The following is a 121896-nucleotide window of genomic DNA, read 5'->3' as shown; positions in this document are numbered from 1 at the left end:
CGCGTCGAACCGACGGCGAGGATCCCGAGGGATCGTCGTAGGGTCTGCCACGAGGCTGGTTCCGTCTGACGGAGTACGGATCGCCGGCGTAGGGCATCGAGTTCGTGGCGTAGGTCTCCCTGTAAGAGAAACGAACGGGGGGATAGCTGGGGGCGGTGGGATTCTCGGCGATGGTGATCGTCATGACGGTCGTCGCGGCGGGCATGGACGCGGGGCTGGCGACTCCTGTCGCGTTGGTCGTCGGGGGAGCCGCGACGAGCGCGTTCCACGTCGAGCCGCCCAACGGTTGCGGAGGCGGGGGCGGAGGAGGCGGCGGCGGCGGCGGCGGAGACTCGACTGGGTTCTCGATCACGATCTCCATACGATGGCGTAGAGGATCGCGGGTATTGTCCACCGGGTGATAGTGGCCGGTGGGTGCAGCCTCCTGCTATAGCCAAGTGGTGCGCGTGGTTCCGGCTCGCGAGCCGGTAGGCAGATCTCAAACGATTATCTCGCGGATGATCCTGCGGCCACGGCTGTTGGGGGTCGAGTAGCCCGACTCGAGGCTCTCGTCGTACGACAGGCTAACCTGCTGAGGCGGCTTCGCGTCCTCGTCGTAGTTCTCCTGATAAGGTAGACCGGACACGTCGTAAGGCGAATCTGTCGGGCAAACAACGAACAAGAGGGGCTGTTAGAGCACCGGGGAAAACAAAAGAACGACGTTGCGAGTACGTGCGCGGAGAACCAGAGCAGGATGGACAGGATGCGGCTGGAGATTGGATCGTGTCGCTTCGAATACCGGAGTTAGCGGATCCCCGTAACGTGAAATCACGTTCTTTTTTACGCCTTCGACTTCAAACGCGTACAACTTTACGAAAATTTGATATCGGATAGGGCTTAACCTTGGAAACTTTCGACGTTCTCAGCTTTGAGACTTAGGGGATAACACAGTCAGGAGCATGATTGAGGGATCAAGAAATTTCGGTCGAGAAATTGGTAACCTTTGGATCAATGTTGCTTTGTAAACACGGATCTCTATTAGATCTCTCGCGAGTAAATTGACCACGCAAAGTCGAGGTTTTGTCGAGACGTAAAAAGCAATCCGAAATCACAAACATTTTGTATAATAAATGCTCGAAATTACTGCGATTCGTGAAGTAACGTTCGTCCGTTCGACGGAAAAAAAGAACCTCGCGTTGCACTCGACATCTGGGGTGGTTACGTTTTTGCAAGCTTCTCTGATTCTTTCTTCCGTGTCTTCGCGGTTTGTTAGAGCTGTTGGCATTATGCATTCGTTAACATAGCTTCGTAGAAAGAATCAAGAGGAAATCAAAATGTTTTCCGCCGAACGGACTCGTATTTACGAACGCCAGTAATTTCGCGCGATTGTTGGAAAAACTTTTCGCCACTTCCGTTCTCCGTCGTTCCACATTATTTTTAACCTTCCCGCGACCTTAACTGTGCATCGTAATTTAACGCGATAAAATAAACACGATAAACGAATCTCGTCGAGAGCATTCGATCGGTCGATTACGACTTGGCTAACGCGTCTGTCTATGACTCGTTATTTCTACTTGCGCGAGTGTTTGTAAGCGACACGGTATTATCTGTTTTTCATCTGCTATCAGCATACTGGTTAGAAGCAGTCGAAACGAACGATATCGTATCACTGTCAATGTTTGGATACACCGGTGCAAGTAGAAATAGCCCAGCGATGATCAGACATTCGAATCAGACTGCACGCGTAACCGATCAATTTTCAAACTCGATTTTCTTGAAAGCGAAACCGCGCGTGAAACACAATTTCATTCAGCGTTTTTCCTGTATTTACTTTCACACGAAAAATCGCCCGTTTTTCCCGCCATAACGCTTCGCGTAAATCTCCCTGCCTCTTCTCCCGCGAGAATTCAATTTCACGGGTCGCGTGTGCGATTATGCTGTACTTTCGACTGTAGCCTATAATTCTAAAGAAAATTTCTGAAGAGTTCGCTAATATTTCTCTCGTATCAAGTTTGTGAAAATGTAATGTGCAAAGAGGAGGTGGAAATTTCAAGCGCCTCCGCCTTGTGAATGATTTGACCTGTTAACTGGGTCGTTTCCAGACCAGAAACACTCCACCCCCGACCCTGCACGTGTAATTAAAAACGGGTAAAGACGAATTAACTTGCCCCACGGCAAACTCGAATCCGCCGAAATCTGTTTGTAACGCGAGTATTCGTTACGGGCTCGAAGGTGCATACATTTAGTCCGGTTAACTGTTTTCGGGCTCGGACGGAGAGCAAGAAATTTAAATGTTTCGTTCATTATGCCCGGAAATTAAACATCGGTTCGCCAGCTACGGAAAAAGAATTCCAAATATCTCGAACGTCGAAACGCGCGAGATCGTCGCATGCGAGTCCGGGGAACCCGTATCGCGACGAATTTCGAAACAATTTGCTAACGAAGGAAAATGACGCAAACGGGATCACGAGTGCCCGAAACGGTTTCGAATCCGTCGAGTGGCCTGGCACATCAAGTGCATAAACATTTCAGCGAATTTCTGGCAATAATGTAATCGCTAACAACATTTCGTTTCGTACCGGTAACCGTTCCAAATTAGATTCAACGTTTCGAAACAATCGTTTATTGTTCCCGGATTCTGGATGAATTCTTTCACGCGTGGACAAGCACTCGAAAAATTTATGAAGACCATTAACGGTGTCCCGTCAAGATGATCTCGACGTCTCGAAATGTCCCTCGATTCGGGGCGATCGAACTTTCGTATGACTAAATTGCCGGGGAACTCGCGACAGATAGAATTGAATGCCCATCGGCGGACGCGGGTCGATCGTGTTCCGGGGGGAGGGAGGGAGGGATGGAAGGGGATGGAGAAACGGCGAATTGGAAAAAGCGGAGAGCGAACGGTCGCGGAAACGAGAGAGTTCAACCAAAGAATACTACTACTCACCGACGTGTTTTTGAGACTTTACGACGGTGGCGAATGGTTCCGAGCAAAACTGCTGTCGACTTAGATTATGGCTTTCCCGGTAATCCTCCCTCTGCGGGAGGTAATGAGGGTGGGTCGGGTAATCCGACTCGGTGGTTGCGTAGCCGGCCAGGTCGTAAGCTTGGCCGACTCCGTTCGCGGCGGCCGACTTCATCTGCCAGATGGAGTCTTGAGAGTTCACGGACCCGCCGTTATTCGAGTTCGAGTAGCTGTTGTCCATGTAGCCCATGTTCACACCTGTCCAGACATTCGTCGATTATGTAACGTCGAATACAAAAGAAAGAAACCAACGACGAAATTCCTCGAAATTGTTTTAACGCGGAGAACCAGGGATCGTACGCGAACCGAGTCACGCGTTTCTATATCGTTGAGCATAGAAAGAAATGGGAAGTTGCCATTGCACTTTTCAGGTATACGGTCGCGCTTGGAAAAAAGTATAATCGTAGAAAGTTAGACGTCGTTAAAGCGTTCGACTTTTTGCTCCCCCATTGTTTCTAAGCGGCGGTGGAAAATGGGATACGTCTGGCTATGGGAATCGTCGTGACCAAAATATTATCTCTACCATTGATATTGTGATTCGGTTGGTGGTAACCGTATCCGGGCTGAGAGTACGCCGGGGTCTTGGAGTCCTCCATGGCCAAGGCGTGATCCAGACTGTGCTCGAGGGCTTTGTTCTCCGCGTAGTAGGGCGGCGGCGCCTGGCTCTGTTGACCGTTTCCCACGACGAGGCTCGGTCGTACCCTGACCAAACAAAGACCCGTCAGAATCCACGTTATCGCGAAACGCTTCGAGAATCGTGCGAAAACACTTACGCGTTCGAGTCCATTTCGTAATCCTTGGCCTTGGTGGCGTGTTTCCGGCGACACCGACAAAAGAGCAACAGCAGCGCGGCGAAGAGGAGGAAGACGGCACCGCTGACCACCAGGGCGATCAGGGTGGGCGTCGCCAGTGCTCCAGCTTGCGCTATGTACGGTGGTCCGACTGAAACAACGAAAGATGATGTCAAACGTTCTCCAAAGCTAAACAACCCCCAATAAAAGCTACTCACTCTCAGCCTCGGAGTACTCGCCGCATTTCTGCCTGTCTGCTTTCAGACACAGTCTGACTCTGATCCTGGGCTCGGCCTCGATGGCTTCCGGGTCGTCCAGGACGCCTTCCCTCTGCGTGGGCGCGCTGCCCAGCACCTCGAGCGGCCACTCGTCCATGATCTTCCACTGAGATTCACCGGTGGGCGAGGGCGCGTCCAGCTTCTCGATCCAGGCGACCAGCGAGAGGCAAGTGGCGCCCACGCTGATGCCCAGCATACCACTCTCGGGATCGTAGCTAACCCTGAGAGGCGCGGGGATCTTCGCCACGGCGGTGGTCGCGGTCACCTCGTCGGAGTAGTCCGAGTGGTTCTTCGTATTGTACACCTTCACCTTGAACGTGTATGTCTGGTGTTGCTCCAGGTTGGTCACGTTGCAGGGATTGGACCGACGACAGTCGAGCTCGAGCCACTGGCCCGCGGGTGGCCTGGGGACGGCGCAATCGGGCGCCACGATTTCGTCGCCACCGGGCACCCGTCTATAGGATACGAAGTACTTGGTGATGGGCAATCCGCCGTCGAAACCCAGCTCCCAGAGCAGAGCCACGTGGGTGGGCCCAACGTCCATCGCGGAGATGTTGATGGGCCTTTCCGGGGCACCTTTCGGCTGCAATTTTATGCTGGACGTGATGCTACCTTGAGCGTTCGCCGCACGACAGCTGTAATCCCCGTAATCCAGCTCGCGGATGTTGGTTATCCGGAGCATGGACGTGTACACGTCGTAATTGTCGCTGCTGGTGGAGATCTCGTAATGGCCGTCGCTCGAGGAACCCTGGAGACTCGCGGCGTTCGTCCCGAAGCTCCATTGGAACTCGGGTTTGGGCCAGGCTTGAACCTTGCACGCCACCTCGGCCGTCTCCCTCAAATTGTACGCCACCTTCCCGTGCTGGTGCAGGGCGATCGGTTCGTGTTCCACCTTCAGCATCATCGTCGACTCGACCTTCTTCACCTCGTTCACGAACACGCAGGTGTACTTGCCCCGATCGCTGGCCACGATCTCGTCGGTCTGTGGCCTGGCGTGCCCGAGGAAGCTCAACGTCGAGTTCACGGTGATCACGTTCCCGTGACCCTCGGAGGCGGTGCTCGTCACTTTGTACAGCCGCTCGTCCGCGGTCAGTTCCTGATCGTCCTTCAGCCATCGCACGCTAGGACGAGGTTTACCCTGAGCCACGCACGACACCTGGAACGACGACTCGCCGACCCTGGGAAAACAACGTTTTTCTATTTGCACCTTAAATACAGAATGGTCTGAAAACTATTTTCTATTTTTACTACACGATGTTTGCTACTAGGTTGAAATAAAATCTATTGTACAAAATCGCTTTGCGGGTTGTATTTATCAGAAGACTCCCTTCACGTTCAATCTAGCCATAAATTTCCGCGTCTTCTGAGATACCATCAACATTCATCGTTGCTAACATATTGGAATAAAAATAAGTACCTCTGAATAAAGATCGCATATTTTCTGAGATATATTCACGATATGAAAAATGAAATTTATGAAAATCTCAGTTTGTTTCATAATGCACGAAGCGGTCGTAATTAGCTGGCCGCTCCTGCGTGTACACCGATGATCATTCAAGTGTCGCGAGGTCACAGGGCACGCGTTAGCGACGACGCTCGAGCCCCGTGACCTCGTGGCAGCTTCAACGATCGTTAGTGCACTGTGCAGAGATTGCAGGAGGAAGAAACTCGTTGATCTCTAGAAATTTTCTACTCACTTTCTGGTAACGTGGGGTTGCAGCTTGGTCAGTATCTTGGGCGGTTGATGGACCGTCAGGTTGACGGAGGCAGCCTCTCCGTTGCCGATCTCGTTGGTGGCGTGGCACTTGTACGTGCCCTCGCTGCCCAGATGAACCGAGTCGATCTCGTATCTGGGCCCGGTGTTCTCCGAGGGCATCGATATCGTCCCGGCATCTCCCTCTTTCCACCATTTGTACCTGGGCTCCGGGTAGCCGGCCGGACTGGCCATGCAGGTGAGGATCACTCTGGATCCCTCGACGGCTACGGGCGAGTCAGGCGTGACCCTGGCTGGGCCCGGTTTGTGCCTGACTCTTACAGTTAACCGGGCGGAGGCCGAATAATTCCTACGCTCGCCGCCGGACGGATATATCGTGTTCACCGCCCGGCACGTATAGTTTCCGGCGTGGTCGGCGACGACCCGGCTCAATCGAAGAATCGAGCCGATCTGCCGAAAATCCTGTCGACCCTCGCGCAGCCACTCGATCACGGACGGCGGTGGATTAGCGGTGACGTTGCAGTGGACGGTGACCGTGTCCTCGACCTCGGCGATCCTGATCGCGTCGCCCTCGATCGACACGGTGGGCGGATAAAGAACGTCCACTATCAGCGAGTTCTCGCCCCTCTCGCCCAGCCCGTTGTCCGCCTGACAGGTGTACTTGCCCGAGTCCTGCACGGTCACCCTTCTGATGGTGTGCTGAAAGCTGGTGGCGACGAAACTACCATCTCGCCACCATCTTACCATACCGACCGCCGGTTTCGAGTCCACCTGGCACTCGAGGTTCGCGGTTCCGTTCACCTCGACCTTCAACGGGTTCTCCGGGCCGACGGTGACCCGCGGGAAATAGTTCACGTCGAGCGTCACCGTCGCGTTCAGCGTCTCGCCGTCCCGCATGGCGCGGTTCCTCACCACGCAACGAAAAGTCGCTCTGTCGTCCTCCTTTTTCGGCTCGACTAACAACGTCCTGCCGGAGTGAAGCACAGCGGTCTCGTTGCCGCGGTACCACCTCACTTCCGGCTCGGGGCTGCCGCCGTTCGTGTTGCATTGTAGCTCGAGCTTCTGGCCCTCGGTGGCGGACGCGGAGGTCGGCGAGATCGTCGGCGGCCCCGGCGCCCTGAGCACCGTCAGAGTGATGAACTTCCGGTGCAGGTCGATCCCGGCGCCGTTCGCCTTCACCCGGCACTCGTACTTCCCGTTGTCTCGCTCGTACGAGACGTTACGTATCTGCAGATCGTACCGACCCTCCTCCAGATTCATGAACACCTTGTACTGCGGCGACAGTTCGCGATTCTCGACCGCCGCGTTGTCGTGATTGTCGTTCGTGTGCGTCAACCAGAAGCACGTCACGTTCTCCCTGGGCGGGGAGAAACGACACTGCAGCTGCACCGTGGACCCCTCGTGCGTGTCCATCTGCGTCTCCTCCACGCGACCCTGCGCCGCTACTGAAACACACCGATACGACCGTCCTCGTTAGAAACCCCATTTTTCGTCCTCCTCGCCTCCGTCTCTATTGGCTTCGTCGCGCCGTCTAACTACCCCCGAAAGCCCGTTTCAGACTGCATCGAACCGGTCCACTCGCGCGAATGAAGACGCATCGTTAGCGTACTAGTCTATAATCGTGTCGAAATTCTATACGCAGACGATAGTTTTCGTCGCCAAGCTGGTGCAACGTCTGGGTCCGTTCAATTATAAACAATGTTTTTTTTTAAATAAAAAACATAACTTTTCATAGAAATGAGAAATTGTTTCCGTTGTATGTTTGATATTTCAATTAGTTACGTTGTACATAACTCCGCGCGACTCGAACGTTCTCTGTGTTCCGCATACACGTACAGGGTGTCCATTTGAAATGCCGCTGACAAATAATTTCGAATACAATGCATTTTCGAAAGAAGCGTTCGATACGAAGGTTTATTGGTTTCGATGGTGAAACGCAACTACCCCTATTTTTGATTCGTTAAAGTGCTTTCTAAGTTTGTGAACCCCTAATGAGACAAAGAATGCTATTCCTTAAACAGAATCGAGGCTCGATTATTTCTCTAACGATTTTGCGAAATGTTTTCATGGATCTGGTTTTTATATCGAAGATTGAAAAGAAATTAAAATATTGAAAAAGCAATTAAACGCGATCGCTGGGCTTGGTTGCTGCGCGCTACGCAGACACTCGACGAAGCCGACTCTTCGATCGCCATTATTTTACGAACTAATCGATGCATTTCAAACACCGAATAATGTAATTATTCTCTGTGATATAAGGAACAATTTATGTCGAATCTTCTAATCAAAATAGTCAATACTCGTATTTATATTAGTGCAGAGTCTCTGATCTTAAACAAGAACCTCGAATAAAAATAGAAATACGTGCAAAACAGCGAACGTCGACTCGCGCGAGGTGTACGTGTCGTAACAGCTGTTTAAACAATTAAATTTTTGATGACAAATAAACCAGGAAATCGCTCGACGCGGTAACGGAGAAATTAGTTATTCCGACAACAAAAACTATCATTTGCACCAGAGTTACTGACTGGACGCAAACTTTACGTAGAATGTGCTGCTCGCTATTAGACTATGGAGTTTCTCGCACGGCCGTGCGAAATACCTGGATTACAATGTAAACTCTGACCCGCGAATAGTACGCAACTCGGTTGCCATCGCTCGTACAATCCAGTCTAAGAGGTCTAAAGCCGCGTTCGCACGAGTACACCTTTAGACACAGGCCGCAATCGAGACGCTCGCTTGGCGCAAGGTGAATTTTAAAACGGACTCTTTTCGAACGCTCCGAGCGTGTCCCTTGTGGGAACGTGGCTCCGTGAGTTAGTCGTTTTCTATCGTAGAGAACATAAAAAAGATTCCTGCATAAATCGATAGCTCCAAGTGTATAAACTATGAAAAATTGTGGAAGTTACGAAGGTTTGAAAAGTACTGCGTATAAGGGGAACAGGTATAACCTGCGCGGTCCGAGTAGATTCCAGTTACAACGTTAAACCCGTTTTTCTTCTACCTACATTTTTCACAATCGTGGAAGGGATAACTCGAACACTAATATGTAGGTCGAATGACTCTATAATTGGAGAGAATCTTTCTTTATTGCCTGCCTATAAAAGATTCGAATGTTTCTTCGAAGCGCCGCCATCTTGTCCATTTCGATGCTTGTATTATTCCAGTTCCTACCATGAAGGGACGTCTGACAGTTATATAAATATCCTTCCCGCGGTGAGGGCTGCCCTTTTGTAACTAAAAATACCATCGACACGAAAATAATCTTTGATTCGACCGTTTACCTGGCAGAAATTAAATAACCCTTAACGCGACTTCGATTAAGGACAACGCGGACATTAATTTTCTCCAAAGACGGAGAACAAAATCGATCGTCGGTACGCGGTTCCCGATAATCGATTATTGATATCGAGTGCATACGTTGCGACTATTGATTATCGATATAACCGTACTCTACGACCGAACTGTATGACAGTCGATACGATGGACGACAGATAACTACTGGAGGAATCGTTCGGGGCAACCGTCCGTGGCTCTGACTGCTGAATATTTTAAATCCAGGGCACCTTTTAGGATAATGTTTAGCATCGGGGCGTCTCGCTGCTTTGGAGCGAGCGGAACACCCCTGACTCGCTGCCAGGTGGAATCGAGGAGCAGATGGGTATACATGGTTTTACGATCGTTTCGACAGACGTCCCGACGCAATAATACCCATATTCGCTTTCGTAACGTTCGACGTCACGACGGACAGACGATCCGTCGGTGTCTTGTCATTGGGTCGCATAACGGTAAAGTCACCGGTTTGACTTCTCGCCGATATCGCAAGACCTCTCTTTCCCCGCTTTCATGACTCTGCCCCCACTCTTGTCCGTTCGTACGAAGGGATCGTTGTGTTCCCCCTCCATCGAATCGCCTTCTCCTTACTCCGTTCCTTTCTTCTCCTCCCTCTCTCTCCAACCTTTGTCTCACCTTAGCTCCACTCCCCCCGTTCCTCCCAGTCCCCCATCTTTCCTGTACCTATGTAACGAGCCTATATTTACGTCTACTTGTCTCTCTATAAATCCATCCGCGCTCCTCTAACCCTCTTCCTTTGCCGCCCCTTCTTCACCCATCCATCGACCCATCGTAGTTTACGTTTTCCCTCGGTTCCCGCGCCCGCCACGCTCGCCGCGTCTTGTTTACTTTTCGATATCGCGTTCTTGCTCGCGTGCCATCGACGGCCCACCGGAAAAGCACCGACCGAATCTACGTTTGGTCGCTGTCATGTTTTACTAATGCGACCGGATTGGTTTGGTACATCACGAACGGAAAGTAGTACCAAAGGGGAAATCGATTATGGCCAATAGTGCACGCCGTGGAACTGTCGCGCAACCGTTCGACGCTCGGTTCCAGCAATGCCTGGCGCGCGTCCAGTTGCAAATTTTCCTGCTCCGAATCATGGGTACCGTTACGAGACCAGTTTCCGACCACTCGTCAAAATATACACTTTACTCACATTCGAAAAACCACGCGCGATCTGTTCGATCTAAAATTATTCGACTGTTCGAAAACATCGAAAACTTAACGTACATGCTCCCTTACATTCCACGACGAATGGCGTCGATATTTTTATCGCTAATCGTCCAGAGATGTTTGTGAATAAGAATATCGAGAATAAAGGAATCCTGGATCTTGCCTGGTCGCTCGCACGAAGGTCGATCCTCGCGTGTTCGTGCGAAGGAACCCTTATTCTCGAGTCTTGTTCTCGATAGCAACTTTTGACAGGGCAACTCCGCAACGAACGCCGAACATAAAAGTCACGGCGACGAATAATGTTTACGTGTCGCGAGAACAGACGCCCCGAAACCTACAACGGGCAAAGTTCTCGCGTATCGGCGTGTGCGAGAACGCTGCTTGAAGTTACGCCGATGGAAGAAGCGGCCGGAAAGCGACTCGTCGCTGGCGTTTAACGCGTCGTTCCGTGAGGAGACACCTGTGGCAGGGGCCTACGTCACGAGACCTAACCCGTCACGGCGTCGTCGTTCGATAATTCCCGAACGAGAAGCTGCTGCCGAGCAACCTGCATTCTCCGTCGAATTTACGACACGTCGATGTCGAGTTCCATCGGTTCTGTTTGTCAGTTCGCGTTAACGGACAACCGCTAGCATGGTCATTAGCCGAAGACCTATGGTTTTAGTTGGATTCCAAATCACCAGTGACGCGGGGGCAATATACTGTGGGCTTCTACATCAGTCCTGTCCAACCATAGACCTCCTCGAGCAAGAGATTATCCCCCTTCCCCAGGTCGAATCGAGAGAGTATCGGGGCCTACGCGAGCAGGGTGATTCACCTAACTCGTTGGTCCAGTCGATCCGAAGTTAACAGTTACACGGAGATGTTCCCGGAACAACGTGGCGGCAAAATTTGAGCGCGATTCGCGTGATTGGATGGCCACGGGCGGAGCGGGATAGGCGGGCGAGGAGCGCGGCGGTGCAAATGGCACATTATTTTTCGAATATCTCGATAACTGTTAACTTCGCGCCTAATGTACCGTGACACTTTTTCCCGCAGCGTTCGATACCCTTTCCAATTCCGGAATCGAGCGTTGGGCGTTGCAACGGAACTAAATTGGTGATAACTTTCGCAGTCCCGACGAAGAGAGAACAGCTGATTAATAACGTTACGTACGGGTCGCGTCCCCTTTGACATCGTGTTTGTATTCCTTTCAACGATCTTTTCATTCAACGAAGAAAGCCATTGAATCGGACGAATCGTTTGCGTTTGCGTACTATGGATGCTGCTCCCCGTCCATAAGAAGCTTTGGTCTCGGTACTATATTTCTATTATTCTTAAATTGTCGGGGGAGTATCGCAAGAGTCAACGAACGGTTTTGTACGAGGAGAATCGTCCAAGAGGCGACCAGAGCCAGCCGTACACCTCAGGCGGTCATCCATCTTGGCAACCACCGAACCCAGAACATAACTTCGGTAGTCAGAGGGGATTCCCCGTGCCTGTTACGAGGTAGAATCGTTATTACGCTATCGTTGTTCCTTAAAGGGGCAATATACCAAAAGCGGGGTGTAGTTGTTCGCTACTACGGTATTCTACAACCGGCGGTTGAAACCGTGATCGGTTACACCATTGGCCGAGCGAAAGGAGGCCTCTTGGCCTCGCCACGGCCCAGAACGAGTTTGTTAAAAGGACGCGTTGCGCTTGAGTCACCGCAACTGCGACATACCGACGCTGTGCGTCGACAGAATCTGCAACGTCTCTTCTCGCTTTCGCGGAATACGAAACCGGGACGAGCGTAACCTTCGGAAACGCGAGCGCCAAAGAACGCGGATTCTCGATCCGCGATCGAAACGGGGAGGAGGATCGTTCGGGGAATACTCACCGGGGCGCAGTAGCACCAACAGAACGGCGATGATCGGCATTCCCGTCGATCTGGCTATCCGGATCCTATCCATTTTATCGTCAAAACGATTTCCACGTATGGCTCGAGCGGAACGGAACAACGAGAGGCGCGGATCGCGCGCTGGCTCCGTTCCTGCACGGGGACAGAGTTTCACGTCACGCTGACTTTCACCGAGTATCGACGACGTTGCTGCGCGAGTTTCGCCAGGACGCGGCATCGATCGCGTCGATCTCCTCGATCACGCTCCTCGCGAACGCACCGTCGTCGCGATCACTGGCCGCATCTTTCGATGTTCGTTCCGTGGCGCCTACGACACTGTCACACCTCGTCTCGCCGTTTCTCTCGCCCGTCGTCAAACTTGTCGCGACACTGGTCGTCGTAAGCTTCATCAGGTTTGCAAATTCCTTCGTACGACGATCGTTGCTCGGACTTTTATCGCGACAACCGCGAACGCGTGCACAATCGTTTCGATTCCCGATCCACCGGCTGTGACCGGTATCCCATGGTCCGTCTATCTCACGGCGCCCCGACGATCGTAGGTTTCTCAACGCGCGCTGATTCCCACTCGCTCGTGGAAACGCGCCGACGGCCACCCGAAAAGGCACAACGGAACGTTTGCGCGCGATTTCAAAACGCCACGTTGCAACGGTCGCGCCGAGGCACTCCTTTGTTCCGGCGTTTGTTGCGCGAACACTCGCGCGCGTTCTACGGTTTTCGCACACCTTCCTCTCTCTACCGAGGGCCCTCTCGTCGACTTCTGGACGCCAGATGCAGAAACGATCTCCCCACTCGCGATGACGCGGGCGGTCCTTTTCGATCCACACTTTTTTTTTCTCCCCGAGCCGCGAAAATAGAAAGGTTGGCGACTCTCCGGGGGGAGACGAAAATAATTCCCGATCGAATGTATCGAGAACTCGGCGGCGTGTCGCCGCTCACGCAGCAACGGACGCGCGCGTTACTTTTCAAACACTTGGAGCGAGCGTTAAAAATTTCATCCGGTGCACGAACGCTGACAGAAACGCACTCCACGAGGGTCGCGCGACGACTGAGCTTGGGGTCGCGTAGCATCGGTGCTACCCCCCACCGGTCGACGTATCCCCGTTCCCCCCTGTGCCCCTCGCCGTTCTTGTACGCGCGTAGCGCAGCGTACAGTCTATACAGGGTGTTGAGAATACAGGGATAGGTCGAGGCATTTAATACTTGCTAATTTAGTACAAAGATCGAGTGAAAGGAGACGCGTTTCGAACACCTTTTGAAGGCGGGAAAATAAGAACACGATAAGATAATCCTGTGTTTACACGCGACCGCGTCGTTTGCATCCACCAAAACCGAGGATGCCTTCGAACTCCGGCAAGGTTAATTATTCGATTTACATTCTCGCAACATCTCACGTTGTTGTAAATTTCACGCTCCAGTTAGAAATTTCGGTCGATGCTCGTTAGATTTACATTGGCTCGCCGTTTGATCGACTCCGAATGAAACGTTTAACGCTCGAGACCAGCGGTTCTTAACATTTTCTTTATCATGGACATGCCCCTCAAAAGTATTTTGGAAATCTTGATCCTACTCTTTTTTTTTGACAGCTATACACGTTCGATTCGTAAACTTTCGCGAGTTACTGTACACCTAATATCACCGTATATCGCCAGGTAAGTACAATGCCATGAATGGAATGTGTATCGGTGTTAAAGCAACATGCGGCGTTTTTGATATCTTCAACGGTTTCTTCGATTCGCTTAAACGTTCTATAACGACTTGGTTTATTATGGGTTGTTAATGCTCCGTCTTTGTATATTCTTGTCTTTCCATGGGTTTATTCTTCTTTTTACATATTTGTTAGCGCTTCCCCGTTGCTCCCTTTAATATACTTTTTTGGGTTTTCGTAAGTACATACATTACAGGAGAGAGTTGCTTCATGCTTGCGGGTCATTATCGTACATCTTCAATTCCATCGTTATTATTGAATATATGCAAGCACAATCTGAATATGTGCATAATAAAAAGATTTACAAGATTTCTCTGATAAAATTATTGTCCCAATTGTAAGTTATTATGTGAACACGAATATGTTATTTAATATTAATATACATCGGGGTTTTCCTAATTCTTATTAATGCATGATCGTCAACATAAATAAATGATATTTAATTGTTGTTGCATTTGGGGTTTTCGATAATGAACTGATACAATTTCGTAAATTTGGGGAATATTGCAGGTTAATATTAGAACATCGTACACAAGTTAACATTGTATTGACCAGTGGTTGTATTAATAATTAAATTTGTTGTACGTTGAATGTTTAATTCGTTCGTTAAAGCATTAGTATACGATCTAAAGAATTTACGGTTTGGAGAACCTGTTGCCTAGATCGTATCGTGTAAATTATATTATCCCTTAAGTAGACTATTGGGGCTGCTTTAAAGGAAAGTCGATTTCCATTTACCAATTTGATAAAAATCAACGCTGAGTAAAATAATTTAGTCGAGAGTCCATTTGGGGGTCATAAACAGCTCTGCAACGAATTGATAACGATATAAAATAAAATTTTGGCGATCCTCTCCCGATTCTGTCGCGCCCGGTTACAGAGAATACCTTCCAAGCTCTGTACCGTATTTTTTAACACCCTGTATACAACCGGTCGCAGCGATGCACGGTCGTCGGACCGAAGCTGTGAGGTACGAGGATGGTGGCGATGGTAGCGAAGGTGGCAGAACCTGGACGGAAGACGAACGCAAAACACGTACGCGAGTGGGACAGAGACGAGATGATCGAGGGAGACGGCAGGGAATGATGAAGACGGGCCCGGAGGAAGAGGGTACGAGGCTTCGAGGGGAAAAGGCTGTGGTTGGAAGAGGAAGAACAAGCGAGAACAGCTTGCCCCCACCGACCTCTGCGGCAGGTGGTTCTTGCCGCCGCGGGCTAGGCCCATGGGACTGCCAAACCTTCGGTGCGACCGTCTGTCGCGTCGTCGAGCTTTTTCACCGGCGAACCCGCGCCACCGCCGACCCCCGTGCAATTTTTTAAGCTCCCGATCCACGATCGTGACCCGGAATTCGCTAAAAGCACGGACGGGGGTTGATTCGTGATCGGGACAAGGGAAGGAAACGCCGACCGGTGGTTCATCGACGGTTGAAGGACACCTAGGTGCAGCAGGTGTCCGCTCCTCTCCGCTCGGCTCACCCCCTCCGCTACCTGACTCGAACTTTCGACCATCTGCTCCTCGGAGGGAGAATTCTCTATTTTCCTAGGAATAAACATTCCCATCCTACTAAGTGCCGGGGATACGCTCTCGACGAAAGGTGCGCGGACATATGGCGCGCGTGAAAATCGACGCTACCCACCCCCGCGCGTTATGAACGAAAAGAAAGAGTGAGAGAGAGAAAGAGATGAAGGAGCACGAAATGAAATCGAAGCCGGGGTCTCGAGGACAAGAGGACCGCCGGAGCTCGACCGGGTCACCGGAGGGGAAACGATTCGATCGGGTATTTCAAAAAATCGAACGGACGGCAATTGGCAGCCGGGCGTGCAGGAGCTTCGGGCCGCGGAGCGCGTCGAAAATGCGCTTAATTAAACGGTAACGATTCCCGTTCGCGGCCCGTTAACGAACCTTCCATCCCGCATCCCGTGGAAAACGGTCAGCGGTATAAGCCGCTCCCCCGGAATCGTCGAAATAATTGCGGCCGCCGATAATTGCGCTTCGATTCGGAGCGTTTCGCGTCCGGTCCTGTTGCCCCGCGCAACATCCGACCCCTTTTGATTAAAAGACCGCGATTACGTATCGACGGTCCCCGGCGGTGTCCTCCATCTTCTAAAACCGTCCGGCGTCCGTAGATCGTGGGGATACACGTCGGTCGTTCCCGTCCGGGACACGCGAGCAAGGTTAAAACCTCGGAGAAAAAGCATCGTGCCGAGAGGGCAGCCTCCCGTGGCCGCCGCGCCGCGGCCAGTCACGCGAACCATTAAAGATTCAAAGGCCCGGAGGGCGAGCAGATGGTCCCCGAACCCGGGAACGAGAATCGAGGATCGGAGAGGCAACAGCCCGGACTCGGACTCCGGGCTCCGTACCACGGGCCCCGAAAGCGGCTGCCAGAAATTACCTAGGAAGCGGCAACACCGCCGTGCCGCGGTTACGTCCTACGGTCGTGCCGGTGACCGAGAGCTCCCTCTCCCCCACCTCCACCACACACGCTTCTCTCGAATCTCGCCAGGTTCTTTTCTACGCTTACGTTCGAATACGGGGACTACCGCCGCCTCTGCCTCTGCCTCCTGCGTCTCTTCTTCCACACCTCCCCTCTCCGCCGCCGCCCCCCTGCCCGTTCACCCGTTCGCTTGCCTACCTTTCCAACCTCACGACGTCCGACAACGCCGCCTCTCGATCTCGCAACGCCGTCGGGCCTCCGACGTAGACCCGGCAACCCCGCAGCAGCATCGGGCCCCGATAGTCCCCGGCCGATACCGTGGCTCCCGGGACCCAGCAATGCCTCGACTGTTCGACTTTCTTACCGTTACTGGTCTAGCACGTGCGTTATCGGCGCCAGGGCCTTTGTTCCGCGGCTAGGCCAGCCCTCCCCCTCGCCCTCCCCATCGACACGCATCGCGAGGAACAAATATCGCGCCAGGTTCACCGCGAGACTTCTGTCGAGATACCCAGCCAGCGATAACGAACGTATATATTGGAACATCGAACCAATTGCAGGGGGTCGAGTTAATCGTCGACACCCGTGGCAGCGTTTCCGTTGATCCGCTACGCGAGTTGTTTGGCCTGAACTTTTCGAGAGGCACTCGAGATGCGAGGCGCCCCGTTCGCGGAATCCTCGAGTCGAGCACCCGCTCCGTCTTTATACTCGACGAATTCTGTTTATTTATTCGCTCGTTTCTCGTGTCTGGCCGCGGCAGGCTTCGCTACGCGCAATAAACGTAAGATGCACGCAACGCGGCGTGAAAAACCGACGGGATCCTACGGAGCAAACGTTAATTGCTTGTATAATTTCTGGTCACCCCGGCGTCCAATTAAGAGTCCTGACCTATTTTTGCGATAGAGACGCGATAGAGATCGTGTTCAATTTTACGGGAGCTTACGGACCGCGCATAATTGCGCACCGATCCTCTCATTGAGCATCCCGTCAAAGCAATCCGAACGCATTGATCTATTTGAATGGGTATTCGGTGATATACGATATTAACGGGCCGACGTGCGTATACTGTAACGGCTTCTAAGGATACTAATTTCTGGAATCCCTCTGGAATAATTTATAGATTTTGCGGCTCTGTCGGACGCTCGCCCGGCGAAACGAAGAATTAAGCTCACGCTAAACCTTTGGCTTTGTTTCTTCTCTACAATAGGGTACACGCACCTCGGTCTGCGCGCTGAACCGGTCCATCCCGGTGCACCTCCATTGGCTCCACACTCGTGCTCCGTAAAGTATTAGTCCAGTCAAGTTAAGAAGCTATTCTACCGTGAAATGCGTATTTTTAGGTCCTTTTTCATAATCCTCTTCCCAAAGAACTATACAACTTTTTCTGGTTTCTGGATATTTATGAAAGTAGTAAAAAGAATGTCTCATGGTTTCCATGGTTTCGATCGTTCTACGCACGTGAAATCAAGAGAGAGATTTTTAATTACGATAACTGTTATTGAGCAACATAATGTAATCTGAAATATTCTATCTTAATATCGAAACTTGCCCCGTATCTGGTGTCTGTTAACGTTATCTTCGAATTTAGGTACCATACGTTTAATATAATCGCGTTCATCGTGTGTTTGTAAGCGCGTAATCCTCCGTGGCACAATGATGGAAACCATCCCCCGATCGGTTGTCAGCTCGTTGAAACAGATTTTCCGGCCACAACGAAATAAACTGAGCAGTTATTTCGAGAAAAGTGATTTATACCGTACAAAAAGTAAATTCCGAAACGCGAGATAGGCGGCGCAGATAAAAGAAAAACCGTGACACAAAGTAAATAGAATCGTTACAAATTTGTAATTAATCGTAGCGAATACAATTTTTTTGCATATCTGTATACGATGAATCAGTGGCTCGCGCCACTACTATCTTTTATTTTTCAATTTACTTTTTAGTTATAATGAATCAATATCTCGGTTAAACGTTCGTTTCGTAACTGGGTATCGAACAAAATTTGGGAAAAAACACCGACTAACGTTCGATTATTCTTCTTACGTGCATTTCACAATAGATCAGATACAAAAGGAAAGTATTTGCTTTCCAAATTGAGTTTATCGCGGTTGGTTCGTTGCCCTCGTTTTCTCAATGTACCCGCATGGGACTGTTTGTTTTTCACACTTATCGTGTGTTTGTTTTACTTGTTGAACGTCATTGTCTTGAAGAAACGACGACAAATAAATTGCTTTTACAACCAAAATTACGATGTCTACTTTTTTCCCCTCTCAACCAACTTGTGACCGTCACCCTTGATTCTTTCGTTGGAAAAGGTACTTTATCGCTCGTTCCGGAGGGTACCACTTTTCAACGGGCAAATCTGCACGAACACCGCAATATAAATTAGTCAAAACATTGCTCGCCCGCCCGCTGCGCCGGATAATAATAAATATTTGCATCGTCGGCCAGGTATTGGGACGCTATTTGTTCTGGTCGGTCCGTACGGTTTACCTTCCACGCCTACGTTCTAACCGATGGTTTGGTCGTTCCGGCGCTTTCCCCGGGTGCTACCGTGCCTGCCTTTCGTCGACCTTGGAATTCCTGATTCTCAGGCGTCGCGCGTCTCCACCGATGCTCGAACGAACGCGAGGTTGCGTCGTTGGACTTTCCTCCTGGACGACGACGCTACGCGACGTGGACGCGCGCGAGGTCGCGCGTAAAACGCGTACCGCTACGTCGATACCGATATCTGGCCAGTGGCTCGTTCACGGCTGCGTGGACGTCGAAACGTCGTCGTCCTCCTTTCCGAAGAAACGCGCCAAGAGGTCATCGAGAAGCCTGAGCGAAACCGCATGGCCCCGGAGGGACATCGAAACAAGAGGCTCTTTCATTTCGTAGGCCGAGAAACGCCGACGGATCGGCGACAAAAACGCTCGAGAGTCGAGAGACGCCTGGAGAACGCTTATCGCTGGTCGCTGGAGAGCATTCCTGGAGTCTGCGAGCAACGAGACGAATGGAGGATCGAGCAGGGGTCCACGTTTGTAATTTTACCGCGTTATCGAGGCTTAGCGGACTCTCGAGCTGCTCAATCCTCCGACGAAGTTTTAAAATACTACGGCGAATGTATTATTCTTCCGTTTATAGGTTCCAAATTAAAGCGATGAACCAAATCGACTCGATGGTATATAACAATTATTGGAACAATTAAATCCTATTTTGCTCTCTCTACGATCAATACTATTTATTATAAATCACCTAGATTGACCGGAAGCTCGTAGAACTCAATGGTACGGTACGAGATGAATTCTAAATCTGCGAATGAAATCTATAACAGGAATTGAGATAAATATTTTGTACGTGTAGAAGTGTTCGCGCATTAAATAACCATAATTTCAATATGGCCGGCGACAGCATTCACCATCTCTGTATTGAAAAGCCACTTTATCGTGTCCCGAGTACTTTGGATTCCCTTTAATAAACTCCCAGCCTTTGGCCTATTTTCTTCGCAATGGAAATCGTCCTTAGTTATTTCTCCTCGCGAAGGAAGTGTTCATAACAACGTTTCTAACTGCGGGGCAAATTTGCATTCTGTTCGTTATTCCCAAAGTATTCGAGTGCATAATAACCAAGAAACTTTCCCACCTACGCCGGGACGTTATAATGGATGAACGAAACCAACGCTCGATCTGTCCAATAGCAAGTTATAACGTTTGCTATATTTATGGGTAATTACTACTATTATTAATTCCCGTAATAATTATACGACGTCGGCAATTGTCATCCACAGAGGCTTTAGACGAAATCCTCATCCCTTGTCAGAAATATTATTCAAAAATTGCGTGTAGAAGCAGGCTCTGTTTACATTTAACGAGGCTGCATCCATGTATTTATTCAATAGCTTGCTAATTCGCACTAAAACCTTTTCGACAGCGAGCCAATCGTAAAAATGAAATCGAACACCGGCGACATTGGTACAAAATGAATTTTTTAGGTCACTGTATTTTCCTGTTTTGTTATTTTATTTTATCGCGTATTCGGTATTTTATTGCTACCAGTAACGGAAGGTAATCACGAGAGGCGTGCACTACAGAGATAAATAAAACTGAGGAGAGTATCGCGGGGCCAAAAAAGGGGTAAGCAACGCTGGAATGATACAGCGTGACTTTTTTTTTTAAAACGGGGGATTATTCGGCCATTCGTAACCACCTTAATTTAATAACGCGAGATGATGCTCCATTAAAATACTGATGATGTGGTATCGTTACTCGTACGACTGCGGGCACTCGTTAATTGAATCTTGTGTACCAACGCGTACCGTTAATCACGCGTCTCACCCAGTTTGGCTCGCGAGCGAATTGCATAATTTAATCGAGATAAACAACCACGGCCGCGAATTACACAAAGAAACTTATCAAAATATTCTCGGAACAACGCTGGCGATCGATTTCTGAATTAAGAGAAATTACTCGTAATCGTTGTTTCCTTTCGTAATGATGTTTATAAATGTTTCGCGTAGGAGAGGTCGATATAAATCGGGCATCGAGGGTTAGGTTCTCGCCTTAGGTTGGCTCCGAGTTATTCCTGCGTGCAGCAACGGCGGTGCTATACCGTGTCGGCGCGGATGTTTGCGTTGGATGTTGGCGTACCAGCGGAGACGCACCTTTTCGGGAACACCGAGAGCATCAAATTCTCCGGGTCCCGGCTTACAAAGCGGCGATGGCGGATGCCAGCAAACGAGCGTTGACGCGGCAAGGTGCAGAGTCGGGCGCGCGTAAACGATATCAAAGTCATCGTTTACGAAACTGGAGAGAAATGTAAACGAAGCCGGAAAACCAGGGGGTGTGGAGGTGGGGTGGGGACGTAGCCGATAAGAGCTTAACATGTGCCGGCTCGTTAAAACAGAGACCCGGTGGCCGGATATCGCGCGGCCACGCGGGTGCTTCTGTTATTCGGAGAAATAACAGCGGAGGCTGTTCGAGCGAAAGCGCGCGAAAACGCGGCCAGACTATATTTGTAGTCCGAGCGAACGAGCATGGACCACGGAGCGAACTGGCCGGGCAACCGAACACGGACCAAGGCGGAAGAGAGAAGAGAGAAGAGAGGCTGGAAAGGTCTTGGGTTCAACGTTTCCTAAGAGACGATCGGTGGCTAAATTTAACCCTGTAAGCGTCACGACGTCCGAGAGATACGAGACAGCCTCCAGAGGTCCGAGAGCACGTCGAAATTCTCTTTGATCGGGGGTGTCTGGCGATCGATGCCCCGCGCGACCAAATCACGGCTACGAAAATGCCTCGAAGAAGAATGCTCGCGCGCGGGGGAGGGAAAGGGTTGCGGATAAGAAAATCGAAGCAATTAAGAGGCGTCGAACTATCGACTCGGAGAATCTCGGATCTCTCGGCTGGTTGTCTGCTCGCGCCAAGCGATAACAGGCGTCTTCCGTTCCGACCTCGACGAGATAAGAGGTCGCGCGGCGCCCGGGTCTCGCGCGTTTCTTTTCGTCGTATCGGCCTCCGTCCGCTTTTCTCGCCTCGTTTATCTTCCCGCGATTGCTTTTTCGAAACGTTCCGGGCTTCTGTCGACGGACGACGCGCACGAGCACCGGGGGCTCCGTCGTCGCGTGAAACAATGTACTCTCGGGGAACGAGCAAGGAGCGTGGGATCGTTGGAGCGCGTATCACGTGTCCCCGGTGTGTTTGAACGCGCGACACGCACCGGCGGGAACAACGTGCGCGTACTTACCTACGCACACGTACGCGTACACACGCCGTTGCGTAGCCCACGTAGGTAGCTGCATGCCTCCAGGCTGCTTCGAGGCCTCCCTTTTGTCTTCCCCTCGACGGCTCCTTTTTCCTTCGGGAGACTGGCCGAACGTGACCGAACGACCCGCGCCTCCCTCGTCGGCCGAGAGCCCCGCTGCGACGCTGTTTTGACGGAACGCCGGAATGCGACCGGTCGACGATATTTACGAGCGTATCGAATCTCGCGTTTCCCGTACGACGTACAAACATACGCGACCCTGGACGAAACAAGATTCTACGACCGAATTTTGCCCAGATTAGGCTTCCTTACGCTCGAACAACGTACAACTATACAGAGTGTTCTCAAATAAGACGAAAATCAAGATTGAGGCTTTGTTAGAAAGTTATTAAAAAATTTCAAATCATTCTGAAAAAATTATTTTCGGTTGCGGGGGTCGATTACAATCATTTTTGGTCAACAGATATATCCCCGAAATCCTACCCATTTTGTAGAAAAAAATTAAAAAATTAGACAGAATTAAAAAATTTCAAATCATTCTGAAAAAATTATTTTCGGTTGCGAGGGTCGATTACAATCATTTTTGGTCAACAGATATACCCCCAAAATCCTACCCGTTTTGTAGAAAAAAATTCGAGAAGGAGTGAAATTTTTCGACAGAATTAAAAAATTCAAATCGTTTTGAAAAAATTATTTTCGGTTGGGGAGGTCAATTACAATAGTTTTTGGTGAATAGACATACCCCGAAATCCTGCGCATTTTCCAGAAAAAAATTCGATACCAGCGGAACTTTAAACATTAATAACTTTTTAACGAAGCCTCCATCAACAAATTGATATTCTTGATTTTCGTTTTATTTTGGCCTCTAAAATCTCCCATTAAAATTTTTCCCTAGGGTGGATGAACATCCTGTATATGGTATTTATTTATGACAACATCGATAACTATGTAAATTCCATACTGCTCGAAGTATGGAATTATTCCGTATTCCAACATTATGCATACAATGATTGCATTAACCCTTTGATTACGGTCGATTTTGACGCAAGCACAAGTTGCTTGCGGAAAACTTTTCCATGCGATTGAGCAACACACAGGTTGAACGCTCATGGGCGTTTAACGCACGCAGTTAACTGACTGTGGCCTGCCTATAGGCGCTTTTAGCAGTCAAAGGGTTAATCGTATCGTTGTCCAAGCTAGCCAGTTTAGCCAGCGTCTGGGCTCCTTTAACGGTTCTCTGTATTTGTCTAAAAAGCATGTCATTAGCGTTGTACGCACCGTATCTCATGACATACGCAATTAATGAGACTTTTACGCGTATTATGCAACTGTATTATATCAGAGGGTGTACAAGCCCGTAAATAAATAAATAAATAAAATTCCCAGTCGCTTCCGCGTTCGAGGGAGAACGCATGTGCCGATTCGAGCGTATCGATCGAATTGTTGGTATTATTATAAACGGGACCGACGATTCCTCGGCCACGATGATTATTATATGTAGGAATTGCGCCCCGGTACTTGCACGCGAATAACTATTACCGCGCCGCGGATTGATGCGCCTCGATTTACGAGCCGCGTTGTTTCTCACGAGTAAAGCCAGATTACAGTCTCGCGTTGTTGTTATTATTATTTTTTACATCGTTTATACGCACTCGGTAAACAGACGCCGGTGCTGCGAACAAATTGCGCCCGGCGATTAACGGGCGCAAAATATCGCAATAACGTTTCGACGCGCGCGACTTACGAGGGATGGAAAATTCGAAAAAATTTCAAATTCCGCTGGGACAGATCGAGCGACCCTCATTAACGAAACAATTTGTTTGTTCTCCCGAATACAAAATGTAAATAAATAAAGGGTGATGAGGATGGATTTCGAACGAGGTTTTATTTTTCGATATGATATAAAAAATTTAACAATACACCTGCGCGTACCGAAAACACACCGCGAATGAGCAGCCTCTGTTCCAGCTTGTTTGTGCGCGACTCGTCGAACAAAGTATGCAAAATATATACAAACACGAGCAAAATATATGTCAATGTATGTAAATACATGCGGATAGACGCGAAACGTATGCACTAACACGCGAAAATGAATGCATTTATATGCAGGTATGCGGGATACATATATGCATTTCTATGCAGATGCGCAAAATATATGCATTTACGCAAACTGTGCAAAATGAAATTTAGATCGCCGGAATTCTTAAACCATGAAATGGATTTCGGCCTAAGCCCCATTGTTGTAACTTTCTATTACTAAAATATTCATTTGCACGAATATCGACGGCGTGAAACGTGGTGGAAAATTAATTCGCCGCTCAAAGGAGGTTTAAAAGACACTGATATTCTTTGAAAAAAAAAAGAAAACAATTCGTTTGACCGCTATATGGGACTTTCGAATGCAAGGTTCCGGGTTCTCGTTCTATGGTCAAAGTTAAGCTATACCGGAGGACTCGTTCGGTGTTTAGACGGTTAACCACCGCGGAACTTCTAACGCGCCGTGGGCTATTGGCGGTTTGGAGCCCATCTAAAACCGTTGGTATTCGGTTAACGGCGAAATCAACGCCAAGAAACACCGAACGCGGCTCTGCTTTGCTCCCGATGGCCATGGATCGTGTCGCGAAATTACAGAGACACGCGAAATTTGAATACGGTCGAGAAGTATCCGGGCGCGGAATGCGCGGATTCGGCGCTACCCCCCTGCCCCTGTAGGTAAACAGAAAATCCAATATAATTCTCTTTGCCTCCGCGATCATGAACTTCGGAACGTACCCCGGCAACGTACGCTGGTAATCACGACACGAAAGTTTAATGTCCCTAACCAAACAGTACGCAATCAAACGGGGAAACTTGTCCCGTAGTTTTCCAGAACTATCGCGCAATGAGTCTTCCGATAAGGAGAGACGCGCGGAGCGAACTCTGTTTTAAGTAATATTACTGTTTCTGTTACCATACTAGAAACAGCGACCGTACGCTAAGCGTTGTATATAGCACCAGCGTAGTTGCACCAAGAACCGAACTACTGGCAAACTTTTCTAACCATTTTTTCACTTATCGCACCGCGCTGCCTCTGTTTACGAAGTAATTATTTTTTTAACGGCGATTCCTTTTTAATTTATTCAAATAAAACGAAATTGATACGAGTGGGAGTATATTGGGAACTTTAAACATTGGATTCTAGAATCTCCCGTTAAAATTTTTCCTCGAGGTGGCCGAACACCCTGTACAGCGGCGTTTAAATTTCATTGTAAGGACCGTGTGGTGGAGAGTAACGGTTTGCGTATTAACGCGTAAAATAATAGGCCTTTTATAGACGCTCCGCGAACATATTATTGGACCGGCGACGGGTTAAAGCGAAACGTCGCTCGTAAATCTGCGCCGGGACGCGGCGTGATCGAGCGTCGGTGGAAAAGGTAAAAAAAGGAAGGGGACACCGGTCCGGGAAAAGAAGTCCGCGAGCTCGGTAGCCCGGGACTCGGTTGCGATGACACGAGGATACATGGCACCCACGGAGACGATTTATCATCGGTGAAGCAGTCGGAACGCGCCAGGAGCTGCGACTCCGCCGTGTGCACCGCCATTGTTCCTCGTATCTGGCCGGGGCGTCTAACGATCGATCCCGATTGGAAAACCCGACGCAACGCCGGGGGTCCTTATCGTTTTACCCGTTCCTAGTATCTCGCGAAACTGCACCAACATCCTGCGAAACTGCGTCCGTAGAAGTTCGCCACGGGCACCTGTTGCACCCGTGGATTTCCGTCCACGCTTTTCCGCGGTTCCGCGCGCGTTCCTCTGCGCGCGCCATTTCGATCCGCAGAAAAAGAAACGCGGACGCGCGATTATACGTCGCAATCCCGCGGATTCGTCGCGTCCCGTCCGCAGTCCTTCACGCACCGACGTCCACCCAGTCATCGTTCAGTTATTTCTCGGTCGGATTTACGTAACGCGCCGTGAAACGATCAACGAGGGGGTCGACCCTCCTCGTCCTCCATTTTGTACCCATTTGCATCCACCAGCCAAACGAGCTTAACGCTCGTTTGCGTTGGCGATCTAAACGCACGCATCTTAGAAACGCTCGTACATTAGGGGGAATCTAATTATTGCTTTGCAACGAACAAACGAAATAACTATAATATATCTCGCAAATATCGAACCGTGCAAATGTCTGAACGATTATAGTACCATCCCTGCTGGAAGTAGATCGTGCCACGAGCGATCAGACCCGGCTGGCCACCTTCTCGCCCCTGCACAGTACATTGTTCGTCGAACGCTGGGGTCGATTTGAAACGGGTTCAAAAGTAAAAATTTAATGGCTCGAGATCGCGGTGGATGACACGCCTCGCTTTCATTTCCGTTGGCAGGGCCATTAAATGCACGTCGGCCATCTCGGCTCGCAATTGAAACTTTGCAGATTCGACGAGCAGACAATACGAATTTGGATGAAAACCAACGTCGACGTATACGTTATCGTAAAAGTAGTCGGTCAGCGCGGATATAAGCTCACCGGTTTAACATTTACCTTTAATAATTTAACCAGCGAACGTGTACTTTAATGTTTCTAGTTCACAGTCTCCGGCGAAAGTGCGCCTTCGCTGCCAGTCGTTAGCGGATATTGTTTATTTTCGACATTCGTTCGCGTTGCACGTTGCTGTGCACGTATTATGATTTAATTACCGTTGTACGTGCGAATTAAAATGCAATCTTTACGAATTAGTTTTAACATTCCTTTGCACTGCTCGTTGACAGCGAATTCACGTATGAGAAACGAATCTTGTCACAAAGGAAGGAACACAGAGAATTACACGTGTCTCGAAAATAGATATAAATGTACTTTTATCGAACGTGAATGCATTGCCCCCAGACAAACAAGTCAACATTCATTGATTAGACAAGTGAAGGTGTTCGATCACTAGGTAACTAGCAATAGCAGACAATCGATGACTTAAGACTGACTGCCTCCTATTGCAGTGCCCGATGTTTGGCTCTAATTTATTCATTTAAATATTGATAGCAATGATTATAGTACAATACTGGTATCTAAACATTAGAGAAACATGAGTACAGAGTTTAAAAATTTAATCCGTATGTGAAAAATGTCTGAGGGCCGTACGGGCCTTCCATCGCGTTCCAAGCGTCCCTTTCTTAAGCGACGTGAAATAGAACCCTCATTGTTTCCGTGGCAGATCGAATTTCAAGCGTGGTTTCTTCTAGAATTTTTTGCAACCCGTTGGGTCTAGAAACGAACAGAGCCCAATGTGTTTAGCCCTGCACGGCCCTTTCCGTCATTATGAAAAACGACTCCTTTGTCCTGGGAACTCGGGCTTAAATATAACTATGCCGCAACCATGACGTAACTCGGTAGCCAGTTCCAGCAAAAGATTATTCGTTCAACGTTGGATCGTCACGAATACAAAATGCAGCGCAAAACGTTTCGAGACGTATTCGCGATTTTACAGCGAATCTCCAAAGACCCCGAAAATTCTCTTTCCTCGATCGAGATAACATTCCTCGATGATCGACGAGGATGGCTACGAACGGAGAGCCATCCAACGGCGACTGGAATCTGCCGTTACGCGTTCGTGCCTCTGGTCACGAAATCGAAATCGGGCTAGCGATTACTCGGAATTAACAGAGTGTACAGCGATTAGAACGAGTACGAGACGGCGTGGTCTTTGTTTCTCGGAACGTGGCGTCGGCGAGATCGACCGTTATCCGCGATTTCCTCGAGGAAACGACGCCGTGCAGAGATCGCAGGCTGCTTCGAGCGCGCCGTATGTACACGTCGAGGTGCGTGGAGGATAGCAGCTCGAGCCTGGCCGAGGGCCTCGCATCTGCGAACCCGTCACACCGGTCCCACTTCTCGGCCCATTGGCGCAGGACGTGGGTTTCCCGGGTACCCTCGGGGCCCCCGTACGAATGTTAATTTCGAGGCGAGCGATTTAAATGGCGCGCGGCGAGCGCGATCGACGATCGAGAGAGCGTGGACGTTGAATCGTAACGAGGTCGCGGATCGACGCAACTCGCCGTGGAATCTTCTTTTTCGTTGGCTTGTTTACGCGGAAACGAACGGAATTTCGCGCGACGACCGTGCGATACGGGGAATATCGATTCGATGCCGCGGCTCACGGCAAATCTATTATTTATTTACTGCGCGGTGACACGCTGCACGACATACGCGAAAGAACACCTCCGTGGAATCGGTGCACGGTATCGATTCGAACAAAGGGAAGACGCTTATACCCGACCATTGAGAATTTCGGTTCATAATCCTGGTCGACGCTTCGCGCCATTGTACGGTGTATCTATCGAGAAAGGTGTCGCCGACAACTGTTGGTCGGGATTGCGTAAACCGATAATAGGATCGAACCTGAACGGCTTCGATTCGAAGCGTCGACCGTGGTATCGGGCCTCCGTTACTCTTTCGGTATTTAAACGCGTCGCGAGCTATTTTTTGGCGCGAAAATCGTTTCTTCCACGGCGAAGAAGCAACGCCCGCGGGCCCGAGGTCGGCTAGCGGCGAACGTTCCGTGCCACGAATGCGAACGCTCTCGTTTCTCCGGCTTTTTAACGGAAGACAAGAGACCCCGCGGTCGCATTTTTTCGCCGGTTTTCAACCGGGGGAATACACTCCGCGTCGGTTTCTTCGTCCCGTCGCTCTCCTCGGGACAACTTCGATGCCATTTTTCCACGGCCACTCCGAGGTCTCTGGTTTTTGTCCGTTCCCGTCGTTTGTTGTTCGTTCCCCGGGCTTGGTCCGCGCCCCGTGAACACCCTCACCCTCCCCCACCCCCCTGTGATGTTTTTGCGGGCACAACGCCGCACACACACCGCCGAGACGGAAAATTCCTGATGAAAACTGAAAATTCTTGGCCTCGCGCCATTGGATTCCAGTCGAGCCGGTTGCCGCTCCTACCGCGCCGTTACCTTCTCTGCCTCTGCATCCCCGCCTCCTTCCTGTCCTCTCGCCCCTCTTTCTCTTTCCCTTCTCCCCTCTCTCTCTCTCTTTTCCACTCTTTTTCTGCCCCGGTCTCTTTCTCCGGAGGCCTTCCAACCCGAGAATCCACCTTTAGCACTCTCGAGTCCCGGACTCATTGCCGGAGAAACGCGCGCGTCCCTACCCGCCCGTCTCTATTCCCCCTGGATTCCTCATCGTTTCGGATTTTAACCGACGTAATCGATGCGTATTACTTTCTCTGCCTCCGTCGCGCGACCGTCTTCCATTCCTCTCACAAAGCTCGATGCTCGACTTCGAAAACGATGACCCATTTTACGCGACGCCTCCTATTTAATCGGAACAGTTGCGGAAATCGAGACCGAACCGCGCGCGGATCGAAACCTCTTCGATATTTCTATCGCCCCGTACCCGTACTGTTCAACGATACACGGTCGAAAACAGAGAGTCGTGGAATTAGTTATGCATATTTTATTTTAAATTCCAATTTTTGAATATGGCTACTCTGGTCCCCTTACTACGATACCCCTTGACTTCTTATCATAATGATGATCCCTATGCTTAGATATTCTCATAATTACGATTACGTTCTAACGGAGAATCGCTCTACACATATTCACACCGATGTCCACAACGATGAGTACGTTCGACTTCTTTCCGGCTAGATTCGCGGAATCGGCGAAGTTTCGGAAGACGCATCAGCGAAATACTCGGTACCATTAATTCCGTAATGCACGGCGCGTCTTCGATTTCCTGGTACAACCACGAACGGGATGGATTCCGCGCCTTTGAGCGAAGAATGGACCCCGTTCTTGGCTCTACCGCGAATCACGAGACGCGCGTTATCCGAGAATTATACAGCGTGTCGTAAAACAAGAGTTACCATCTTGTTTTTGAGTAACGTTCCAGCGAAACGACGGCGGCAGTTTCGAAAATACGGCTGGAATACTTAGAAACCCGAACGCGCGCTATTCGTGTTCATTTTACGCAGCAAATTCATCTACGTTTCGTTGATTATTAAAATAAATATAACGAACGTTCAGTAATTAAGTCGGAAGAAAATTAAGTACGCCTCTGAAAATAGAAATATCACGGCACGTGAAATAATTAAATTCGTCGGACGGTTCACCTTTCGCTTTAACAACTTCCCTCGTTTGTTTCTGCGGAAAATAATTTTTGAACCACGGTAGGGTTCAACGCCATACCGTTCGTTCGTTATTGCATTTTTTTCAACCGGTTATTCCCCCCATGGTTCGATTTGGGAAATCAAGGGTTATTCGAAGCAACGCGGTCGGGAGATCCGGCCCTCCCCGTAAGCGTTATTAAATAATAATATTCTTCCCCGTTCGTTTGGAAACTTTGCCAGGGCGCAAATTTTCCCTCGAACAAGAAACTCCGTGCTCCGGGTCTCCGTAGATTGGGAAGTTTCCTTCGATTCGCCGGAACTGAAAATTCTAGCGCGAGCAAACGTAATAGGGTCTGCCCTAATTGCAGTTAAAAAGTCCGTCCGTGGGTCTCTCGATCGCAGCTATCGAACAAGCCCTCGTCGGAAGTCCGAGCGAACCTGTTCCTTTCCTGGAACGGCCTATAGCCCTTCCCCGACATCCGACCTCCGAAGGTATTGCGATCGTTTTCCACGGGATCGATCAGATCGCGGTCGACAATCCGTGCTGGAAGCTTCCCCGTCCACGGTCCATTACAAACTTCCAAACGCAGTCTCGGAAGAATTTTCGTGCCCGCGTTGGGGAAGCTCTTTTGAACGCGGGGATTCCGGGAACCGACGCACAAGGCTGCCATTGTGAGGGATTTTTAGCTTCCGAGAAGACCGAGAAAAGGTACGATCGAGGATTCTTGCCATCGGACGGAGCAACGATGTCGGAACCCTCGGGTTCACTCGCCCCGACAATATGTTTTCGGGATAACAGCGTCGCAGAATGAAAGATCCCGGGTTCCTCCGGAGACGCGAAGTTTCTCGGAACTTTGGCTCTGATCGGCGTCGGTCACCCCACGACACGTTAAAGGTGGATTCTCGTGTAACAGGTTCCCAGCATCGATTTTCTCGCGTTTCTCGGAAATCAAAAACGCAACGAGAGCTTTTGAAATTCGAACGCGTTTGTTACCGCCCGCCAGGAAAACCGGCCGCCGCGCACCACGAATTTGTAGTGATTTTATTCGACTGCACGCCTCCAATTATGGGCAAAATAAAATGTATTAAACAGGCCAATTGAATATTTTGAATATGGCGTTCTGCATATTGCGACAATGGCTGGTACCGCGTTTGTTTACGCGCACGTAAAATAGACAACCGTACGTTTTAAACACGGTTCGTTATATTTGTGATTCTTTGGATTCCAAAACCGAAACCTCGTTTATAGTATGTTAACTGATTTTTCTTTCGAGTTAATAAAATTCCATATTAATTTGCAGTTTAATCCTGCTCGGGAATAGTTTTCCCGAACAAAAGTCATGAATTTCGGATATTTAAACATATCCGTTTCGATTCGTTTCGACAGCTTCTATTATACGTGCGTGTATGTTCAATATTTTTTAGAACAATGGTTTAGAACAATAGAATAATTAAATGTTGAAATTCTAGGCGAGCGAACGTTAAACTTTTCCATCGAACCGAATAATAATTAAATTCAATGTTCTTTAATAAAAAGGATAGCAATAGCAGTGTATTCCAAGACTACTTTTCTTGGATAATACGATAGAAGCCTTAAAATTGATATTTTCGTTTATAAGAATTTCAAGTAAACTCTGATTATTGGAAACCCTTTTACCCGAACGTCGATTATTACGACATCATATGCGTACTTGAAAATCTCTATGTACATGTGCAAATATTAGACTCAAATGGAAATTAAAATTGTACGTTTCATGTACATTGTTGCAATCAAAGGGAAAGAATGGTTTTGGAATTGGAAAAAGTGGTGCGCGATCCATGTTCGTCGAAATTAAAAATGATGAATCGAGTGTAATTTCGAAATGAATCCAGTAACCAACGATCGAGTCGAACAAAACGGAACGATATCTCGAGAGTTATTCGGCACTGCGCGAAACTTATCCTTCAACCGTTTGATTATTCGATTAGCATCTTCCACGTTACTGCTCTAAGTACTTCGTACATCTACCGAACTTATTTAATGCATATTACGAACACGATCTACTTTTTCAATTGTTCGTTTCTCGGATCCCAAAGTGTTTCTCGTTAATGTAGATCGACCTGCAGATAGCAATAATGTATTCTCAGAACTCACCACTTGCATTCGATCGACCGACCTGGGATTTCGGTCGAGCTCCCGCTCATATTTCCCAAAGATGGCCGACTAACTCTGTATTAATACAACTCTAAAACGACTTTCAACACGTAGAAAGTGACGAAAAGTTTCATCGAACCCTTATGCTGTAAAAAATTGTCAAATATCGCTACTCGTTTTACCCAAAACTATCGATTAACCCAGACTTTATCAAGAGAGACGGGGTTGTCGAAAGCTCGTCCAGCCTTTTGCCACCCCGTGCACGTTAATCCTCAGAAAAGTTCGACGGCTCGCTCGCCGCTCGTCTTATTTATGGGCACAGCGTTCGCGTCGTTACGCAATCCGCGTGTTTATGGTCGAGTAACGACGCAACTTACTAGGCTAGCTACTACCCCGGACCGTGCTTCGTAGTAAACCCTCCCTCCACCTCCGAACTTTTCCAGCCCCCCCCGTTCGCGTTCTCCCGGGCGTTCGTCGGCCGCGATATCATCAGCCCTCGCATCCCCCGTTTTTATAAAGAATGCTCCGCGAGCACCGGATCGCGTAAATTTCACCGCGAGCTCGCGTTACTTTCCCGTCAGCGGGCAAAACTTTCCGACGAGCTTTCTGCGGGGGCGTTCGCGAGAAAAGAAGCCGGGGGGAGGTAGAAGAAACACGGGGTGGACGAAGGGATCGCGGCGCGAGCGACCGAACGCGCGAGGATCGTTACGCTCGAGCGCATCCAGCCGGCGGAAGAAGTTTATCCGGGTGCTTTTCCCGAACGATACGGAGCGGGCGAACAACCGTAGGAAAAATGGCGTCGGGGGCAGAGGAGACGTCCCGAATCGACGCCCTGGCGGGCAACGCGGTCCTAAGCGGCGCTGAACGCCACGATGTACGAACGAGCCCGATAAAACTAGTTCTCGAATAGCTCGAGGATATAACCGCCTCCGCCTCCGTCGTCCCTGTTCGGACCCTTTGTTCCCGTTTATCGAGCCATTCGCGGTCGCGCGAACCATCCGCGACTTTCCGTGTCGGTCGATCGCCTCGCAACTTCTCCACGAGCAGTCGTTAAGACTTCTTCTCTCGCGTCAACTTTCCCGATAGACGCCCGGGAATGCCCGTGGATCGCGGCCGTTCCCCCGTTTCCGGTGTCCCTGGAGGTAAGTCGAGGAAAACCGCGGGGCAAGAGGGAACGGTCTCTCAATAAGGCGGAGGGCGTCGTTCCCCTGCGTCTTCCCGACGACTCGACGAGGAAAAGAAGAAGCTGAGGATAGCTAGGATCGGGCCAAGCCTCCGCGAATCCTCCGAGAGGAGGCCTCCGGTAGCCGAGGGAGCGAGACCAAGAGCGTAGGAAAGTGTTTATCCTTGAGATTGGACGTTCCGGGAGCTATCCTCGTAATCCCCTGGTGGCAATCTCGTAATCCCGGCGTATAACTTGGCCCCGGTACTCTCGATCCCGGCGTCCGGCGATCCGCCGAGACGCACCCTACGAGCCAACCAGGGATACCTTATCCTATTTTATCCGAGATACGCCCGTGATTGTGACCGAGTCAATATTTTTCATTCGTTTTTCGCGAACGCGCGTGCCCCTACGAGAGAACCCTGCGCTGTCTCTTCTCCCTCGACGAGTGGCTTAATGAAAAGCAGACTCGATTCACGACTCGGAGGGAAAACTTACTCTGCGATCGAACGTAATTGGAGTCCGGGACGGCGTCGTTCTACGCGTTAAACGACGAGCTAATTCTATTTCGCCTCTCGCTGCGTGGAAATAAAACAACGGCGGAGCGCCTTTTCTTGTCTACGTTCTTTCGACGCGATCCATTTTGTAGTATTAGATGACCAATCTAAAAACTTATCTGGCGATCGACGCATTGTGCGACGAGTATATCGGAGCACGGGACAAAATTAATAACTTCGCACGGAACATTTACAAACTACGTCGAAACTTTTTAATTTTCATCGGATAGAAGATAAAGAGAAAGCAGTTCAAACATTCTGTATACGGATTTAAATTCATTTTCAATTAAATAAACAATTTATAATCCAGTTTTAGCGTACACTAGGAATTGCTAAAACTTCTTTGGGTGCATACAGTCAAAGTAAATATCAAAATAAACATAGAAGACAGCATAAAATATAGTAGTTTTTATAGTCATCAAATAGGGGATGAAATGCCCTTTAAAATGAGCGTTCGAACAAGTCGATAGCTTTATTAGTTCCGGAGCTATAGTGATTTTAGTTTCAAGTCGATGCGGTGGCTAGTTCCGGAGATATAAGGGTCCGAAGCATTTGTTTACATTTATTCACGCGAGGTAAACAGTAGTAGTCACGTGACTGTCTCGACTCACGTGCAGAGAGAGAGGTCCGACGCGACGCGTCAGACGGAGACAGAGATAGTCAAATTAAGAAAAACACCCTTTCACATAAATTACGATATCTCGAAAACGGAAAGTCCGATCGACAAAAACCAAAAAGCATTTTAAAGGGGAAGGTTTACCGCTTCTAACAATGTCCCAATAATTAATAAAACACCAGTAGTTTCGGAACTGCACGCGTCTAAAGTTTTAGTATTTTTCTAAGAGAGTGGAACAACCAACGATGTGGATATAAATATTCCTACTCAAGATGGCGTCGATCCCTAACCTAATGGGCTTCCAAACTCCCCCATATAAAACAATCAAAGTTCTTTATAAACATTGACGATCTCCCGATGAAAAACCGGAGATCCAAGTTCTCCAATTTCATGGTCCGCTGAAATTCGTCGGTTTCGAGTTATCGTCAGGTACACGGACCCAACGTCCAACGTGTTTAATAGCGGGACAGAGTTAAAGGAAGATGGACGTCGAGAAAGGAGAAATCGAGAAGTCGGGGTGGACATCGAACGGGGCGACGCGTTAATCGTCCCGAGGACGGGAGTCGTCTCCGCGCGTTCCCAGGGAAAACGAGGGTCACTCGAGCGAACCGAGTAACTAGATACTCCCGGTGTCTTCTGAAACCGTGGCGAGCACTCCTACCTAACGAAAGGTAAACTTCTCTCCGCGAGAACAAACTTATCCGGGCGGTTTTTGTCCTGTCCTCTCTTCGCTTCTTGCGCGACGTTCCCGACAAGTACAAGTAGAAGCCGCGTTTCCCCGGGACGTTTCAGAGACAGAGGTCCTCCTTAATCGACTCCTTCCGCGACAGTTGTCCCCTGATCGACTGTGAGAGACGTCTTTGCGGTGTTAACCTTTCGAATTTAACGCCTCGGTGGTCCCGACGTCGACGAAATATATAGGACGATGCGGTAACGGCGGAATGGCGGGATCCGTGGGGCAGGACGATAGGGGCGATCGCGCCCCCGAAGTGCAATAAAATCGCAAAAAAAATAGATTTATCGTTCCCGTTGCGTACTAATTAACGGATACTGCGCTCCTCTGCGAAACTGTTGCCTAAGATTTGAACGAATCGCTGCGGACCACGTAAATTTGATCGTGTTTCGCCCGCTCGAGAACGATCCGGTCTGGTTAAATACGAGACAAAGCCGCACGCTTTGTCTTCTCTGTCTGATATTCCCACCCACGAATGTGCAATTTGATAAATCATATATAGAGAAATAAGATGAGAATATTATTTCGTTCGAAAATGTTTTATCATACTTATCGTAGTAAAATCCCCAGCTATATTTCAGTTTGTGCTTTTTTAGTCCAACTTTGAAATGCTGTATCCCCCGTCCTATTTGTGGCAGCGAGCTCTGCGGGACGTCACTTTTTTCGTTGAAAAATAATATAAAGCATGAAATATTTCCTTCTTTAGCGAAATTTCGTATAGTTTCGGAGATACGGCGAAAAAACTGAAAAACCGCGAACTTTTCGGCGTTAGTCGCCACTCTGAATTTATTACTGCAATGTGAAATGCATTTAACCACCGTCTAAATAAATCTCCATTGATGCAATAGCGCATTCGCGTACAAATAGTGCATTTTTCAGTTCCAAAAAAATAAAATTTGATAGGTTATTTTTCACCGAAGGTAGCAAAAATGTACGCGTGTTTTGTAATCGCGTAACAGCTTTGCAAGTGTTATACGTAGATGCACAAAATTCGAAACTCTGTTTACGAACTTTTGGACCATAATTTCGATACAGATATCTTTTGTCAAGTGCTTGAAACAATATTATTTTACAATTTCGATTTATTTTCCCAGCGTAAAAACTTTGTTCCCCGGCATCAATAACGTGCATTATAATATACAAATGGGTCACGTATCTTTTCGCGTTGTTGTCGTATCCGCGACGAATCAATAAGACGGAACCTATATTATGCATAGAGTTACGCTTTTCTATATAACGTGTTGCATTCTCCGCCCCCGCGTCGTCGAATAATCGGCGAACCCCTCGTATCGAGAACCGTGGGAAATGAAACACGAAGCGCATGAATACGATTGCCCGATGTTTTACGTTATAATCAATGTCCGCGATAGGTTTATGAAAAAAAAAGAAAAAAAATTGAAATCGTCGACGCCGCTCGCGGCCTCCGACGGATAATTAGTTTTAAAATACTATATTAATGTACCGTTCAGTTTATAAATACACCCGTGTATACATTGGACTTAATCGACGCGTAGAACGGCCAAGTCGAGTTCATAATACCGTTTTAAAACATCACGGGGATATTATTTCGCTCGCTGGCGATGGTAAGCTCGATCCGCGATCGATATCCATTTCGGTGTCCAAATATAATTGGGTTACGTTTAATTCAAAGATGAGCGTCGAGAACGAGATCAAGTGATTCTCGGATCGTTGAATGATCCCCCGACGCGTTGCCTCCGTCTTTCCGACTCCCAACGCTGTGTATATTCTACGTTTTATTTTTAGTGACGGGCTAGAGGCTGTTTTATAACGCGGCGTAATTTAATTCTAACCAGTAATTTAACTCGAACGTAAGATGAATGAAAGGATTCTGTTATGTACAAGGGGAATACGAAAATGCGGTATTACGGGAAAAGTGAAAGAGTAAAACAACGAGTTGCATGCTTAAACAGGGTATAGGAATCTATGGAGCGTGTATTCACCGGGAGAGAGTTATAATGGTAGATAGACACATAGGGAAAGGGGGCTATGGAATCGAGGGGTTATTTGCGCTCAGAAACCGCGGACCCTCCTTCGTGAAATCAATACGAAATCAGAGTGAAATTACTGGTAATCAATCCAAAATGGATTTTCCTTCGCGACTCGAGCGGAGAAAATTATTCATTAAGATTTGAAGTTCGTTGGAATTACACCAGACGTCTCAATAAATTTCTATTTTTGTAACTTTACGCTCGTTAAATATTCGAAATATTCTCGGAAGATTTATGGAGCTGTTTTAGTCGCGACATCGTTGAAATTGTTTTTTAAATCGCTCGACATTTATTGGTGTGGTAAGCAGACAGAGATTCGGACAGCTGGGCGATTGGAGCATTATCGAGCCGATGGGATAGATCGGGGAATATAGTGAATTACGCAGATAAATCGGGAGACTCGGAGGCAAGGGTCTTGCGAACAAGACAGCAGAGACAAAGAATCAGCCAACCAAAACCTTGGAACGGAAGAGTAATGTGGTCGAATTTACGAGAACAGTAAAAGCAGACGAGACACGGATTTCGGAAACGTCGAAACCAGTGAGAATAATCGAGAAGAAAGACGAGGATCGCGTCGCAATAATCGAACAAGGAGACCACCGGGGATTGCGAAAGTACAAGTTTCAGAGCCGGTTGACAAAAAACTACGAGACGAATATAAAAGTCGTAAAAACGAGAAATGGCGAAATATCATGGTGCAGCATAAAGATCGTAACGCCCAAGACGAATCAAACCTGACATTAAACGAGAGATGTTTTCAGCTTTCTGGCTTTGTTTCTCTCGCGTACATTTTTTATTTCAGCATGTTTGCTCGTTTAAGGGCTGAAATCATCCATCAAGGTTCATAAGAAGGGGCATAAAAATTCCTGTCGTATTGTTAGCTTAAAGAATATTGCAACATACAACTTCGTATAAGCTTGATTCACGTGATAATTTACTGTATGAATAATGTTCTTGTCATTAGTCATCCTTATCGGAGAACAAACCACCCTTGAGTGTTAAAAAAAAATGCTTGGAAGAGGCTAGAAACATGCACACGAAGTTTCTAATGATTTAATACAATCGATATTCGAAAGACTATGTTCGAAACCTTCAAACGAGTCTAAAAACGTTTAAAAATCACAAATCATTTCGAACCCTCCAATTTTATCTCAATTATCGTTCGACAAAGGGCTCGGTCTTTTTTACAATTTTTTCTCTCGGTAACCATTAACGACATCGACTTAGAATTTTAACTGAATAAAGGAATTATCAAAGTTATGGGAGCTCGTAAAGCTAATAAACTCTCATTATAAAATAATCTACGTCCAATTATTAGGTTCCTTAAGAATTTTATGAATTCTTTTACACGTTTCGAGCCTTTTCCACGCGTATTTAAACGCTTAGGGGTGGTTCATATCCTGATAAAGGCGTCCGAGGACAAGATCACCGTTTACACAGTAAATTACGACGTAAATTAAATTTATATCATGTTTTATTCAGCGCTATGCTATAGTATTCTTCGAGCCAGCAATATAATATTGTCCGTCCCGGAAAAATATCACGCCGAGTTACAAGCAAAACGCACCAACACCAAGATAGAAAAATATTCATTCGGATAAGCTGAAATTTATACGCGTTCTAGGCAATCATTGATTCGTTGCACGTCAACCGTTGTGCGAGCAAAAATAATCCCGACCAAACGAGATACCCGTGTTTACAATTATTACAACCGGAAAGAGATAGTACATTTATTCAATGAAAAAGTCTCAGATAATGCGCTCTTGCGTCGGAGTCGTCCGCAGTCAAAGGTTTAACGTGCTTACGACGCCCGAGCGCCTCGTAATTTATCGCGTTAAAGTTGATAATGCCAATAATCTTCTGCTATCGCAAGGGGCAAACTTCTATCAAAGACTCTGTCGCGCAACTCGAGCATCGAACGTTTCCTTTCATTCATTTTCGGCGATAGAAAGAAAGATGACACAAGAAACATATGGATCGAGATACTTTCCACCCGGTTCGCGTTTGTGTACCCCAGTCGTTGCACCAGCAACGCGAATTCGAGGCAGATATATCGAGGACTTATCGGTGAATTATGTATAACGCTTAAATTACCCCTGATTAATTCGGTCGGCAGCCGTTCGTTTCCGTGAAGCGTTTCAGTCATCGACGGCTGAGATCTCGTTCAGATTTGGCCGTTCGATCGTCGAAAAGCAAACGATTCGTCGCTGCCCGTAGAAAGCGACCTCGTTTCCCCCAAAAACCTGTAATTCGCCGGGCACGGAAAGAGTTCTAGGGTGCTACAAAGACACCGTTAACTGGATTTAAACGATTGGGTCGCGATCGATAGCGTTCGCGCGCCGCGTATCGCTCCGTTCCTTAAACTCGAGCTTTCTCGTCGGCGTCCTTTGAGGTACGGTCTCGGGAAAGTTTCCTCCCTTTCGCGCGGGAAAAAGCGTAAGGTCAATTCTAATCGTGAAAGCGCAAACGAAGTCGCTGAATAAGAGGTAAAGAAGAAGAAGAAGAAGAAAAAACGAACGGCAGAGTTACTTTCCAGCCTCGCCATCGACCGTCGTCATCCCCTTGCCACCCCTTTTCCGCGCCCGCTATATTTTCTTTCAGCGTCTTCTGCGGGTCTTCTGTGTTTACCGTACGGCCTCCCTTAGTCTCTGTTAAGCTCAACGCGCGTGGCAGTCCGTTCAGAAAAAGACGAGGTCATCCAACGTTTATCTCCGCCTCGTTTTTCCTCCTCGCGATACTGTCTCGCGCGTTGTCACCGGCTCGGGACCGAACGATGACAGCTCGAGAGGCATCGACACATTTGCTCGTTGCTCCGCGCGCTCGAATCGTTACACGTACAATGCCAGATACCTAATAAAATATTAAGTATATCTCTCTGTCGTATCGCCAAATAAGAAAATCAGAGCGCGGTTCTGCTTTTACGGGACCATTTTGTTACCTTTGCTTAATGCCTGATACATTTTTTATCGTTATAGATGTATCGTAAATTTTCATGGAATTTTTTTTGCTCCCATTAGCTGCACGAAGCTGTCATAAAAGATGCATTGACAGTAGTAGATTCTACTCTGTGCACGAGCTTTAAGGTTTTCTTATAGCATGATACCCCGTTCTAGAAAACGAAAATTTTCCAAATCGAATTACAAAATTAAAATGTATCGTGTTGCAAATCATTGCATTGCACTCCTGACTGCTTTCGAACATTATTTGTAGACGATTTCATAATTGTTTGAAAAGGATTCGCTCGGAAGGTCGAACGTTTAATGCAATTTTACGCGCGAACGACTCCGTAGAAAGCGTTGATTATTCCCAGAAGGCGTGGATCTTAATTTAAAACTCGAGAGGAAGACGGATGAGGCTCGATCGCTAAAATTTTAGCGCCGCAATCTTTTATATAAATGTAAATTTACACTCCGCGACAGGGTTTTCCTAAAGCCCGAGGTATAATTCTTGGAGGATCGTCTTACGATCCAAATGGGTCGCGCAAGAGAATTTCCACCTTAGAAAAATGTGGATAACTTAAATGTCTCTTGCTATTAATGGCCATTGAAGTTACACGAGCGTGCCAGAATATTTCATACCATTATTAAACGAAAGTGTTTTTGGACAATTGGGCGTGGACGCGTATAAAGTACCTTTGCTTGGCTACAGAGACTGCAGGAACGACCGTGCACGAAGATCTTTCAAGGACAAAATTATATGAATGATGCATCGGTGCCTGTCACTGGAATAATAATGAAAGTTTCAATTCATTTGCGAGGAAGACAGAACCGAAGACGCTTTCGAGCCGCATAAAAATAGTTGCAATAGCTGCAGACATTGCCACATGCACGCTCAACGGTGACACTATCGCTTCGCTGAATATTTTAACAGCTATGGATGGTGGAGTAGGTGTAAAGGTTCGTGGGTATTGCAAGAAGCAACACGACGATTCTCACAAATCGGAAAAATGAATCAGAAATTCGACAACAGAAATGTTAAAGCAGACATTTTCGAATTTCTCGTTAAACCCTCGTTAAGCACTCGCTCCACAATTTAAGTTTTAATTTTTACACGGCGAGCGGGGCGTAAAAAGTTGTTTGTCCCGCGTTCGTTATTTAAAATTTTAATCTAGATAAGAATCTCGTCCGCGGACCTTGATAACGTCGGGGTTCGCGCGAAGCAGCCCCTGGAAGCTGAGGGAGATAAGTTCGCGACAAGTTTCGGGGCAAGAATTCCGAAACACGGTGGCCAGGTGTGCTCGAGAGCTCGTCGAAGCGTACCGGGTTCGCTGTCCGTCGAATTTTCCGCGAGCCTCCGAAATGGACGGTCGTTTTCGACGTTCGCTCGGCTAACGATGTCCAGGGGCTAAAACACGCTGGTCCCTTCCACGGGTGAAGCGAGCAAGCGGCCGCGAAGCGCACCGGAAGTTGCTGGAAATTAGGGACGCGAGGGTGGAAGAACTCGGACGACGGAAGAAAAAAGAACCCACCGAGATAGTTCACCGTTGGGCTGGCGGGGGGAGGAGAAAAGTTTGAAAAAAAAAAGAGTCGGAGGGAGTAAAAGCTTGTTTCCGGCGGTGTCGGAGCATTAATATGCATTTCGTATCGTTAGAGGAGGCGGGCTCCGCGTGGATCGCATCGCGGATCGCGTCGACGATTCCCGGTTAACGAATCGGGCCCTTCGCGGTTACGGGAACGCGATAGATAGAAAAGTACGCGTCCCGGCGATCCGAGGGAAATGGAGGCGAGCAGCAGAAAACGGTAGCGGAATGGTAACCAGAAAAAGCAATTCAATCTGGAATCGGCAAGATAGAGGCGAACCGTTGCGGCGGCGTGACCGTTCCATTACCGGTTTACGGAAAGAGAGAAAAGGAACGTCGAGGTCGGCGACGATGACGATTGCTGGGAGACTGGCAGCAACGCCACGTTTCCCGGCGACGCGCGGCTATTGTCACGGATAATTGCACGGCTAGTTAGCCCGCTACGCGAGAGGCCACCTCGTAAACTTCCCCGCCCCCCTTTCGCCCCTGCCCCTCTCAGATACGAGCACTCGTGGAACGCTATCTCGGTGCCCTCTTAAGAAATTTTCTTCCGACGTTTACGCGGTTTATCTCTCCCGCCTGTTGGATTCAGGGTACGTGGAGGCTCCTTCCGCCTCGAGATGTCGGTGGCGCAGCGCGATACCAGATAAGCCTTGCATTCTTCGTTCTATTTGTCCCGGCTACGGTTCGAACACGCGAGCGAAACAAAAGCCGCCGCCGTTGGTCCATTAGCGCCGGCGAACGAGCCACGGCCCCCGGGGGCGGTCGAGGTGGCTGAAATGGTACGAGACGGGAACAACGAGCGCGGCTGCATAGGTAATACCGTCTTTAACGGCGGCCAATACGGGGCTAATCGCGGAATTAAAGGCGCTACGACCTCGGCCGGGGTCTTGATTTCCACGGAGCACCGTGGGTGGTTTCGCCTTACGCGGTTCCCCGGAGCTATGCGCCGCGACGCGGATGGAATTTCCTTGGCATATTGCGATCGGTTGCGCGACAGACCTCGTTGGAAATCCTGAGTGTCTGTCGCGACGACGCCGGGGCCGAGGACGCGGCCCGTACGCGTCGTGGATCGCGGATGAGCGCGAGCTCCGCGAATGGTAACGAGAGACTCGGGGGAAAAAACCGGGGAAAAAGAAAAGTTACCCTTTCTGGGACACGGAACCGGAGGTTTCTTAATTATTTCTACGACGAATACCATCTGCATATACATTCCCCGGGCTTTCTTTCCTAGCCTTTTTTAACACTAGAGACTGTTTTATATTGGCGTTTCATACATTTTCTTATCGTGTAAAATGCAAATTATCGGTCATCGAGGTGGGCTGCATTAAAAAGAAGTGTCTTGGTGGTCGAAAAGAAAAGAAGGCAAAGTATATTCGTTAGAAAAATGAAGAGTAAGTGACTAATATGTGTGTCCAAGAAAAAATTTCGATCGTTTTAGAAGAACCGAAGGTTTGTACGTTCAAGTGCAAATCGACGTACGATTTCAATAAAACTTTCATTATTATTTTCTATAGCATCGGTTTAATAAATCTCTGCGAGATAAATCTCCATAAATGGGTCGAACCGTTTTTGCTTTAGCTCGGGATCAAGAGGGATTGGGACAAATTCTTGCAGTGTCTCTTCCTCTTCGGTGCATTTCCATTTGCACCACCGATTCGGTTCCGACAACATTCGTGCTTCGTCCAACGAGAGGATCCAGAAGCCAGAATGTCTAGTAGTAGCTTTCTTTGTCATTTATTTATTCATATTCGCATCCTGCAGTTCTTATTAAAACAGAGTTTTATAGAATAGCTTAACGTTCAAAGATCGATCATGCTTCGTTTCGAATTCCGGCTGGCAATATTTGATTATTTTAATTTCCCACATTCTGTAATACCTTTGAGAAGCGTTTTGATATTACAACGCTCGAGTTCCTTCCTTTTATCTTACTTCACAGGCTCCTTTGTGAGTCGTGTTCTAATAAAGCTTCGAACGCTTTTGCATCTCGATCTTCGATGTATGCGTTATGTAATATTTTATATTCTTGGAATTCCGTCGTCAGTACTCCGGATTTTAAGATTAAGAGGAAAAAATCGATTCTTTAGATATTACAAAACAGATTTTTTGGGTTAAATAAATAATTTCCTGACCCGGGACAATATCCCTGACGGGCCTGATGTAATATCGATACACAGCGATAATAGAAACTTCAGGAATGAACCCGTTCGAGCGAGATTTAAATGCCTGGCAATTGCAGCGGGCGTAGGAAATGAAGTTCGATCCACTCAGGATTTACTATACAGGTTATCCCATAGTTGAACGATCAAACTTTCATGTTTCTTTCTAAACGGGACCCGTATATATTTTTCCGTTCGGTTCCACTCGATTCTTTCGCGACCAACGTTACGCCGTACCTCGTGCACGATTCTTCGCTAACTATGTGTAAACACTCGCAACATTTTACCTCCGACTTTTCGAGAAGATCATTAAGGTCGCCGGGAGTCAGACCCAACGGTACAAATTCAACTCTTTTGTGCCATGGACCGACAACTCGCAGGTCATTAGTTCGACTATTACTCTAGTCAAAACATACTTAAATCGATCCTCCCTTAACACTTTGACTGCCACGTCATTCATAAATGACTTGCAGAACTTTTAACAGTGTAACTAAGACAATTAATTCTCAAGTTGAAACGTTCAAGAAAGTTTCGTTTCAGTCGACGTGTTAAAGCTTTCGCTGCTTAAACAAATTTCTTTTAACTTTGCAATATAGCTCACAGTGGGAGATGCTGTAAAACAACGTTTCTAAGCCCAAATTTCTTTGGTGGTCGCGGAAGAGCAGCCAAGGCGTCCCGCGTCCTTCCGGTTTCTCGCGTCTCGCGTATCACGTGCTCGACAGATGTTGCGTCGTAGTCGCTCGTTACGCTCGTTCCCGGTCCGTGGACGTTGGAAAGGTCTGATTCGAGACGGAAAGAAACGAGGAGGAGGGAGGGTGGGATAGGTAGAATCCGATATTAAACTCGACGAGTCTAGGGGGATGCGTATCATTTCGATACCGCGAGTGCATCGAAGCGTGCGCACCGGAGAGGCTCGCGAAAGGACGGAGCGGTTAATGCTCGGGCATAAATATCGGGGCTCTAATTACGTCGACGAGCGTGTGCACGCGCCGCACATATACCGGGCATATTCCCATCGAATTCGTAATTATGGGCTTAATTGAAAACGTGCCGGCCATTCTCCGTCAGCCGGTCGCCGCTGCGAGCGCGCCGCCTCGTAATTCCTAAAAACAAAACTCTAACGGTGTCCCTCTCTCGCTTTCCTCTCCGTCCATATGCTCCTCTCCTCTCCTACGGTACTCTCTCTCTCTCTCTCTCTTTCTCTCTCTCGATTCTCCGACGTTTCTCTCCTCGTTCCCTCGTTATTACGCGCTCGACTCATTCGCGATCGCGCCGCGACACGAACGATGACCTCGATGGAAGTTACGGTACTGCGACTGCCGCGAATCGCCGGAACCGACGCCGGATTCGGGTCAACCGAGCGAGCTGGCGAACGGTTTGTCGCCGCTCGTGTGCGTCTATCGGCCCGCGGAACGCGAGAGCTGTGCCCTCCGCGGACCGGGGAACGAGAAAAAAGAAAGAGAAAGAAAAAAAGAAACGGCGGGGATGCAAAGCGACGCGCGTAATTTATGTCCGGGACCGGAGCCAAGAAGCTGACGGTAACTTCGTCTCGTAAATCTCCCGAACCCGCGGCGGAGAGTTCTTTCGTTGGACCGGAGGAATACGCGCCGCCGATCCTCGATGACGTCCGAATCGTTTCGCGCCAAATCCATCACCCTTCGCGCTCCGTGTCCGCGGACCCTACGCGGAATCAAAGGGAAATTTCGTGAGGTCGTTTTCTCTCGCTTTGGAATCCGTAAAATATTAGATTCCGTACCTCTGCTGGCAGAATTAAATTCCCCCGTTTTTCATCGACGTCAGAAATACAAACAATTCTCGACTACTCTTTTCAAGATCACTCTAACGAATAAATGACACGATTTACCCACGGTGGCTTATCACTCGACCCGCGACAACGCTCGCAAGCGATTTTAATGTACTGTCCGACCGTACGAAAGAGTCTAACGAGCGTGTCCCCTCTCCAGTTTATAGTCCACTAGCTGCGACCGCACGCAGTGTCGCCATTGGTCGACGGACGGTCGCAAAACTCGCCCGCCAATGGCGATAATGCGCCCCCATGGTAGGGGAAATGGTAGACTGTAAACTAGAATAGGGACGTAAACACTGACGGACAGTACATATCGTTTCTAAATATAGTCTAACAAGCAGGGATGGCCACGATGCAACGATGCATTTTTTAATGAATCTCCTCGTTCGAATCTCCGCCATATTCGATCGCTGTAAAAGCTGCTACAATTTCCGATTTAATGCCGTCGCATCGACGCATCGCATAAACAATTTAATCATCGTCCGTCTATTTTTGGTCAAAATATATCGAAATCCTGAAAACTGTTGCCATTTCGAGACACAATGGACGCGATGTTCGCGATTGACGAATGCACCGGCGCTGCAACGCGGTATTGCACTTATTTACGCTGCCGCGAGTCCGTGAGAACGGCCGTTTGGGTTAATGGCACCGTAGGAAACGCGCAGTTGCAAAGTCAACCGACGCTCCTCTGTGTGTGTGTGTGTATTTTTTTCCTTGTTGCCTCCCTCGCTCGCGAATCCTCGATGTCGTCGCGTTCTGCGTCACGAACGCGAGTACGTATCCGTCGGAGAATTCTTCGGCTAATCGATGCCGGGTCAGCGTAGAGAAAGGTTTGTCCAGCGATAAGATAAATGCAGGCTTCCGTCTTTACACACTCCTTCGATCAAGGCTCTATCGCGTACTCGCGGCTGCTTTGCTTTCCCGACGCTCGCTCTACATTCCGTTCCCATTTTCTGTTTTCTCTTTGCTTTTCTACCAAGTACGTGAGTGCAGTTCCCCGGCGAAGATGTACCCTTCCCTTATTATCCGCATCTCGGCGCGAGGTTATTTTCCTTGACTTTTTTGGTATAATGGGTTGATTAGGCGATAAAGGAGGAAACTTTCAGACCCCTGTTTTACATGTACAGTCGGGAGCACAAGTCCGCGAAAAAGAAAATTAACCCGAGAGCCAAACACAACGACAGGAATTCAGATATTTCAGACATTTTTACGATCCGTGTCTATCGAATTTAATGTCTGGGTATCGACCAGAGAGTTGCTATCGCACGGATCCATTGGAGATGACCTCTTACACGTGTGACGAGGCAACTTTTAGCATAAAGGCTCTTCCGTTTCTCCGTGCGAAAGAGTTTGATGCTCAGAGTCTACTTAAGGGTTAAGCGGGGGCCAGAAGGAGCACGTGACCCTGGATGTTTTAAAAATTATTAAATTCATTTGCCGAAAATGATTTCAATTTAATTTTGCTTTTCCTAGCATTCGTAATTAAAATTTTCTTACAAGAATAGCAAACATCCGTGTACACTACGGCTCGAAAGTATTCGATCGTGCGTTCGAAAGTTAATTTTTATTTGCCAACGGAATCTGATTGTGTTGTTGACACGAGCGAGAAGCATTTTCACTTTAATCTCCTGCTTAATAGGGGATGGCTCAGTTCTCGCGTCCGATTCTGCATCCAATCTGTTGCGATGTTTTGTTTTAGCCGAGGCGTACAAAGAAATATCCAGCATCGCGGTACAGATATGCGATCGAAAAAGGAAAAAACGTTCTAACAGGTATTTCCGATAATTGCGGATATCCTTCTTTAACACTGCGCCAAAACTCTGAATATGGTAATTCGAGGAAACCTTGTTACTGAAACTGACATCGTATCGATAAACTTTTCATATACCTTTTCATCGAAGCGCTTGGTTTATCACGGCACTTTCAATAAATCTTTACCATGAATGATTTCGTAAAATTGGGTCGATCGGAGAATATTGCGCCACGGAATTATGCAAGCCGTTTAAATGTTTTTATAAAAAGTAAGGTTCGAGTTTGGATAAAAATGAATTACAAAAAATTATGTTTAGACCCTGCGAACATTGATTTGGAAAAATCTCGATCTAATGAAATTGCACCTTTGGTATGACCGAGGATGATAATTCCATACATTATGAAAATAGTTTTGATCCCGTGGAGCCCCTAAATGGGTCTCGCGAAGCCCCAGGGCTCTGCAAAGCACACTTTGGGAAACGTTGGTTTAAAATGTTCCGAAACTCTTCTTCTCGTTGAATTCGTGTTTGATTTAAACGTTGCACGACTTTACGAGATATTCTTTATTTTCCCAGTAACGTGCCAAGCCTTTTCATATAGAAATATGGGTTCCTCCATGAAAATATTGACTTCCTTAATCGATGGACCGAGTTTCACCGGCACATCGGTAATTTACCTATTTCTACGTTCGTACGACATAATAAAAATAACTCATCGACGCATCTGGCTTTTATATTCGTTTCGTATAAACCGAACGCTTCGACCATAAAAAAAAAAATACCCTTTACCAAAAGCATGTTTTCCGTTATTAAAGGAAACAGGTAATAAATGTTTGCTATAAATATTTATGAACCCGAGGAACGGTTGATGGTCCCTTATATTTGCACAGGCTCGAGTCTCTATGCGCACGCGATGTCTCATGCCAAGTATTATACCCTCGATCCGAGGGATAAGATCGAAAGGTATCGAATAAATTGTCTACACTTAAACCGAACATTACTATTAAACTAGTTAGTAAAACGTACATTAAATAACTTTCGCGGAGAAAACGCTGAGATAAAGCTACTTCTAAAATTGGAACAGAACGTTCTTGGTCCTTCGGACCGACGCCGCTGCTTTTAAAACGAACCGGTGATCGCGACATAAATACCTTTTCCCTTCGCTGTTTGCACGAACAACTAAATATAAAATTGTGGAAAATAAAGTTCGTTTCCAACGATTTTCCTATTTAGAGATCGGTCAAATTGTCAGATCCAAAGATAACTTATTGGATAACTAGCTGCCATTTTCTTTCACACCGAAATACATAAATTTCGGGTGGTTTGGGGGTGCGGGTGTGCGGGGAATCGATGCGTACAGTGTTTTGTTTAGCGAATTAGGAACGATCGCCGTAGGGCATTGGCCAATCGAAGACTTGAAAGCCAAAGCGCTGTAAAATCAAAGGTAGTTAACGCATCGGTGGAACTGAATACGGAATTACGATGATTCTGCTCGACTTGAAACGAGGCCGGAAAGTCGTTCCGGTTCCCATGGATGGCAGGGGAAAAGGCTCGGAAACGATCCCCGGGTTCCTTTCCTGGCATTTTCTTAATACGCGGCCGCCGATCGTCGGCGAGTCGGATCCACGGTCGGCCCGTCTCGCAAGAAAAACGAATTCCAGGCTGTGTATAAGTCGATAACGCGTCGGTGGCGCGCGTCCTGTAGCGAGGCTCGGTCCGCGTCGCTTATAGGGTATATATCGTGCTCTTTGATCTTTAAAAAGAATTCAATTTGCTTGGAGATTGAACCAGGGCCACTGAGCCGCGCGCAAACGCCAATCGTTCTTCCCGAGTGCACAGGGGGCCACTCCAACCCCTGCCACCGATCCCCGCCCCCAGTCGAGCCACCGTTGGATACCGGTCGTTTTCTTCGAAAATCGTTCCCCGGCAGGATCGCCGCTGGGCTCTTTCCGTCGTTCGCCGTACGTACTGCGTTTCTCTGGCCTTAATTAAAGGCGAACATTCAATTTTCTTACCGGCGCGAGACTCCCTTTTCCGTTCGTTAACGTCGGAGACCGCCTCGTTCCCCGGAAGATTCGAGAATCGACGACGGCGGGGGGACGGAGGTGGACGGTACTCGAGAACGACGAGTCTGGGACGGACATCTGGATGGCCTCGTACTCTCGGACTTCCACGGGTCCAGGGGAATCGACCGTGGCGGAGGACAGCACGGGCGGCGGGGGGAGGGATGGTCGGGCGAAATGGAAGGTGACTCGAATCGAAATTCGATCGGAAACGTCGAGGCGGTTGTCGTGGATATGCGGCGTGGAAGTCGTGGAGGCGGAAGAATCGCGCACGCGACGTGAACCGACGCCCCCGCCCCCGAGATCCCGGAACGGAAAGATCGCGCGAGGGACCGGAAGGGGCCAGACGACCCTCGCTCCTTGCCCGTGCTTACGCGCATTTGCATAATATCCGAATATCCTTTAATGGCTGGACGACGTTCGAGAAACACCGATCCTCGCGGGTGTCGTCAGACTTATCGCTTCTTAAGCTACGGGAACCGACCCTCCAGCGTTCGATCTCGACGCTCTCGGTTGGCCGTTTCGTAACCGCGTCGAATCACCGGTATCCTCCGGGTGGTTTCCTCGTTCGACGAACGACCGCGTCGCGGAGATAACGCGACTCGAAGAAATTTGAATAGCGCCCGACGGAGGAACGCCCCAGAGCTTTCCCTTGGTATTTCGCGGGTAAATTTAACTCGACCGTTCGCTCGTTTTTAGCTTCGCGCGTAATCGTATTACCTCGCAGCTACGCGTCCGTTCTTTCGTAAATTTCTTTTTTCTTTTTTTTTTCTTTCCAACCGTGTTCTCCGCTGAAAAAATATCGCCGCGGGAGATAATATCGTTCTTCGCTGTTTGCCGTGCCGCGTTCCCGCGAGAAACGTATGAACGAGGGTTCGGAAAACGGTTCGACGCTGCCAGTTTCAGGCACTCCCGGATTTTACTCGCGTGATATAACACTGGGTGCTTCTTAAACTTCTTTCGTGGGGGGACCCCTGTCTGCGGAACGAAATTATTAAGTCCAGTTTTATTAAATTAATGGAATACTAATTTTAAGAACCGAGAATTCGAAAATATCTGAAATTCCCAAGAATGTCCAATGTCTCTGAGAATATTTTTGTGGACCCTCGGGGATGTTTCGGATTCCTAAAAATGGTCGAGATTCGCACCGAAAGTATTCGAAATTCCTGGAAAAATTAACCGCTAATTTACGCTGTCATAAAAACGTACAAGGTGGAAGATGAGGAGAAAAGATTTTACGCACTAGTTCCACCTCGTATTCCAGCTTTAACAATTTGATAATCGTTAATGACCTAAACAGGATCGTGGAAACGGGATTTTATTTATTAAAGAGAGTCTCGATACGACAATCGGGTTAACGGAATTCTCAGCAGCCTCGACACTCCCGAGAATCACGACACTTTCCGGTGTCCCGAACATTCTCCGAAATCCGGGATATTCTCGGGAATCCAGAAATTTTCGGGAACCTGACCGGACCCGATCTCTTTCCTACCAGTACCGACCATCTGGTTCTCGACATTCCTGCGGTTCTTCAACACCTCTGCAGATGACCAGTTAGTATAAAGAAAATAACGGTTAAAAGCTACAGTGCTCTACCGCCTAATAACTTCAATGACTATCGTACGATCGAAAAATTTGATATTTTATAGTGTCGTCGTAAAATTTAGAGAAACTTTTCACCAAACGATTATTTTGATCGTTAATATCGATAATGGAAATTGTTTGCAAACGACCATTGTCAAAGTCCAGAATTTTATTTTGATTATCGATAATCAATATGATGTGGAACATTGTGTTGTGTTCACTTTTGGCCACCGTCAATTTTCAGTATCATTACGGATAATTAGTGCCCATCAACGACGTAAAATTGATTACAGAGCCTATATATATTATTAAGCAATAAAAGATATCGATATTTATGAAAGAAAGTAATCAGAAAATATGTTTGCCCTCGATATTGATTACCGATAATAAAAAAAAAGCATCTCGCTGTTGATATTGGTTACCGGTAACCAATATAAAATTCTGTTCATCTATAATGGTTATTCGCATCAAATATGAAATTCTGGTCGTCGGGAATGGTCATTCATAAGCAATACAAAATTGAAATCGAAACCGTTTAAAGAAAAATATAACTGTTCTAGTTATTATTTATTCGCGTTCACAACCTGGAATTAATGTATTTTTAAAGAAATTTCTCTATTTACATTTACCTATTTTTAGGTCATAGACCCTTTTTTTTATACATTTTGTGTACCCGTAATAAAGTTGTAAGACTGCGAAATAAAATATAGCGTATTGTTCTGTAAACTCATTTTTCAGATTTTAAAAATAACCGTACAACCAATGACCAACAAAAATTGGCTTTTTTTGTACATTCGCTAGTGATTTTCCAACATCGAAAAAGTATAATAGACTTTATTCCGTTGTACCTATCGATGTACTCTAAAAAAAAGTATTATCCATGAAACATTGATACAAAATACCAAGTTTTAATTATACCGTGTTGTTCTTTCTAGAAAGTTGTGCAACTTTCCAATTTGATATCTCAAACACGAATCGTAACTAAAAAAAAAATGTGTGTCGAATATTTTTAGGTATTCTATTTCTACGTCGAATATCGTAAAAATCACGCTTCGACGGTGCTCTTCGTTAACAGAAAAATAGAATTTACTTTTTATAATTGGATATTATACATTACACAGGAAAGATTATTGATCCGGAAGTGCAATTATATTTTAAAGAACGCGAGGATCGGGAGGATTGGATCGCCGATGGATAGTTCAGCGAATTGATCAATGTGCTTAATATGGATTAGCAATTAGGAACGCTTGTACACAGATAACTTAAATCAAGAATGCAACGTTGGAAACCTGTTCGTACAAATGTTCGGCCAATAAATAGCCAAGGCTCGATAATTGTCCTAGTTGGTGCAAGTGAGCGAAATCTGAAGCAGTTGACAAGTTTGTGGAGTATCGACACGGACCAACTTTAGATCCTCGGTATCCCGAGAGCTATTCGTCCGGCGCACGAACGTTCAAGATCATTTCGATCGTTGTTTAACCAGAAGTCATGAAAATACATCGATATTTTCATGAAGCGTCGAACCAAAAATGAAACGTGCCCGCGAAACGTGAAAAAATATGTTCCGAAAATATCATGAGCGAACGGCTAAAAAACGTATTCACAAACAAGACTGTATTTTTTTTCCAGATTTCAATACCGGTTATCCGTGCCACCGAAACCGTACACCGTCATGCCGCATTTAAAAAAACACCACTTTCGTTAAGATCGCTGTTTTGAATAAAAATCGACAGTCGCGAAAAAATAAAAATATTTTCGCACTGCACGGACAATGTATATTCATGTACCGGAGGGCTCGAAACTTTTCCAACGCCTAGCCCCGCCGGCGATTAATTTTTCTATAACCATGAATATTTCACGTCCACAACTTGGTTGTAACCCCTTAACCGGCCAGACTTCTCTGACGTACGATCTAACTTTAATTTGTCGAAAAGCGTAAGAAAGTGGAAAGCTCAGCGATAAGTGAATTTTCATCGTCGGGGCCGAGTTCGAGTTTTCGTTGAATTTTAGCCGGACGAAGGGAACACGAATCTTTTCTGCTATCTATCGGGGAAAGTCTCGATGTCTGAGATCCTACCCTAACCGAAACTCTTCCCCTTTGCTGCGATATACCAGCTTTTAAACAAAATTACTCGAACGTGCGATATAATTTCGTGTCTTGGATCTGTTCTCGAATACGGAGACAAGATAAAGAAACGGTCTTTAATTCTGCGAAAAAAATGTAGGAAAATTCGTGAACGATCGTGTTCGGTGGTTGCTCGAGCGACGCGTCTCAATCATTCATGGTTTGCAACCCACTTATCAGACGCTATTAATGTTTATCCCAGTGTGTTCCCAAAGGCTTGCGCTTCAGCTCATTACTATTTATTAGTTCGGTAAGTGACCTTATTAGCAATCTCCCCCGTTCCAGAGCGTTGCTTTAAGATCAGGATCATAAATTATGGCTCGTAGGAAATTCTGTTGCGCACGCTCCGATCGTACCCCGAAGGATACGTTAATATCTAATACAATATGCTCACTGTCGACGTCGCTGAATGTTGCATCACGAAATTCCCGCCGTAATCGTCTCGTCGATGCATATTTGTTGCTATAACGAGTTGGTTCCTCCAGACCGATCGGTTTCAAGTTATCTTCGGACGATGTTTATCCCAGCATAGGGACGCTCTGCATAAAACATGGAGCTCGCGCGTATTAGACTTTCACGGGACGAGTTCTTACCAGCCCGTACCGTTCGAAGTTTCTATGTACGGAGTCGCGTTTCGCTTATACCCGGAAGTCTCGAACGGTACGCTTTATATCGTTCCTCTCTTCCCCTCTTATCGTCGCGTTCCGTCGACCGCCTTTTCTACGTCATTAGTGGAATATATTCGCGTGCAACGGTAGTAATACCGTATCGAAAAACCCGCAAATAAACCGCCTACGCGAACCGTTCAAAGGAGAGGAGCTTCGAATCGGGATTACGTTCCGGTGGGTTTTTCTCGCGTTTCGTCCTCGCGTTTCCGTGGTCCTTTTCGTTCGCAAACGCCCGATCGTTCGCAGTTTCCACCTTCTTTCGTTGTTTCAGAGAAGAGCACTCGTAACCGCTGACCGAGCTATCGATCGAATCGCCGACCAACGTTTGCCGTCGCGGAGTTCTCCACTTTTACGACGATATTATTAGCGCGCTCGGCGGCGCTCGCTCGCGCGAAACGGCTCCGTGGAAACGAGCTGACGAGATAGCCGCGCGGACCGCCGTCTGTTTCCGTTCATCCGGAACGTCGGATCGTTCTTCCTTTCCCTACGACCCTCGACTCCTTCGTCGACCCTTTCAACCTCCCCCCCCGTCAACCTCCCGTCCTTGCACGATATCAGGTGAGGACCGTTCAACCACAAATCGATCAGTCCTGCACCTCGAACTACGGAATTCTTATGATATTCAATTACTTTGTAATCCTCAACAATTTTGCACGGTCCACGACAACGATTCCAAATTAATTCCAAAGCACCGAGTTCGTTTCTAAAATTCTCGATCCACAGGTAGAGACGAGCGATCGATTTGACGTGAAATGGCCCGCAGGCAGATACAAGAGTCCTTCGGATCGTGTTACTTCCGGCGCTCGTTTAGGGGCGTAATTTTACACCCTCTCGACGAGTCGACTCGTAAAGCTGCGGAAGACGCTTAATTACCAACCGAACGTCGCTCTACGAGCTATCGCGACCTCCTCGATCTCTCGTTAAGTTCGACTGGTGCCGTCTTCCGGCGAGACTTCTCCGCCAGATAGGAAGAAAGAGATCCCTTTGGTCACCGATTGGCCCTGTTCTCGCGTTACCCTCCCGATTCGACGGTTATCACTATCCCGAGTCTTTTAGATCCCCGGCCATTCTCTACCGGCGAAAAGATTCCCCGACGTTTCGCCAGAGTCGCGATTAAAGTACGCGCCAAATGATCCGCCGCTAAAGGCGAACGATCGAAAAATCCGTCAGCGGTGCAATAAGATACAATTCGAGATAAGTAGAAGATCGCTTGGCTAGAAATTCTAAATAAAAACACATTCAGTATTAACAATTCGATCGTTACTGGCACTCACCGATGTCAAAAGTAATTTTAATTGTCCACCGGGTGTATTTACTTGCGATTGCAAGCACGAGGATTCGTTTATTAATTTACGATAAATGCAGAAAACGTCGTCGCGAGCGATTAACGATTCGTTTAATCGTCCAGGTCCCGAGCAATTAATTTCAGTAATCAAATAAAATTAATCGCGATCAATTCGAACGACTAAGCCTTTAATCTAAATGGGCAAACGATTAATTACTCGATTAATAACCAACCCTGCCTCTAGAAGATCGAAGTTTTGCCGTGCAATTCCGATGACAACCATAATCTCCTAGGAATTGTTTCGTTTCGAAGCATGTAGCCCATGCATGCTCGGAATTAGTATATCTTGCGTAGCACTGTCACTCCGCCGACCAATAATTGATCACAATTTTGATTAAGAAAACAAATCCATTGCGTACAATGATACAACACAATTTTCTCGAAATCAATTAACCAGGTTATTCAAGGTATTTCGATATCGTTGTTTCCGTGTAATAAAAAAGTCATATATAAATGGAACAACGACATAAAAGCCGAGAGATGTTTTCCATTTTAAATATTCGAGTGATTGGACATGGCTCTGTTATCGAATAATTAGTATAGTATTTTTTTTTAATATTAAGAAAACAGGATATGTTTAACGATTTCCGTGAGTTTTATAGGTCAATATGATATTATTAATTCTATACGCGATCTCTGTTTCCGACTTTTCTGACGCTGACGACACAAATGCCTCGGTTAAAAATGCATTATCTTAAACGAGAATTGATTATGTCATTACTTTAATAAATGAATGTTGTAAAATTATACGACTTTGAATAACATTTGCTCTTTAACATTATTTGTTATACCAAAGTATAGAAATAAATGAGCATTGTGGATCCTTTTGGTTAATTACTGGGTACGAGCATCGGTAAATTCAATTACCGAGGCACCGCGGTGCTTTCTAATTAAAGTAATTTTTCAAAATAGAAACAAAAGGACGTTGGTTCTATTTGTTTTAATTGACTGAAAGTAGAAATCAGATGTTGCAGAAACGGACGCGAAAAAATCGATGATAAAAACGAGCGTTTTAATTAATTTCCAGGGAGCGCGTTTTATTTGTCTTCGACCGTCCGATTACCAAGACAATTAGCCTACTTTGATGTCTACCGCTAGACACTCGAGCAATGTTAGTACGTTGTCGGCAACTTCTATCCAGTTACATACAGTAGTGGCCCTTATTAGCGAGTCTGCCCACATTAGTGCGCTTTTATATTTAAATAAATGGTCGACGTAATTCTGCGAAAGTAAAGAAGCGAAATGTATGTCTCTAACTTTGTTAAAAAATTGTAGTAAATTTTAGAGAGGTTCATTTTATACTCATGAATCATTAAAGAATGGTTAAAATTTTTTTCCAAGATGCACATCACGATATCGACACATTATCCTCTTATCGAAGACGTTGAAATACAGCTACTTTTTCATTTATAAAGGGTAAATTATATATATTAAAACGGTTCGATATTGTGAAGAAATAGCGGAAGAACTGCATCTACAACGTTTTCATAATTTTATAAGAACGAAAGGGGGGCTAACAAAAACCAAAAGCTCACGAAACGATTCGAAGATCTCGAGAATAATAATTAGAAATAGAAATATAAAAGTTTGGGTGATCGTTCATTCTTTGTCAATGAGTTCACCCCCTTGGATCCGTAACCGACCAGAGGCACAAAATTGTGTACTCTGCTCAACGAGACGAGCTAGAAAAAGGGAACAAAAATTTCCAGAGGTACTCTTACCCAACTTCAAAAGAAGTTCATTTCATAAATTATTAAATAATACGAGTTTCAAATTTGTTCGAGGACCGAGTGACAGCTGTTTCAACTGGAAGGAAGACGGTTACCTGACGAAGAAGTTACTCCCTACAGTCGTCGCCTTTACTACTTTAGCGAAACTTGCATAAATAAAGCATGGAAAGGCACTGCCATACTTCCCAGTATTATTTAGAATTAATTGTAAAAACGAGGAAGTAGAACGCGCAGAATTTTTAGAAATTAATTACGTTGCTGTCGCAAACGAAATTACAGCGGAAGAACGCGCAACGCATTGCAGAAAAATCTAAATATTTAAAAGGCGTGGACCAAATACAACTGCTGAAAAGGTATCTACAGCACCAAGAATGATGGACGTAAACGCTTTTGTTCGTAATTTCGATCGCGGTGTCTTCGGTTCGACCACCCTCGTTCAAGGGCAACCCTCGGAGATGTTCCACCCCCGTGACACGCAGTCCGTGTCTCTGGTCGCAAATATCCTGTTCCCCGACAGCTTTCAGCGGCTGCAAAGGGCCAAGCTTACGCGTTCTAGAACCCGCGGAGCTCGACGTCGCGACTCGAGCATCACGCGATTCCGCAATCATACGCGGTGGGTGGGGTAACATGCACCCGAGGGCTTATCGGCGGCCGCAAAGTGAAATTATTCCAGGTTGAACCCTTGTCGCCGATACGCGCGCGTGTCGCGAGGGAGGCGAGCTCGCACGACACTCCGCCGCGCCTTCTCCGCTTCGGGTTAGTTAGCGTTTCGAGGACTCGAATTTTCCCCTCTTTCGAACGGTTCTCGACGTCCCACCCCCCGTTCTCACCCCCCCGCGTTCGACGTTTCTTTTCGTCGTCGTGGCACCCGCGACGCTCGGTCACCGAGGCACGAGCGTGCAGCAAACGCCACCCGGAAGAACGTTTTTCGCTGCTCGTTAGCGCTTATCGATTTTCCACCGATGCCCTGCTGCTACGATTTCACCCGGCACGCATCGCCCTGTGCACCGCGATCTCTGCCCCCAGATTTTTCCAACCTTTCGACGACCGACTCGAATTACTCCGCGCCCCGCCGCCACCATCCAGACTTCCGGTCGCGAACCGTGTCGCTTTAGACAAATGTTTCGACGCCCGGCCACCGCCGCGGTTATCCATCCTCGGAACTTTCCGCGGCGCTGAGTGCCTCTTAAGAGGCCGTTCCAGTCTGGAAGTTTTAACAAATCCTTTTATTTCCATTTCCCCCCCCGCGAACATCTACGTCCCCCGGAAATATTCCCATCGATGGATATCGCCTGGATTTCCAAAATTAAATTTAACTCGATGTTTTCGCGACGATACCTCTCATCATCACTGTTAGATCGCATAAAGGGTTGAACTCGACCTCACGAAACTCTAAACGATATCGTGAAATCCACGTCACCGCATTATTTAACAGTTTTTCGGTTGCCACTTTTTGTCAGTATTTACCAAGTCTGAAAAAAGTAGAACTCCGACGCCATCGATCATCAATTTATCGCTATTACGCGACGCTCGCGACGCGCCATAAAGTGCAAATTGGTGTTCGAGCGAAAATGTCTACCTGTCCGCTTCGGAATATTCTTACGTCTGTTGATCCCCCCGGTCGGAGTTCGCCGGAGAATTATGTATATTCCGTATTTTACGATACGGTATCGGGCGCTAGGTGCTACGAAAACACGGCTCGCTTCTTCTCGCCCTGGAAGGAGTCCCGTGAATGGCGGGGATCCGGAGCCCCCGGAACATTTATCATCGCGCGAAAGGATATCTTGTTCGAGCCCCGGCTTCCGTTACCGACGAATAGTTCGCGAGAGTGGACGATGATCCTAGATCAGCTGGATCTATTCGCGGGCGGATACGTTTCCCGCGGGGGACAGGCGAGACTCCTCGACGAGGGTCGATCTTAATGGGAAAACGAGCAACAGGAACGAGATTTTCTCGAAAGAAACTCGCTTTCTCGCGCGCTCGCGTTCCCGGAGTCCATCATCGTCGACGAAAGCAAATAAACACGTAGTACCGTGTCGGGTGTTTATTTCTAAAAGGGTGGAGGCGTCGAGACGGTTTATTTTGAAGAAGGCGCGAGTTCATTTCCGCCCGGTTAGCCCAGTAACACAGTGTATACCCGTCGAAGCTGTTGGGAAACGTACGCGCCGACGATATCGCGGTACCGTTTGCCACGGAGAAATAAACCGACGCGAACGATAGATCGAACCTTTTATTTTCCAATTGTCGCTGCCAGCTCGGAGCTCTGAAATACCCCGGATTGACGGTTACTTTGTATCCCCCGGAACGCGTAAACTGTCATCGGCAACGGACGCCCGCTACCCCTTTTTTCATTTTAATTGCTTCGGAGGACTTCCGTGAGCTGTGACGCAGCAAACGTCAAATCCTTCCGCGCGCGTTTCGCAGCTTGTTGCATCGCCCTAACGACGCGGAACCGACCCTACCCGTTGTCCTAGGGCTGCTCGAACACAATGAAACGTATTTGTCGCCGGGGGAGGGAAACAGGAAAAGAAACGGAAACAAAATATTTCCGAATTGCACGAACCTTGGAAAACAAACGCACGGATATTACCGCTGTTATCGTTATTGTTCTACAAATGGAGTACAATGGTTTGCGTGGTGTATGAGGTGTTCTAATACCGAACAGTAGTCATAATCGTGAATTCAGAAACGGTTACAGATCTGAACAATGTGAAAACTGCGAACGGGATAAATCAAACGATATACGGGAACTGACACGTGCCAGCCGCGTATACGCGGAGAAAAAAATTGAATTTATTTGTTGCATTTGGCTGCAAGTGAGTACGTAACTTATAGAGTACGATGTGTTCGAAAGTTTCGCGACTGAAGATATATTTATTTGTAAACGAGGTGCGAAATCCATTAGTACAGCGAAGAAAAGTAGAGATTATTATATATAAGAATTTTTTTTTCGAAAATGCGTTGAAATTTGTGGGTATGTCTGTTGACTAAATACGATTATAATTGACCCCTGCAAGAGAAAATAATTTTTCTAGAACGATTTGAAATTTTTTTTTTTCATCGAAAAATTTCAGCAGCTACCCCCTGTCGATTTTTCTTAGAAGTTCGTTTTTCATTTTTAGTAAATTTGTTTGACGCTGTATGGGAATGTTGTCTAATACTTTTTTTTAGGTACCCATGAGCTCTAGTTCAACAAAAAGTTTCATTGAAATATATTCACTATTGCAGAAGTTGTGGCTGTTTGAAAATTGGACCACTTTTATGTGGTTTTTCTAACTTTACGGAGTCAAGGAACAACTTTTTCAATATTGTTAGAATTTCTACATATTCTTCGCCAAAATACGCGTTGTTTGCCGTTTGAAACATCAAAATCCTTCGATCGGTTCAGAAGTTATGACGTTTTAAAGATACGCATGCAAAGGGAAATCATTCATTCATGGTCAGACATTGTACTTACGGTGAGGAATTTTTTTCTCGAAACTGACCAGGATTTCGGGGATATGTATATCGACCAAAAATGATTGTAATTGACCCCTGCAATAGAAAATAATTTTTCTAGAACGATTTGAAATTTTTTTTTTTCATCGAAAAATTTCAGCAGCTACCCCCTGTCGATTTTTCTTAGAAGTTCGTTTTTCATTTTTAGTAAATTTGTTTGACGCTGTATGGGAATGTTGTCTAATACTTTTTTGTAGGTACCCATGAGCTCTACTTCAACAAAAAGTTTCATTGAAATATATTCACTATTGCAGAAGTTGTGGCTGTTTGAAAATTGGACCACTATTATGTGGTTTTTCTAACTTTGCGGAGTCAAGGAACAACTTTTTCAATATTGTTAGAATTTCTACATATTCTTCGCCAAAATACGCGTTGTTTGCCGTTTGAAACATCAAAATCCTTCGATCGGTTCAGAAGTTATGACGTTTGAAAGATACGCATGCAAAGGGAAATCATTCATTCATGGTCAGACATTGTACTTACGGTGAGGAATTTTTTTCTCGAAACTGACCAGGATTTCGAGGGTATGTGTATCGACCAAAAATGATTGTAATTGACCCCCTGAACTAAAAATATTTTTTCCAGAATGATTTGAAATTTTTCAATTTCGTCGAAAAACTTGTCTACTTGTCCCCTGTTGATTTTTCTTAAAAATTTGTTTTCGACTTTTAATACACTTGTTCGACGACTACTGGTATACCTCTTCTTTGCTCTCACGACCGATCCACCGCCTCAGATAACGAGAAAACGTATCGTCGGGTTTTTTGCGCCTCGAACGCGAACGTTCGCCGATCGAGCGGATCGAGGGTCTCTTCGGCGAACGATCGAAGACGCGGGGGCTGGTTTCCGGCGCGCAAATAGCATCGATACCGATAAATCTGCGAGCGCGAATCCATAAATAGCGTCGCGATACGTGCGGTGGCTGCGAGATACCGCGGGGGTTTCGCGTCTCGCGAGGAGGCGGCGTTGTTGGCCGCTGGCCAGCGGATATTTTCGTAACCGTTGGCCCGGCGTCGGCGTTGTGCATGCTCCCTAACCCCGGCCGTCTCTGCACCGGCTACTTAAATCACTGGAAATGCACGTCGGGGTAGATCTGGCGCGGTAGATTCGGTTCGAGCCACCCTCGCCGGAACGGAAGCCTGACGGATAAGGACGTCGACGGTGGGCTGGACGCGCTTCCGATTACGCCTCTGTGTAACGTCTGCGCGAATAAACGATCGAACGAGGGGGGGGGGATGGCCGGGGGGTTGCAAACGAGCCGAAAAACGGACAACGAGCCCCGGAGTTCGGTACTCCGGCCGCGAAAAGAACACGAGGGATACGCGTATACGAATCCAATTACGCGGGATGGAGACTTCGCGTACCCTCGGTCCAATTAACGGGAAAACTAATTTTCGCGCGGCGAAATCCGCGCTCAACCGAGCTCCTGCCTATTTTTTTCCCTCCCTCCCTCCCACCCTTGCCACCACTCTTTTGTCCCGTCGTCGTTCTTCTTTTTTCCCCTCTTCGGGGGTCTCTCTGTCCCGCGCGTTTCGAGGCTGTATACCCGCGCGCGGCGCTCGTTCCGCTGAATTTAATTTAGCACTTACCGTATTGCTCGTGGCACGGTTAACCGTTTAACCGCCTAACGCCTTTGCCAAGCCGGCTGCCGGCGAATTTTCGGACACCGGCGACTCGCGACGAAACGTAGACGATCGAGCGCGACCGGGAGAGAAACGGGGGTCACGATTTTTCCGGGCAATCGTTTTTTCCCCATCTGGGAGCTCGGTTTTCGCGCGGATATCGTTTCCCGGCCGCGGCGTCGATTCGCCTCGGGGGTTGGATTAACGGCGCCGGTGCGCTCTCGCCCGGGGAACGAAACCCTTTAAAAATCGGCCAGCCGTGTGTTTCGAGCCCCGATCGTCGATCGAACGAGTTCGATTTCGGGATCGTTAGAATCGCGACGACGACGATGGGGATCAAGTAACTGGCGAACGTTCCGCGTTGTCGCGATTGCGGGAGCAGATATAGCCGCGCACGTTGGCACGGAAAAGAGGTAAAGGACCGCCGGAGCCGCTACGAGCGTCTATTTGCATATCCCGGTTATGGGATCGGCTTACTGAAATCTGGCAAACAATTATTGTCCGCGATCAAAGCGCTGTCAAACATTACGCTCCAACGGAAATATCCACGAGTGTGTTTCTACGATCGGTGGATCAACCTCGTAAGTATTAGGCTCGCGGTTAAATTAAAATTACCGATTTCGTTAGATATTCTCGAGCATATAGACCAACAAATTTAACTGCGATGGGTAGAAGCTTTTATACGTTTTTTGCGAACGGTAGTGGATGTTAGATTTTCCCCTTTTCCTGCTTCCGAGCATATCTTCCGAATTGTCGAGCTATATCCTCAGGAAGCGCGATGAGTTTGCGTTTGGTCAACATATTTTTTATTTCGTCTTGCTATACATATTGATACGTTATCGATACAATAGCTCGCGTAGTTTTTATTTTAACGATAAGAACCCTCTGGGCTACGCGATATATCTCCATATTCGAAATATAATACAATTTCCATTGGATAGCGTTCCTTCGTGTTCGTTGAAAAACACTTAACTTGGGATCTAGCAATTAAAATATTCCAGAATATCAAATTTAAATCCCTAAAGTATTATCTTTATTAACCCTGAGCCTAATAGTTAACGAGTAATTTTGATTTCTTCGGTTCAGATCATGATGTTTCCATCCACTTCTGTACAGCTTAGTAGCTGTCCTTTCCCCCGTGAATTATGAGAATAACATGCAAATACGTCTGGTCCGTTCAGGTTAAACTTCCTTTTCATCGGTGAAAATCACTTTTCACCGTTTCTTTCTTCGATGAACGTGTTCTCGCGAAAACTGTAAAAGACTTCTTTGTGCCTGGTGATTAATGGCGATTGTCTCCTTAATTCTTCGCGGTATAATAGGTTCGCATTCGTACCAGTTGCTTATACTGTCTACGTTGCCATTGAAAATGAATTTGAAGCTTCTCTTAAGGGGTTTACGCAACGCGGATACACAAAGAATGGATATTTGTCGAGAATCTTTTTCCGAAACCACCGTCGGTTAAATATCAAAACGCCGGCATTATTATCGATTAATCCAAACAACATTACGGGCGGAAATTTACATTTGTTTTATTATGTGCGTATTCTCACCCCGCATAAAATATTAGATCAATGATGGAAATCGATTTTCGTGTAAATAAACTGCGTTTAACGAACGCGACAAGCAATTAAAGTTGGATAATGTTACGTGTATATGCTACAGAGCGCATATTATAAATGATTGGCGTAATAATTAATTTATAATTGATATTTACTTTTTCAATATAACATTAACATCTAATGCACCCCATAAACCCTCGATTAAGTCCAAATCTTTAAAAAATTTCTTACTTCCCTTAACAGGATGTTTCGGATAATTTATTGCAAGCTCCACGCCCCTATTCTAAACAATTACCTTCGATGTCTAGAATATATCAATAATTGCAGTATTTCGAGCCCTATTGCTGTGGGAAGCTCGTTAAAAAGCGAGGGTTACGCGTCGAGTCCTCTTCTTGTTAAACTCGTAATGAGCGGAAAGTGCCGCTGACAAGTTAACGAATTAATTTATGCATTTTATTGTTTAATTGGCGAAGAACATTTTTACTTCCCGTGCGTCGTAATCGGATTATTCTTATTCTCGGTATAAACGTTTCGTATTGACCGATCGTTTAATACGGGTACCGTATCTTTTACTCCATTTTACGTGTTATTGTTCGATCTTGAACAAGTACATATCAATTTTCGATGTCATGGATACGATGTTTGTAAATTCAGTATTGCACAAGCTGTTTACGTTGCACATTGCACGCTGTTGACGATCTTAGGTTACAATACCAAACTACAAATAATTGCCTTATATTTTGACAAACATTTCAGTCGCTCGAATCGAGGTAATTCGAGAACGTTCGATGCCCGCGTTAATATTGACTAATTGTTTGTCTCGGGCGCTGCTCGAACGCTACGAAAATTTAATATACAAGTCAAAAACTTACACGACCCCGTACTTTTCGCGATAAAATATCAGGTCAAACGCGAACCTGTCGTCACCGAAGTCATTAATCCCGGAGAAACTCCATTGTCGTTTCATAATTATAGTCTTGCTGCTCTTAAGCCCGCCTGATTTATAGGCCGTGTGTCGCGAAAAATCTCGTTGTTCTTTTCGATGTAAGATTTTGTAACGCCACGATGAAATTAACCGCACGTGTTCGAGTTTCGTAATATATTTTTTCTTTAAACCCGTGATTAGCGTGGAAAAGAACTGTGTCAACGATAGACAGAGGGCAAACGCACGTACGCGTGTACGCGATTGCGTTCATTATGAGCGTAATTTTCATAAATAATGTTCATGGTAATCTTGTGACACTGTTTTACTAGAGATTTACTAGACTACAAACTATTCGTTGAAGTAAATACCAACGACTCGACGTCTTCGAGGAATAATAAATTTTTACAAAACACGAACGTAACAAGATTTTCAAATCCGTTTCTTCCGTTGACATTGCGCTTCGTGTTTCAGCGTGCAGCTAACAGAAGTTATCGTCGACCACCGTGCGTTATGCCGTGTCCGTAATAATAATAACTCCAGTTTTCCCCTAACCCGCGACTTTTCTCTCCTTTGAAATTGCATTAAACACCGGCGATCTCGATATGGCTGGTCATGCTTTTAATCAGGCTAATGCGTAGCGTCGAGTTATTCAGCGGTTCGTTTCCCTTTCGCGTCTCGTTCCACGCACAGGTATCGAGTAATCTGCGTACTATGAAAATCGAGTGCCTGGGCCAGTGATTCTTAACCACCGTCGAGAAGACAGGCTAATGTTTTGGCGACGAATAGCGATTAATTTTTAAAGAAAAGACCGAAAATAAAGCTGCAATAACGGAGTCAAGAGGGTGTCGTTTTGTTAAAACACGATACAGGACAAAGATCGATCCAGAGTTCTTCGCTTTGCTCTGTTGTTTCCAAATTAATGTTTGTTCCCCGCCATGTTTTACCCGAAGAGTACTACAATTATTCAGGATTAGGAACCGCGCCAGGTCTTTTTCTCTGCAAATTGTGCCGTGAATTCAAAAAGACCGAGAATCTTCTTTAAAAGCGTGCCGTGAGCTTGGAAGGGTTAAGAACCACTGGCTGCCGACGCGAACCTCAACGAGCGAGAAGAGAGCTGGTCTTTCTCAGCGTCAACCGTGGAAACCGTGATTCTTTCGGCTGGAGAAGCCAAGAAAGGCCGATGCTAGAAATTGGCCAATTTCTGAGACCTCGCTGGGAACGAAACATTTTTACTGGATTTGTTTCTACAGGTTTTAACCTATTTGCATCGTTAACGTGCACAGACACCGCTTAAAGGTCACGGAACTTTACCTCTTTAACTTTTGATTAGACGATGAGCTTCGTCGTGTTTGCAATAAGTCGACCAAAACCCTAATATAAGCAACGTGACATCGCTAACTGGTCCGGTCGGAATATTCGAAACACTGTTTTATGCGCCCGTTGATCACCTCCACGATGCACCGATTTATGGTTATAAGCAACGATTGATTTATTGGAATCGCTGTCAAATTCTTTCCTCGTTCGTACGAAAATGCTGACATTTCAGCTACTGGCACTCCGCGACAAAAGCATAAAAAAAACAGCGTCGATTTTTGCAAATAAATTCATAAATTCCATTAACACGCGCATTATCCTATATAATATTTACCGTGTCAAATTAACTGGCGCGTTTGGTCACATGTTCGCCGATCGTTTTTACATAAAATTCTGTTTTTCGTTTCATGATAAATAGAGTTAATATCGCTTTTACCGCGGTAATCTACCGCTGCCCATACCGTAACACCGCCTTCGGTCATTTGTCTTTCCCGTTGTGCGAGTTTTTCCTTTCTCAGACCCATGAAAACAGTAGTGCAATCCATCAGGACCATCTAAATTAAAGCTTTTTTCGACGAAAAATATAATTTTTTCCCGCCGTTTATTTCATCGCGAGTCTTTGTTTCGCAAAATTAAATTCAACTTTTTTCCCTCCGTGCTTGTTAGAGGGTGGTTTCTTGGAAAGTTTACGTCTTTTTAAGTGGGTCTGCTTCTTTTATTATTCGCTGAACATTTCTTAAATGTGTTTTAACTCCAGGTTCTTTTGCAATTTGCCGTGCTGTGAAGATTGAATTGGAAACCGTCCTTAAAATAGCTCGTATTTCTCGAGGAGCTGTTGCTCCGCCAGGATCTTTTCCCCCATAATTTCCTTCACTTTTCAAATAATTACCAATCTCTCCCAGTCACGTTTCCTTTTCTTTCAAATTGTCGCTTCGATTCGTTCCATTAAACTTAATAGCAAACTAACAATGTTTATCAAAGACCATTCTTCGTTTGTAACCGTACTGATTCAAACATACGACATCGAGTATTCTAATAGACAGATCTTTAAAAGCAAGAAATAGAAACTGTACGCTATCTCGCAATAAGAAATACTGGGTCAAGCGAGAAACGAGAAACGTAACTCAAATCTTCGAGTTGATATACTCGGTCATTATGATATATGACGCAATTAAACATAGGATATTTTTAAATATTCCGAAACGCGAGCCTAGCTCGACAGTAACTATTTTACTTTCCCGACAAACATTTAAATCAAACGTTGCCTGCTGTTGCGAGCACAACGCCGGTGAAAGCTACCTCTTATTGCACCCACGTAACAACAATGTCATGGTTTCTTGAACATGTTCGACACCCATCTACGACGAGCTTGCTCGTTTCCTCGTTAAATATTTCGCTTAACGTAAAAGTTCTTTTACAATGAAAGATGAAAGAATTCTAACCCTTTGCAGGCGTAATTGTTAGGGACTGTAACTGACTTTCGAACGAATTTGACGACCTCGTTATGATTCTACTCTCCGGAGAAAATTATAAACTTTGATTAACAAGACGCTTAAGTGTGTAAATAAGCTCGGGCATCTCTGTAAGGAAAAGTTATATTAAAGATCAAAAAGAAGCAATATATTTTCACGGGGAGTAGTTATATTAGAATTTTAAAGCGGCGATGGAAAGTTATTTTCCTCGTTATATAGATGTTTGTCACATCTACGCAACTACGTGGCTGTAATTTTACACTATATAAAATATTTAAAATTAGTGTCCCTCGACGTCACAACTTGAGACTGAATTTTTTCAATTCCAAATATGGGTGACGGTTTCAGTCAAAACGTCGAGTCGTTTTTGGATCGTTTCTGGGTGGCCCGCGGTGTTTTCACGTCATCTTTGTTGGCACGCAAATTTCCTGGTGTCTAGGAATCGCGCGGAGCCATAGAAATCGCGTTATTTAGGTTACGAGGAAACCCGACGAATACGGGTAGGAAGGTTGTAACGGCGACGATTCGCGAACAAATCCGCTTTGGGCAGAACGCGAATTCCTGACGCGGCAGCATTCGCCGCGCTTACCGGGTGCACGAGATCCGCGTCAACTTCCGGCGAACCGGGGAAGGATTCCGCGACAAGACGATGGCGTCGCAATGGAGTTTCGCCGCTAATCCGCCGCGGCGTCTTTCGAATCGTAAACACGGAGTTTGTTCCGCGCGGTTTGGCCACGTCCCAACATCCTTTTCCGCTCTTATTTCTCCGCTACGCGGCGAGAAAAGTTCGAGACACCTCGGCGGTCTGGAGATCGTCGCGCCGCGAGCGGACGTTTCGATTTCCGGGGCTCTCCCCCCGGGGCGCGAAAAAATCTCGCGGGAATCAGCGACACACGGCCGTGGAGAACCTGTTGAGCCGGATAGGCTCGGCTCGGCTCGAGCGGACAAGAGTCAAAGAGGGGTCAACGGACGAAGGGTCGAAGAATCACGACGAACCGACTCACCTATGGCTCCCAGCAGCGCGAGGAAGGTCCAACGGATCCTCGATCTCCTCGCGGATCTCGTCATCGCGGGAACAGCCGCCACCAAGATGGTCCTCGGTCCGTCCACACACACGACACTCTAAATCCTCGCACAGCCCGGCACAGTCCTTGGCGGATCGTATGAAGGGAACTCCTCGATCGAGATCGCGGAAAGGATTGGTTAGGTTCACGTGTCGGCGTGTCGGTTGCCGGGGAACCGCGTTCCCGAAGCCTGGATCGTCCTCGATCCTTTATCCGTCATGGCGACCAAAGAGCAGAAGCGCGGGAATCGCGACGCGGTCGTTCACGGCCTCGCGTCGCCGTGCTAACTCGCGAGGATCCGCTTCCTCTACTGGACGTCGGCGTCTTCTCTACGTTCTATCGTTCGCTCGCGCGAGCGTGAACGGAGCGGAGCAGAGCGGAACGGAGCGGAACGGAGCGGAGCGGCACGGAGGCTACCTTGGCACCTTGATAGTCGACGGTTAAGTGCGATCGCGGGCCGCTCGCGTCTCCTCTCGCTCGCCGATTCCCCAACGTGCGATAGAGAAGGACTGATTCGCGAAATGCGCATGCCTCCGGCGAAACTTTCCTCGATTCGATTCCGGCGAGCCAGGCTCGTTTATTTCTCGCGCCACGATGCTTCCTACCCGTGCGCGCCTCCTCTTGCACAAGGAGGACCGGTCGCGCGGTTTCTTAGTCTTTGCCACCGGCGCCAGAAACGAAAGACGATTGATCGATCAAAAGCCACCCCTGCGGGAGAATCGACACCGGCTCCTTTGATAGTCGACTTTCAGCCAACGGAGCCGACGAGAGCGTTCATCGGTGCTCCTTGACCCCGATGATTTCAGGGTTTACCCGTCGTTAACGCGAGTGCGAAAAATTTCGCCAAATTGAAATACGTCGGGACAGATTTACGAAACCTGTCGATTTGGAGCAACGTCTTTCTTTTTACAGTATAGCGTGCCTGGGGAAATAGGCGAATGTTCGTGCAAAAACAAGTCGGGAATACAGAATAATATTTTTTCGTAGAACCTTCCGTTGTCGAGAAAAATAACTTTGAAAGGCTGTGGGATGCGGCGCAGTTGACCTACTGCACATTTTTACCACGGTTCCGTATCGAGCAATATCGAATTATTTTAAATAAAGCTAATTCAACGAATTGAGATTCCTAATCTGATTTTGTTTCCTTTTTAAAATTCGTCGCACGAAAATTGATTTAAGTTGGCGCTGCATCGCGCGCTATTAACGGCCGGAAGTCTACACCTGGCATTGTTGCGCAGAGTGTACGACCGCTGCAAGGTATAACGCGGTTAATAAATATTCAAAACTCCCTCTTTGTCAACGGGCATTAATTGTTGGAAACATTCTGCGACGCATTCTGCACGTATCAAAATATGTAATAGATATTCGCCGATGCTAAACTCCAGACAGTAATTCGTACGTCCCCCAATTTTCTATAAGACTCGAATAATTCCAACCATTGTTCTGGTTTCCAGCCGGTCGTGGAAAATTGCAAGGTGTATTTGAAAAACGTTTGATCGTATTTGTTTCGCTTTGTCAAAGAACAAACATCGATGGATCCAATTTAGCATCCGTGGAGTAGTCGACGAGAAAATTACTCGTTGAACCGAAAAGCCGAATGTCGAAATCCCGAAACCCATGACTTTATTGCGAAAAAATCGGGGTAGTTCTTTTCAATATGCAAAAAAGTATTGCGACTCCGATGTCAACCGGAGATTTTTGATGTCATCTTCCAACGGGGGGCTTATCGGATTCGGCGCATCGTGGATCAAAAACTGTAATCGGTTAAGAGTGCACACGTGTACAGGGTGTTTCGTTTAAATCGACCAACTCTGACATTTCGCTAACTAGTTTAAGATATTTTAATCGAAAAGAATGGCTTTTTTTAATTTTAAAGGAACACCGTAATAAACGAGGCCCGATATTATTCCAGTTAAAGATCGCTCGATGTGTAAAATTAAGAGAAACGTTGGAAAACACGGCTGGCTCGGTGATTGACGCTACGAATGAACGATTTGTTCCAGTTATCGACATAAAAGCGAACCAGTGTTCGGCACTGATAAAAAATAAGGCTACTTTTTCATTTTTAAGCACTACGCTAAAAACGAATTCATCACTCGCTCTTTTCGGTCGTGTTTTGTTAAAAATTAATCACTCGCGTTGCCAGTTTTTTTCTCGAAAAAGTACGAAACGTATCGCGATCCACGGACAATGAATCAACGGTATCGATTACGGAAGAAACCAGATAATTCTATAATCATTTGTCACGCGGAAATATGCGCGAATAGAAAAGTTCTCGAACTTTGCATCGTACAAACTTGTTAACAACTTGGACAGAATACTTTTACCGGGGTTGACAGTTAGGGTAAATGTAAGTAACTGTCTGTAGGGGAACATAGCCATAGCACAGTTCGTGATACCACATATGCATGAGACGGAACACACGGTATCACAGTACCTTTCCATTTTTCATCGCGGGGCAGTGCAATACCAGCATTCGTTTCTATTACGTTTCTGTTTCCTCCTGCGATTTCCCTGTTCCCCTTTTTTTTTCTGCGTTCATTTCTGATTAATTAAAATGTATTGAATTTACTTCCTATAATATTAGTTAAGCAGCAAAGTAGAACAATCTGGCGAATGTCTCAATTATCGACAGAGAAGAAATTAAATTATCGACAGCCGTTTTCCAATATCAAGGAAACACTACACCACTTAAAAAGTTGCTCATCGAATAATGGTTTCTTCTTTGTTGTTACTTTAAACGACAAGTTTATGCTTTATGAAGCTTGGTTATAGTATAAATAGAAAAAAATAACACCCGCATGGATCATTGAAGTATTCACCGATACTCCTGTCGATCATACGTATACATTTAGACACAACGATCGACGTTTCTAATAGCATTAAACCGATTCAATTTAAACTCCGATGGTTTATAAAAATAAAACTGATAAATCTTACTGCCCATTCTATGTCGCGGCAGAGATCCTTTTTTTGTTCAATTCGCTCGTATGATGCATTAAAAGGATTTCTGGCGAAATAAAAGCTAGGATTTTTAGCGGGTAATGTCTTTGGAATAGCGAACATTATCCCTGGAACTTAATAATTAATTAAAAACTCGGGAGATTTTTGTCAGTGCCTATCATTCGTACGTTCTCCTAAAATGGACTGAAATTCGGAAGTTCCATCCAATGGAGAAGCCAAATTTAATACGTTCATATTATGTTTATTTCTGTACTTTGTATTTTTTAATTTGAGAAATTGTGTGTATCAGTTACTATAATCAATTTTATTTGTTATATTATGTTTATAATCAATTTATCGACGACTTTCCAAGTAAATGATAGAATCGACCAGTTCGGAATTTCCGCCATTTATGGGGCTATCATAACGAATTGAACTTTGTTATAACCTTTGAAAAAATCTTAATATCGTGTTTTTGAATACGAATAAGAGGTAATCGATCCGTATGGCTGAAATAAATGGAAGAAACCCTATCTTCGGGCATCCTGTACACAGTAATACGCAGAAATGAGGTTTCAAGACTTGATTTTGGGGACCCCGGGGACCTTTCTTACAAGAATAATCGCATTATCCGTCCAAGTTACGTTCAATGCTATTTCCTGGACGCTGAGCACGGAAAGGAAACAATGCGCGTTTCCACCAGGACCATCGGTATCTGTCGATTTTCGATTTCTTTCAATAGCAGCGCCCCGACGAATGAAATTTCCGGGGAATAACTCATCGTGCCGGACAATAAGTAATCCCGGATTAACTCAACGACTAATTCTTGCAATATCCCGACGTGGCACGGTGGACCAGAAACATGACAAAGTGGCCGAAACTTTGTGCTGGAAAACTACTCCGGGCTACTCCAATTTTTAAGTCTGGCGATACGTCTGCCGTGGAGAACTACTCCAAAGTTTTCGGAAACGTTATAACCGAGAAATTTCATTCGGATACTTTCCAACGTGACGCTAAATTATTCGATAAATCGTGCAAAAATCTCCCACGTATAGCAAGTCTCTTTTGTACCGATAATTCGAAGATACACAGGGTATCCCTTTCAGATTCTGTTCGAGATCGTAATATGGTCATATCATTAAAACAGAATAGAGAAACCAAAGATGGCGCACCCGTGGGGGTGTACATTCCCTTTTTCGCGTCGCGAATATTACTTTCGAGGGTTGTAAAAGCTACTTATTACAGCTAACGAACTAGCCCGAGTTTCGTGCAATTTTCATCGTAGCTGTGCCCGCGTGGGTCGCGTCTGGGGAGGAGGAGGTGGGGGAGGGAAAAGTTCCGTCACCGAAAATGCTCCCCGTTTCTAAGCTACGCCGTCAGCGCGAAGCAGCAGGTATCCGTTGAAACGGTTTGTACCATGTGAATTACTGGCTGGCATTCCAACGGTGGGTGGTTCGCGGTGGTCGCTTTCGCGGCGAGTACGTCACCGGCCGCGGACAGATGTACCACTCCGGCGTGGGCCGAGTTTCTATCGCGTTAACGCGACCCGCGGTTTCACGGGTGGCGATCCGACCTGTAAATCGTGGCCCCGGCTAGTCGGGAATTCTCTTTATCCGCGTAAAATATTTCGTCGAGCACGAACCGACACGAGGGTAAGGGGTAGTGGAAGGACACGGTGAGAGAGAGAGAGAGAGAGGGGGGAAGAAAAAGGGAGGATCGAGCCGCGAACAGAGGAGAGAACGATCGTTAAAACGTCCAGAGACGCGTTTTCGTAGAAGGCGAAGCAGGGATGCGGAGGAACGAAGTATCGGTGGACAGAGGGACGAGAGGAACGGCCGGGTCTACGGGAGAAGTTAACCAGGGAGACCGGAGAAACTCGCAGACTCCGCATCCGGCCGCTCGATGGTAGACCGTACAATTGTCTGGCATTGTGCTTGCAAATCAAGCGGCGGGCCGAATTTACATGAGATTTACGGCATTCCGTTTGCCGGGGCTCCGGCTGCCGCGTCCTCCTTCGTGTAACGTTCTCGATCCCGCCTCGTACCTCGTCCGGCGTTGGCGCGAACCGTGCCGAGACGTTCCGGGATCGAGACAAAAACGCCGCGCTACCCCGGGGCTCGTGCTCGAACATTTAATAAATTCCGTACGATTCGCTGCCTCTTCCCGTGGCCTCGACTACTTCGAATATCACGGGTCTCACGCCGGTTACCGCAAACTTCTTATCTGCGGGGTGAAACGCAAATACGCGAGGCGTACGGGCGCAGAGGAGCAGCCACGTACGCCACCGAGGACGCGATCGTGCGTTACGGTCGAGGCTACCCGCGGGAGATTACCTGCTTCTTAATTACTTCCATCCATTAATTAAGGAGTCGACTCTTGCGCGGCCCGAAAGGTCGGGCTTCCGGCGACCCGGATTACGGAAGGGACACTCGCTGGGAGCCCCGATGCCGGAAGACCGCGTATAAATCCTCGAACCGAGACGCCCCCCGAAACGATCCTCCTTGGTATAACTTTTTATTCGATCGACGCGGAACCAACATGGACGTCGCGTGTTCGCGCGGCTGCCAACGAAACAACTCGTCGCGACTCAAACGCGGTCCCGCTCCGCGAATGTACATAGTTTTTGGAACGCAAACGCTTCGCCGTTGCAAAAGGATTTAACCACCGGGAGTTCGTTTCGTCCGTGAACCTTTGTTCCGCGTATTCCGGAGTGTTGCGCGACCGCGGCTGGGAACGCAAACGATGGGGAAAAAATGTATTTTTTAAATATTATTTGGAGCGAATAGTTTGGCGAAATATGTATAATTAATGGAGTTATTAAAGTCTCAACAGTATTATATGCAGCGCTTAAATAAATAATCTATGCTCCTATCGGGCTTCCGTGGAAGTTTTAACGCGTTTCTGTGTATAATTAACGTCGGTCTTTGTTAAATTGTTCGAAATATAATTATCAACGACAGACGTGGGATTTACGTTTCAGGCGAAAATAACCACGTCTGTATTTAGGAAACCATCTCTCACTTGTTGGAATCGACACAGTTTACATATACTTTTCAGTTTTCAGATTTCCTACTGAAATAGGAAAAGAGATTTTCGATTAAAAATACTTCTCGCAATAATCAATAAATGAGATCGCATTTGGAGAAGACACTGATTCTTCTCGCGCTCGAATAAATTTAAAAATCGTCGTGCTGCAAAATCGGAAAAACATTGCACACCAGATTTGGCCATCTGATCGCGGAAATGCACTCATTTATCGAGCGTATCGTCGTTAAATGCAAGTTCTGCGAATCCAGAAGCAGCCGTGCAAAATTAAACTCTTCGGCGAATTCTTTTTCAGTAGTTTATTTGTATATAACTTTTCTTTTATGTCGCTCGCGCGGAACATTCACTGCGACCATGTATTTTTGATGCAATTTTTGGAACGATATCCGCGTTACTATATTTTACGTAATTGCGACATCCGGTGAATTTAACTTTGAGCTTTCCTTCGACATATTTATTACTTTTGTGTACTTTGCAACTGATAGTTTACAAGCGCGACACGTTTGATCGATGTTTTAGCCATTTTATAACAGTCTGTACGTACGGCGAAACGATTTTTCAAACGCTATTTCTGCAACACTCCTCTATGATTTATTTGCATTAAGTTCAACGTTGTTTTTTGATCCTTGATCGTCGATTTATCCATTCTGTTACTCTGCGCAATTGATCGTTAATAGTGTCCTTTGTCGAGAAAACGCTCGGAAAATACATTTTTCATATCATTCTTTTTATTCCAGCTACGTAACGGATATATAAAACAGAGGTTTACGTAGTTGTAACTATTTATGTCCTGAGACTATGTCAATACATTCGTTCAGCATTGTACACGGTTTGGAAAACAAACAGCGGAAACTTACTAAACAAAAATAAAAAGAAAAGAAACAAACAACAGTATTACAATAAGAGCTAGTCATTTACGTTTCTCTCGGACTCATTTACACGTTCTCTTCCCCAAGACGAAAAATATTTTTGTTTAAAATAATAATAAATGTTCCCAACAGGCCACGGCAAGCGTGTGCAAACGATAAAAGATCTCGTTGAGCGCGCTATTGTTCAGTGTACCAAAACAAATCTGCTTTATGCATGGCAGAGTGTTTCAAGAAATGACGGTACTAGTTGTAGTATTTTTCACGTTTTATAACGGTTCTCGTTAATTTTTTAATTAACTATTTTACGAATTAAAACATTCAGGTTTTCGCTGCACCTCTGAAACATCCGCTTGCCATCGTTCGCGTCTAGTTATTTGTTCTAGACGACAGGAAACGCGTAAACAATGTTTCGATCGACGTTTACCGAAGTTGTCGCGTACCGTGATTCAATTCCGGTATCGAATAAAATCGATTCTCGACTCTTCAATGTCTGATAACGTAACTTCATGATATATTTATATATAGAAGCATTAGAGTAACTATCGACAACTATAAGAAACTCGCTGGCCAACCTCTGAAACAGTATTTCTCAACCTATGGGTCGTGATCTAAAAGTAGGTCGCGAAACCTTCTGCACTAGGTCACGGAGTCGCACACGATTTAATGAAAAGATACTAAATTGTCGTGAAATGAAATGATTGAAAATAAACTGAATCGAGCATTCCCAATGAAATATTAACGTAAATATTAAGCTTCTTGTCCAGAATTCTCTGATAGCGATACTTTGCGAACAAACAATTACCAGCTGCTAGATGCTCGAGTGGAAACACTTGTTAATTACGCGATAATTACGAGCTAAACTAAGATAGATAGCATGTGTTGTATGATAAGTAGTATCAAGATAGAAGATAGAATTAGAGTGACGTTGCAGACACGTCCCTACGATCGATCTACGGTTCAAATTCGATAACTCGAATCTTCTTAAATCGAAGTCTTATTCGATTCCCTTCGTATAACCTCGTTAATGCGAAACATAAATAGTAGTTAACTCAGTTACACGGTGACATCTACAACTCGAATTTAAATAGATTTGTGTTCTGAAAATTATAATTCAAACGGTGCATAAGTACGGAATTCTTTTTTATTTAGAAATTAAGCACGATGAATCCTCGATAAAACGAAACTTTTCCAACACGATGGATTTTTCATTTCCCCTTGGATTTCGACTTGGCGAATTTCGAGGTCCAGCGATGCTTGATTTTGATTTTCTCATTGGTTTCCATCGCGCAAACTGTAAACACGGAACCCTTTATACCTCTGCCGTTAGTTTAGCGTGCACACAGGGAAGTTTATGGTGGCGAAGTATGGTTGGGTATAACTCTACAGTATCGTCGAAATGAACGAAATGCGTGTAAAGACAGGAGGTTTCCTATTACCGAGCACTTCAGGGCACATAATCTCGCTGCATAAAGTCCGAAGTAGGAAAAGTAATCCAAAGATATCTCTTCTATTCTCCGGAGTATTAAACCCTCCCGGACCAGAATTTTAAGCGCGGTTTTCAGTCGCGTTTCGTTATTCTATATTATTGTTTAACCCTTAGCATACTAAGACAGGATGATCGACGCCCTTATCCGAGCTGGGTCCTTAAAATTCCTTTCTATATTCGTTTCAACATTAATCCAGTTAAAATATGTTTATCCTGCGGTTCGTGATATTAAAATTAATTAAAGAATACGTGGAAAATCGAGAATTATTCTCAACATTCTCATATTCGGTAGATTGGATAATATACTCGAACGATCATAAAGTTGTTGTTACGCGAGAGAAATAACTGTCCGATCCGTTCGCAAAGTTTACCACGGTTAAATCAATTTTTAATTCCCATATTCGCAGCAACAGTTTCAATTAAATATTGGTTAAAACAATAATCATAATGTAAATTCAAAAGTGCTTAAAAATGTTTAATGTTTCACTGTGCAATATCGTAACGACCAAATTGCATCTTCGATAACAATCGTCCAATCCACTTTTAGTCCCCGTATTCACAATAGCGTAACAATGCTTGAATCAAATATTCGTTCAAATAATGATGTTAACAAATACCGCGCGAATTTCGGAATATTTGAAAATATTTAATTCTCCATTGTGCAGCATCACATATTCTTCTGCAGTAACTAAGGGGATGAAATCAAAACCTTTTGCAACATTTGAAAAATGCATGATGTTTCAGATCAATTCTCGATCGAGAACCAGAGAACCGTAGGGGCACGATAAGTCAAACAGTCCTTTTCAATATCCGGTTCGATAAGTTCCTGGTAGCGAACGAATCCCACGTTCTCGCGGAAGATGCAGTTGTACGAAATTACTTTGCGAGAGGCTCGCTCATCGTCTGAAGCCATTCCGGACGGTCGCGAAGCTAGACTCGCGTCCTCGCGTACCCGAGACCCTGGAGACCCGGTGACTCCTCGGGCGTTCGCGTACCTTCCGCCGCTACCCCGTAGGTCTCGCAGTTAAATTAGGTGAAATAGCTCCCCAGACGTCTCTTCGTTAGACTTCCGTCGCCCGTTATCCTCTCGCGTGATACGAGAACTAAACTTCGCTCTCGGCGACTCGCGGGTCCCCCGTCCGCGTGTCTGCGAAAATCGAAAGGAAAAAGAGAGAAAAAAAGAGAAGGAGGGCTCGGTTTTCGGCGGACTAAGGTCAAGGCAGGGCCGAGAGGCGCCCGCAAAGCTCGACCGGCGAACGATCGATGAGCCAGCACGAGTCCATTAAGTATTCGCGCGGCTTTAATTACGAGAACAAAGTTTCCGCTCGATTGGAAAAGTTTCAGCAACGCCTGCATACTCGATCGCGGCCGACGAGAGCGGAATCGGCCCCCCTCCCCTACGGAACCTAACCCCGCGACCTTTCGGGGGAAAACCGGAAAGCTTTCTTTGTCGGCGCGGACACCGCGTCGCGTAAAAATTCCCAGCGACGAACGAACTTGCCCGAACGGAGCATTCAAAGTATCCAAAGTTCGAGCTCGATTTCCTCCAGAGAATTCGCAACCCGGGGATCTTTGGGCGGAGTTCAAAGGGACCGAGTCAAACGCGAATCAACCGGAGCAAAGAGGGCGGAGCACGAGGGCGAATCTCGCTCGATGCAATTAGAGAACGCTTCCCTTTCGGATGCAACTCCCCCGCCATCGATCTTACGATTTCGTGCCGCCTAAGTCTCCTCGAAACCTTCGCCGACCGATAACTATGACCTCCAAGACGATCTTCCGCTCCGCGAGTTTCGGGAAAAAATAATTCAGATAGGAGTGTACGTTTTCTGAGATGGAATCGTATAGTTTTTGATGCGCCAATGGATCTACCAACGATTGTTTCATGAGCCAAAGGATTTGTCTTGCAAGTTCGATACTTTATCCGAGCGAATGTACGATGCAATATCATGGACGTTTCTTTAGAGTCTACAATAAGGGTTGGAAGCTCTTGGAGAAATAATTGCCTCGGACAGTCGTACAACGGTTCTTGGCGAAATAGTTACGGAGAACCAATATTCGGAATAACTGTCACGGAGAACCGAAAAACTGAACATATCTATTCGGGTTACGTTTCTAATATTAGTTCCCGTATCGGTTTCGTAACGATTATTTTTCGGTTTCGGTATCGACTCTGTATCTGTTCTATATAACGGTTCTAGTGCCGTTTTAACGGTAAATGAAACTATCGAAAATGTGTCGAGCCTTGTTCTCGGTACCGTGAAGTTTGCACAATAAAATTGCAAATATATAAATTTTCATCCTCCATAACAGATGCTTCTAATCTGACAAAGATATCAAACGATTCAATTGTGTATTCGATACGTCGGGTAATTGAGATCCGAATATTGCGAGAGTAATATCAAAGATGCTTCTTTGTAACTATCGATTCCTGTTTGTAATCCAAATAAACCCCCCCACGTGTTATTTCCATGTAAAAGCATGTTATTAACTTCACCGTTCAAAGAAACGTTCAACGAATTCTAACAGCCGACTGAATATTTATGTTTCCCCCCGTTTAAAATTCAGCATTTCTTCCGCTCGCGTTTCCAACCAGCGAAACCCGCCGCGACTCCGTACAATAAGTGAAACCGACATCGTCGAGCAAGTTTTCTAATTTTTGGTCTTGTTCGCCCTAACCGAATCGCGCCAAAATCGCACGCCGCGAAAGTGTTAACAAGCAGTAAATTCTACCACGTTCACAACTGTTCCCGGCTCACCGATATGTCCCGAATTACAATATCGTCCCCCTCCACGACCCAGGCTTCGAACTCTGTACAATTTGTTGAAACCCTGCCAGCGGGATTATTTCGACAGCCTCTGCCATTTTCGTAAATAACGATGCTCGACGGCGATCGAACGAATCTCTGGCCGGTGTCCGATACACTCGAGAGATCCACCGCGATCGAGGAATATCACCTGGAAAAAGCTGACGGTGCCGATCGGCGATATTGCTGTTGGAGCGTCGCCTATCTGGCCCCGCGCGGTCGCGGAGACGAATCACTCGTTTGTGAAGGGAGGGGGGGGGGGCGGGTTCGTAATCCTTTGGTAAGAGGCCGTCGAGGTCGGCGAGTAACGTTTATCGCGATAAATAAAGCCAGCTTCCTGTCGCGGGTAGGTAGCGCGCGTTAGGTCGTTAGGGTGTTCCGGGCGTATCGTTAACCGGGTAGCGTAGAGGCAAGAAGGAGGAGGACTCGTAAAAGCTCTTTGAGATCGTGCCCGATAGTATGCGCGGGGCTAAGTGCTCCGCCGCGGCCCGAAGATTCGGCTCGTCGGCTTAATAAGCTCCCGAAACACCGTGGAAATTTGTTGCTCGCCCACCCCCTCCCGACCACCCCTCCGCAGCTCGACGAACGACTAATCCGGATCCGCTGCAGCCGCTGCCGCGGAATTCCCACGCGATGCCGCGTCATTGTGGTTCCGTCGGCGGCTGGCCTCTGCAGAAACACGCTGGATCCACGGCTCCTGGCTTGTATTCCGGACGGACGAGGACGAAGGAGACGGCGTTCGAGCGAGGCGCCTCGGCACCGTAGACGAAGACGACGGCGACTCGACGAGCCGTGACCAAGACTTCCGTTCGCACGGCCCTGCCGGGCGCTGTACGCGCGGCACCACGCAATAAAAGCGTTTTCTCTCGCGTTTCAGGCGGATTGGGAATGGGACGGGGGGAGGGCCGCGTGGGAGGCCACCGGACGCCGCGATTGCCCGGGATCCCGATACGGATCTACGGGATCGGGGACGAGCCGTGCACGTTCCGGGTATACCCTCGGGAATACCCGTGGAAGTCTTAACAAAACGGTGATTTCGCGGATGGTGGGCAGAGGCGCGACGAGGAGGGAAAAGTCGAGTATCGGTTGATGGACGGAAGAGGCGCAGCTGCCGGTGACTCCTTTCGAGGGCGTCTTCCGTCTAGCGCCGAACGCCCAGCGACGGGAACGTCTCTCCCCCGAGTATTCAAAGAGATCTCGATGTCCCGGTGAGGCGAGACACGGCGAAACAGAATGGGATATCAAAGAGGGAAACCTGGTTGCGAAGCAACACTTCCCTGCGAATGCGATCGGAAAGGGTAACTATACCGAAACACTCTAGGCGAGGTGTCTGCCAATTATTCAGAAGATCCTGGATTATTATTGTTAACGCTACTACATATACATAGATAGAAACAGACATGTCTTAAGAGAACCTACCGTAAAATTCATCTTGACTTTGAAATTCATGGTCCAAGTTTTTTCTTTGGACTCGACTTGGAGATAGAAACCTTAAAAGGGACGATATGTCACAAACAAGCCGTTTCCTCGTAAAAAGTTCCCATGCAGACTAGTCCTCTCTGTAAAAGAAGATGGCGGTTTTACATCATATGTTACAATATTTCTTGCTGCTACATTTGTTTCTATAATTTTATTGCCTACAGTAGTACCGCGTAGACGTAATTAATATATTTTGAACGTTGACGTGCATTTCACGTACGAGTTTGCAAACGGAAATGCATAAAAAGAAGGTTTCTATCATGAACGTTTTTCGCAACGGAAAATAGTCAGGATAGTAGATTGTTTCCTGCAATTCATACGCGTCTTAGAGAAACTGGTTCGTTTGAAGTGCGTGCATGCGATCGCGGGAGGTCAAGAACAGCGTCTACGCCACGACTAGAGGTGATTCTTGATAATGTTGCTGAAAATCGAGAGATAAGCGCGAGGTTACTGCGTTTCGTTTTATTTACCGATGAGGCAGGATTCACCAGGAATGGGATAATAAGTTATCGCAATCAACACGTTCGATCGGAAGATAATGCACATGCGAGTTTGCAATCAAGGCACCGTCAAGAATTTTCTGTTAACGTGTGGGAGACGGTCTTTTAGGACCAATCTTTCTTCCAACTATACCAAATGGGACTTTTTGCGTTGACGTTTTGCAAAACAAGGTTGAAGAACTATTGCATAAATTTCAATACAATGTCGACATGCACATTAACAGGTAACAGGTTCGTTCATGGGAAGAAAAAGGGACTATACGGTGAACGAAATAATCATAACGAAACTAGATCCTCGGGGCAGAAAATAATAACTGTTCAGTTTGTTTAAGTCGAAAAATAAGGGAAGGAGAAATATTTCAGCGTATTATCATCAGGGATTGCATAAAGGCTTGCGTTTAAAATAATTGCATACAATTTGTCCGCGCTTAAGGTATTCAAACAAGAAGAAATTAAATCAGAGGCAGCTGAGAACAAACTGGGAAAATAATTATAGCGCGAAGGGTTAAGCATACGTTGAGTTCCAGAACAAATCGATAGCGTCGTTGTATTCATTAGTGGACTGCGGATGTTTATGCACGTAAAATATATTGAAATATGCAAACGACGTGTGCGAAATATGAAAATACAATATGCGAACGTATGCAAAAATATGATGACATTTTGAAAAAATATATGACATTTATGATATATCTGTAACCATGCTTCCTACATTAACCGTAGATAATTGATGGCGTTTACCTATTAAAATTAATTTATAAGCGGAAAATGAGGTCTTTCATTTCGCTCGGTTTTTCAACAATTTCGTCTCTTAAATTTGATCAATTTCGTAAAATTGTTTTATATCCGTGATTTCTCTTTAAAACTGCATTTTTAAAAAATAATTTTCTCTCGAATACTTCCAGGTATATTTCTCAAATTTTGCACCATATTGTTTAATAATTTGACGGAATCAGTTAATGGCACGCCACTCGAATTTAACTGTTTCATATTAATTGGTACCGTTTCCAAATGAGTATTTGAGAATACTAAAATTTTAAACCTGTTACCGTCAAAGTACATCCGAAAGCTGTTTCAAATTGTCCTAAATCTCTATAATATTATCACGATTATATAAGCTCGCGAGGAGCAATATTATATTTATCATTATTTTCTACAGAATTACAGTTTATCTATTATGTTTACGTACATTATAAAATGATACCGTTTTAATTTAGCGAGATTTTGATTCCGCTCTCAGCAAATTAATTCGAAAATTCATAAACATAAATGAAATATGCAACGTCCTTTTGCATACGTACTTAAAAAACAGTTTTGCAAAATATATAAAACATGCAAAATATTCAAAATAAAAGATGCATTATTAAAATCCTCTGGCGACGAGACAAACTTCTGTCCAGCTTTCACTTTTTATTTTTTTACAAAAATATGCACTTGCATAAATATCCGCGGTTCATTCGTTAGTAAGTATTTACATCCATGCTGTATTCGCCAGCGAAATTTTCGTTGAAAACTTGTCGATACTTAAAGAGTTATAATTCTATTTTCACCTCGTTAATTTAATTTTCGTAATGATGGATGGAGAAGTGAAAATGGTTTCTCGATAACTTTACGAAATCGATTGCACGGAGTTTAACGCGACAATCAAATTTCTGCATTTTTTATTTTATATCTATTCTGGCCATAAATTTTCTAACGCATACTCGAACTGTCAAAGTCTGTATACATTACCCTACATGTTCGATGGGATCGAAATCCGGGCTCCTGATGGGTGGCCTAATCTAATGCTGGGTGCACACTTCATTCAAAGTGCAATAAGGGGTCTTATTACTATGTAAAGTGGTACTATGTAAAGGGGATGCTTCGTTCTTCGCATTCATGTTGATTTAAGTCGCGGAAAGAATTTGTTAAACCCCCGTGCAGCCGTTTGACGTCGTAAAATTTTCGAGAAAAAGAGCTCGCCTCTGCCGTCTCGCCCCAATTTCCAGCGTAAAAGCATCTTTCAAGAAAATCAACTTACCAGGGTTAATTTCGTGGTTCCGCAGTTAGAAATGACCGCAGGTGTATCATCATACATGCGATGTTTCGTCACGACGTTACGAAAGTTCAAAGGACGAGCATTTTTTCGTCGAAAATTTCACGATGCTTTAATTTTACTGCCCATTGTGTCTCGGCGTAATCAAATTTACCGTGGCACCGTGGTTCCGGATACAGCAAGATTTCGCTTTGGGGAATATCCAAGCACCCGACATGCGTTTACGAACTTTCGTTTTTTAAAAGTCGTCGAATCGTCGGAAGGGAGCTAAGGAGACCGGACGAACGAACAATGCTTCAAATTAGGACACGCCAAAGGGTAATAGAGAATTCTTAACGCAGTTGCGTCATTAAAATATTGCGGCACTCTATTAATAGGGTCAAGTGCTGGAAAACCTTGGTTTGCAATATTGCGGTGAGGTGAGACTAGGTAACACTGTTGTATTATCCATACAAGCATGGGATATACCGTTCCAAACACTTTCGAACTTCGTTTGTTCGCACACGCTGCTAAAGCACAAGTGTGATTACTGCAAAAGATTTCATTTTCAAGTTTTGAACAGTTGCGAGGATTAACCAGGCGTGCTTCGAAAGTTACGCAAGAAGAGCTAATTGGTTAAGTCATCCTATGGCGGGGAATTAAAGTGTTCGAACGATTCGGGGTTTAGAGGCGTAGCTAGCGGGTTCGAGAAGCAATTTTTAAACTTAACGAGGAAAGAATCTGTCGGATAAATAGCTAGAAATCTACGAAAGCGCGCTCGAGAGTCCATTGTCCGGAGTTTGCAGATGAGTACTGCGTGATTGACGGTATCGAAAGCCTTTCGGAAGTCAGTTCAAATAGCGTCAACTTGTTGACCACGTTCTATCGCGTTAGATATACCGAGTGGCGCAGAAATTTCCTTTTCAAAACGAGAACTAAAAAATATTCGTGTTTCTTCCACACGTGTGATAATTATCGACTCGCATCTAGCACGATGTTTCTATAATTAGCGTGTATCGCGTGTCGACACCTGGTGTACCGAGGCTCCTTAACGTGTACCACCTGATCCGGAGATCATAAGCACATAATTTACTCCTTGGCCGTTCCACCACCAAGAGGCTGACACCCGGAATCACTAACCCTCTCAACATCCCCCGTGTCGTCGAGGAAGGGTGCTTAAACGACATCTTTTCTTTCTGGCGACGAATTTGAAATATCTACGTCTCGTAACCGGTAGCGTACATTCGATCGCGAGGCCATTTTATCCGAGGTCTAACTCGAGTCTATTCTTCGCCAGGTACGGCGCGAGAATTTCCAAGCGGGACACCCTGTATATCACGTTAAAATCACCTAAATCTGTCACCGGCCCGATCTAGGAACCTTCTACGACATTAACCTCAACAATTTATTCTCGGGGCCAACTATGATAAATTCGAGGCTGGAATTAATCAAAGAATAGGACAAAGCAGGTGAATCGTCCGGGAAGCGTTGGGGTGAGGTTTAAAGGCGAGGTGCTTTTCTCTTTCCGGCCGTTCCGTTTCGTTCCGCACGACGTGAGCCGCCCAAGGAGGAGAGGGTCAGTTTAGACCGACGTTTAATCGAGCCAACGGTTTTCCGAGCTCGGTAGCCGCGTTTCCTGGCAAACGGTCGCCGACGTACGCGTGCCGGACACGACAGGTGTGTTTGCGCCGATGCGCGACGCCTATCTGCCCCGGTTATCGTCGCGTACAAACATAATTCCACCGGTCGGTACCGCTCTGGGTCTGGGTCACCGCGGAATCTCAAACTTTTATCGCTTCTTCGGGAGCCGCTGGTCGACGAAATAGACGCGGGGATCGCCCGGTGAGTTTTACGGTTTATCGAAAGGCAGCCGTCGTCCGGGCGAATCTTTATCGTTTCTGCAGCGTACGCGACCGTCGACGGGTTTCAGAAGACCGGCTTCTTCCCCCGATTTCCCCTTTCTTCTTCCGGCGTCGTAGAGTCGATCGATTTATCGGATCTCCGACGCTTCACGGCGACCTCTCCGCGTCAGAGGCCGGATATAAATCGATTTGCTCGATTATCGTAACGGCCAGCTGACTTTAATGGCCTGCTAAACGCTTCCGCTTGTCGTCGGGTACTTACTCCGTCGCGGTTACCCGACCGAATAAAAACCGCTTTCCGATTTCTCTCTCCGTTGTGCGCGGGATTTCGCGGGAGAACGCGCGCGCGGATTCGCGGTACCGGAAGCAGACGGCGCGGCACGGAGGATACTCGGTTCTTCCGTTCGGTGCGAGGAGGTCGAAGAAACGAGCGGTTCTTGCGCGGTACCCCGTGACCCGCCGCGACGACGATCCTTCGAGACGAACGCTCGCAAGAAGTTTCCGAAGCGGTCGGAACGAAAACGCGCGTCGCCAGCCGGTGCGTTATTTACGAGGACTGCCACTTTGTTCTGGGTTTCTTGCCCAGAACGGGCCGCACGTGCAACCCCGTGCGCCAGCGGCTAACGACCGTGACCGAGCTCTGCACGCATCCTTTGTAGAACCGTCGAAAACAAAAAAAATAAATTCGGTCTTCGAGACACGAGGGTTCGAGAGGTCGCGAGTCGACGATTCGCGACCGCGAGACCGGTTCGACGTCGCGGCCGCTAAAGGGCAAAGAAAGACGCGAGCAAGACGAGTAGCGTCGAGTAGCGGGTCCGCGATCTCCAACCGCCTCTCGTCGTTAGATCCGATGCGACCGGAGTCCGTTGAACCCCGCTCGAACGAGGTCGACCTCTGTTTTCTGTGCCTTCTGTCTTCCTACCCCCTCGTAAATCGGATAAAATATTCTAATCTGATATTTGAAACAACGTCGAAACGTTTTCGACTTTGACGAACTTCCAGCTGAATTCGTTTACAGAGATGCCGGGTCCTGATATTCCCGTAACAGTCTAGAAGGATTTTATCGATACTCTTTTAAGAGTCGGTTCATTGGAATTGTTAAAGATCCCAAATGTAAATGTGGTAACGATTTTCGAGATTTAAATCACATTTCGAGACAACGCGTTCTATACCACGTGCAAGAGCTTTGGGTTTCCAATTGACAATAACATGAAGGCTTGTAAAATTGTCTCCAGTTTTTGGAAACTTTACGAATCGAAAAATGTGTTGCTCCGGCGCCCGTAAAACGTTGAGAAGCGTTTACAATTTAATAACCACCCCTTCGAGGAACGATTTTGCATCTTGGGCACCGACCTAAACGAAATCGTCCAAAGGAATCAACAACTAGGTGGTTCAAGCTTTAATTCAGTTCCTTGCGCGACACTTTTCCATGAATTTTAACAAGGTTATGAAAGTTTCGAAGTCTGACAACTTGTCAGTGGTATTCAAGCGGCGCAATAAATTTTTAAACGGCGTATGTAATTCAGACGGTCGACAGCAGAGAAATTCAATAAATATTCGTTTGCTAGAAAGTGCTGAAATTAGACCTTCCTTTTCCGTGGATACATCATTTTTAATCAAATTACTGGTAGCTGTGACTATATTTGCTTCTTCCATCTTCGAAGTATAAACAGTGGATCGTGGGAGAAGATAAGCAGGGGGTAACAAAAATCACGAACAATTTTTATGATTATTCAACGCTTGTCAACGAATAGAGAAATCGTTTGGAACGATTAAAATTCAATTAATAAATTCTTTTGGCCTCGATATCGTACGCGTATTGTATCCAACATGAACAAGAGTATCAAAGTCTCCTGGAATTCCGTGAAAAACAAATCACGCTCCAGTAATATTGCACTTTCTGTAAACTATGACGACGAAGTTGCAATTTCCGAAACTCAGACTGCTAACTTACTCGCGGAGTACTTCGCGTCAGTCTATGCCGCCCGAAACTCTGCACATTTTATCGAGTCACTGGATAGTTTCGCCGACGTTACCAACTTCCTCATAAATATTAGCGATATTCTTAACAAAATTAACCGCCCCGGCATTACAAAAATGTCCAAGTTATTTTATGAAAAATAAACTCCCGCGATCAGATTTTAATAAATCCTTAAATAAAAACTACAATAGAAACAAATCGAACGTTACTGACTATAAATCTGCGACAGCTTCCTATATCTAAAATTATTTGCAACGAGCAGCATGGATTCTAGGAAATCTGTTAATACTAATCTTCCAACTCGATACCGTTTACCAAGTTGACACAGTTTATAACGACTTAGGAAATCTGTGCCTTTGACACAGTCGATCGCTAGATCTTTAGAGTCCGAGTTTCATCGAACTGGCTCGAGAGTTATCTAACTGATCGTGTGCAAGCAATCAACATTAATAACTCGATGTAAAATCCACCAAATTAAAACTATTTGAATTAAAACATTTTTTAATTTATGCAACTTTGATTTTCAAGAGAAAAATGTAGAAATATTTTATAAACTCTCTGTCCGGGCAACCAACGCATCTCAAACATTTTTCAAAATTTTTTACAAGCCAAGAGAAGTGAGATTGGAACTTTTGACCCTCTTAATTGGCTACCACATTTCGTACATTTCTTTTTCACCCCTTTGGTCTACGGTTTAAAGACTTGGAAGACTATAAAGACAGACGAACGTGCAATATTTGAAGAAATTTCATACGGGTAGAGACTTCGTTACTTTGAACTAGGTACCTTATTTGCCTCTGCCCGCACAACGAACTTTCTGTGCCCCTGCTTCGATCGTCCACAAGGTTAAAATTGAAGAAGAGAATTCATCTAGCCGCGTTTCATACCTCGAGTCTGTTTATAAATACTGTATAGCACGTGACAAATTGCTGTACACGGAACGCCCGAGGCTCGAACAACAATCCCAATTACATTACTTGGCACTCTAGACACGAGGTTTCAATCTAACGATATTACGCACTGCATTTCGCTGAAAATTGTATCCTTGCACGGTACTTTCAGGGGGGTTGAGCAATTTTATTGTACTCGCAACCCCAAACGACTGTCGCTAACGTCAGATATTTACTGCGTTATTTACGCGCTACAAAGATATAAATTCCGACGAAATATTTTGGGGAATGGGAAATCAAAATTTTATTATCGCCTGGCTTAAACTACTATCGTTTGTTTAAATATTGGAAATAACCCTGATACATTGGATCAAATAATAAATCGTCCAGTTGAAATTTCATACCATACACCGCACGATTTCTGGATCTGGACCTCTTTGTAGCGCTTCTTCGTCTCGTTCCTGGTCTCTCGCGGCTGTCTTCTTGCTTGCGGTTTTTCCGCAAGACGAGCAGCATCGATCCAGGCGCCTCGAGATCGTTTCTGCGTTCCAGAGTCGTATGGCTTCCACTTCTTGTCCTTGGTGTCCGTTCTAGCAGCGCCATTCGCTCCAGAGATGGTGACCTTCTGCGAGCAGGCTTGAAAGGTGTCGAATATTCGAAGCGTAGCTACCCGAAAGGATCGACCGACCGAACACAAACAAAGCGTACCGTTCAATGTCGCGATCAGGTAGGACGCCGGATACTCGAGTGGCTCGAAGAAACATCGAAAATAACCGAGCGTTCCCGAAGATTCAAAGGCCACGACGGTGCAAAATTACAGACACTATCTTAGATACCATTTTAATATTATCGCAGAGAGTAAGCGAAAACTTTTTTTTTACGAGCATTCGAATGTCTCCAGGTCGTTGACAGGTTTCCTCCTGAGTAGCCAAAATGGCTGCTGAATAATTGAAAACTGGCCTGTCAGCGGCAGTTTTAAGAATCTTTCGAGGGCAGTCCGTCGATATTTCACTTTCGAAGTGTTCGTGGCCGGGTCAAGGGCTGAACAGACCCTTGACAGGGACCGCGCGCCCTCCAGGGTAGGCTAAACGACGACTCGGTGCACTGTTTAAAAATGGCGAGCGTACGGGGTGGTATTGGGAAAGGATATGAACTTCGTTCCCAAAGGGTCTATCCACGGAGCGGTGTGGAAATGGCCGTCGTCTCTTTGAAGGACGCGTCGCCGCGCCACTTACCCCAGAATCTCCGGATGGCGAGGATCTCCTTTTTAAAAATGAAAATTTCTAACAAGCCGCCGCCCCTGACACCGCCAGTCGACAGGTGGATAAAGAGTCGTTTAAAAGATTATTGGCACGCGGACGTTTTCTCGTTTGTTCGCCGTTCTTAGACGCCGCCAGCAGGAAGAAGCGACGATACTCCGAACGGCACTTAGCGAAGCCATCGTCCGGGGACATCGATTTTCGATTCGAGACGAACTTTATACTTCCTTCGTCTGCTACCGTCGATGGTATTTTTTTCCTCGCCGTCGTCGTAGGAAATTTCGCGGCCGGATCCACGCGATCCTCGAGGATCTAATTTCTGTCCGCGGTTCGCGCTGAAATCATGGATTTCTCGTGCTCCCGGTTCGCGGAATTTTTATTCGCCGTTTAGTTTTAATCAAAACTCGAGGCGGACGTCGCGATCCGCCCGGCGGCTCTCTTCAACGACCTTTTTTCATTTCGCGAGGCGTACGACGGCGGACGCGAGAGGACGACCGAAATGAGAATGGAAAAAAACGGGAGACGCGGATCCAGGTTCCGTCCGAGATAATTGGAAAAGTACCGCCCGGCAAATAAAAGACATTCGGTATTCCGCGTGTAAGTTTGGCCGACGATGCGACCGGAAGACCGCCAACTCGAACACGAACACGAATCTTTCCCCAAGATGGCTCGCGTGACTTCGATGTCCTACGTGGCTCTCGACGACCCGGGGTACCCTCGATCCCGCCGGGAATATGTTAATCTTCCGAGTCAGCTGCTCGACGGCTCCTCTGACGTTTATCCGCGGCCAGTATCGCGCCATTTGCCCTGCATTTCGTTCCCTGGGGCAAAGGGCCCGCGTGTATTTCGCGACGCGTACGAATCGAAACGTTGCGAGGTCCTGTCGTTAAATTTACGTCGTGCTCCCGATATCGTCGCGCAAACAAGGCGGTCCTGTTTCATTAATTCCAAGCAGAGAGAGCCGTCAACGTGACGCCGATCAAATTTGGCCAGTCAGATACTCGATCCTTACGATGAGTATCGAGAAGGGTTTCTCCGTCTCCCCCTTTGCGCTCGGTGTTAGGTCATCCCCCAAATTCCTGCTGATTTTTCCTTCCTAGGTTCAAAAATATCTCTGCAATTGTTCCACAAGAAACTTCTTCATGAACTTGTCGATGTTTATCAAAATTTTCTGTTCCATCGAGGGAAGCTTTAAGGCATTGCTTTTGCAGACTGTCGAACGAGCAGAAAAGTGAAATTTCATTGCTAAAAACGCGACAATTCAATGACTTACGTGGGGGTGTATCATGCGGAGTAACATGTGCCAGCACTAAACAAGGATCCAAAACAATTGGGCTACCGAGGTCGCCGTGGGGCCGAGGGACGAAGTAATAGGAACGATCGAAGTGCTCGTTCCTATCGCGATGTAACGAACACGGTCTGAATTCTTATTTGTGTCCGATTCGCTCTGGGATTCTATTCGCGGGGCCGCCGCAGCGTGGAAAATCGTTGACCCGAAGTGAGGAAAATCAAAATTTTACTGGCTGACGCATCCCGAAAAATCGAGATCCTAACGCCGTTCCATCGCGCCGGCTTTTTATGAAATTGAACGCCGGATGAATAAATGCACGCGTTATACACGCTTACGCAAAACCCCGGAGGAGTTGCGAAGTTACGAAGAGCGTTTATACGTAATCTTGAGCTTTAAGAAACTTGGAAAAATTAAAACTTTGCTAAACGACGTTGCGGAGTTTTTGGAATCGATAGAGAAAAGAGGAAGAACCGCGACCATCGATCAGCGACGAACTAAAAGAAAGAAGGAAAAGAGCGTTACTTGTGTTAAAAAAAAAAAAGAAAAAATACTCTATTCCGAGGAAGAGAAGAAAAGAATAATTATTTATAACGGTGCTTGACTTCTTTCTCTTCTTTTGAGGCAATCGCGTCACTTTTTACTAGGCGACGTACAAAAATTTATTTAATTTGTACAACTTTAGTGTTCCAATAAAATTATCTCTCGAAGAAAGCTGTGTGCTTTTAGAATGACCAATAAAACGATGAAACGGATGATAATTTTTTATAGTAAAATACAATCATGGTGTTTCGAAAACTGCAACGTTGAAAATGGAGCGTGTATAACGAACGAGAATAATGAAACTTTGGAAGATGGTTTCATCTCTGAAATTTAGATGCCTGGATAAAAAATATATATCTGTCCCTTATTATTCACTGCTCCACGAACCTGTACAATTTCATCAAACCGCAGATGCTCATTGTTTGATCAATATCTCGAAACATAACGGTGAGTTCTGTGAAAACTCATAATTACGGCTCTCGTTTCGAAATGTTTGAGCAATAGAAACTTGCCAGCAACTTGGATAGAATCTTTTTGCCGAAGATTGGCATTTAGGGCAAATGTGAATTACTGTGGGGGGAAAATCGCCGCAGCACGCATCGTGCTAACACTATGTATCATACAGAATACACGGTATTATAGCACCTCTCCATTCTTCATCGCGAACGGTGCAATACCAGCTTTCATTTCTACTACCTTTCCGTTTCCTCCTACGATTTGACTTCGTTCCTTTTTCTGTGTTCCATTCAAACAACTATTAAAATTTATTACATTTATTTCGTGCAATCTTGGTCAAAGAACTTGGCAAACACGTCGAATTTTATCTTTCATTGGCCAAATTTAAATGTATTATAAATGCAGAAAGTAATACCATTTAGTATCAAACTTTGACGTTTCATCGTTATGGTATTATTTTCTGATGCGATCCATCTACACGCCCGTCAATCATAAATATAAATTTAAGCACCTTTGACACAATGATTGACACCCTTCATGGCATCGAATAATTTGAATTTCAAATTGATCTTACGTCTAATCGTGAATGCGGACGAATAAAATTAACAACGACGTGTAAGCAAACGGTTACAGCGTGATCAGAGTTAGAGTTAAGAAAGAGCGGTTTTTTTCAAGGAAAGAAGCTTTGTAAAGGTGATCTGTTCAAAGGTAGCGACTTATTCCGTGAAATATGAGGGCGTTTCTCAACGAACGACAAAGAAAAACGTCGGTTCCACGAAGGAAAATGTTTCACCAACTTCGATTGAACGATCATCTTGTCCGCGTAAATGAAAAACAACACCGCGGTTAGATCGGGAAATCATTAAAGTTACTTCGGAGAACCGCCATTCAACTGTTGAAGCACTCGTGGAAACTCTCGAGGATCGCGGAGTGGAAATATCAGAGAGGACATTAAGGGGGGTGATTTTATAAAGCAAACATTAAATGCGGACGACCAAGGGACCCTTAAACGTCAAATTAACATAAAAAATGAAAAACCCCGTGGTATTAAATTTAGAAGTGGGGTGGGTTTAAATTTGAAAATTGATAAAAGGGAAGTCGAAACGGGGTTGAAAAGTTTCTGAATAGATCTTGAAAACTGCGCGCGGTAGGACAAACAGATATACGGGAGATGTTGCGAATTGCGGGGAATTCCTCTGACATCGTATCAAAGAGTACCAGGAAGCAGGAGTAACAACTAACTTAAGGAAAATACACCGTATTTTACAACAATGCGGCTACATAAAACGCAAGAAACTTCAGCAAAAACCGCCATTAACGAAGAAGCATACCCGGGGATCGAATGACGTTTGCCCAAGAGCGCATTAGATGGAGGAAAAACTGGAAGAAAGTATTGTTTACGGTCGAGAAAAGATTCACGATTGATAGACCAGACGGTTGGTCACATTATTTTCGCGAGCCCGGGAAAGGAAGCAACGTTTCAAACGAAACGCCGAATAAGAGGAATCGGGCACAAAGGGAAAACAAATATTCATTTCGTTCGCGTTAAATTAAAAAGTAACGACTGTATGAAATTAATTCGCGAGAAATCAGTGAACGCAAAAAATCGTGATCGAAAAAGGAAAATACTTTGCAAATGCTGTGCAAATCTTTACCTAAAATGATGTTAGGATTTATAGAAATGTAAATCTCGAAAGAAGGGGCATTATTTACACACCCGTAGACAAAACCTTTCCACACATTATTAACTCCGAGAAACAGGTAAATTTCAGGGATGTCCCGTTATTTTGTCGCGCAGCGTAGCTAGAGGGGGGGATTAAGCTGCACGGCAGACGGACGAAACTGTTAATTTTGTTGCTACTAACAGCGGAAACAAAATTATTCTCGAAACTTTATTGTCAGAACTCGTGTGTGGAGGGCGTAGCGCCGTGTCACAGAGACAAAATTCATCAGAGAGTTCCTTTCGGCGAAGAAAATTCCTGCGGCCAGGCAATTTACTGCATCCCCGGCCACCATATTGCCTGATTTGAAGACAAATATTCAAGATGGTTGACGGAATAACGAAGGCATAAAGTGGACGATACTGCAGCGTAGATATACGGAGCGTGCTTGAAACGGTACGCGTAATTAAAACGAAAAGGCAGACCCAGATTATTAATATTTACATAAAGTAACGAGCAAAACCGAACGCGTACGTAGGTATTTTACCATAAATAATATTTTATTCAATACGCTTGACTTTTTAATATTAGATTCTCGCTCCAATTGGCTAACATTAACGTGCAGATTCCGGTGAACGGTTCTAGACCTCTGACATTTTCTTTTCTCGACACCGCAGATTTGTTTGAACTTTTCGATAATATTTATTTATTTCATTGTATTTTACCGTGCTCTATCGGTTCCTATAAACGATTCGAAGGTGCAGAGCGCAAGAAGATGGCTACGATCGATTGCTAGTGCTTTCAGCTTAATTCGTCGCGACAGATTGCTGGGTACCTTTAGCCAAATTCGTGCGAGGGTCCACGACAATAGATAAACATCGAGAATTGTCCACGGTATGATGGTCCGTTGACCCCAAGGTTTCCGCGTAGCGTTAATTCGCGGTGGCAGGCGTACTTACACGGGGGAGGAGTTACGATTACGGGGAGCAGACCGTCCCGAGTTTGCGGTAAACTCCGCAGGCGACTGGTATACACGCTCGGTATCGCCTGGTACCGCGAAGAAAGGGCGAAACTATTCGTTCTTCGACGCAAAGTGTGTCTGCCGGTTCCCTCTCGGTACGGAGACTGCGAATCCGTTTCCGCTCGAACGATCGCTCGAATATTAATCGCATCGGTGACTCGAAGGAGCGCTACCGTTCCCTGTGTTTCGGTCCTCTCCTCGCCCTTTTCTCCGTTTCCCCGTCGACGCTGTTCCTTCTGTTTCTCGACTGGTTTCTAAAGCCGCTCTGTCCGGGACAGGGACGCGAGCGGAGGAAGGCGTCTCGGCGGTGAACGCCGCCCGCTTAACGTTCCTAGCGCGCGTTACCGGAGTTAGTTTCAGCCGGCTGAACCACGCTCGTTAGCATGTCATTTTTATTCATCGGGCCTCGAGAGGACCCGCAAGACAGCCGAATCGATAGCTGGATCCCGTGAACCGAGTCTCGTAGGCGCGACCGCGCGCCTGCGTCTCTTGTCCGTCCACCTTCGTCTACCTGGCCAAAGCCGCCGACGACCTCCGATTCTCCCTTAAACGCCACCCACCCCACAACCCACCCGCGATCCTCTCACGGATCGAGAAACTTTCGCCCAAAGTCGGCTAAAGACTACGGTGATCTCTCGCGAGAGCGTCTTCTCGCCGTCCACGGAATCCGTTTCGATCGCGAACTTTTCCTGCCCGCGGTGCAAACGTAGCGTAATAATCGCGGCCCGATCGATCGGGTCACGGGTCGTCGGTCATCGCTCGAAAAACTTTTTAACCTCGTCCTCCCCTCTGTCTTCCACTTTCTTTCTCCTTTTTTCTTTCTCTTCCCCGTCGCGAAGCATTCGCAGCGCTCGGCGTTTCCGGGCTCTTCCTCTCGGCCGACTTCATCCATCCAGTTTCGTACGCGGACTGGTTTTCGGGCCAGGTTGGCTCGCCGCCAGAACTTCTTCCCCCTACGTGCCGCTTACCTGCCGCGCGGAAACGGATCTAGTCGACCGAAAGCGGCGGCGGCGGTACGCGTGCCCACCCACTGCCCCCCTCGATCCTTCGACGAGAACGAGAACGAAGACAATCGCGGTCAAGACTAGTCGCGGGGCAAAAAAAAAAAGCCACGGCTCGTTCCGCATGCACGGACGATCCGAAATTGGCCGCAATCTTTGCGCCGCTTACGGACAATTACCGACCAGATTGCCCTCTCGGCCTCCCCCGGAGTGTCTTGCGCCTCTTCCGCTCTTCCCTTTTCATCCCTGGAAGAGACCGTGCACTTTACAACGAATAAAATACTGGATCGCGTACCATGCTCTGAATAATTGTGCATTTCTACGCTTTTCAAGAACTTTTCACTTTGGGACTGAAACAAGTAATCGAATTGAAATGTTAAAGGAAATTTCAATTAGAAAACATGAATTTTAGCGCCATTACGTAAAGTTAATAATTGTGTAAAATCAAAGTTTTAGCAGTAAACGTGACAACGTCTTCCCCCACGTTTTTAATCTATTTTTCGTTAATATTTACCACCGATACGACGCTTCAGCAAACAGTTTTAATAATTAAACTTCCCGCTAATTGATATCGTTTTCCCAGTTGCACCGCCTCGCGACTATGCACGAAGAAGCGCCCAGTTGTTGTAATTCCCATTAAAAATTATGTAATATTAATATCACAATCTTACGACGGCGAACGATTAATCGATGAAATATTGAACGGAAATCGCGGGGGCAGAGTGGCTGGAGATATTGAAGGCAAGACCTAATTCGCACGTTAGTACGACCATAATTATGAATCTTTCATGCGGACATTGAGAATCAATACTCTCGAGCGTGGAAGAACTATCCGAGGCCCGATCTTCTTGATTAAAATATTAAACGGTATGATCGTATGCCCTGAATCGACCCCGGTATAATATCTCCGGCGGACGGGCCTCCAACAATAATTATTATAGATCCCGTTTTTTCTTTCGCGTCAAACAAAGCTTGGTCAAAGGGACCCCCTTAATGGAATCTGCAAATTAGCAAACAGCCTTAGTAGCTCCGTTGACGTTCCCCCGGATTCAATGGCTTCGTTTGAACGTTACATCGAGGGAACACTGACTGCGATACAATCGAACCCTTTGCTTGTAACCGGGGTCGAGGGAATATTATTTCACAGTTATTAATCGACCAAATAATAAGCTTAGAATCGTTTCGAACCTTACAATTCCTTTGTAACGGTGCAAGGTAATTTCTACATATTCGAGCGGCGTGTTTGAGACCGTGGTGCATAAATGTGAAGTTATTTTCAATTAATTTCCGCCGTACCCGCGGGTAATACGTACTAAAACCTTACCGCGGTTATTTGAAACCGCGGATAATACCGAACGCGATACACGTACTACGTGCATAAATATGGTACAGTTTAATCGGTAAATTACACGCGCCAAGGCATTGCCAAACTAAATAAAGTAATAATAAAGAGCACTGCGCGGTGCATTTCACGTTTACAGCGTGGATTCGCCGCGTCTCTGTTACGTAAAATACGAAACTAAGGGATTCTGACGTTTTAACTTAATCCACGGGAGACGATGGAGCAACGAAAAAGGACAGTGCCCGTACTGCACGGTATCACGTACAGTTTTAGGAGATTACAGAGCAATAAAAATCATAAAATTTTGTTTTATCGGGCCACGGTAAACCGCGAGTAACTGAAACCGCGGATACGGCGATACCGCTGCACTCGATATCCGGATGGAATGGTATTGTCGAGCAGATTGTGGGATGTTTAAATATTGTACTTTTCATACAAACGCCCTTCGTTCCCAACAAATTTCCTGTCCCGTTAATGTCAAAGGGGTAACAATCTTTATACGCTTTTCCCGGACTCGTCTGTTCGTAACATTTTTTCCCCAGGTCTTGCAACGTCTAATATTTATCATACTACGTCCATTGAAGCTCTCTCCCCTTATTTTATCTCCTTAACAATGGTTTGTCAACTACCACGAGTCCCGTCCACCGCGAATTTCCACCGAAACTGTTTCGTTTCTGGTTTTATTTACTCGTGCAGTTATGTCGGGGTCCGTGTCTCTTCTATTTCCCTTGCTTAAACTTTTAATAAACCGATCTTCCGCCTCAATTGTTTTCCAGGTCTTTTTACAGACGAACAATTTCCCGTAGCACCGAACTGCACCGTGCCATAATCAGCACATGGTCTCTAAACTTTTCTTGCAATTTTCCTTACGTAATGTCCTTCCCTTGTCGGCGCAACTTTTTGTTTATGCTCGTCATCCTCCTGCGCGTACTCGAACGACACTGATTTCTATAGAACGACAGTGGTTCCACGCTGTTATTTGAAATTCTCTCGCGGTGAATCATGATTTTACACGATTCCAGCGGCTCGAAGAAGACGGTCATCGTAAAACGAAAGGAGGAAGCAAGCAAGCAATCGGTCGTTTAAAGGATTTCTTGCATAAATTTGTTGACATCTCAATTCGTTAGACGTCCATTAATGAACCCCGAGCAATCGATGAAAGATAAAAACGAGATCGCATCGATTAAATAATACATGGAACGAGAATGGCGATTGAAATGGTACGTCGTTGTTTCTATTACGACCATCGAGCTCTTGTTTCGGCCAGACGTCGCGTAGTTGAAATACTTTAAACCAGACTGTTCTATGTTTGCACATTTTGACCCCATTATCAGAATAGGTAATTAGGCAAGTAATTATTGTCCCCGTCTAGACTTTAGCGACCTACTCTGCCTCTTTGATCGGATTTATGCGCAGCCCCGGCCGTTAAATCATCTCTAATTATCGCATAATTAGCTACAGATATTATGCAGATTAATGCGCCTATAGACCGGGGTCTCGTTTGCCTCCAAACAAATATTATAAATAGAAAGCGACGCGACGTACGCGAACAGAACGGAGAAAGTTTTCGACGGTTTGATGGGCGGGAAGAATGCGAGCGGTGGAGAGCGAGATCGAGAGGGAACGTGGAACGATTAATCGTGGAAAAAAAAAAGGGTAAAAAGAATCGCGGGGAATCGGTGAGACAAATTCCTCCGGGGAAAGGGTTGAGAGTCCCTAATCTTCGACGCGAGGATCGACTTTGACGGGCTGCGAAGTTTCGCCCGTTCTTCGCGCGACTTCCGGCCGGGAAGGCGTCGTCCGCCGTTCGTGGATCGCCGATCCCGACGATTACGATTCCGCGTCCGGTCTTTTTCCACGGTCGTAGCCGGCACTGAAAAGATCTCGCCTCCGCCAGGGCATAGTCATCTTCGGTTGTCGTCGAGATGCTCGCTCGCCCTCGGCACCCGAGGTCTTTAACCTTCGCAAAGAACTCGACTCGCGGAGTTACGAAAGAAATAAAACGACGCGCGGCCGTGCACGCTCGCTCGCGACCACGATCCGCAAGGGAAATAAGGAAAAGGAAAGCGCGGAACAAATAGAAACGCGATACAAATATAAATAGAGAGACGCGCGGAGCACCGGGAACAAGGACCTCGGAGAAAGATAGAGCGCGGAATCTAGCGTCGTTGAAAGCGTCTTGGACCTTGTCGCGGGCTCCGATTTCTCGTTTATTTTTCCCCATTTTTTTTCTCCTCTGTACTTTAGGCCTGGCAAGACGACCGCGGTCGGGACAAAAGGCGTCCACGGGGCCAAAGGCGCGTTTTTCGATCCGTGAGGTACGCGGATGCCGCGGTGCCGCTCTCCCGTTGATTAATTCGACGCCCGGCGATCGGGTTAATGAAAATATTATCCGCTGGCATATTTGAGCTTGCCACGCGGGACTCGTGAACGTTTATTGGCAGAGACACGCTCGGACGGGGCGTAATTAGGTCCGACTACCGGATACGATGGGTTAACATACGACCTGTGATTATTAAATGGGAATTACCGGCGACCAGGACATTAATGCGGTGCCGAGTATTATCGCGTGACGACCCTGTACGGCTTACACCGTAATTTCGTGTCTCCCGCCGCGCCACTGATTTTACGAACAACAACAACAACGACGACGACGGCCTCTGCCGACGATATTGGTCGGTGCGCTCGAAAACGCGCCCGATTCCGATCGATTTCCCCCCGGCCGACCGTCCCGCGCCCTGGACCCACCGAAACCTGCTCCGACGAAATTAATTAACGATAAGATTAATTGGTCCAGTTCCGCGCACCGCCAGTATCGGTCGCGAACGAAACGAGCTACGCTCGCGCCGACGACGACCGATCCGCTTCCGGATTCCGATTCGGATTCGAATACGGATACGCCCCACCCTCTTTCCCCCCGTTTGGCCTTCCCTCGCTTCCGTTTCCGCGCTACGGACTCGTTAAGGGACGCGAAAACAATGTCGCCTCCGTTTCTTCGACGTTGCGAAGAAAACGGTGAAAAGCCGAAGCCGTGTTCTGTCCGTGACACTTTCGCGATCAGAAAATAGAACCGATCGATATCCGTGCTCTGGAAACGCGTAGTCACTGGGGGTCACTTGGGGGGAGCAACCTTTCGATCCAACCCCCGCCGACCAACGCCACGAAATGCCGGCCATTCTCAACCCGTTCTCATCGCGCTTTTTCTCCATTCTTTTTCTCTCTGGTTGATTTTCTTCTTGCTTTTTTTTTTGTTTTTTATCCCCCACCCCCTGCAGCGTTCTAAAGGTACGCTTGCACGTACGATCGATGGCTAACAAATGGGACAGAACTACGAATTTTTCACGATACCGGCGACGTGCAACACCGAACACGTCGGATAAACGGTTTCCGACTTGTTCGCGTAAAATTATGATATTGTACGGACTATATCAATTTATAAATTACAATCCAGTCGTACTCGGGGTTTCTAGTTGCTTCGATACCTTGTACCACCCGTCAAATTCATAAAAAGAGATACAAAAATTCTATCATATCTATTGTAATTAGCGTTGAATGGAATGCTATTCTAGATGTATTTTCTATGATCCAGAATGGAATTAACAGCGCAACCATATGGTAAGTAGCCCAGATAGGTAAAATTTGAGTATACATTGTTATATTTCGGGAGAAATGATTGAAGTACGTTCAGTTTTGCTCGTGGTGCATTCGTTATTCCGGAGACGGTCCATTGAAAAAAAACATTCCTGCTCGCGGAGATCATCAGCGAAGTGTCCGATGCCGAGCGTTATGAAACGGCGCAGGTTTGTAGAGCAGTCAAAAATAAGAGACGCGAAAACAATGTACACGTGTGTCAGTTGCTTTGGGACACATTCGCGAGAGGGTGGAATGCCTGGCATGCCTTCGTGGCGAGCTAGGTCTAGTCTAGTATGTGCATAGTCATTCTCAACCATCCTGTCATAACTATACCGTACCGTGAGTAATTGATAACAGATTTAATAAACTTTCATCGTTTGGAGTTACCAAATTTTATAAAATTTCTATCACACGGAGCGTCTGAACTCGTACAATCATCATTACGATAATTTTAATAATTAAGAGAAATATAATTTTCGATCGAGATAGTGAGAATCGTGGCGCGACCCTTTGAGTAATTGTTACCTTAGCGCAAACCGCGAGAATGTGCTATCCTCGTACCAACCAAACAAGCCTGAAGTTCCACGGGGTCAATGTGCTAGGACCTTTGTTCTATCTTGTATGCGCTGCATGCGAGAAATCAACGGTAACAACATTTGCTGATAGCCTTTCTAGCAACGAGCGACGAACCTGTTGAAGCGTCGCAAAACCTCCAGGTACGTACCAACTTAATTGATGGATGGTGCACAAGAAGCGGAAAGTTAAACTGTCCCGAACCAAACGTGTTCCCGCGACATTTTGCTTCCCGAAGAAATACCTTCGAACTTTAACAATCTACCCCGCTAAACTTGCAAATTAAATACGATATATAGGATCCATTAGCTATTATCACGGCTGTTAGAGCGTAAATAAAAAAAATGGATAATCAGGGAACACACAGAGGGAGCCTGTTCGAACACCGAGGCATTCTTCGCATCGTGATCTCGATGAACTCGAGGGATAAAAAGAAGATCGATGGCGAGATTTCTCGAAGGAGTTTCGCCCTCTCGGAGACTTCTAAGACACTTGCCTATAATGCTACGTACGCTTCCCAGAAACGAAATATAAGGACAAAACTTGCTCGTGATTAGGAACTATGCCAGATTTTTTTCCACTGGAAACTGTGCCGCGAGCTTCAGTAATTAAAAAGTTTCTTGCGAACTGTGTCGGGAACTTAAAAAGATTAAGGACCACTAGTCTAGATAAACACACGGGCCACCGATCGTAGAACTTCGGACACGACTCGATCGGTGTACACTATCAAATTTCTTGCAAAGTGTCGCAAAGTTAATCACACCCACCCCCCACGCTTCCGGTGCTTTTAGCTCGATATTGGCCGGGAGAGCTGTAATAAACACCGCTAATTATGGTTTGCTTGATAAATTATGGTGCACCTTCGAGTATCCGATTGGGTGTTTACATTATTTGGGTGTTTACATTTGTAAATTCTTTACGTTGTTCGATGAAAATTGAAAATTCACGACCAGGTTTGATCGCGGAAAACTATTGTTTCCCTAAAATAATTCGTTCTCCGCGAATAATACAGGGTTCGCGGGGATATACAATAAAACCTATTGTTGCGTTTGTATCGCTTTCCACAAAAATGTATTATAATTAACCGCGAGAGTCGGTTTGTTAATTTGCATGAAACGCGCTTGACGATCAACAGTTAACCGTATCTCACTCGTTCTCACTGTTTTCTACTCGTACTTATTGTTCTCCACGCACTGTATCTGTTTCTCACTCGCTTTCGCGGTTTCCTATTCGCTCCGGCTGTTTCTTAATTGCTCTTACTGTTTCGCATTGTCTTTCCCCAACGTAAACACAACCGAGCGAACATCGCTTCGTAGGAGGATAAAAGCGACGAAATTTCGTTTACCCCGCTCTCGTTGTGTCGCGGTCCGGTTTCGCGTCAGTGACACTTTGAAAGAAATTACGTTCGTTGGAAAATAGTCGGGCCGCGACACAATGGCCCGAAATCCCCCGAAAAACTGAACAAAAGTGCTCTCGAGCTTCGACAATAAAAATAACGGGAAAATATCGGCGAAGGGAACAAGCTATATAAAAACTGTACTATCGCACCGATCGCACACCTGTTCCGTAAGATCACAGTGAAATTACGAAGACTCCGTATTATCGATCGGAAAGAATACCACCGATTTCATTGACGTTTCGCGTAAAAATAAAACGACGGCCCCAAAAATAGACGGCTGTCGTGTATTTTTGTTCTCGTAGGTCCATGCACGGGATATCGATAAATCGATCGCTCGAATTTTGACCAGGTTTCCGGGGGATCTGTCCCAACGGTGGCCAGGAATTATCCTCTCGTTCCCTCGGAGAAACGTCGAGCGGGACGCGAGCGGATTTATCCGCGGCCCTTCCGATACCCGGCGGTGTCCGCGGATGGTGGGCGTGCTCGAAGGAAAAGTTACGCGCCGCGAAAGGAGTCTCTGGGAAGTCTTTAGGAAGAGAATAGGAGCGTTCTCTGGTTCGTGAAAAGAGCTCCTGTAGGAGATCGTTCGTCCTCGCGGAGCACCGCCCGCCGAGATTGGCCCTAAAGTTCCAAGCCCGCTGTCCGCTATCCACAAAGGCACGATCCTCGGATTTATGTTCTCCGCTGGGCACCTTTATCGGGCGCGGATTCTCTTCCCGGGACAGAGACGCCCTTACCGAATTCCACGCCGCACCAGGATCCTAATTGTCGGCCGACACCTTCGACCCCCGGTCGCTCGTACGGGAAACGGAAAGACGGCAATTCTCGCGTTACGGAGATAATAATCAAGAAGAGACACGGTTTAAACTCTCCTCGCCTGACACAAGACGACGTGACCGTGAAAAGGATCTACACCGTCTAAGATACACAGAGTTGACCCGCTGAACGCTCCTGGACAATATTGGAACTCTTTTATCGGACACATTACAATTTTTAAATACCGATAATTGTCTAGAAATGGTTGGTTCGCGTATTTTTGAAAGAAAATTTGAAGAGCGTTTGTTAAAACGCGTGTCCGTGACGCGAGGTTCGGGCCGATATTCGGCGAGGCCGACCGCCGGTTCGATGCTGCGGCCGTTATAATTTATCCTTGTAAAATATCGTCGCTTCAACGACGCCAATGACGCGGAAAGGCCGCCGGTATATCGTCGGGAATCACGCGACGAGGATCACGGGTCGATCGAAACGATCGAATTCTGTCTGCCCCCGCGGAGCAGTTTTCACGACGAGACCGACCGGCCGTACGAACAATAAAAAACGCAAGGGACAAAGATGATACGCGGTCCGGGTGAAACTGTCGAGTTGACGTTTACCTATCGCGGGACGATTTCGAATACGTCGGGCCGAAAGCAATTTCGGCGGTTCGCGCGTGTGGCTCATCGATATGGAAACGGGTCGCCGAGGAATTAGAACGTGGACCTCGATGATCGAGCACTGCACTGGCCCTCCCGTATAACGGAATCCCGTGTCTAGGTATGCTTCCAAAGATGGACTGCGATCCGGTTGGTCTCCTCCGATGTAAATGGGCTGTACGCCTTGTCGCTCCGTTCACTCGATATCCATTGCTATTATTATTATTGTTATTGCACCCTCCGACGCGCAAAATCTACGAAATCTATGGATTTTCGACTCCGTATCAATCGGCGAATCGTAATCAATGTCGGAGGCCTTGGCGGAGTCAAGCAGCGTGATAAACTTAAGACGTCTCGGTGCCAATGGGTTCGTAGTGGTACATTGGAAATATTCAGAAGAGCGGTTCTAGTACTGAATCGATGTCGGAAGCTTGATTGGAAGTTTGATAGGACGTTCGACTCATTTACGAAGCGTTGTAATTGAGCATGAATCGAGCATTTCGAGAAGTTTTGAGTGGAAGATGGTGAAAGAGGAAGTGGTGAAGTTGGCGTTTCAGAATCGGTAGATTTAGGAGTGAAAGATACCGATATGATCGACGGGTACCTTCTGCCTCGTTGAAAATAAAAAGTTAAACGTGCTTGGCTCCTTAACATACGTTTTTTATCGTACTTATTTGCCAGTGTTACGAGAAGTCGAGGAAAATGATTTCGATTTAAAGAGGGGTGCGTATTAATCTCACCGACACGTTTATTGGAATATCACTGAGTATTTCATAGAACGTGATCCCGTTATAATAGTAGGATACCCCTGAATATTAGGAGGCGTCAAATCGTGAGATATTCTCGCAATAACTCATCCGTAGTCTTTTCATAGGGGATTAATAATCGCGCTGTCATCTAGAACGCCTCTAGGTCGTGTTCGATTCGTCGTTCATTTGTTGACCCCTGTAACCGAGAGCTCGTAAACCTACATTCGCGCAGGATCGGTCATATCGTTAACAAATTATTCAAATATCTACGCCAAGACGCGTAGATTGGTTAATTAACCCTCGTCCAAATTGGCATTATGAAACGAAAACGATAACTTTAAAAGAACAACTTGAATTTCAAGGATAAAGTCTAGTCGTTCGAGGCTTCGTTTCCGAGATAATCGAATTTGAAAGTCGGATACGCGCGCGATTGAATACGAGTAACTCTGGCACGTCTGTCCGCTACCCACTGATTCTACTTACGGCAACGCCCGAGGCGTACTACACAGCACGTGTGCACGTCGAATTTTTAAAGTCGATTTTCTGGGTAGCGAATCCACAAACGAAACAATTTTATTCTTTGTTTCTGTCTTAATTGGTCTAGCTTTCGATCGTGCACAAATTAAACAGGGTAAACAGAATACTTTCCATAGGGTATTCTACATAGCGTGACAATGGTCATATCAGATATACCTGATACGAAATGGAGGATAGTGAAAATGAACGAGTTAATAGAATGATCGTGTTTCTTCGCGTCTTTGAAATCCTTATGCCGTAAAAATTAGAAAACTAGAGGAGCAGAGATCGAGGCGATCCAGGAAGCCAGACCTTTGGGGTGTCTGGGATCCCCCATTTGCCCCCGCGTGGCTCCGATATTTAAACCCGCGCGAAGTCGGCGGTCTGAGAATAATAATCAGAAATCGATCCGGCCGCGTAGCGTAATACCCGCGGCGTCGTGCACCGTCGTGGTACGAAACAAGCGGGGGTGTTATTTTTACCGCGGAGTCGAACAACGGACAGGAAGAAAATAACCATGCCTTCCCTATAAATTATCGTTTCCCATTAGCGTGGCCCGTGACGCAACCGGCTTGGTTCGTTTCACATAATTAGAAGGATGGCTCGATGACACGTACGGGGTACACCGCACCATGGAGCCCCATAACTCACCCCGGGAACAACGATAGCGATGCCGTTACACCGGCGTTATTACTTGCCACGGAAGCTGACTCGGAATAGCTGGCTGGTGATACCGTCGGATTAGACGGTCTTTCCTGTTCCCTACTCCCTCTTCCCGTTCTCTTTCTCTCTCTCTCTCTCTGTCTCTCTTTGTCCCTCCAGCGCACCCTATTTTCCTCGGTTTCAGAGGCTACACGGTACACGCGCGTCCCTGGCAGTGGCCGTGAGCCGCGAAACGAGATCTTCCCTCGGAGCGAGGGAACCGGAACGTCGTGGCGCGTTCTCGTTCCGTGTTCCGAGGGCAGACCGTTTCTGCAGAGGAGAACGCCGCCGCGGCCCTCCGCCTCTTTAGAAGCTAGCCACCGCGATGAACTTTAACGATCGCTTAAGCTCACGAGCGACGATAAGGATCGACCAGGTGGGCGGGAACGACGCCGGGTGAAAGAAAAAAAAAAGAATCACGAGTCGGCGCGCGTGACGCCCGCGATTTCACGTCCAAAGTCCGTCGTCGCCGTCGTCGAGTGCCAACCAGGTGGCTGCGTTTAGACGGGAACCGGATGACGGACCAAGTGACCCCTAGTCACGCACCATAATCCCTACTCCGTTTAATAACCGTTCCTGTTAATCCACGATTTATTTCAATTTTACCCCGATCGCTATCGCCGCCAGAACTGGGAACCGAACTAACGACGCGTCGCGATCGAACACGGCGCAACCTCGTTTATCCGCTTCGGGGGACTCTGCACTATACCCCACTACATTTTTTTTTATTAGCTCGGATAGTAGACTTCGATGTTCGGTAAACGGAAGCCCAAGCACGGATTATTTTTCATTCCCACGTTATCTTTTTTGATACAATGCAATTTATAAGGTTGTTATGCGACACGTTTTACTTGAACCGAATTTGCTTTTAGAAACTATTCGCACGATCATTCGATAGGAGCAAATATACGTCTAACGCGCGCTACGTGAGGTTCTTTAGTACAAACATTGGTTTAATAATTGTTTGCTTTAAATAGATACGACGCAGTACCGCAGCTACAACCATCGAGGCTCGAGTTTAGAGAACTTGGGGAATAAACGGTAGCTTGATGATTCACTGTAGCGATGAAACGCTATTCTGGGTTGATATAATCCAAGTAGATTTTACGCTATTATCTGGAGGTAGAAGTCGACGTCGGTGTCAGACTTTCTAAATTCTAGAAGTCTGAGTCAGACCTACGATTCTAGGAGTCTGCACCGGCGATGCGTAATTTTGGTACGTGTTACGTTTCTTCGTGGCACCTCGGTTTGGTACGGGTAGAATAGCACGAGTCTGAGAAACCGTCGTGCAGCAATAAATACTTTGTCAAAAAAAGCAACATCGTCTTGGGGTCGAGATATCAAACTTGCAGTGCGCGGAGGAATTTTTTTCGGGTATCATAAATGTTTCAAAAGCTAGACTGCAACGTGTTTGCGGGAATGATTTAATAACGCGTTTTGGTCCTCGAGAAAATCGTGCCGGCGACCGTCGTTTTCGCCGATGCGAAGCTAATAGGTCGATGGTGAAATTCATTAGGAAATTGAGTGTTATTGAAAATCATTATTATAGGAGTGGAACTGCGTCTTGTTAGTACGTCTCATGACTAATTATATTATAAAAGTGGAATTAATGATCAGCAAGACTAAACCGTGTAATAGTTCCAAATATATATATCTTTGGTCGTATATTAAAATGGTCGAATGAAAACTTAATTTCAAATGACGAAACAGCGGACGTTCGAAATGGAACGGTATAAAAATACAACCATCGAATAAGAGCTAATTTCCCTTCGAAATTTGACATATTTTAGGTAACATATCGGATTCCATTAAAATTTGGATAAGTTCCTAATAATACTCGAACGTTTCGATTAAAATATCTATTAAAGAATACCGTCTTTAGACTCGTAGACACATAGAAACTTTTGGCCAGGCAGGTCAAAAATTGATCAATCTCACCCTCGTCTTCTGAAGTCCGACCCGATAGTCGCGCGTGAGGTCTCGTTTAATAAAATACATGCAAACATCCGGCGGGAGACGAGCCGCGTCTCACGGGTATTTTGAAACGCTGCGCGCGGCGCCATTTCCCGTTGCAATTCCGTCGAACGTGATGGAGCAGAGTTCGCGGGCGGTTAAGAATAAAGCTGGACGCTGGACGGGTGCCTGGTAGCGCTTCCGGTCCGAAAAAAGCAACCGAGGCACCGAAGTTTCGCGGGGCTGGGCGATAATGACGGTCATATATCAGCCGTATTCGAGCAAGCAAAACGCCCATCGTGTTTGTTCTCGAGACCCTCGTTCCCCGGCGCCGGATCGGCCGCGGTGATTCACCGATCTTCGACGCCTCCGTGCTCGTCCCGGTTCGTTCCATCGGTCATCCGGGGGATAAACTGGGGATGGTCGTCGAGGGGATCTCGTCACGACTCCGCTTCCGGGTCCCTTTGTTACTTTGATGTTCCGGAAGAGCCACCGCGTGCCCGTACGGTCGCGAGCTCCGCGGGTCTAAGACGCGTCTAGGCCGACGGGTGACTCCTACGGTCGGAGGCCCCGGGCGTTGTGCTCGTCTAATTCGAAACTACATATTTAATCCTGGGCAAACTAGCGAAGGTTGCCCGGGTAACCGACGGCACAAAGAACTCGCTGGCCGCGAGGGATTCGGGGGCTCGTGGCCGCCCCGCAAGCGCGCCTGTCGAGGAATCACGAGTGCACGCGGGATGAAAAGAGGGTCTGGAGCGACGACGAGGGGGCGATACGCCGGCGATAGCGACGCCGATGAGAGCGTCGGGCTGTTGCTGGTGTCGCGGTTCCTCGTCGACGGGGAGTGTTTTCGAGACCGCGGCGGCGACGACGACGGCGACGACGACGATTGCGAATTCCGAGTGTACGCGCCCGTGTACAAAGCGCGAACGGGAACGACCGGGCCTCGGGAAGAAAGAGGCGCGGCACCCTTGTACCTTTGAACGCGACCCTCGTTTCCGCGACTCGTATTGCCCCTCTCGTCGCGGTCGAGATGCGCGGATCCGATGTCTGGGGCTTATCCGCACCCCCCGCGTGCCCCGGTTCGACGCGAAACTTTACGCGCTCGTATTTTCATAAACTCCGCGCGGCCGTGCCGCCCCCGGAAACCGCGGCAACATTTATTACCGTTATTAAAGTACCTACTTCTTAATTAGGGACCATGGGCAGAGCAACTTTTCGCCGCGCGGCTAACGCGAAAATTCGGCGATAACTCCCGGCGAAGATACGGATCGGATTCGAGGGGCGGATGAAAATTATTTTCCAATTATCGTGGACGTAGGAAATAATGTGCAATTAAGGAATGCGCTCCTGCTTCGTCCACTCCGATTACCGGGGCCGATGCGCCGATGCGGAGTAGTCGTTCGCGTACTAATGGAACGGATATCAAACGCAGTAATCGAACCCCGAGTAATTGATGCAAATCGATGCTAATTAGGAGGCGCGTATCGGCACGAGATGCGTGCATCGAAAATATACGTCGAAGCGCCGATTTTAATCTTGAAAGCGACGATGGCTTTCTGCGGGGACGGTCGACTCTACGGAGAGGGTTTCGCGTTCCGTAACGGAACGCTGCGGCAGCTTCATCGTACCGTTAGCTGGCCGGATCGGTCGTATTATAAAACCGCCGCGCTTGTCCCGCTACTGTCGCAAATCAATTATACGCGCGCGTATAATGCCCGTGGCTCGACGCGCGACGCGATCGCGGACCGAATCCGTACTCGCTCGCTCGCTCCTCCGTTCGCGCTGTTACGCAATTTCCACGCACAGTCTCGCTCCTGGTGACTAAGCGACGCCCGGTTGGAAGGGATAAATGCGGAGCGAGACGACAACGCGACGAGCGAAACGCGCGGGACAGAGACAGCGTGAGAGGGACGTGCAGGCGAATCCTCATCCATCAAGGTGTACGAGGCACATGCGCGATATTAGCGGTATTTAGTGCTTACGGAATGCTGATTCAGTTCGGCACCGATGGGCAAGCTGCGAATACTGCAACAGGGATGCATTCTGCCATCCGCCAAACCCCGTCGCGCCAAGACGCCACCCGACTTCCACCTCGTCCCGACAACCTGGAACTAGGACTTGGTTGCTTCGTTGTTTCTCTCGATTCGTTCGAACGCCGAAATCGTATCGTCGGTGCTCGTTCCAACCCGCCAAAATTTAACACCCCGAGGATCAGTTTGGATTTTGCACAAAAGGTGTACAGGGCGCACCCTGGAACATTCAGCCAGCGAAAATCAAGGACACGTTCCAGGGGATATTTTTACCGACACGTTACTAGATTTACAGTATTTATTTGGCAAGTCAAAATACTCCATAACGCCGGTTAAATATCGAGCTCTGTATTTTTTGTTGTCTCATCGAATAGAAGTTTAGTAAAAAAAAAAATGGGAAATATTTTATTCCGCCGAATACGTGTTTGTGAATTTTTTTAGAATTCTCGACCGGGAAGTCCGATTTTTTAAAAGTTACGATTCGAAATTCCTACTAGGAGGATTGTTACAGGGCGAAAACGTGATTTACAGTTTTTGTTGAAACTTTTGTTCAACAGAATGGACTTTTATGCAAACAATCACGGATATTCTACCCTATTGAACGAACGTTTCTGGATTTTTGCAAAATTCTCGACAGTGAAGATATTTTAAAAATTTATCTCGATTCCCGACTTATGGGGCTCCAGTTTCTTGTCCCACGACGAGACTTTCGAGTATAATTACTGAACTTTAGCTTCTGTTTTCGAAGATTCTGGACCCGGAATGGCACTTCGCGAAACATCGCGCAGCCCGAGCCAATTGTGTGATGAAAGTTGTTCGATTCGGCGACCGCTAACATCGAACGAATTAATTTTAAATTCAGCTCATTAGCAGAATATAACGAGCATTCGCAACTTCTGCTAGACGGCCGCGAACTTGCAAAAACTATTGGTGGAACGTAAAATTTTCGTTCATTTATATCAACTAAAATACTTTCTCGTTTGCCTGTTGAAGCCTATTCATAGCATCAAGAGTCTAAAATTATAAAAATTCAGAATTAATTCAAAACGATGGCTAATGTTTTAATTGAACATTCGTTAATACGGTAACATGGAATATTCCCTGTTTTTATGCATTTTTTATCTCATTCTAGATTTATCGAGTTCTCAATATGGATTTATCATGGTACAAATCAAATTTAGTTAGTAACATATTCGAAACCATGCGGTACGATAACTTGAAACTCCACTAATTTCACGTCAATTAATTTTATTACCAAGTAGAACAGCTGCACTAACTTTCGAACACTTTTTAACACCGCGGCTGTGCCCGTAATTCCTAATTAAGTAGAAAGTCTGTAATAAAACTACCATTTCCAGAAACTTCGTACAGCCGTCTAGACTGCCAAATGTAGAAATAGAAAATTCCGACCGCGTCAGATATCCTCAAAGTGGAGAAACTCGAGGGACGAAAATCCTGAAGTATTCTTTCAAGTAAATCTCTCGAACTTCTTCTGGTCGAGAGTTCCTCGATAAAATAACGCGTTAACAATTTCTGCCCTGGATCGATCGTTCGAATAATTTCCGGTTTCTGCAGAAATTGTTTCCTATTTTCTCGTCTTTATAAGCAGATTTAATTTTCAAATCTCTCGGGACCAAACACCTTTTCCCAACCACTCCTAACACGATGACCAAAAAATTGACATTTTCGTTCCGACCCCGGACCAACATTATTTCGTGGAAGCTCGGGCGATATAACTTCCGTCCGGAAGACAGGAAAAGTTACAGAGGTTGTCAAACGAGGCGATAAGCGAACGCTGTAACTAAGAAGAGCATTTGCCGCACCGTCGACAAGCGGAAATAGTTCTGCCGGAGATGAAGGTGATCCAAACCGAAGTGAAAACGATTGAGATAGAAGGTGGAAATAGCCCGAGAAAGGTACGAGGCTGCGGCGTCCCGCGAATATGAAATTATTTTACGGGGCTGTCGAAGCTCTCGGACAAACGCGAAAATTCAGACAAACGCGTTTTGTCAAACGTACCCTCCGCGTATTTCGCGAATCGATCGCGCGAAGCTCTTTCCGGAAGAGGCCGCGCGAAGAGAGGGACTTGTTAAGAGGCGACGGTCGGCGTCGGCTATATCACGGCGCCGGGGCATTAAAAAACCGTGGCTTTCTAGCGCGGCGTCGACCACCTGAGCTCGCCGCAAAAAGCACGAGAAAAAAAGGCTGAGTAACGTCGAAGATCCGCGACCGGGCTCGATGGGAGTAATTCCGTACGGATCTACCTACCCGGTGTCTCTCGAAATCGTTATTGTTTCCGCCATTCGGCGGATTAATATCGTAGGTAGCGGAATCGCGCGGGATTCTCTGATCTCCGTAAGTATCGGGGGAGGGCTTTCTCCGCGGATTAGGGTTGTCGTTGCCGGGTCGAGTTTTCGTTCGGGCTTCCTAGATTAAACGTCGCGCAAAACCGGGACGTATCGTCTCGATGACTGCCGTTTGTTCGTTGGATCCCCGGCGTCGGTGGCTGGGCTACGGAAACAAAGGGGGAACCGTCCGGGACGGTCGGTTGCAGCTTAAGCGCGATAAAGGCGCGGCTGCGAGTGGCAATTTCGCGAAAGAAAACGCGATGCGCCGGCACTCCGGTCTCGTGGGTCTCTAAGGGAGGCGCAATTGCCCTCGACGTCCCTCGCCAGCGCCGTGAGGGACCGAGGGGAAGAAGCGCGATTCGGTTTTTATAGCCTGGCGTCCTGGACCCCGGATAGAGATACGGGGGATATTTATCGACGTACTTATTTCGACGAGCCTCGGGGCCAACCCCACGGCCTCGGGATAATCGTCGAAAGAGGCTGCGAGCCACGCTGCCGAACCCCGGAGTCTTCCATGCGCCCGTTAATCCGAAAGGCACACAGACGAACGTAAATCAAACCCACGGCGTGGATCACGGGGGCGAACGCGTCCCTCCCACTCGACCCGCACGCCACCCAACGATCATCACCAATCCAATCGCTCTCTGTTCCGCTTTCCAAAGCTCCGCAGGGGAATCCCTCGATGCCAAAATTCTCCTAACGCGATTGTTTTTGCCCGCTGGCCTGGCTCCTTTCCCTCCGGGTCTCCCGATTTCTGTCGCCGCTCACCACCATCCCCGCGATGGCCAAATTATTATCTATTATCGCGAGGGGACTTTTCGAAAAGACAATCATACCATTTTCGTTCCACGAGCTAGTTGAACGTTCTTTCTTTTTCAGCCTCTCGAGGTTTCTAACTTGCCCGTTCTGCTCCTGAGTCTTCTTTAAATTCCAGCCCCATTGACTCGTTCCTCACGTGCCACTCGCTCTTCCGCACTCTGCAGCTATTACAGAGTCCCAGGGGCCCCAGCGTGGAGGTGAGGCGAGTGGTCTTTAGCCAGAACGAGCCCACCAACTTCGTCCAAGTTCACCGCACCGTGATCGCTACCGGGGGTAGCAGTCAGGCTGTTGGAGAACATCGACTAGATCGGGGTTTTCGACCTGTCCAAGGACAGGAAGTCCCGTTCCAGCCTCTTGCCCCCTTCATACATCAGCAATCGGAATGATGGTTTTAAAAATTAACCCTTCCGCGAGTCGAAGTAAAAAAGAGAAAACGAAGAAGAGAATTACATATAAAGGCTTTCGAATCGATGCTATCCACGGTGAATTTCATCAAGCTTTTGATCCTGTTTGCTACTCTACTCTGGTAAATGAATTGACTGCTCTTGGCATTTGCGGTTATACTTTGTTATGGCTTTCTGGGTTTATTTCCGATCGATGGCAAACCGTAAAATTCAAACACTGCTACCCTTCCCCTTTCTCTGTCTAGTCGAGGGTTCCTCGAGGACTTCATTTCGGACCTCCATTTAACTTATCCATTAACGATATTGCTGATTTATACATGATAACACTAACACTGTGCGTCAATAAGAATTTTTAATTTAATCTCTCGAAATGTGGGTCCTGCATCGCTGGCCAATATAAATACTATAAGACCAGCATTAAACGAACATAGTCAGTAAAGCTCCTAAAATTCTCGTTCCTATTACCCGTGTCGCTCGTCATTTTAGAAACATATTCGCTATGAAACTTTTATACGACACTCTGGCTGACCCAGGCTTTCAATGCACTTCAATTATCCGGTGTCCCCGCTTATACTAACATCTATAATATAATTGAGTACAATATTTTCTACCGTTGCAAAAGAATCGTAGAACAGCAACATGGTAGCATCATGCAAATTGCCTTTCGGATCAAAACGAGTTTGACATGGCTGCCACAGAGGCAAAAGTCGGAGCGAAAAGTCCGTTTGTAATATTTGTTATTAAATACGGCGTATGCGCGGAATGTAATATAGACTCCAACGCGTGGAAAAACGTTACAATTATTTCGAACGAGCGTCGAATATCTGTACGGAGCGTGGGACCGAGAGATGTTTGTCATCCGTCAAATGAAATCGATCTCTATTTAGCGACACCCGATTCATCGTTGGATTTGCATACATCCGTGCTCGAAAAGTAACCTTCATCGCGATATACCGTGATTTACATCCTCGCACAGACACGCGGAAACGCGGAAACGTGAAAACCGTAGACCGCGACGGATCCTTTGATCTGTCGAGTGGACAGGCCGCAGGGATGCGTCGCGATCGGGCGCTATACCCGCTGATTAAAAATATCCCGATCAAAGAGTTAAAAAGCACCGGTAACGGAACTTCCTACGCGCCGTCGATGCCTCGATCTCGAAACTGTTGCTGAACGAAGCGGTCGATCGACGCCGTCGCTTGTTCGCGAGCGTGGCGTCGATCGATCTCGTCTCGACCGATGGACGCTGCAAATAAAAGTCCTAACGAAGCGAGACGATTTCGCCTTCTCCGTTAACGGGGCTCCGCGAGTACGGTTTTCGGCCACACAAAAGCGACTCGGACCGACGATGGAACCGACTCCGGGGGGGCGGCGTCGTCCGCGTCCCCCGCGAGTAACGGTAAATTCATAAAACCGGCGGATGCAGATGGTGTTTTAGAAATTTGAATTTTCCTTTGTACCCCTGTCCCGCGATGGCGCTTCATTAGACTTGCAAGGGACGTTATCGAAACACCCCGGGGCGAATTCCTCCTCCCGATACGCCATTAAACGCTCAACTTTCAGAGACATATTTTTGATCGCGTAACAGCGTCTTCGATATTGAAGATTATCCTTTTGTCGGACGGTTTATTTACGCTCGTCTTGTTTACGCAAATCGATCACAAAGAAACGACGAAGAAGTAGAATTGTGCAGAAAATGCTCTGTAGAAATTCGGCGAAAATAAAAAGTTTCAAATGGTTCTGGAAAAATTATTTTCAGTCGCAGGGACCAATTACAAGTATTTTTGGTCATTACACATGCCCCCGAAATCCTACGCACTTTTGAGAAAAAAATTCGAGTAAGTGGAGAAATTAAAAAATTTCAAATCGTTCTGGAAAAATTATTTTTGGTTGCACGGGTTAATTACAATCATTTTTTATGAATACACATACCTCTGAAATCCTACATACTTTCGAGAAAAAAATTCATTACCGAGAACATACCGTATGGCCAGAAATGGTTTCCCGAATTTCATGTGTATGTTTAAAAAATCATAACTTTGTAATGTTAGGAGTGACCTTACAATGGAAATGGATCCCCAGAAAAATGGGCCGAAAAAGTACATTGGATGTAAGGCCTACTTGTACACCTCGTCTTTTTATCACTTCATACATAGATATAGTCCAATTATTCGGTATATTTGATTTTCCCGGACAATCGGGATTTCACTGTATTCCGCGATGCGTAGAAATCGAAACCGTAAATCGTGGACGGTCCTCGAGAGGTGCCCGGTCCGAGTTTCGGGACGATGACGTTTGGGCCGTTGTCACGTAAATAATATTTTATTTATCTTTTTTCGCGTGCGGAGCATAGTGTGAGTGGGTAGACCAAAGGGGTGGTAGGAGGCGGTGCTGCTCGCATACATTATCGATCGTTGGCCAGCTTAGCCGGCGGAGCTCACCATGCCAAAACGGATACGAAATTCGCGAAAGAGTCCGGCTGAAATTTCTGCCCGTCCCCCCCGGGCGGCCTGTGGCAACCGATACGGTTACGGGCTCCGTACGCAAAACCGGGGGAGCCCCGTCGGTGACGAAAAACGCGGAGAAACCGGAACACCGAGCCTCTCTCGCGACGGAAATAATCTTTCGCGAGCGGATCGATGCGCTTTTAATAAGCGCGTCAGTTGTCGTTCCCGTCGTAACGGACGGACAACGTCGAGGTAGACGGAAGGCTCCATTCCCGGGTGGGCGCGTGTCGCGTCGAATTCTACCACCCCCTCCCACCCCCCCTTGTCGAGATATGCCTCTCGCGATTCCTCGAGCGGAATCGTTCTAGCAGGGATAATTTCCATTATTCTCCCGGCTCGATGACAACTCGGAGCCAGCTAGCTGGAGGTCGTCGACTATGCGTTTCAGCGTCTTATCCGAGTCGTCTTCCTCCCGGCGTTTCGTCCTTCTTTTACCCGTGACCCCGACTGTTCGCCGCGTTCCTCGTGCCTCGACTTCCGTTTCCACGTCGCGTTCCCTCCCCCCAAACGACTACTACGGCGTTCCCTCTCTTGCGCTTCCGGCGCTGGAATTCGCTTGAACCGTATTACATCGTAATAATAGCACTCTATGTTTCTGCGCGACTACTGGCCTACGTGACTCGTAATAATTCGCGAACGTGCGCCGTCCCGATACAGCTCGCCGGGAACGCTGGCATACGAAAGCCACCTTTCCAGGTCGTGGATACGTCTGGGCCGAACCGACGAAGGACTCCTGGATACCGACGCTCCGCTGTATATCGATCCCGGCGTCGGTTCGTTCGATGCGCCAAACGGAGAGGCGGACGCTCGATCCCAAGGCCAATTGCATCTCCGTGCTCGAGTAATCGCAGTCGAGCGTTCCATTTGCCTCGTACCATCAGACCCGACGGACGAAATACCGTTTCCTAATCGTTCTGGAAACGAGACACGCGCGAGGCCCGTGTTCCCCCCGTCGTTCGACCGATTAGAAACGGACGCGCGCGGATCCACGAGCGACGCGAAAAGCGAAATACCGGATACGGTCTCGGCGATCCACGGAAAACGACGGCTCGGCGCGTACGACCGCGAAGAACCGACGGACGGGGATGAAACGATTCGCGTATATTGCCGCCGGCGCAGATTAAACACGCGACGGCCACGAAAGTCCTCGTAGCTCAGTCCTCGGTTTATTACCTCCGAACGATCGTAAACCGAGATTCATGGACAGCCGGATATACCGCGTGTGCCCACCTCTAATTACGAGGCGTCGCGGACTTGGACTACCGATCATAAGTATTAGGAAGCTTGGCACGGTTTATTCTATAATTACCGTTTAAGTGCTCCGTAGTATTTTTCAACCACTGGTAACTTCGTAAAAAATACCATTTCAAAGAAATTGTGTATTATTATGAAAGCATAGCCCCCGAAAATATTGCTATTTTCGAGCCCCGATGTTTTTTATGTCCATTCTACAGGCAAAAGATACAACGAGAAAAACCGATAAACCAGCTTTAAAGCGATGTCGAAATTTGATGTTTCAATATTGTTTTTCCAGAATTTTGGTACCGACCGTAGTTTATACCGAAGAAAGCGGGTTCTCGTTTCGTTTATTTTAGATAAACGGAATCGTAACGACCGTGAAGACACGTTCTACAAGAGTTCCACGGTCCGCCGAACCGACCGTATCGCCGCCAATTTTTTAACATTTTTACACGGAAAACATAAATATACAAAAATGTTATCGATCGTTGAAAATACATATTAATTCGCTGTAAACTAGTCAACATGGCAAGAAGAATGCCACTGCGTTCGATCGAGTTGTCTGACAAACTAGATTGATTTAATATTATCGATCGGAGCTGTTTATCGTCCACGATCCTGCCATCGATGTTTTGGAAATGGCAGGGTCGTAGACCGGGTGCATCACGTTCGATAACACTGGCGATGGTTTTGGATATTACCCGACGCGAGCCGCGAAAAAGTTCGATAAGCATTCTGCCCGGCAACAGACGCTCCTGCTCGGCCCTCATCACCTCCGCCATTTCTTCTTCCGGGCGTCGCGGAAACAACGCAGAACGATCCGGGTCGGCGTAAACGTGCACCGTACCAAAAGGGGAAACGATCGGATCCGCGCAAACGAAGGTATACCCCGGAGCGTTTCGTAGCGCGAATTTATCGAGCTCGACTAAGCTCGAATTGCGCGAACCCTGAGAACACGATACGGTTACGCCATGGATCGGGAACGACCGAGCTTCTCTTTGCTCTTTCTCGGGCCGATCGTTCGCCCGAGCGGAAGTACAAATACGAGCGGAGGTCCGAGCTTGAGCACCGATCGCCGTGGCCCCCGATAATTCCATCGTTCCTCCAGAATCGTTCGTCCGTTACGGGATCGTTGCGAATTCGTGACGAACGATTCGCTCGCAGGAACTTAACTCGGTCGAATTAAAACCGTTCTTAACGCTTCAAAAGCTTCCGCGGTCAAATATATATCGATATTATTTCGATATTCCGGTGATAGGATTTGCCGACCACCGAACTGGAGGATCGTTCCCTGGTATACGATAAACTAAATGTGATTTGATGTTACATAAATTTCATTACGAAAAATTTATGAAACGTGACGCCCTTTTTCCAGGGATCTATTCAATTATCCATACTTAAATCGGCGTCGAGGCTTTCGTGAAGCTATGAAAGAAGTGTCCCGCCGTCTCGCGAGCATTGTGGCTAGATTCGTGAAGGGGTCCGATAATGGCGTGTGTCATCCGGAGACTCGCCATTATAGTGAGGATTACTCATGAGCAATGATCCGGAACACGCGCAATCCTCACTATAATATTGAATCTCCCGTTGACACGCACCATTATCGGTCTGTCCTCTGACCCCTTCGCAAAAAATTAAACTACTCGAATTCCTGATTATCGATCTGTTGCATTTACCTTTAAATCGTTTTCATCCGACATTATTAGCCAGATGATTGCCTCGCCTTTGCTGCATCGAATCGTCAACTTCTCAGTTTCCTGCAACATCTTCTCGACGGCTCGGAAACATTCTACGGTCTGTCTATCTCTGTAGCACCCAATGCTTCTTCGCTAAATTCTCTTCGCCCTGTTTCTCAAACTCCTTTCCTCTCCAAAGTCCTTGGGTAGCTTTGTGCCTTGCAGCTGGAAGCGTTGTTAGCGCTACGTTGTGTCGGATTCCTAATCTGCGTTTCGTAACGATCGTGGCACTAAAACAGCATTATTGCGCATTCCCGATACAGTTTTACGTGCATTCGATACGCGATTCTGATTGCTAAATCGCACATTTTTAATCTCTCGCCGTATGCTGTTACCTTCGATGCAGTCTGCAGGTTGCGATCGATCGAAACCACTGCGCGGTTTCAAAGTCCAAAAATTGCCACTTTGTTTGCTCCTTTTGCTTCCCAACCGTACGAAGAACGAGAAAATGTTTCTTTCTTAAAATCTTCGATATTTCGTGCCCCTTCTGCATGCAATCATCCTAAGAGAGAAATAGCAATTTTCCCGTAAAAGTAGCCCAACCTTTTCAATGCTGTTAGCGTTCCGAAACACCGAAGGGCCACTTCTTTCGCCGTCAATATCTTCCCGTCCACTTCGAAACCGTCCACATCAGCGAGAAACGTTAGATCGCTTTAGTGCTCCGTTTCCATATGCTGCACGCAACCTTTCAACAGTTTTACTAGCCTCAAAGCCGCATTTTACGACGTACAAATCCACGACAATGCCTAAATAATAAGTTCCTACGTCTTGGTAGTTGCGAGATAATTCGCGCAATACTCCGAGGAAAAACATCGATCCAGAAACTCAGTGGGTGCACCGAATCTGCCGAGTACGAGGTAGAAAATAACCTAAGAATAAGTATACTTTTGCATCGTAGCAGTTCAATGTTTTGCATTTCAATCCTTCGAAATTCTCCGCGCCGGTTGTCGGCTTTTCTTCTTTGCCGCGAAACTTGCCTTCCGTTTCTTTTTGTTATTCCTCTTGATTTAAATCTTCTTACCGTGCAATCTGTCAGCAATAATTTTAGTATAAAGTTTCCGCTACCTTGGTCTTCGAAACGCCATATTGTTGCGCGGCGACGTTCTACTTTCTCGCGTTCGCGTGTTCCACATTCCTCGACACGTTTTCGAAATCTTTAGTCGTTTTCATATTTATTTATTCAACTATTCTCTTGCTCGGCGCATTCAAAATTGAACGCCAGATTATGTAAACGATTCGGTTTTATTTTTAAGTATATCACTAACGCTTTGGAAATTAATTTATACAGTCGAGTCGAATTACAGTAAGTTGGCGTTAAAAATCGCTTTTCTCCTAAAGCTATGTATATAAAGTATCCACTTTCTCGCGATGGACGTTATCAATAGAACTCGAATGCGCTAAATGAGATGTAAATAGCTTAAGCCTGAAAGGAGAAAAGTTCTTGGTTCGACGAGACGGTGCATTCAAACTGCACCTTTCGACTGCTGAACTGCAATTAATTTCGCCATTAAATCCGTTGGTAATAAATAAAACATTATTCATCATCTTTCAGGCCGTTTGTTATAGGCGAAGTTTTCACTGATAATATTAGCAAAGGACGGCGATATTGTTTTTCTACGTGGACGACAAAGAACACAGATTTCAATGGAATCCTAAAAGCATGTGTTCTACGAATTCCAACATATTAAAATAGTCGGAATGTACGGGAGGAAATAACCGACGAATATTTTAAGCGGGGAAGTACAAGTGAGAAATAAAACGCCCTCAAAGCACCGAGAGCTTTAAAATTCGTTGAAAAGTTTTCCAGGAATCTCCGCGCTTTCAATGCATTATTAGGGATATAATTGCAATGGGCAAGAAAATGCAAAAGATTTAACACTCGAGCCTGATAAAAATGTGACTATACCTAAATATTGTCAGATACAGACGAAATGTTTTTTGGCCCTGGATATCGTTTCCAAGACGATTCCTGTTCCAATCGTAAGTAAATTTAGTGCAGCATCGATTGTAACTGGAGTGTAACGTTCGATGGCAGCAGAAGCGAATGCACGGCGGAAACGGTTCGAAGAAGCCGTTAATGCATCGATTATTAAAGAACCGAGTGCTCAGACATTATCAATCCTCGATGTCAAACAGCCCCGTGCCGTATCTTCCACTCTGCGGGAAGCAGTTATATCACTCGCGCATCCCTGCATCCCGCGATACTCGGGGAAAAAAATGTCTGTCCTACTGGATCGTCGTAATTGCGAAACAAGAGACGCGGAATGGATTTTGTCTCCGCGATGAAAAACCTGTTCGCGTCGCTTTGACGTCGTTCTCCGCGATTACCCCGCGGAATATCAAGTTTTATACGGCGTTTCAACGGTACCGGGAGACGAAAGGAATCAAGAAAATTCCGTGTCAGCGACGGGGAAAACCGTCCGTCCTTTACCGGGACCTAGACCGGGAGACCGACGCGAATTATAAAGTCCTGCCCGCGGAATACGCGTCTGGCCGAGATTATGCTCGGGGAAAATAATCGCGAGCCCATTTCGGGTGAAAGCCACGCGTACAAAGTAATTAGTCTGATTTTCCAGCAGTGCCACCGGCGGTGGGTGCCTCTCTTCTTTCCGCCTCTCTCCCTCCTTTCCGTTTACCGTTCCCTCCACCCCTTCCTACGGCTTTTCTCCGCGGAAACTACGCTCGTTTTTCTCCTCGTCTTGCTCGGTTATCCGACCGGTCATAGGCGTAGCGAACCCCCAAAAACCTTCCCTTCAAACGTGCTCCGACGTTGCTCGATCGCGAGATCGATCGTCCATTTTACATACGCTGGAAATATTTCACCGAATATTGCGGCTCGTTGAGGAATTTCCCAGGTTAACGGGCACGGGCAAATT

At 46.7% G+C, this 121896-nt stretch overlaps 1 protein-coding gene across 2 annotated transcripts; it reads right to left on the bottom strand.

Moving 5' to 3' along the window:
* Positions 1-346: 346 nt before the first annotated feature.
* On the bottom strand, positions 347-89241 carry LOC122395062 (hemicentin-1). 2 transcript variants are annotated; one of them, XM_043392406.1, is made up of 8 exons: positions 89135-89241; positions 88831-89051; positions 5771-7232; positions 4014-5251; positions 3778-3946; positions 3528-3706; positions 2927-3202; positions 479-639 (listed from the first exon to the last, which is right to left on the bottom strand). In XM_043392406.1, the coding sequence occupies exons 1-8, from the start codon at positions 89188-89190 to the stop codon at positions 479-481; spliced, it is 3762 nt and encodes a 1253-aa protein (XP_043248341.1). In that variant the 5' UTR covers positions 89191-89241. The 2 variants fall into 2 exon arrangements, with proteins under 2 accessions (XP_043248429.1, XP_043248341.1); XM_043392494.1 differs by lacking the exons at positions 88831-89051; positions 89135-89241 and adding an exon at positions 12161-12720 and having other exon boundaries at positions 347-639.
* Positions 89242-121896: the final 32655 nt, after the last annotated feature.

This window comes from Colletes gigas, unplaced genomic scaffold (assembly GCF_013123115.1).
Source record: "Colletes gigas isolate AHSC1104 unplaced genomic scaffold, ASM1312311v1 Colletes_gigas_Sc00001, whole genome shotgun sequence".
Lineage (NCBI taxonomy): Eukaryota > Metazoa > Arthropoda > Insecta > Hymenoptera > Colletidae > Colletes > Colletes gigas.
The sequence above is the reverse complement of the archived record's forward strand: the minus strand, read 5'-3'. Positions and strand labels throughout refer to the sequence as shown.

What these genes read in the sequence shown, in the direction of transcription:
- LOC122395062 (XM_043392406.1), bottom strand. Translation starts at nt 89,190, where the DNA reads ATGTTTCTTCGAGCCACTCGAGTATCCGGCGTCCTACCTGATCGCGAC. An exon ending in CCTGATCGCGACATTGAACG is followed by an intron (nt 89,052 to 89,134) that starts GTACGCTTTGTT and finishes GCCTGCTCGCAG; the next exon opens with AAGGTCACCATCTCTGGAGC. An exon ending in CAACCCCACGTTACCAGAAA is followed by an intron (nt 5,252 to 5,770) that starts GTGAGTAGAAAA and finishes TTGTTTTCCCAG; the next exon opens with GGTCGGCGAGTCGTCGTTCC.